Source organism: Falco peregrinus, chromosome 8 (assembly GCF_023634155.1).
Source record: "Falco peregrinus isolate bFalPer1 chromosome 8, bFalPer1.pri, whole genome shotgun sequence".
Taxonomy (NCBI): domain Eukaryota; kingdom Metazoa; phylum Chordata; class Aves; order Falconiformes; family Falconidae; genus Falco; species Falco peregrinus.
Genome location: NC_073728.1, coordinates 56855821 through 56977716, shown reverse-complemented (window position 1 = coordinate 56977716; position 121896 = coordinate 56855821). Strand labels below are relative to the sequence as shown.

At 40.0% G+C, this 121896-nt stretch overlaps 1 protein-coding gene across 2 annotated transcripts; it reads right to left on the bottom strand.

Moving 5' to 3' along the window:
* Window positions 1-712: 712 nt before the first annotated feature.
* On the bottom strand, window positions 713-53428 carry CLINT1 (clathrin interactor 1). 2 transcript variants are annotated; one of them, XM_055813237.1, is made up of 13 exons: window positions 53222-53425; window positions 29505-29672; window positions 25666-25770; window positions 24904-25000; window positions 23293-23401; window positions 22232-22396; window positions 18087-18261; window positions 12608-12851; window positions 11989-12070; window positions 7569-7646; window positions 3884-4176; window positions 2963-3167; window positions 713-2482 (listed from the first exon to the last, which is right to left on the bottom strand). In XM_055813237.1, the coding sequence occupies exons 3-13, from the start codon at window positions 25755-25757 to the stop codon at window positions 2121-2123; spliced, it is 1902 nt and encodes a 633-aa protein (XP_055669212.1). In that variant the 5' UTR covers window positions 25758-25770; window positions 29505-29672; window positions 53222-53425; the 3' UTR covers window positions 713-2120. The 2 variants fall into 2 exon arrangements, with proteins under 2 accessions (XP_055669212.1, XP_055669211.1); XM_055813236.1 differs by lacking the exon at window positions 29505-29672 and having other exon boundaries at window positions 53222-53428.
* Window positions 53429-121896: the final 68468 nt, after the last annotated feature.

The window sequence follows — 121896 nt, the reverse complement described above, 5'->3', positions numbered from 1 at the left end:
ACTTACTTTAAAAGGCCAGCATTATGAATATCTGCTCCTCAGAAAACCTTCTAAAGACTACCGAGAAGCACTGCATCCTTCAGCACGACAGAGTGCAACACTGATTACAGGTTTCGTTTTCCTTGCCACCCATCTACCACCCTAGGAACCAGCTTTCTTCCCACCATAATTTTACATGTATTGAACCAGTTTGAGGCTTCCCATCTGTTAGAACAAGAGGTTTCGAAGATGATTATTCCAAATAAGTTTAAAGGTTTCAGAACAGGAACCAGAGTGATCGCCCTACTCAGCCGTTAAAGCCTGCCTTGATTACTTTGATGTAACAACACTTGAAAGCTCCTATTCTTTGAAACTAATTTAAACACATTGAATTGTTGAAAGATTAAAAACCGCAGTCAGCTAATTACACTCACTCTCATCTCTTATTCAGCAAATGAATCACTTTTCATTACCACTTAGCTGAAGTACATGAATTTCTGCCTAATTAGAAATGTTGTAGATGGAGCATTAGCAAGGCTGGAGCGGGTCAGGATATCTTGCCTGCTTCATTTTTAATTCCTAACAGTAGAGCCAGATAGGAAAGGCTTCAGATAAGAAGTCATTAAACAATTTTAAATTATTTATAAAAATTACTTTGCCCAAATTATAATTATTTTTTTTCCCAAATGCTCTCATAAACGTCAAATGAAATGAAAGGAAAAGCAGCCCAACATTGATTTTAATGAACATTTTAATGTTATGTATAACAGAACATTATGAATACAATGGAAACAAAGTTTTATCAATTTAATAATAAAAAAGAAATCCAACATAAGAAAAGGGAGGCAATAAATTTCATACCTATAGTATAGTGCTTATTCTTAACAATATTCCCAGCTTGTGAATATAACAATGCCTTTGTATTCCAGATTCTAGAATCATGATTCATGTGAACTTAAATGCAGAATTACAGAAGGAAAAACAAAAACCTCAAAAACTTCAATTCATTCTTTTGTTTTCAGTAAATCAGTAAAATCTTTGACTGCTACAGGTTTCCTTTATTAATATATATATTTTTTTACTCCTCTATTGGATTCCACAGCTGCTAATGCCATATTTACACAAAAGAATCACCAAGTGTTGTATAAAAGCTAAGATCCAATGCTGTTGGATTAGGCAGGGTTATAGATTTACACAACTTAAGTGTAATTCATATTATTTTTTTGTAATGATGCAAAAAGTAATTATTTTTGCTTTTTGACTGCTGCCAATGCCCTAGACCAGTGGCTCCATAGGGATATTGGTGGTACAAAGGATGCCAAGTGCCACTGTAAAAGAATTGCAAGGAAGTGCATTTTCTGGAGTTTTCTGAAAGGAAACCTTCCAGCAGTCTTGGAAAAAGCTTCTCCCAGACTTGCACAGGATATCAGTTATAACATTAGAAGCATGTTCAGACTCCAAAAATCCGTTGATCACCAAATTGCTAAGAGAGGATTTTTACAATAAAAATTTGGGTAATATAGCAGTGTGGCTGGAACATTAGCAAAAGTATATATACATTCCAGGTCCCTTTGAATTAGCCATAATCACATATGTAAGCCATTTTTGGACAAAAATATATATTCTTATAAAAAACTGATCATAGTACTTGAGTGACTTCAATTGTGGACTCAGCAGTAGTAAAAGGAATGATCCAATTATGACAAAGCGATCAGGGAGAGGAGGGAAAAAGAAAGTCAAGCTCTTCAAGAAAAAAGAAAAGTATAAAATTAGATTCAAACATTTTTACCCAACCCCCAATTCCAGTCTTCCATCAAGTCTCAAAGTTAAAATTGGTTCTTCTATGTAGGAAAGGTTTTTTTATGGTCTCAATACAAATTATTTTGCAAAATCATCTAACACATTCCTTCGAAGAACCTTTCACCTCTCCAGAATTTGAACACTAGTTATTTCAACACTTACAAAATAGCTTTTGGTTCTTTATGTAGACACTTTAACTGATAAAGAAGAAAAAAAAAAAAAAAGTATTGATCAGTGTTTTCCATCCCGTTCCCAGCTATATTTGTGCAGCTAAAAATCCTTCATTCACTCTGCCCATTGATTTTATTCTTATTTCGTTTTATTTATTTATTTTACAATCTTTATTTGCTAAAATTGGCAAAATTTGCAAAGGCATCTTGCTTGGGTTGCACAGTCCCAGGAGTCAGAGAGGTCATAGGGATACTGGGTAACCCCATTCCTATTGTGCCTGTCAAACCTATTCCTGTAGCCGGCACTCCCATGTTCACGCTTAATCCCATCATTCCCTGGTTGATCATATGCATGGGTCCCACGGAGGTCATTCCCATCGTACCTGACATCACACTGGGCATTCCCATCCCTGCAGGAACGGGCCCTCCCATCAGTGGGCTTGTCTGGGGTCGAACAGGCATCATGTTGGGCTGAGGATTGAGGTTCACTGCTGCAAAGTTTTGAGTCATGACATTCATCGGTTGTTGCATATCTGCAAAGAAGAGAACAGGATGCAAAAATCGTTAATCAGAATGTGATGCTGAAAGTGCTCACGCATTTTAAGAAACTGATGTGGTAACTGCCATGAGCAAGTATATGATGGCCAAAACCATGGCTATTTTGCTCATTTCCCTGTTTCTATGTGAAGACTCAGAAAACTTTTATAAACATTTCAAATGCATTTTATAACAATACAAGCTACTATGCATATTCTAGAGAAGTGCTAGAGATTAGGAAGCCTGAAATCAAGGTACAACAATGGCACAAACTACAGTGAAAACATGCACACAGCCTCCTAGTATGTCAGTCTCCATTTAGAAAATACCACTTGTCAGAACCGTCACAGTATTTTAAGAAACAGTTATGACTAAATGTAGGAAAACAGTAATTGACAGAATACACCAGCTCAAGGACAACCTAGCGAACACACACAGGACTCAGCACACATGCAAAACAGTGCAATATCACTTACTTTGTTGCTGCATCATGGTATTAAGTGATGGCTGCTGGGGTTTGGAAGGCTGCATCCCAGGTACTAAATTGTCCAAACTGATATTTACACTGGGATCTGACCAAGTTGAGGGTAGAGTTTTGCTTGCATTCTTCTGGACCATCTCTGTGCTTGCATTATAAAGAGGGTTAGGCTTCGGCATCATAGTGTTCATGCTTTGCAGTGGCTAAAAAAGAAAAGTTTGTTGGGATCCACTTGAAAAAAATCACCAGTATGAATCAGGACTAAACAGTAAGTGTTAATTTTTCCACAGAAGACAATAAAAAGCCAATGAGATTTTTAAGCTATGAACTTCAGCGCTTCCAAAGCAGTGTTGCCATGTGCTGTTACACCATTAGTGGGTTAAAAGAGTCTTTTTTTAAGCTAGCATCAAGCTCTCATATCAATACGTGGAATGACAGGAATCATCTGCAGTCAAGATCTGACTCAAACATACTGGTTTTTGCCTCCTAACACCACGCCGACCTGTTATGGTTTCCAAAAACACTCTCCACTGAAGCAGGCACCTTCCGTGTTTTGGCGAACAGACCAGTCGTCCCCTCCATCTACTTAAGGCTGGAAACCTGTAACATTCTCTGGAGGCTGGCTTTAAGGTTTAAAATACCAACTTGGTCTTCCCCAACAAAGCACAGAACAATGAAGACCATCTCAGAGAACACTAACTTATAAAAGGAGGCTTTTCAAGAACATTTGACACCTTCTTTTTAGGAGGCTACTCAAACATTTTTGGACAAAACTTTCTTACAAAATGCTGATCACGTCTGAGTGACTAGGTATGGGTTCCAGGAATGGAACAGATGAATTTTCACTGTTGTGATTAAGGAGAAGGCAAAAGATTTAATTAAGAAAGGTCATTAGCAAACTGTACAAATAGCAGCATACCTGTGACCTTGACATGGGTAAACTGATGCCCACAGCATTGGAGCTCATCATAGAGAAATTCATACTTTGTGAAGAGGTCATGGTTGTCTGAGAGGGGCCCATCAAATCAAAAAGATCAGTAGAATTTGAAGCAGTTGGAGGCTGTCCAGAAGGTGGCTGTGAGCTGAAGAGCTCTATAGCTGGCTGCTGTGCCGTGCTGCTGAAGAGCTCGCCAGATGAAGCACTGGGACAAGGAGAAGCTTGGTTGAAGGCACTCCAGTCACCAAAGTCACCATTTCCACTTGTTGCTGTACCTGAAGGTGACAGTGTGAGAAAAAGGAAGACAGAGAGAAGAAAGGCAGAAGACTTAAGAGAAGGACACTGAGCAAATGCCACACTCTATGAACTGAAACAAATGAGAGCTGATCTGTGTCCGTCCAGATTAACATCTGCAGGTAGAACCTCCATCTGGACATCATTCCCTCTCATGAATATTCCAACAATTTTTACAAGGTAGCAAAGGAAATATGGAACATCTATGCACAGAAAGTAGAAGGATGTTTGATAACATGTCACCTGTGGATGCAGGACAAGTAGGGACAGGTTTTCTTTAGTTGAAATACAACTCAAAAGATAACTTAGGGGGGTAGATTGGAGGCTCTAGTCAAAACACCACCTGGAACTTTGATAATTTATCCACTTTCTATTTCAGCACTCTGGTATTTGCCAAGAGAAAAGTTATCAGGAATGAGCTGCTTGATAAACCAAATTCCATCACAATAAAACAAAGACGACTACTTCAGAATTTGGTTATATACAATTAATAGATCTTTGTATTGAACAATGCTGCAGAGAATGAAACCCAGAACTTTGGAAGCAGGTTGCCAGGAAAATTCTTATTTGAGGTGGTATGAAATAATTTCTTCCCATCCCATGAGGCACTCATGTAAAACACATTACGTTTTTTATATTTGAATCCTGACCTAAATGCTTTGCCTTGAAGCAGAAATTCAGTCTTGGATCTAGCGATTCTCTCAGCAGAAGCTTTGCTGAATTCTTAGTTCACCGCTTAAGCTTTGTTTCATTTCAATATACCAGGGTTTTTGTAGACAAACATATAAAGTAAAACAGCAACTTACAGCTCTCTCTGTATCTTACTGTGAAGAGACTAACAGTATAAGCGGTTTGCAGACAACTGCAAGGGTACCTATTTCAGGATCACAGATGCCCAGAGACACAAACCAGTGAACTGAGAATATGTTGTAACCTTTGAGTCAAATGGGAGGAGATGTTATCTCCCTTAAAACCACATGTTTTTCTATTAACAAGAAAAGGGTTACTTCGCAGGAGTGATAGGGGAAGAAAAGCTTACAAAAACATCTATATGAGATGCTAAAAATAAAGCAACACCATTTAAACAGCTCTCATTGCTACACAGTGAATCGTGTTCCAAGTTTGGGCCATTGCACAGGTCAGCTTTTTGATTATGTCACTGATATACTTTTGGTACTTTAGCTAAATCACAAGCAGCATCATTACCATATGAAATGTACTTTGAGTTCTAACGAACAGTTAAATCATCCCTTGAATTTCTTTAGAGTGAATGAAGACTCAAACACTGAAGCAGATGAATGCAGTGCCAGTTTCCACTTCCTAACCTATACGACAGCTACTTCTATGCTGGCCATCCATAGCAATTTTCTACAACCGTGTTCTACCCACTCAAAAGGTAACTACAGTAGTCTTTTACACTTCATGTAAATATTCATCAATATACACCTTCAACATTTATTCATTTTTTTAACTTTTCCAATACATTAGAATTTAACAAATAGAAGGAGAGTAAATCTGTTCACAAAATCCAAGTATTGCCAATAACTTCAGTGCACGAAACTGGACTAATATCCATTAGCTTAGGGCCTTACTGGAACGTTTGCTTTGATCTCCCTCACAAAGAGGGGCTATATTAGAATGTTTCAATTAGTATCACATATTAAAAATTAAAACCTACTTTAAATATTCCTGATAGATAAGTAAATGCTGAGTGTGCTCCTTCTATGTTCAGACCTGTGCACTGAGCAGCAATAATGGAAGCGGGGGTAAAAGGGATCACATTTTGCCCCTTCAGTACAACTTCAAAGATGATTAATCAAGAAGGAAAAGATTTCTAGAGGGGCTTATGCTGTTCAGGAATGATTAATCATTTCACAGGACTCCTTGTCCCTTGCATAATGGTGATTGGAATAGATTAATCATGTTAATGCAGATAAAGGATTGTATCAGTTTAGACTGTATTAACACAGAAATTATTTGCATAGTAGGAGGCTTTCTGTTTGCAAAACAACTTGGTTTTGAATAAGAAAGCCTGTGAAAAAATTAGAGCAGTTCTTTCCTGCCAAGCAAATTAAAGGTATATGAACTAATCGATGCCCAGTACAGCTCTCCTAACACAGCAAAACAGAGGAGGAGATATAAACACGCTGACTAAAAGCTGACTCACAGGTCGATTTGCTGATCAACCTTTTTGCTACTCTTTTCATATTTTGGACTTAATCCTGCACCCTGGCTGAGAACCCCCAGTCCCCAATACCACTACTACCCAAATTGACTGCACAAAAGATAGCCAGCCAGCTCCCTCTACTCCGTGCTTGTCTGCAGCACTGTTCTGTCTGGGTAGCGCTGTAAGCTTCCAAAAACACACCACCAAAAGGAAGGTTGCCGAGGAGATCTTCAGGGACTCTTCTTTTTCTAGCACAGGTGGGCTGCTATTCTCCACTGAACATAATCCCATCTTTTGGTTTTGTTCAATTTACCCATTTAATTTACTGTCCTGCCCATAACATTAAAATTCTTAAGACTGATCTGGACCCTCTGCAATGTCCAGTAACTATAAAAAAACAGCATAAAACCCTTCTAACAACATTCCAGTTCGCAGCATTATCACAAGCAAGCAAACCAGACTATCAAGCACATGAAGCAAGTCTTTTTATCCCACCAGATCAGCTAACTTTTAAAAAATAATTAATAACTACCTCTATCTGAAAAACTTGCAAACTGTTAGTTGAAGTATTAGAAAAATGACTGCTTTTTATTGCAAATATAATAGCTGAATAACCTTACATAAAACACTGGGAAGACTATGATGATTATTAACGTGAATGGTCCTATCACCACAGCCAATTTTCCAATCATTTTTGAAACACAAATACTGTCACCTTGAAGCATTCATTGCTGTAGAACTCAAATTAATATAGCTCCTTGCCCACGACTGCAAAACTGGGATGTGCTAGGCTCTTTATTCAATTGGTTATTGAGTGCTCTTCAGCTAGCATTCAGACCCACACTTGTTTATTTCACATTTCACTTTTCCACTCCAAAAGTAACATCATATTTCAGTGCATTTCAAAACTAGACTCAGAGGTATGCTTTAAGTTGTATTATATGCTTCTATTATATTACTAGATGAACAGTGATGTATTTTTAACTCCTACTAACATTTTTCTTTAATAAAATTCATGAAAAGTTTCAGGTCCAATGAGACATGTGCTGTGCCAGACAATAGGTGTCTTCCTTACTCAAATACAGCACTCATGGTACACGAACACAGTCTGCCCTGGAAAGGGAAGTAACTTTCAATAATGCCATGTGGCATCTCTTCCCCTCTTTCTGCCCTTAAACAGCATCTCAATCTGTAAATTAATCCTACCTTGTGATGATGGGAAACTTGCTGAAGCAGCAGCTGAACTAAAATCAGCAAATCCTCCAAATGGGTCAGTTGATCCACCTAGAAACAGAAGGAAGGCAAATGCTGTTACAGGATTGTGCAAAGATCCATTGCAACAACTACATGCAGGATTTACGATTAAAAGCTGCTCCGTATTCAGTAAAATGGATTTATTGATTCTGCTCCTTAAGTCGGCACTGTTTTTCCTGTTCATCACCATACTATATTTATACAAGCCTGAGCAACAATAAACTGGATTATTTCCAACTGCTTTGCAGATCTTGGAATTTTCTTTTCCTAGGAAAGAACTAAAAGACGCAAGTTTTTAAGTTTTAAAATGCATTTAGAAATATTAAGAAGGCTAACAAGTTTTTAAATACTGAGGGATGCTACTAGTTTGGCAGTTTGTAAAATTAAAACTTGGGAAGCATAATATATAAAAGCCAAACATTCTTATTGTGTAAAAGTTAATTTATTATGCTTACTATGAAAAATCACATGTCGCTTTATATTTAGTTTTTGTGTTACTTAAAGCATGAATGATTCTGCAATGATCTTGAATTGGGATTTCAAGGACAGAGCTTGCATTTGTGTTCATTTTTTATAAGTTTGCTTCCTTTCTACAGCAGAAACATTAAGTTTTTCAACCAGACATTTATATACAGCATATAAATTATTAACTTCTGGATACAGCACAGTAACAATTTTTCACTAAAAATACAGCCAAGGTATAAAAACAGAAGAAAGATTTAAGAACTATATTGGAAAGCTGGTTTGTTTTTTTTAAAACACACACACAAAGTTTACAAAGAAAAATAATCTGATTATTGTTGATACTGCTTTTAAATAAGTATTTCACTGACCAGAGAAAGCTAAGTTGACCTTAATTGTTTGTCCTCAAAGATTTCACCTCCAAGCAGTCCCACCCTTAGAAGAAGCTGCAGCAGTTCAATTATTTTGCTTTTAGTGTTATGCATACATTATATAGGTTACATCACAGCTGCTTAGCCTGCAGTGCTTAGAAACTAGCCAGGTGGGACTGGAACATCTGTGCTGCACTCAAACACCACCAGGGACAGCTTCCAACATCTGGTGCCATTTCTGAATTGTCTTATCGCTGCAAGACATTCTGCCCCATCTGCTACTCTCAACTGGGTTAATTAAACTAGAACCATCTCCTTTTTAATAAATGGCTAGCAGTAATAAAAGGAACCATTCACTTTCTAATACATGTGTACTTGTATTTCTTTTTAATGTTACTTTACTGTAGACATTGCCAGGAAGGCAACTGTTCTTCCAAGGGGAAATATCTTTACTTGCCGAGCATGTAGCATATGATATCAAATGTGAGAAGGGAATGCAAGGATGGTCTCTCTGACTTTTCAAAATATAGCACTACTGAAATCCTTTTACCTCCTTTTCAAGAGGGAGGAAGATTTCACACAAAGTTAAGAAATTACTTCAATACAAGTTCTGAACTGGTCTAAGAAGCATCTTAAATAGGTTTATATACAAGTTTTATACTGACTGCAACCTAAGAATGAAAAAGGGTAAGATAAGCCAGTGAAAGATCAAGCTAAAAAACCTGTCCAGATCATGTTTACTCTGCCTACTGCAACAAACATTTTGACATAATTTTCTTCATTGCATGTGTCCTTACAGAGTTCAGAACAGGTTAGTGGTTTGAGTTTATAGGGAAAGAGAGTAAGACAGATAACATACTGTCAACCACATCCTCAAAAAAACCCCAAAACCAGTGCTCTCATGCTACACCTATTATCCCTGGGCTGTTTGATAAAGTATCTGGAGATTAATTTACTTCTAACAACGGAACTGGGTTCAAACCCAAAATAACTCCTTAACATTTTCAGTCAAGTCAACTTTTCCTCCACCTCTATTGCCTGTTTTCAAATGAAACAGTTTCACAGAGAGTTGGCAGAGCTTAAGCTGAATGCAGTAACACTCTAAAGAAAGGTATCACCAGCTAAGATTAAAGAACCTCATCTCCAGTAACAACAAAAAATTCCTTCCAGCAGGTCTAATCACAGATTCTATGCCTTCTCAAACTGATTGTTCCTTTATGGCAACCAACCGCCCCCCTCATGTACAAACTGTGTTTCTGTAGTAACGTGTAACCCCCCCAAGCCTCACCAACCTTATTCCACATCTCAGCACCTGAAAATACACAGATAAGCAAATTCTGAGTTCCCTGAATTCACATGACTTCCCTGCCAGTTGCTTCACAAGATAGATCAAAGGCTGCATCTGACCCTTTCCCTGTGCCTTGCCTGACACTGGGAATGTTCCCACACCCTGTGCTGCAAGGAACAGTGGTCATAACAAGTGACCTGCACGTGAAGGACAGTGCTAATCTTCTCAACATGAGCTATCCTCAAAGATTCCCATGCGAGATCTGTCACTACAAATGAACCCTTTCCATCTGCCTTCCCAGGTCAGCAAAGAGGTTATTTAGCAGGACCAGCTGGTAATATGTCTCTTCTCAACACCATTTCTAAATGCTGCTTTGGAAAAAGAAGAAAAAAGGCAAAAAGAAAAAAGGCTTACTACAGCAAAGAACCAAACTGATGAAAGATTCAAATACACTGTAATATGGAAGCTGCCATAGTTCTGTTTCAAGTGTGAGAAGGCTCACTTTGAAGTGGAAACATCTATTCTCCACGTGATTTTGTTTTTATACACAAAAATAAAAACATACTCATATGTATTTAAATAAACCAAAAAATGCTTTAATCTCTTTTCCCATAATAATTGGATAGGAGAAGCTTCAGTATTGATTTGGGGTAGTGGTTCTGATCCAGGCTCTTAAAATTCCATGGAACTGTGGTAACTCCAATATACAGTGAACACCTTTGTATATGGAGTTAATAAAATAGAAAATAATGAAAAAAAATTTATTCCTTAAATTTGGGGGCATTTGTGCATGAAAGAACAGGTACATGAAATGAATTTTATTTCTTAACCATTTAGAATTAACACATATTTCAGAACAGACATGTAAACTTTATCTACTTTACTAAAGATAAAAGCGAACAAAGTTTTAAAGATCTACCAGAAATAAGAAAGATAAGATTGAGACACATCTTTGAGACTAAATTACCGTGACAATTTCCCTCCCCATCAATAGAGTTTTGGTGTATTTTATACGTACAGAGGTAGCGTTTTGGTAGCCTAGTGATGAAAGGAACTGTGTCGCACAGAGCGTTTGTAATACTGGCTTTGCTTATACATTCTAATAAAGATACCTACTGTGACGTATTACAGGGGTTCCCACTACAGTACACCCAGAAGTGGCGTAACTTCAGAGAGAAGTCAGAGTAGTCTTTACAGATGCAACCACACTGCCACACATGTGGACCTCCAGCCACTCTGGACTGCCATTTTTTGGTGATTTTACATTGTCTTTAAAACAAAGACTGGAGCTGAGTGTCTGTCATCCCCAAGATACACACACACTTCTACCAACGTGAGTGACACCATGCAAGAGAATTTGTTTATTTGGAATGGAGAGAAGTTACGCGAGAGGTTTCTATCTATGAAAAAGCACATGCTCATATTTTATTTGCTATTCAAAGTGAACTCTAAACTAAAACTCTGCCCACAGTTACCTCACTCCCAACTGTGCCATTAGAGCACAGCAGCATGGAAATCCCTTTTCTATTCCACGCTAGCCACAATCAAACCTGTTGCTATTAAGAACCTGTAAGCACAACAGTAAGTCTTTAAAGTTTTAGGTTTTGAAAAGCAAATGACCAAACCCCTGAACTCCTCTATCAATCCTGTATGCAATGCACTGGAATTTAACACACTCCTAAAGAGAAGCTGCATTTTGAGAGCATAAGGGTAAGCCCATACAAAGGTTAATGGACTTAAAATTCAACTGCATATTTAGAGAGCAAAGGGATGTGTTTTAGAACAATCATTTTACCTTTAGGTAGCAATTTCATTTTGGTATTAGGACTGGGATCAACCAAGTGCCAAGACAAAATAAGATAAAAAGAAACAAGTTTGCCATATACTTTAGATGCCAGGTTATATGAAGATCATCCATCTCCCACTGCATAGCCTTTGAACTGCACTATGGGAAACGCCTGAATTTGAATGGCTTGCACTTGCTTTTAGAGTTAATTATAAATAACTGCATTACAAACACAGTTTCTGACAGACTGACCTGGCATTTAATCTTTGTGCTGCTAACATTTATTAGTCCTGTGCAATAGCACATACACTACCTTGCTACAAAAGGTTCCAGGCCGCTCTATAAATTTTCTGAGAATTCATTTCTCAATTTTTCTACTACTTTCTATAGATAACAACAAACAAGCTTATCCTCAGAATCGGTACAAAATATGCATTAAGAAAATAAAAATCAAAACGTGCCTACCTGTTGAAACTGGCTGGCTAGATCCATCAAACAACAGATCAACCAGGTCACTAGATGACTTGCTGCTAGAGGGTACGGAAGCCTGAAGAAGAAATTACACAACAGATCTCATCTCATGATATCATCACTCGTCTTAAATGACCTTGAGAAGCTGTCTGGTTTTTTGGAGGTTTATTTGTTTTCTTTTGCTTTGGAGAGATGGCAGATCTGGCTTTGAGGCTAACAATCACTGGAGCATAGCTAAATTCGAAACCAAATACTGAAAAGCTAGTGGCTCAGTTTGGTGTTTTCTGTTTGGTTGGTTTTTTTTACAATAACATGAATTTGATAACTTTTCAGTAAGTGTGCAGGTTCAGAGAATCCTTCACACTTCAGGCCAAGATTTTCTCTTTGCTTTCCTAAAGAGAGTAAAACATGGTAATGACTATATTTAAAAAATTCAACATCTTAAACCAATCACATAATTAATTACAATTAAACTGTTCCACAGCCTTTGAAAACCCCATTTTTGATAATAGTTCCCTTGAAGGCTGCATAACAAAAATTTGACCCTAAACCAGAAACTGTCTGTGTTTAGAAGAAAACAGTTTCCAAAATCATGTTTTATTGTCTGTCTCACCTTTGCTGTCGGCTGTGCAGTATGAGCAGCAACACTCTGTTCTGGACTTGCTTTATCCCCTGTATAATGTGCTGCTGCTCCCAAGTCAATGGTTTTTGAAGGATTTGCTGTGCGTTTGTGTCGGGTGGTAGTAGTTTCCGTAGCTTGTGTAATATGAATGTGTTTTGTTGTCACGGTCTCTTCTTCATCTTTAAATTCAGCTTTAGGAGATTTACCTCTTCTTGATTTTTCCTCATCGCTGTCACTAGAAAAACAAAAGCAACAGAATACCATTTGTGATGGACTTCTCAGTATTTAAGTGAACATTTGGCTTAAGCCACAAAAATTTTGGTTACTGTAGTTCCTTGTAGCAACGGTTCATAATAAAAAAACCTGCTTCTTCGTACATTTGAGAAAAGAAATGTTTTACCCTGACAAAATGCATCTACATAACACAGCATTGCACATATTGTACAAAAGTGATGAATAAAAAAAGCAAGTTATTCTGTTAAACATTAACTGCAAGTCCATGGCAAAGGATAATAGGAAATAAGTGTTTAAATCCAGTACATTTAATTACCTTCTGACAGGAACTCCCCCACACGTTATGTAACACTTCAGCAACAAAAAGTTAAGTTAGCAGGTCTGCTAAGTACTTACACCACGAGACAGAAAGCAGTGAGCCAAATACAGGTACTATCTTTCAGGTTTCAAGAATTCCATGCCTATTTCAGCTCATTTCCCTTTGCAGACGACCAGGCTTTATTATTCTTTAAAATATTTGTGGAAAAAGAATGTTTACAGAATTAGGCACTGCAACAGTACTATTTTCTTTCAGAGAACACACATTTATTTTATCATATGCTTAGATATAAAGGAAGAAGTTCTTCACTACAAGAGTGGCGAGGCACTGGACCAGGCTGCCCAGAGCAGCTGTGGATGCCCCATCCCTGGGATGCTCAAGGCCAGGCTGGACGGGGCTTGGAGCACTTGCCCTGGTGGAAGGCGTCCTTGCCCACGGCAGGGGTGTAAAACTAGATGATCTTTAAGGTCCCTGCCAACCCCAACCGTTCTGTGATGTTCTTAACATGTAAAAGAACAAAAGCATCACCATTTTTGGCAAAAAAAAAATCAAAAAAAAAATAAATATCAGATGTCCCTGCATAATATTTCTGCTTTTTTATTTTAAATCTTTCACAAACCAACCAATTGCCCTCCCCCCAACCGTCACATTGCTTCTTACCATCAAGGTAAGATTTGTACATAACATTGAAAATTGCTGTAGAGAAAGCTTAAATACATTGAAATGTATTTTGATATAATAATTTCCTTAGCAACATAGTTGAAAGTGGAAGGGTTTTGTATGTTAATAATGCATTAGAATACTAAAACTGCACAAAATTTAAGACAGGCTGTCCCTTTGTCAGTGGGAATATGACAGTAACTGCAATATACTCTGGAGGGTAGCCTTTGTTCTCAGTTAACAATAGTGGGTTTTTGGAATACACTGCATGTGTCATTTCCTCTACGCACATTACCTACTCACCACTGGGGATGCCTCAATTCATTAACATCAGTGAATATAAATGCTGACTCCCTTTTTTAATTTTTTATTTTTTAAAGAAAAATATCATAGCTGCTAGCCAACCTAGTGACTACTGGCGTTTGCTTGAGCCAGCCTTACAGAGACAAGCGAGCTCAAAAGGTATCAACCTAACTTTATCCTTCCGAGGCACTTCAACCCCAACTTGCAACAACAGGCCTGCTGTTCCCGTTCTGGATTTCTGCAGATAGCCTACCTACAAGCACAGGTACAGAGGGGACCACTAACCACATTTTCATTTGTGACATCAGGATATTAACATAAGCCCCCAGAGAAGACTGATCACATTAGCATGGTATATATGGCACATCCAACCTAAAAGCCTCAGAGGAGCATGGATGACGTTGCCTTTTAGACAAGTAATGAAAATACCCAAGACCAGGTCAATCACAACTAGGGCTCAGTCTCTTAAAACCTGCTGCAACGTATTTCTTGTCATCGCTACACAGTCTGCCTAGTCCATAAACACAATCTGTGGGTTGAGGAACCGGTACAGACCAATCACAGTAATGTAAGAATGAGAAAAGTGAGTCTTTGGTGACCTACAGCAAAATAAATGTCTAAAAGCTTTCGAGATAAGAAATTAAACACATATGCCAAAAAGCAGGGCAAATATTACTACACTCAATTTTCTGTGACAACCTGTACTGCTTCCAGACTGTCTCAGGAGATCTGGTTTTTTGGGTTTTTTTAATGGTCACATTAACAAAAAGAAACAAGTATTACAGATTAATGTTCCCTTTAAGTGTGTTTATTGTGCTCAGAATAGTAAAATTGCTGTGCTTCATCTGAGAATTGCAGAATGAAATAAAAAATTATAGCTACCATTGTACCAAATAATTAAAAAAACACTTCTGCAAAGGAAGTACATGGTTGCAACTTCCAGAAGTCAAACGATCTTTTTCTTTGCCTTAAGGTTTTTGTGGTGTGGGGTTTTGTTGAACATTCTTTAACGCAATAAAAATAGTTTACTGATACTTTAAGACTATCTGAATTATACTCTAGTACAAAATAATTTCCATGGAAGTTGCCTTTGAACATGGCTGTTGCACCCTTTTATAGGCATACTAAAAGTTTTGCTTTCTTTCTATTCTGTTACCTGCATCAACCTTTCTGAATACTGGAGAAAAAAGGATTGCCAGTTTTAAGAATTCTTATGAAAAAAGTGTAGTGTTTTCAGAAAAACCTCTGTATATCTGAAAATAGAACTTCAGTATACAAGGCTAGACTCAGGGCAGCAATTGGTTTACTCACTCACCTAAGACTGAAGAACTAACAAGCACAATGAAAGAAAAACTAAGGTTTTCCAATGCCACATGGTATTGTTTCTGACCGTACCTACTTCCAAGGGATATATTACTGGAAAAAAGAATCCAATTTCCCCATAGAAGCACTAACATTTTTCTCCCAACTAGGCTTCTCCAGTTAGCTGTGTGAACCACAGTTTCACTGAAATCTACCGCGAATTCAAGCCAGCTATATCACAGGTTAAGTACTTAAGTTACTTCAAGCGTTTTTTTTCTTCTATGCTAACTATTAGCTCTGCAAGTAGAGTCAGAAATACAGGAGTTTGGTCAAGTTCTTCTTGTGTGTATGCTGGAAGTAAAGATTATGTCATCCAAACTTCATCAATCACTGAGAAGATGTGCAAGTCACATTTATTCTTTGTGCTTCAAGACCTTTATTGCCTTTACAGTACTAAGTAATAATGATTTATAAAGCTATTAAGATAGACACAATAGAACATACTACAGCAGATTTGCCAGCTGAGCGAGTATCACCATTTAGTCACTTCTCCAAGGGAAATGGCAACTTAATTCAATGTTGTTATATAGCAGCAGGCTACAAAAAATAATACATTTTTGGAGGCTTTTTTCTGGTTTTAGAAAAAAAGAATTGCGTAAGTGTGAAAACACAGAAATGCACGGATTTTGTGAAGTATTTACAAGAAAGTTACATTGTTATGAGCTTGTCACATGATAGATAAAACTTCCTGTTTCTTTCAGTTTCAATATTTTAAATATCGTATTCTGTTAATACAATGTGAATAAAGTTTGTATTTACAGTATCTTTAAATATAAATAGACAGGCATTCCATAATCTTGAGTTCAATCTTCTTCGATCCTTTTATGTCTTCTGTAGGAAGAAACCCCTTCACTTCAATACACTGATAAAATACATCCCATGTTGTCAGATCACCATGCCAAGAAAAGCCAAAAGGAAATTCCAGGCTGGTAGCTGAAGCAATATTGGAGAAGCCATACTGCTGCAACTTGGATTCCTGCTTAAGGCAGGATAACCTGTAACTACCAAACTGGTTTTGCTCATGTCTGTCCCAAAAAATCCTTCTTTTATTTCAAGTCCCAACTTTATTACTTTCACCAATTTTGAGACAAATTCTGCGCCTGACATTTACCAAGAAAATGGGGGGAAATTTAGAAACAAGGGACAAGGGTTACAAGAGCAAAACAAAAATGAAAATTATACTATAAGCCAGAGTGGGGCTGGGGAGGGGGAAGGATCTAGTGTTACTTGGGGTAGAGATGTGTACCTGCGGATAAGTCTTCAAGATACAATGCTTTTGATAAAGATCAGACTGTAGAAAGGACTGCCTAAAACACTGGAAGGTGCAAGACTTTATACCAGCACAAGTAAGAGACCAGGAGCTCATTTAGATATAAAGCAAAGGAAATAAGATTTAAAAAAAAATGTTTACTGTACATCCTCTACATGAAATGTGGATAGCGAGCTTTATGGACATCATGTGACAAGTTGCTCTTGAAAGGTATGTACAGAAAAGCACACAGCAATATAACATTGTTAAATTTGAAATTTGTTTACTTTTCTTCTGATCCCTTCTCTTTGTAGTCTATTGATAGTAAGTTCTAAGAGGGAACCCTGATGTGTGCAAAGAATACCAGTTTTATGATTTATTAATGCCCTAGCAAGAAGACCATACTGCCTTTTTCTCAGAGATGCTACCATTATAATTATTTTGTTTCTGTGCAAAATTGTTTGAATTTTGTAATATATACACATGTGTGCGTGTTTACTTCTATACACACAAATATATATGTAAAAATGTGTGTGACTGTATCTGAAGATATTCCTGCAAAAAATATTAATCAAATCTCAGTGCAAATTTGAATTGGGAGTTGTTCCCCAAAAGGGAATTATTTCAATATATTTGTGCACTTTCTTTACAAAAATTTCAGATTCTGTTAAGCACAAATTTGATCTCCAGATAATAAAATCCAATGCACCTGTTGAAGTGGGATGTACATAAAGCTCTTTCTGAAGACAGCACAGGGTAGGTTTTCTTCCTTACTGAAAAAAAATTAATGGCCAGATGTAAAATACAATGAGTTTCATGAGAAGGTTCAATTGAAATTGACTTGTAATTTTAAAAATGCTTTTTTTAAGTCACTTGTATTCTGTTCTTCCCAAGATCATCTCAGGGAAGAAGCACTGCGTCAAGGTAGGTCTAAGCAATTTTGTATCTCCCTCTTCTTTGGCATTTCAGCATTCAGAGTAAGTGTAGCATTAAATGGCAGCCTTCAGTGTACTGGTGCAAGGAAGACCACTGAATTGCTGAGACAAGGAAAAGCTTAGGAAATTTCAGCCAAATTCCCTGCTTTGCCAGCAGCTATCTAAGCTAGGGGCAGTAATGGAAGGCAGCCAAGAGCAGTTAACAATTGACAGAGCTACATTATTCCCCAAGGCCAGTAAAAGCTGCGTAGGAAGTCCTGGAAGCAGGTACTGAACCCAAACATGCTTCCATACAGACAGACAGAATGAGAGAGTATTGTAACTAATAATCAGCAATGTTAAAGAGTTTTATAATATTTTGTAATACCAATTTTACAGAAGAAATTCATGTTAAAGTAACTCTAGTACCTGCATCTTTCTGGAGAGTCTTCTCTGTCTTTCCTTCGGAACTTGCTGATGGTATCATCGATTGTGCTTCCAATTTTGTCGCTTAGCTCACCTAACTTATCGCTGAATGGAAAAGCTGTTTTTTTATCCCATTCTTCATCCCATTTTGACTTGGGCTCAGGATCGTATCTTTCACCTGTGTAAGGCATTAAGATAAGAAATACTAAAGATAACAGGAAAAAAAAATATGCCTGTGGTCTTTCCAGAATGACTCTCAAGCCCCCCTGCCCTACATACATAAAACCTTCCAAGTTTTCAAAGCAAACTGAAAGCTCCCACCGTGCTGAATCAACACTATTACAGCAAGGCACAGCATGTAATGCCAGTCATTAAGTGGCAGGAATGCAGATTCAAAGACTTTTGTTTATGACACCACCACAATCTTAATGCACTGCACAGCACATCAGGATACTGTTGGACTCTGCTGGAGAAGCACAAGAGGCACAATCAACCCTGGCTGCATAAGCAGCTTATCACAAGTGATATGTGCCAGTTTTGTAACAGGCACTTAATGCATGATATTCCTTTCTTGGCCAAGCTGTGTTCTCAGAGGTAAATCAGTGGGGGTTTTTTATGCATTGACATTCATGAACACATAAAAGCATAGTACCAAAATGTTGAAAGATGTAGGTGTGCAATGCATGATAACTTTGTTTTCTTTACTACACTTGGTGATTAAAAACACATTTTAAAGAGATGAAAAAAAGAACAGGCAGTAAAGCAACTCACTTTTTCAGCAGCCACTGAGTACCCTGAACATCTTTATTAAACACTACAATCATGAATGAAAAACTTTTTCTCTAATCAAGTATTCAAGACCTCCATACAGGTGTCGTAACTTACAAACAGCTGATGGTTTTACTTGAAATAAGTACTTCTGCTGTACAATCTCATTAAGAAAGTTGAAAAAAACCTTAACCTTGGGTTTATTTATACACATTCAGCTAAACTGAGTTTACTTTAAAAGAAAAAAATCACACATTTTAACAAAGACTTAACTGTCAGAAGCACAACACACTTTACTAACTTGTATTATGATCTTGTATCAGACCCTCTGCTGAAAATATAGGTATCTGAAACAACCCAATATAGCTCAGTTTCTAGATAACACTTTTAGACAAACATTTTAGATTTTGGGCCACGCATATAAAACAAGGCATTTTTTGTATTATTGAAAAAATATGAAACACCAGTTAGATTTATTTTATTTTTTTTTACTTAAGCTGAGTAAAATTGAGTAGCAGAAAGGAAGAATGGTGAAAAATTAATTACCTCAAGTTACATACAAATTATGTTGTAGCTCAGATAACGTTCAAGATGTATTCAATTAAGTAATTTTTAATAAAAAGAAAACTATAGATTTCAGTGCCACAAGCTGCAAAATTTGAGTTATATCTGTCCAATAATATCATATACCAGAGGATGTATTTTCTTACTCAAGACATAAGTGCAAGTCTCCAAAGATATTTGTTTAGATCCATAAAGGACAGACGCTTTTTCGAAGTACAGAACCTGTTACAAATCAGTGAGATCCTTAGCAATTTCTCCTTTTTCAATAGTAAAAAAATGTACTACTGTTAAATATTGCAGGAGAATAATGTGGCCTTATTTCAGTTTATGTCAGGCTCTCAAGCATCTTAATGTAGATTCCATTAGGTTTCCTTGTGCAATAGAAATTATAAAACAAAAAAAACCCCAACCAATAAAGACCTTGGTATTTTCAGACCAAAAAACTATAGAAAGCTCTAAAAATACAATAATTTTATATTTAAATAACTCAAATCTTTTACATTAGAAGTCTGACCTGGGAAAATGTATGTTTTGTGCTGCTAGAAAGATTTTTTAAAAAAAATAAATAAATTACTCAACAAGTGAAGGTTTAATTAAAACCCTTTTACCATAAAAATTAAATGCAAGACAAAGGAGAGAGTCCTTTAAATTAAAAAACTTGAATGATGAACAAAGAGCCTATGGAGAAAGACTTCTCCCCAGCATGCAGGGATAGATCACGACTCTGTACAGAGCAAGTCAAAAGATAGGCTCGGTGAAGGAACAGGGGGACAAGTGCTTTAAGTATAAATGCAATGACTCATAAGCATTTCCTAAAAAGAAAATCACTAGAATTCCAAGCAGGTAGCAAAAGCCTAGAAGAATATAATAAAACAAAACAAAACACATCCTGCCATGGAGATAGAGATTTTCAACTCCTCTGCATACGAGGAACAAGAGAGAACAGAGGAACACAGAGAAGTAACATGTTATAAACAGAAGAAAGCAAATTAAGTTTAAGCTTACAGAGAAGAGTAAAAAAACATACATAGCACCAGAGAGGGACAGGTGAAGTTTAAGTTACTACTGCACAGTTACTACTCAGATCTTATACCAAATCCTTCTCTTGAAGAAACAGACTAGCAAACCAGAGCCCTGTGCCATTGTGACTTTGGGACTCATCCCTTACTAAAAGTGGCCAAGGATTTACTCAGGCCAAAGAAAACACTGATAAACATCTCGAGACTGACAGCCGGATCATGGACAACATGCTGGGATACACCAGATGTGAAAGCCAGTGCAAATTCAGAACCCTGCTACACATTATGGCAGGGACTGGGGAGCAAGGAAGAAGTTGCACACTTGGACTGGATAAGCAAAACATAGTATTGGTTGTGTGCCTTTATCTAACCAGGCTGTCATGTCCTCTCTAAAGAAAGACAAGCTGCTGGCATTTCATCCTCTAAAGCAAAGATCTTACAAACACACTATGTTGAAGATGCAAACAGTCTGACAGAACTCATTGCACACATGAAGAACATCAGTTACCTCAGCAAAATGAATGACTTCATTTCCAGAAGCAAGGGTACATCAGACTACCTGTCAACAGCATGCGGATGGTTTGTTTTGTATGTGTGTTTCTTAGTAAAGGACTTTAGTAATGAAAGTCCTATTGCAAGTACCAGACCCAAGCTAGATATAGGACTAGCACCTTGTGCAATGATACCTGAATTATTTTGGAAGATTTTTGGAATTTTGATTTTTGAAAATCTGATGGCAGGTTTTCTGGTGTTTCATGAGGCAGCAGATGACCAGGTCACGCTTCACACACATCATCTTCTAATATACATATATATCTTTTTATATATATATATATATATATTTTTTTTTTAATTCCAGAAAGAAAGTTCTAAGCTTTTTGTTAGCTATGATCTTTTCACTGGCAGCTGCAGTTCCCTAGGCTTTAGGGATGAACACCAGTGCATCAGATTTCCAGCCTGCATACAGGTCAGGTATGCTGTGCAACCAACATCCAGCTGCAAGCTTAGTACGTCTACACAAAGCAAATTTTTTTACCTCTGAAAGCCCTCCTTTGAAAAGCACATGTGACCTATAGTATCAAACAAGATTTTAAAAACTCACAAACTGAGACAGTAACAACTGTATTGGTAAACTCCTGAAATGTAAACTCCGTCACTTAGAAGGTACTTAGCGCATATATTTAAAGTCAGATCTGACAGACATCAGAATCCATACAGATAATCCACAGATATCTTTCAAGAGTCCAAACAGACTCCAGAAACCAAAAAGTTTAAAAGCATATATCATCTACATTGTTTCACCCAAACAGTATTAGTCCCTTAAAAGCCCTAAGCCAAATTAATCAATGGTTCTAAAAGGAGGTTGGCATGGGTAAGTGAAGCAATTTTGTGATGTGGTGGGTACAAAATACTGCCTTTTTTAACTAAGAAACCCTGACTTAAAGGGCATGCATTTACCTACTTCTGCTACAGCAGCATTCATTTCACAAGGAGACTCTGCCTATGGATAAAAGCAAGGCAGCTAAGTTTTGGCTAAGCCAATGCATTAATATCATTTGTATAAGTTTCTAGTTATTATCTAAAAAAATACTAACTTAAAGATTTTTAAAGTAATTCACTTAAAAATTTAAGTGGGGGAAAACGTGCAAGATTCCTTTTATAATAGTTAACACTGACAGTTAAAGAAATATAAAGCATCTAAAGAACATCTTAGAAATTCCTTAAGTTATCTGTGTTATCTAAGCCAAGCTGCAAGTCAGGATTGCCAACCCTTGACCAAGAAAGCCTAGTACTCACTGTATCTGAACCCTCCAACACTGTCCGAAGAAACCCCAACATATTTGTCTTTGTTCTTCTTTGCTTTCTTCCTCTCTTCCCGAAGTCGATCATCATCTTGAGCAAATTCAACCATTTCTTTTACCTTCTGGCGTATGTTTATACCTTGGTCTTTGCCATTTTCATCTGTACAGGTAATGCAGGATAGAGACAATGGATAGAATAGAGGAGAAAAAGGAAAAGAATATATCAGAGGCAGCAATATTGAGCATCAAACTGATAAGAAATTTTGAATTACAAACTCAAAAGTCCAAGAAAGATCTTATATGGCTAGTAAGGTCCACTGCATTTGTTTAAAAGGGACCAAATGTCGTGTTTTAACACAAACTTTCATCCTTAGATAAATGGTTTTCACTGAATGGTGCATTTAGAAACATCTAAATGCTGCTGAAACACTGAAAAGATTAACCAGACTGAGACATAAATTATATTCTCCACTTGAAAGATTTAAACTCTTCAAAATATAACCCCTTTTCCTCAGTCTTTTTAGTATAGTTTTTGCAAGTTTAATTGCAAGAACTCAGTTTTATTGCAAATATGAATTTTTGAAAAATTGCTTTCAGTTGGGATGTACTACAAGCTAAACGTGCTCCTTTCCCAGCCTTTTTCACATTCAAAACACACACTGGCCTTGCTGCCTTTGCACTGTAAATATTATTTGGTGGGAGGAAAAAACCCCAGCTTCAAACAGATGTGTGTGTTTTGGAGCTCTAACCTTTTCTTCCCATATGATTAAAGCTATTCCTTTACGGACACCACAGGGGACCAGTCTCTAGTGCATATTTTAATATAAACCCGAACACTCATGTTGTGTTGGTTCTGTTGTTATTAGCCAGTCTTTTCTGCAAGTTCTTGTCTTCACTAATTAATACTCTAGGGTCCCACGTCTTGGATTCTGCACTCTTCACACAACTGGCAACAGTCACATTCTAATTAGACTGGGGAAGCTTCTAAGCTGGTTCAGGTGACTGACAACTCCAACTACTGTTTTAATTTGCTTATAAGATTTTTCTATTGCTCACCTACAAAGTGGTAATTTTCCAGGGATCGCAAATCATAAATGTGTTCTCTGGCACTTGTAACAACACGCTCTGATCCATTCCTTATGAGGTAAGCTAGGAGCAGCAAAGACTATAAAAATACAAAGCACCTTATGATTGCATGAACAAAAGCTCTATCTTTAAAAAAAAAGCAATAGCAAACCAACCCTACCCCCCTCCCCAAATTAGTAAGTAATAAAGACCTACACCTTTTAAATAAATGCTTATTATATGGGTTCACGCTGAAAAAAAAAAAAACGTTTTCCCCACATGCATGTTTTGCTCTTTCGAATATCAAAACTGTATTTGTCAAACTCTGATTTGTTACTACTAAATCACAAGTAGCTACCTTCATCAGCTACAGCTTATTTTAAAACACATAGTTACTCAAGAAAAAAGAACCCAGCTAAACGAAGCATTTTCTTTTGCCTCTTTTGTTCACAATTTTCCAAAAGGTTTTCACTGAAAAGTAACTCCTACAGAAATTTAAGAAGTCTTCTGCAGGATGCAATGAATACAAAACTGCATTTCAGGACAAGTTTAAGCAAGCAACAAAACAAATGAACTTTAAGTAGTACTTTAATTGCAATTTTTTTATGTTGAGGATTTCTATCTAGAAAAAAAATAAGTGTGCTTTTTCCAAAGTAGTGCCTCTATCAGCTAAAACTATCATTATATTTCAACCTATCCAAACCTGATAAGCAATTCCAGGCAGTCTTTATAACATTAAGTAGCAATGTGTGATAGCATTAAATATTAATTTATATTGTACTTCAGGGAAAACAATTACTATGAATACAAAACATCAAGCACCTGTGAAAAGCACAAACTATGCCTTAGAATTAATTTTGTCTTGTTACAGCCCTGGCATCAAGAAAAACAAAATATAAACTAGTCTAATACTAAACTAAACTAAAAAATGAGGTTATATTTGCATAATTCAGTGAACACTGAACACCACTTTAAGTGCAGCATGATATAATCTTAAGCAAAAAGTTTCTGTACCATGCTAATTAGCCAAAGACAAGAAAAATGCAAATGATTCAGTTCTTTTTACAAAATGCCAGTAGGACATAAAAGCCTGATATGATAAGATCTGCAAGAAAATTTGGTCCACTCAAAGCTGAACTATAATTTTTAGAGAATTGTGAATTAGCAAAAAATTAAGATGAGTTTCTGTTTTATTTCAGGTATTCCTGAATACCTTCAAAGCCATTTTCCTGATAGCACAGTAACTTATCTACTTCTCATGCAGCACCACACAACTTCTTTAGGTAGATTCAAAATGTGAACGCTACTCCAATACTTGCATATCAGAAGAATGTAATTGCTTTATTATGTTCGTTAAGTAGCATCTTAGACAAACTTCTAAACCCAGAAATTTTGGTGGGGTTTTTTTCTGTATACAGCACTAAAAGACATCTTTGACTTCAGTAACAGAATTATAAAGCATATAGTTAGGAAAGAAATTTCAGGTTGCTAGTGGAGTAAGTACGGCAGCATCTAAACAAGACACTACACTAGCAACAAGCATTAAGTCCTTCACAGACCAATACAAAGTCTTGAATACTTCCAGCTCATATACATACACACCTTATAAACTCTCCTCCAGTTCTTTTTATTGTCTTTCAGCATTCGAGTCCAAAGCATGTTCATAAGTTCTGGAAACTGTTCATACATAAATGTAGCCCTAAAGAATTAAACAAAAAGAGTAAAGATACTTCACTCTCCGTGGTTTGCCACAATAGCTTCTTAAGACTCAGGGCTGACAGTAGATGGCAGGCTTGATCTAAGCCCACTCACGTTGGATGACATTACAAGGGGAAATCTATCCCTGCTTCTTACTCATATAGAAGTAATTTACATACCAGTACTACAAAAGAAAAAAGTAATTCTAAAAATCTGAGGCAGTAAAAGAACCTTCATTACAATTTATAACAAAAATAACGTTTAACGTGAATACCCTAATAACCATTGCAACTAGTTAAACATGCAACTTCCAAACACATTTTAACAGAAAAGAGTTCAAGAAGGAATGACATGTTTTGCTCTATTTGGAAAGTCACAAGAAAGCAGCTTGAAAAAAGACACTCCAAAAGAGTCAGATATATTGAAAGGATTATAAGGCTAACAAAAAAAAAATAATCAAGAATTATAAAAAATATTTTTGACTTCATTTTTTGTTTGACAGGTCCAATACATTATAAGATTATGCATTTAAAAAATAAGACAAATTACAGCAACTTTTCAGCATTATCAGTCAGCATATTGCAGAGTTCATTTAGCAGCAAATTTCACATTCTGGTATAAAATGCACCTTTCTTTTCTTCATCACTGAGCCAAATTATCACTTACTTGGCAATCTCTCCCATGAGTTGCCCCGAAGGTCCCCACGGATCATCATTGGTTGCTTCTCGAACCTTAGACTCTATTTCTGAATAATTCATAACCACATTGGTGCTGCAAAGGAAAAAAATTCACACACATGAAGATTAGCATCAAAACTGAGAAACACATGAAAACTTAATAATGACACTAGTGTGTTTCTCACTTAATGAGATACCTCTATAGGGTGGGAAAGAAAACATCTTTAGTGCAGAAGTTACCCTGAGGACACTAGACAACACATTTAAGTTACCTTTAAGAAGGTTTTACTATTCTATTAGTCTTCAAGAATACAGATGAGAAACTAGCGATTACATTACAGCTGGATTCAGTCTAGTAAAAATGGCTTTTGGTCAAAATAAAATCCAAACCAAACCACTAGAGTCAAAGCTGACAGCTTCCCAAACTAGATACTGTTTGCTTACAGGTTTGTACAGTGTACAGTTATTTGCAAGACACTTTGTAACTCAATCATAAGCAGATTTTTGGGGTTTTTAATAGTAAGTGCTACAAGAGAAACTCAAGAATATCAGTACCAAAAGGTGTTAGTAAAAAATACTTTAAAAAATCCATACAGAAGACTGAAGTAAGGGAGATGAGAGTCACTAGAAAGTCTGTTTCCTAGCTTGAATTTATTTAATTAAGGGAAAACAGCAAAAGAAAAGCTGCAGAGCACTCTGTTTTATGATTAAAGCAATGCAAATATAAGGAGCTCAGGCTGTCTCTACAAGAGTTCACAGAAAAATGTAACTTGGAAAAAGGAAGCAATTTTTCCATATCAGTTATATTAAAATAACAAATATGAGATTTGGTAATTTTTTTTTTTTTTTAATGAATCTCTCAAACTGGTAACCTTCAACTGTAAGCTCATCAACCTCCTTTGCATCCCTAAAAGCACCAGATAAATTTCATAACACTATTCTCTTCATATTTTAAGGTGAGCAAGCAGGTCCTAAACATTCATCCAAAACGTTTGCAAACCAGCTCTCTAGTCACGGAGCAATATAGCACACAATAGTAATGAAAACATCAGCCAAAGGAAAACCAGCAGCCTCTGCCTTCCCTACATACTTTGCAGTGTATCTGTAATAGTATGTTTACAACTATCGTATCAGAAGCTTGAAAGTTTACTTAACTGTTAAAAATACATTATACAACTGGTTTCAGAAGCTAAAAAAAAAAACCCCGTAAGATGACTGCGTTCAATACAAGCTATCCCATAAAGTCAAATTGCTTAAACTGTAGGAAAGTTCTAATGGTCTTATAATACAATATGGAAAAGGCATTTGCTGCTTAAAAACCTCCTCTGAACCTGAAAGGACTAGAGGGGGTAGAAATCAAGATGCTTAATAGTCATCCCTCTGTCCACGTAGGAGTTGGCACAAAGCTGCATTCAAGCAATACCCGTTCAATTTTGTTTGGCATAAGGATAGCAAAGATCTTGGAACTGGGAGTTATAAACAGCAGAAACAAGAATGAGATCCCCTCAAGTCTGAAAGGGGACACAGAAGGTAATTGTTATAACAGAATAAAATTCCTGGACTTAATCTTGGATTCTCAGCATGAAAATTCCCGCTGTCAGATTCTGATGTATGATTTTATTCAACTTTGTGTCTAAAGAGAGCATAAGCTACATGTCTGAATAAATAATCAGTAAGCTAACAGAACCTATCTAAGTAAAAAAAAAAAGCATGTAGGATCACAGCAGTAGCTCTGAACAACAGCAATTAAGGTTTTACAAATTCATTTATACCAAATACACCTCAAGCTTCTGTTTCTGACATTTTCTTTACCATACATACACACATAAGTTAATATCTTTATTTCCCATATGCACAGAACGTAAAAAACACCCACAAGCCCAAAGCTACAGGCTCCAGTGCTTTGCAGCTTTCAGCACACTAGTTCCCTTGTCCGAAGCAAGGAAAGGCAGGGATTGAATGGAAAGGTTCTGTTTGTTTTTATAACCCCTCCTTAAGCGCTTGTTTGAGAGACTTGATGGAGGGGGGGTGGGGGTGGAGAGAGCATAAAATGAAGCTTTTCCCTCATTTCTTAGCGCAAATAATTTAAGAATGGAAAAATGTGTGAAAAGATGCAAGCTTACCGTTAAAAAAAAAAAAGCCAGCATTAGGTAAGGAAGAGCTCAGAGCGCATGGCTAAAGCGGCATTAGGGTTGAAAGGGGGAAATGGAAGGAATACAAGGGCAATCAAGGAATGCCAAAAGAAAGAAGGTGCGGTTAAACCCCTGTAAGTACAGAAACATGCTCTATTTCTAAAACCCTCCTGTAGTAAAGTTATTGTTCTTAGCAACTAGAAGAAATCTCTTTTGTAAATGCCAAGATGAGATCTAATGGCAAAAAGTGTTCCAAAGCAAAGTATCTTTAAGCCGCATTTAATTCAGCAACAAATGTAAACTTCAAGGAAAAAAAAAACCCAACTGTTGTATAGTTTGGCATCATTCCAGGTCACTTAAAAATAACCATTTCTAAAAAGGTGGAAATACAGTTTTATTCTTCCTTTCCCATGTTTTCTATGGCCCTCATTCCATGCCCTACCCATGATTCCTGTGACCTTTGCAACAAAAAAATAATTTACGTCCAGATGTGAAGGGAAAAAGTGACTAGCTTGATTGCCAAGACTTCCTGTGATTGATATAAATTTAATATCCGAGGACCGTTTCAGACACCAGGGGGGGCTCTCTGATTAGCTTATACTGGGCAGCTTCCAGGGAATCGTGCCGGACTGCATGGACACGCTGCTTTGCAAACAAATGGACATACAACAGTCAAGACTGACAGCAAGCATCTTCCCAGTCAGTGCGTACAACACCCTATCAGCTGCAAGGCTACACGTGGATTTACCCCAAACCATTAACTGAAACCTTGAACAACTGGAATCCTGTGACAAGCACATTTACAGAAACTTCTGATACGGAAAAAGGCATTAAACACAAGTGTTATTTGGAAAGTTACATCCAAAATAACAGCAGAGCAAATAAATGGATTGACATCAACATTACAAACTTTTGCATTCTCTTCGGTTTGTGTCTTGCATTTCTTTTAAGTCTATTAAATCAGATGAGTGTCAACAGATGATTTTTACTCTTTATTGTAGCCCTTAAAAATTATTTCAGTATTGTTTCTTTTAAAACAAAACTTCAGAAAAGCCAAAAGAGGGCACTGTCACTCCTCTGTGAAACAGCAAGAATGGTGGCAGTGAGGAAAACGTTAGCTTTTAATTTCTTGCAAGAGAATCCTCAACTTTAAATGTTCGCACCTACAATTTATAGCAACACTGAACAGGTAGCTCAAGTCCGAAACTAAATTCCTCCCGGTGCATCATATTGCTAGTGAAAAGTCAGTAATAGTTGCAAATATCCAGTCATGTCTGACTGCAGACAATAAGACACAATTCCTCTTAAAAAAATAGTTTCACATACTTTTTATAAACTTAATAGGTGTACCACAGATTAAGTACCCCAAAAACAGTACTTTGTCCACAATTTTGTCTGCATTCTTCAAAGAAAAACCTTTCAAAGAATTTGACCAATTGTAAATAGCTTCAAATTTTGTTCTAAGTTACATTTTGACATTTGTAAATTTGAGAAAATTGTCATCTGGATCCAGGTGCCATATCCCATAGTGTGCTAAAAAACCCCACAAAATAAGCAAGAGGGAGAGGAGAGGGAGGTGAGGGGTAAGAGGAGGTATTGCACATATCTCAAATTGTACATTTGAGGCAAAACTAACGTTTAGTTGGTGTTAGGAAGAATAAGCAGACAAGCAAGACAGGACAAGTTCTGTACCTACCCATATAAAACTAAGGGGATCAGAGAGGCTACCAAGGTCCAGCCAAAAAGTTTATCGAGAATCTGCCACTCCAACCTTTACCATTGCAACAGTGTGAAAACCACTTCAGCTTTCAGGCATAAGAGGATTAAAATCCTCAGGTCTGAGACTGTCTTCTGAGCACTATTCCTTAAAAGACAAAAATGAAAGATAGCTTGTGGATGGCTTGCATGAAAACAAAACCTTACAGACTTGTAAGGAACTTGAAGGAACACTTCACAGGATGCCATACAAAAAAGGCATGCTTTAAGAGGGGTCCTGTCTTCTTCCCCCTCCCTTATCAGCAGATACTAAATGTAACCCACAACATGGACAATAAATACACATGAACACTAGTGAGTGATAAATATCTGCAGAAAACCTCTATTTGTGTTTAATTTCAACATACTCTGGTACAAGGCTACAATAGGTTTGTTTTGGCTACTCTGCTAGGGCTTCTGAACTTACATAGCAATACATGAATCACACTAGTAATGCTCAGAAGGGCGGTATTAGTGAAGATGCGGTTTACTCTGCTCAGTAACGTATTGATGCTTTTTCAGTGTTTTCTTCCATAGAATAGCCACAAAATAAATACTTGAGAAAGCTTTCCTCTTCCAGAGTAAGAAAAAAACTTCAGAAAAATCACTTTTATGCAGGAAAGTAAAATCACTGGGTTTCCACCCAACATTCTATTAAAAAATTAAATAATCACAACATCACAAATCAAAATGTTTCAGCATGAAGATTTTTTCATTGTTCAGGACCACAAGGTGCTCTCTACAGATTCATATGCTGTAACTGAAGTCAGCTCAATTATCTGTTAGGGGATTATCATCTCCTATAAAGTATTACACAACTATAACTATACTGCTTCTAGTAATAGCTTCTGACTGGTAACATTACAACCAGCTTTGTTGTGCCTGAACTAATTATCCCACATCAATCACTGCTGGTTCTACACTGGGCTAAAACCACACGTAAATCTCTCTATATCATATCCCTTGAACCAGGAACAATTTGGAAACATGGAAGTGGAAACACAAGGCTCTGAACATAGTCAGCAACAGAAATGGAAGGAGCCTATTTTGCTAAACTAATCTCTACTCTGAAATTAACCACCTAACTCTTAAAGTTAACCCTCAAACATTTCACAACAATGATTTACATACACTACCAGAAAACCTGCTAAAGAAAAAGGTGCAAGATTTTTTGTCTTTGTTCATTTGATTCAACATTTCTGTTAGAACCTTGGGTGCAGCATATGGCACCAGTAAGAGTAAATATTTCAACACCCACCATCTTCCCAAAAGAACACCACAGATATTTCTACTTCACACTCCCTGGCATCTCCTGTATCTTCCAGACTTTTTCCATGGTCAATGCTGTTCTGTTCCCTCATCACCCTAACAGTACATTCAAGTGCATGAAATCACAATTCACAAAGGACGCTTACAGTTCACTGCTAGATTTTGGGAGCAATGTTCTTTTCAAGGAAGTATTCCCAAGATAAACATTCATCAGAGAAGTCGAGTATGATCTCACAAAGTTTCAGATCTTCAAACAACATGTAAACTTTGCATTTCGTATTAATGCCCAAATAGCAGCAGTCTTAAACATGCAGAAACCTTTAAATAGCATATGCATAGGAAACCTACAATAGAGAAAATAAGTGCCATGAGAAAAGAAGGTATTTATACATTAAAGATAATGCAAGAATAATAAATATCTATCCATCCATCCATCCCAAGTGGAACTTACTTTAAAACATATTAAGGAATCAGAAAGCCTAACAGATCTTAGTCGATGTTTCTGCACAAACTTAAAAGCCTTGAATATGCCCTGGGGCAAGAGTCAGACCACTCCATTAAAAGCACCATTAGGATTAGAGCTGCTATTGATGTGGGTGGTGTCACTGAGGAGCCAGTACAATTCTGGACATGAGATCCACAGAAGATTTGTGAAATGCCATGTCTAATCTTGTGAAAACTAAAATAACCAGAAGTCACAGAGAGGGTACATTACAACAGTTTCTTTATAGTGATGATAAGGGTATTGGATTGGACAGGGTAAGCCTAATTAGAAACATTTCTCAAACCTCTGGGAAGCTGCCCACTGTGCTGAGGGACTGAGCAGCAGGAACAAGAAACCTGGTTACACAGTTAAATTTTTTTTTCAATGTATATTTCAAACCAATTACAATATCATGTATACATGGGACTCCTATGTGCATAATATTATGCCTTTAACTATTACTCCAAGGACATCACTGGATTATGCACCTTCTGTTTTCCTTTTTTTAATTTTACAACTGGGAACACTAAAATACTAAAAGCTGAGATGAGAAACTTTCTACATTTTACCACCATTAACAGTTTCCAATGAGACACCATTCTGCAAATATCTGTTTAAAGACTAAGTGCAGAAGAAAAAAATAAAAAGGCAAGTGTTACACACATATATGTCTATCACACATAAAAGTTTGAACATTAATGCTATTCAAACAAATAGTAACACTAAAGAAATTATATTATTTTTAAAGAAAAAACCTAGTCTGTTAGAGGGGGAAGGGTCTGGATGAACAGAGGACAACAGAAGCTGTTACTATACAGCACTATGTAGCGTGGTACCTACCAAAGTCTTGCAAGAAACAAGTATTTTAACCCTTTGTTATTTAAGGTGCCAAAACAGCCACGACATAATTTTAGCTTTTAAATAACTATGGGTTTAACATTCCTTTCAATAGGCTGTCTCATATACTAATACTTTTATGTCATTCTTTCTGCAATTTTTTTACCAGCTTTTTTATTTTTATAAAGTAATCTCCACATTTCCTATGACTTTCAAAGTGAATAAAACAAAGGAAGCTTTAAATTTGGTCCATGACAGATGTTACTGACTCAGAATAAAATCTTGTCACCCCACTTGGTGACATAGCAAAGGAGATTGTTACTGTAACAGTCTCTGATGTCTGCATGGACAAAACCCAGTAAGAATACACTTGCACAGCCCTATGATGTGCTGCTTTGATTTCAGGAAGAATAGATTGCATTGTCCAACCAGGAGGGACCATAAATGGCATATGAAAAATAGTTAAGAAATCATTAAATTACAGCATAAGGGAAGTTTGCCTTAACTCTAACTAAACAAGGAAGAACATGCACAGCTGGTTTGTTTATTCATCTTTCGGATCTCCATCTAAACATCACTATGATTTTTATGGAAAGGCACACAGATTAACAACAAGAGTGCTTTCTCGTATGGATGGTTTGTTACCAGTGTGGCGGTAGCTTCAACATAAACCTCTGAACAAAGGCAGCAGTAACTCACATCTGGAGGCTGAACTAAAGCTCTGGCTTACAGTTAAAGTGCTGGCTTTGTCTTCCAGCAGCTTGTTTTCTCTGAACAGTTAGGCTGTCTGCTCCCTTTCAGCTGAGAAGCCAGCAGTCTTCCACTGTAAGACCCACTACCTATTGATCATCTGATCCGTGTTGCACGTTTTAGGAATATAATCCAAACACAACAGCAATTTCCCAAAAACCAGTAGAGGGGCTGACAACTTAAGGCAGAACGAATATGTATAATGTAGCTTTGCTTTTAGACATTTGAGACTGCAACCATATTTTTTTTAAAAAAAAAAAAAGAACACACACACACACACTATAAAATAATATGAGCAAAGTGAACATTCAACATCTGGAGTAGAGATATAAGGCAGACCCCAGTAACCTTTTCACAATACTAAGACCCTCAAGCATAGACACCCATGCATTTAAGATGAAGCCTTTGGAGGGAGGGAACACACCACCTTATCCCCACCATTCAACTTCTATGAGTCACACATCTGCACTATTTTTAGTATCTAGATTAATAGGTTCCTGTAAAGCAGGAGTGGAAATAGATGGAAAGCTTTCTGAGAATGCTAAAAAGTTATTTTAATATTAAATGATCCATTTTTAAACTGTGTGCAGAAATTAGTTTCAACTAATGAGAGTACACAGTAAATAAAAAAGCTATGCAACTTGTCTGAGCACAGGCTACACCTCCCCCACTCCCAGGTGTGGGAACCTTGGCATCTATGAAATTGTTAATTAGTTTCCAGAAACATTTTTGCCAATTAAAAAAATCATTTAATACTTATCCATCTGGGCATGAAATACGTTCAACCGAGTATTTGAATTGGTGAGCTAAAAAAGAAATTATCCCGATGTGCACAGCAACACCTCCCAAACCGTACCAGCACAGGGGCCAGCACCCCAGGCAAGAAGCAGGGCCAGCACCCCAAGCAGAGTTAATACACGACGCCCCTTTGTATATTTCTGTTAGTATTGTTTCCTTTGGGCTCTGAGGGATTAAAGCTGATCACTGGTGCAAACCTGCATTTCAAGAAACTGAAAGGATTTAAGACAAAGTTAAACCAAAAGACGCATTTCAGCACCAGATTTTACCGCCCTGCGTCACTACCTTAGAAAGCTCAATATGCAGACTGGTTCATAGACAAAACAGAAAGATAAGATATTACTCATCCATTATCCCAAATAATATAACAGACATTCAGTGTACCTAAAAAAGTATTCCGAGAGAAAGATGTTAATTGCCTTCAAAATAAAGACGGTGCTGCTCTTCCCCTCAGTGAACCCGTACAATCTCAGCCAGCGTCTCTCTCCTTGCTTGGTGAAGACAAACTAAAAAACATGTAACAGACTTAATGCATTTTCATTTTGCTCCTGTCAGTAATGTCACTTTTGTTATAAAACACGCAGCTTAGATTTAGAGACTTACAGATGAAACATATGGATACCAAATATGAAGCCAGCAGTCCACAATCAACTCAGAAACAGATGGGTACCCATCTGCCAAAATGCCTCGTGAAATACCTCAGGTTACACAGAGGTAACAGCACAACATTAGCTTATGCTTGACCATTTGAAGTTACTTATTTTTAGGCCACTCCTCAGAAGCATTACAAATATGACATCGGTCAGTTTAGTATATGAATACTGGGTATTATTACAGACCTTCTACACAACTTGCAATTATGCTCTTTCTGACCAACAATACCATCTTCATTATGGTACAGTAGGATCTGAAATACATTTTCAGCTTTTCAAGTTAACAGTTTCATAATTTACGTGGCAGATGTGCAAGGCAAACTGCACAGAAAGAGATAAGCCAAGAAAAACATCCTGATGGCCACAAATGAATTACGACTTGTGGGAGGAAGGAACTATAAAGCTATTTCCTGTGCCTTACAACTTCTAATCACAAAAGACTACCAAATAAACAAGATAACCCAAAATCCACCACACACACACTTTCAAAAAGAACAGTGACTTCAAGAACTAAATTGAAGTCTGTTGGAGAACTCAGAAGATCTCCCACTCACAGAAACCACCACTGCACATTGCTGAAGTCTTCCCTTTCAAAGTTTCCCTCTCTCTCAAAGTTACCCAATTGCACTTTGCTATATTCTTAATGTTTTTGTAACTGCTGTGCTACAGCTGAAGTAGTTTTTACAGATGTTGGGAACACGAAGCAAGTAATATTATGGTAGTTTCAAAGCCTATTCGTGCAATGAATGAACACTGCCCCCCCAAGCTGATTTAAGACTGATTTCATCTCTTTTACTACAGATTCCCTGCAGTATGTATCAATCTTTCGTATTCTTATATATAACAATCCCTTGTGGTTTATACTAACATGGATGCTTTAAATATCTGAATTTGTCAACAACTGTAGAGTGGCAATATGTGGTGGTAAATAACTTCTCCAACTCACTGAGGATTTTGCCATCAATTGTGGGTTTGTGCCACCTCTGTATAAAGTACTTCATCTAAAGCCCAGGCCTATTTTTTATTTCCCCATTCTTTATGAGATTATCTTTTTGTTCCAAACACCCACCCTAACATTCTGCAGTTAGCATCCTCTGTTCTTCAATGGATAGACTACCTTCACTTCAAATATATACTTCTGCAGTTCCATTTTAAAGGCTTAGTAAGTCCTGTCAATTCACTTATTATACTTCATTCAACCTTCTTTAAAAAGGTGACTTGCCAAAAATAAATGCTATACTCCAGCAAATAGGATGAATTTAAATACTTCCTTTTAACTTACAATGTAAGAACACCACAACAGTATTTCCATTGTTTTTCAGTATTAGTTTTCAGGTCACATTTTTTAGTTGAAATTACAGTACAATTAAACCTAATGCATTCTTGTGACAAATCCGATTAAGATTAAGCATGAAAATGGATTTCACAAACAAGCGGGAAAAAAGCTGCCTTTCAGGCAACATTTGACACTTTGGTGGGATAGTTACACGCTAAAACAGCAACTCTGGTTTTGATTCAGACAGAAAGGCGACACCGTTACTGCCCTTTGCAAGTTTTCAGTCTCCTTGCACTCATGTAAGTATACATCTGGCATATCAGATTGAAGTCACTGCTTCATAGCTCCTATTCCTGTGGATTTAATTACTTTCAAAGTTCAATATGCTATGTTGAAACAATAGCAGCCATATAGTCAAAAAAGAAGTGGAATTACAGAACTTGGATAACCCTTTGCGACTGCAGAACTAAAGAGATTTCCATATGTATGTTGTAATCACATGACTAAATTTATTTTTTGCTCAGTTCTCACTTACTCTGCTCCCTACACTTCAGTTTTTCTTCTTCTGTAACGAACAAGCTACAACAATTTTAAAAATATTTTTTAGACTTCATATTTCTTTACAGAATTCAGTCAGATTGCACTTCCTCCTTCAAGACTCAGCAAGAGCCACTAACATATCTTCCATCAAGAGCTGTATCAATTTTTTGATATTTGTAGTCCAGTCAGGTTAACATTACTTATGCTGAAAACAAACGTTTAACGAAGCTGGACAAAGAACAAGAGAAATCTAATTAAAAATACACTTTCTGTAGAGCACTTTTTATATGAATAATATACCAGCACAAAAAAGTCAATCCCAATAAACACTGTCAGACTATAGCACACAACCAAAATTTACACTGCTGTGGGAGAGACTGAAACATTCTTCAGTATAGCTTACACCCTCCGATCAACTGTGTCTTTGTACTTTACTACATTCATAGAACGTCAAGACTAACTTTCCCCTGAAAACATAATGCTCCTTTCAGGTGTTCATAATGTCTTGCACAAGCCACCTTCTGAGTAAGGTATCAAGTGTTACCTGCTTCTTTATATGCACACAGTATTAAGATACCATATTCAAGCTCACAGCTCAAGTATTTTATGTGTTTACAGAAACCTTCAACAGATAAAGAGACTCAAGTACTCCCAGTCAGTGAGCTTTGAGGATCGGGGCACAATATTTTAAATGTTGAGAGAAGCATCTACAAGAAGAACGAAGAGTCATCCTGCTTTCAAAACAATAAATACAAGGGTAAAAGTTTTCAGAGGACAAGCAAGTTGTAGTTAGGCTCAACATGAGACAGCAATCAGCTTTGAAGCTGTGTAACTTCAACCCACTTGTGCATCACAGACTTCGTATTTTTGACCATAAACATTTTTGAGACCCCCTGGATGGAAGAGGAAGATAGGGAGAGGAAAGAAAAAAAACCCCAAACCACCAAAAAACCAACCTCACAGTAAAAGGAATACTCTTCACAATAGTTACAACACTCCAAACCCTCCAGAATGTTGCATAATGGCCTCTGTACTTAAGACTCTCTCCTACTCCCAAAACAAACCTTAAGTTTTCAGAGCATCAAAAGAGCTGTGTCATTAGTGCTTTAGCATGATCCCCAAAAGGCATTACTCCTTTGATAAGTCCCCCTCTCTTCTAAAGCTTCTGCAATTCTGTGCTCTTTGTAACTATTCACTCACTATTTATGTGAAATGCATTTACCAAAAAGTTCATACCAGGGTTTTCTGACACCATGAAGAGCATGTACCAGTTGTGAGTTTACAGTAATGCAACAACTAGTCAAGGAAGCCTCCTGATGCTATATATGCTTGAAGTGTATTAGCTGAAGAGTTACAGATAAGAGATGTCACTCTGGAAAGCTGGAACACTGCCTGGTAGTTGCTATACCTATGAATGGTGTATTCAGCGTCACAAATCACACTATATTCTAAATAATCCAGACTTTCCTTACTCAAATAATTGTTTCAAATATTTGTCAACTGACAAGGTATTTGGTGTAGACTGAAGGCGGCACGTGCAGTAATACGGAGTTTAATATTGCCAAAAAACACCTCCCCCCAACATTAATGGACTGCGCTTAATGATCCTTGTAGTTTCAGCTATCCCTTCACTGCAAGCCGAGCACCATTAAAACATTGCCCTAATTCCACATTTATTACAAATTAAGCATTACTCTATAAACACATGCTAGCTGTTCCACTAGGGAGGGCTGATTAAAGTTTAAACAATGCAGGCGCTGAAGCTTTTAACACACAAACTGATCATTCTCTGCTACTGTATAATCACTTTGGCACTGTGACATCCCATGCACCCCTGTACTTTGCAGTATCAATCTTCTGCAATCCTTTTGAGAGGAATAAACCCGAGTAAGGTAACTCCCCAACAGGAGCACCCGTCACATGCTCTTTGACCAGATCCACAGGCATGGTACAGGTATGGTTACCAGATCTGTCCGGAGTCCCTCTCTGAAAGCACAACCCGTTTTCTCCAGCCTGTCCAAGGGCTCCAGCTCCTGCCAGCTCCTCTCCTTGCTCCTTCAGGCTCAAGGCAACCAGACTCAGACAACAGGATCCCAACAGCATGTAAACCATATATGTCAAACGCCCAATTTTTACACCACCAGTTGTCCTCTATCCCCAACACCCAGCCTAGCTTTAAAGGGCTTGCAGCTTCCTTCTACCTTCAACTACATAGCTATGGCTCTGTACAGCTTCACATTTCATCTGTGAGGTAGCAAAGTGTTAACATACTAACTCAAAAAGCCTGAGATGAGCATCTCATCAGCAACAGAATCTAGAAGAATGGTACAAGTAGCAGGTAAAGCAACTAATCAAGAAAACCTTCAGCTCTTGTTTTAATACACCCTTGTGTCCTGGAAAATGTCTTAGGACTGAGGCAGAAGCTGCACTGCACTTTTCAGAGTAGGAGAAAGAGGAAGCAACAGTTTACACAAATTTATCAAATTACATGTTCATAATCAGTGGTTTTCCTTCATTTATCCAAGTGTCTTTCAGTGGAATTGCTATGCAGGAGGTATTCAGTAGGAGAGGCGGCCATTTGAGACTACTATCTTCATCTTTGTTTTTTTAAAGTGAACTGCGTTATCATTTGCTGATCTTACTTCTAGACACACTGGAATTAATTCTATAGTTGCTGTTGTTTGCAAAAAAAACCCAACATTCAGATTTCAGGCCTTTTATTTCCTGAAAAGAATTAATACAAAATCAGAACATGAATACTGATGTCACTACAGAAAAGCTCGCCAGCTTCTCTTATCAAAATTGGTTCCTTACCGTTTGCTTGCTTATTATTTGAAGCCAAAAGCAAGAACTACTCCCCTATTCCATGCAGTGCTACAATACCTGCTACACTCAGTAGCTGTAACGCACCTGCAGTGTTTCCTTTCATACACATTACTGAAATTCCATCCAGAAAAGACCATTACATCTGTCAGACTTAAGGAAGATGCTGTCTATAAGTAAGACCGCACAGAGTATATCTGGATGCAAGAACCTTATTTCTTGATTTTACTACACACGGCCCTTGAAACTTGTGTTCAGTGCCTCTAAGGGTATCTCCTTTTTCCTAGGAAGGAAGCTATCAAACTAAGCCTTTACTTGCATCACCTTGCTAACAAGAACAAGAAATTCAACATCTTATAAACAGAAGTACAATTAAGACTTCGCAGTCTCCCAGTGAGTACTTTGTACTTACGGGACTGTGCAAAGGTAAACCTGTTTGGTATTGTCATCTCCGACAGTGTCAAAAGATGTCTATTGTATCATATAAAAAAGGCAACTACGTAGTAGTAACTCCACAGAAAAAGCTATGAGTATCCAACAGTTTAAAGCTAGGGGCCGAGAATTCAGGGGGAGTTCCTGCTATACCTTCCCCTTTTGCTAGTGCTCCTTCAGCATTCAGTGGCCCTAACTTGGTTCCAATTTGTTTTGAACTAGGGTGTATGCCTTTCACAAGTTGTTCTTCAAACTTGCTCACCTGTCTTGTTTTTGTTTTCACATGAGAATGACCAGCAACTCTGAACTTTACATGTTCTTCAAATGGACATTTCAGCTTTCTGAAACATGTTTCCGCTTTGATTTATTTCCTTAACCCTCCTCTTTACCAATGATGTTTGTTTCATCACCATCTTCGAGAAGCGATAAGTATCATTATGGGCCACCAATACAGTATTTTTGTTATCTCCACATCACCTCTCTTGCTCACAAAAAGGCTTCTAATCCAAGTACTTTTAAGTTCACTATTACAGAGTGGCACTGAAAGCAGTATCCTGAACCAGAATCAATGCATGGCTCAGAATCAAGTCAAGGCTTACCACTTTTTTTTCACTAGCTCTTTGGTGAACCAATCACTCATCATCCAAATTTGTACTGTTCTCAGTATAATACGCTGATGCAATGTGTATCTAACCTACATAGGATACATGAAATCACCCACCGCTATCACATTTCCTGCCCACATCACCTCTCTGCCACCCACATGGGGTGGGAGGATATCAAGCAATACAGTCCTCTTCCTGTTCTTGTTCTGCCCTCACGCCTTTAGTCCTGAATTTTCAGCTCATTGGGACTGACTGGTTGACACAGTTTGCTTGTTAATTTGGTCTGAAAAAGTTTTCTTCAGTGTATTGCTCATCTTCAGTCGTGCCTGTGTTATTTTGTGCTTGGCCTATAACAGAGTCCTGCTAACCACACTGTTTTAAAATGGGACACTGACAGAACAGATTTATTCAAAATCTTCTGAAAAAAATATTCCAGGTTCCACCTTATTCTTCAGTCTTTTAAAATCTGTCTTACACCAAGACAGATACCCTTTGTAACAGATGTACACCTCATACAATAGACCCACAAGAACTATTTTACCCTTCACAAACTGAAGGCTTTCCTCCCATTAGTTTTCATCTGATCAAGCTAATTTAGTATAATCATAACAAAGTTATGCTGACAACCAGTTCTGACAATCAGCCGTTTCCCCACTATTTCTTTCTCTAACACCTTATTACATGGGATAAGCACTCCATATATAATCAAAAGCACATCAACATAGTTTACTGATACAAGAATTATAGATAAGGCTCATGGCACATGAAACAATAACAAAATACTATAGGAGGGCTGCACAATGCACATTGTGTCACTACTATTTCTGCTGGCAGAAATACCATAAAAGTGTTTTTTTCCCCACCAAAACTGACTGGTTTGAAACTGAAATACAGGGCCATCATACCTTCTTAGTCCACTTTCATTTGATATATTCTAGCTGATCTTCATTTTAGTATTCTGTAAAGAGTCTTACAGTTCCAGAGAGTCGAGTCAGAGCCAGAGAACAGCTGAGGCTGGGTAATCCCAGCCCACCCGCTCTGCTCAAGCAGGCTCAGTAGGAGCAGGTTGCCTAGGACCACGTGCAGACAGGTTCTGAATATCACCAGGGATGGAGCCCCCGCAGCAGTTCCAAGCAACCTGTCTGACCACCTTCATAGTAATAAAAAAAGCGTTTTCTTCTGTCCAGATGTGATTTGATGTGTTTTAATCTGTGCCCATTACCTCTTGTCCTGTCAAGCTTTATTACTATTTACTGTGTCTTCTAGGACTATTACTGGGATATGATGCTTTAGTCTTTTTTTTGCTATAAAAAAAAAAAATCTTTGATTTCAAGCACTTCTTTATAAAGACAAAATTTAAAGTTTCTTACTAAACCATGCCAGAAAAATTACTAAAAGGAAAAAGAAAAAAAGCGCATGAGAAAAGCAAACATCACTGTTCCAAGACACACTGGGGAAAAAAAAACACTTACACATAGAATTTAAGTCAAACGCAGTTCCAAGGAATAGCACAATTACTTAGTTTTTAGCTTATTATACTGCAGCCAGTAAGTTAACCAAAAAAAAAATGCATCTCACCACAGAAAAGCAGAACAAAAGGATGGAGAGATGCTCTGCTCTGAACTGCCCAAAATGGTCCTAAAGCTCTCAGGGTCTTGACATCCCTGCCAGCCACTCAGTGCTAGCTGGTCAGGGAGGATGGCACTACCTTCTCAAAAAATATATGTAAGCTTGACTGACAAAAAGTTAGCTTTCCCTTGTATTAGTTACGTATTTCCAGTGCCTATGATGTATAATGCATTAAAAAAATATATAATCTTTTCCTACTTCAGATTGTTTATTCTTTAATAAACCTTAATTACTATGTTTCTTTCCTGGTACAAGGTATCCAAGAATAAAAAGCATCCACCATAATCCTAAACAGACTATATTTGAATAACAAAAGAAAACAGGTATTACACCATTTTCTATGAAGGCAGGTCATAACCTAGAAATCCTTCTACTACTGTATTAAGCAGTTGGACAAATTAACTTTGGCTAGTAGTTAATGGCAGAGTTCACAGCAGACTGTCCAAAAATGGGCATAAGCAGTAAGAATACACCATTCAGAACAAGTATTATGATTTCAATGTTATAGTAACATTCATTATTTCATTAAATTTTTCAGATTGGTATCTCACATTAAATAAAAAAGGTAGCTTGGTAAACTAAAACCCCACAAGTTCATAAACATGGATTTTCACTCAAAGCAAGCGTTCTTTTGCAGAATGACTCTGGCAAATTACATACAAATTAACTTTCAAAATGCCAAGCCACGTTTATTTGTGAAGGACAACAATGTTTCCTCTCCTTTCATAGGTATCATTTGTTAAACTGGTTCCTCCAGGAGATCAAGTAACTCTTACCTCCTAAAAAGGTAACAAGAGAGGTTTCATTTGCCTTGAAGCCCCAGTTTCTAGTTCCTGTCCACAAATAGATGATAATTTCAAATTACACTATGTATTTACAACAAACAATTTCACTATTGTTCAATACAGGAACTACTTATTTATTTACTCACTAATGGTTAAGATTACTGGATTTTTATGATCTAATGCCTGCAGCCACAGAAGTTACAGTTACCATGTAATTAACAAAAAACCGACACTGGAAGTTTAATGGCTAAGAAACTTCACTTTCTAATTAGAAGTCTGTCAGCACTAAATTTTCAAGCTGTCTCAAATGCAATCATCTGTTTGGTGGCAAGGAGAGATAAGCCACTGTGATAGAAGTTAACTCATTTAGACAAACACATCTGAACAGAGGGCTTTTTTTCCCCACCTCTCTTTGCATGATCATATGGAAGAATAGTTAAAATAATTAAGTAATCATCAAAACAAAGAATAATTAGAAGTGACAGTAATCATTAAGGTATTGGCTCTATTTGCAGATGTAAGATATCAAGAATGTAATCTGTTTTTCAGAAGATACATTCACTCACTGCAACTCCAGTAAAATTATTTAATGTTATCAAAAGCCTTTTTCTTCTCTTTACATTCAAAATGGCCTTAGAAAAACGTTCAGCTGAGTAATCTCATAGAACACAAAACACACACCTCCCAAGAATCATTGGGATGTATTTGTTTACCAAATATAAAGTTATGTCTTGAGAGGAAACATTGAACAGTCTCATTAGAATGCTTCTAAACAGCTTGACAGGACGGGGAGAGCAACCAACAAGAAAAACATTTATTATTACCACTCAGAATGGAGCAGAGGAAAAAAAAAATGTATTCCCTAACTCCCAATAGGTCTCATTATTATTACAACAGATTAAAAAAAATGCAGGTCAGTCTCATTAAACAAGTTGAACATACACTAATATTTCTAATTGTATCCCAAATGAACCAGTTAATATCTATTAAGCATGCAGTCAATACGTAACTGGTTAGGATAGGACACACTATGCGGATGAGAGAAAGGAAGAGTACAACAGCTTTGAGGTAGTTTCCTTAAAATACATAAATACACACTAATAATACTTATTTTGTCACATTAATTTTTAGTGGCAAACCAAACGTTCAGAAAAATTTAATCTACTTAATTACAGTCTACACAGAATACCATTCCCATCACTTTGTGATAACTGAAATATATACCACCAGTATTCCTAATATAATTACCTGCACTTTTAAATTTAATTGAAAGCATCTCATATGAAGATCTGCTGGATCCTGACATCACTTCCAGCCTGAATCATTCAAACCAGCACCATACAAGGAACACAACTACATTTCAATTTATATTCTTTATCCCAAATTTGGGCCCTGAGAGTGGAACCAGAAATAGATGCATATCCCCCATCACAACATGATACAAACACAGAAAGGTTAGCTCGGGAGCTTGAAGTAGTGATAAACAATACAGAAGAGCAACCTTAAATTTAAACTTAGAACATTAAACTGTTAACTTTTAGAGCAGTTTAGCAGCTAACAATCCACTAAGTGCAGTTTCAAATAATAAAGTTATGATAAAACATATCATCATCGAACAAGAGTGCCAGGCTATCTTCCCGTCCTTTCCCCTATCAACACAAGTGCTTGTGGTGCCACAAGCAGCTGCTCATGCCCCTATCAACACAAGTGCTTGTGGTGCCACAAGCAGCTGCTCATGCAGCACACTGCTAAACCAGTTATAAACCATAAAAACAGGGTTTTTCTCAGCTCTTTCAGCAACATAGCACAAGCAAATACTGAACTACACAACAGCAGCATAAGGAAGGCAAAGACAGTGAATGGCCAGGTCTAAAAGCAGGACATTCTCTTTTAGTGGTGGAAGAATAATCTCAGAGCTTCTCAACCTGCTTGCGAAACCACATGCTAAGGGCGTACTTCAATCACTAAACCTGTACTTCGCCCTCCTTTGCCCCCAGTCACTTATTCTTACCCAAATACCATGCCTGCCTTTATGCCAGTACAAATATTTGTGTGACCATGGAGTTAACTGCACCAGGGAACTGATCCAGTAGAGAATTAAACTGGCAAAAACAACTGGTTAGTCAGAAAGACATTCTCTCATCAAGTAGAAAGTATGCTAGTGCCAGCCAAAGTGAGAGAGAAGAGCATGCAGTCTGCGGCAGATGGAAGGCTGCGAAACCTCTTTTACCATCAGCCCACGCTTACAGTGACTGTGAAACTACAACCTAAGATTTCCTGGCTTAGGCTATGTTTTCATATTTGTGATAGTGCTGATGGCATTTGAGACTTCAGGGCAACTTCAAGGCAAGACTGCCACGTGTCGCTCTGTCCTCCACTTACACCAGCTTTAACGGTCCCTTCTCTCCCTTTCCTTCCCATCTCAACACTGCTTCTGCAGATGTAAAACACAAACACTTGTGCATTTGTATGGCAAACCAATCTAGGGAACTAATCTAACTTCAAAACAAATAACCTACGAAGTCCTCTTGGGAGGAAGAAACAATGGAAGAGAGAATGCTTCCAACTAGATCTGTTCCTCTATCCAGTTCACTACACAGCAACCCAAACCACCATACCTACACAGCACACAATACAATAAATAATGAACACTTTTTCTAACATGGTTATTGAAAAAAATACTCCGAGAACCACAGTCTACACAGCTTTCTGGAAAGAAGCAAACTACCAACTTGTAACAATTTCCATGACCTTATCTTAAAAGACACTTGTACCTTAAAAAAAAAAAGTGCACTCCAGTTAGAATCAGACCTTATTTTTCAGAAAGGCAGAACAGAGGGATCGTTTTGTCATGAAAGAGCTATGCTCTCCTATACAACTGTTCTTTTCTAAAGAGACTACCAAGCACCCTGAAAAGAAAGTTTTAGCTATACTGCAGCCGTTTATTCCTAATTGAACATGTAAAATGAAAGACAACAGCAGCTGTCAATCTTTGTCTATAACTGGGCCCATACTTGACCAATTTCAGTAAGATCCAGCACACTATAAGGAGCTGGGAAAAAAATCAACCACAAAACTGAGTACTTTATTCACTTTGTACGTTGGCTACTAATTTAGTTCTTCATTTTCTTGCCCTTAGTTTTGCCTTATGAATAAAAAAAAATTGAGATAAGCATTTAAACAGATACTGTACAACTTGTTTTAGTAATAAAGCACTTAAAGGGAACAGCTCTCCCACCTTTTCCAAAACCAAGGAGTCTCAATCTCCTGCCCTCCTTTTTTAAATACTGTTTCAGGATTAATTTGGAATACGCAGTGATAATTTGGAAGTTGAAGTTTCACACCAAGCACATGCCAGCAAAGTATTTGAAACATACTTGAAGCAACAGGTCACGTTTTGCATGTTGGAGATGAGTTTCCCAGCTTCAGATGGGATTTCTTATATTATGACTTGTGGACAAGCTATATTCCAAACTTCAGAACAAACCAATGAGAAAAATTCCAGAAGTTCCAAGCTGAAGCATGTAACTCTTAAGATCATCATATATTGGGTTCTAAACCTACCATCCTACAAGACAATGCTTTACTCATTCTCTAACATCTCATCTCTTTTTACAAAAGCTTATCATTTTCACATAAATCCAGAAATTAATTTAAAACCTGAAATTAAGAGAGGCAAATATGAGATGCAAGAATCAGATTGCAATTTCAAGATTGCATTTTAGAGCCACTGCAATGCAGATTTGCATCTTGAAATAGGCAAGCCTGAGGAGAGAAAGCAATAGTGTATTCCACATTTGCACAATGCTTTGGAAGTAATTATACCTTGTATAGGAAATAATCATGCAAATCAGCTACTATTTTATAATACACTAGCTGGCAACATGACCAAGAGGAATTAGCATGAACTGAATTAAGCACCTTGATCTTTTTGACCACAGTGGCACACAGTGATGTAGGTAAGGCTCTTATCTTTGACCAGCTTCATTTACTTCCCTTTCTACTTACAAGCAGAAGCCTAGTCTTATTTCTGGCAAGGTGAGGCGAAGCTATGTTTTAAAATACTTCAAGGACATAGCTGTTGTCACACATACACACATCATTTAGATTCCCTGAAAATACATAAGGTCAACACCTTAGCTAGTCTTATACTATGTAACACAAACTATCGTTAGCTTCCATAGGGTGTAAAAAGGCAATAAGACATTTGGAAGAGCAGTAACGAAACAACACTTCAAGGAGTGTGTTGATCGAACTTGCATGTTTGGTCACAACTACCTTATTCTAACTATTAGTATATACTTCAGCTTGTAACATTTGCCTTCTTTGGATTACTCCACCAGCTGAATATTCAAACAGGAGAAAAGAGAGCATAATGCTTTCAAAGATGCTTATCACGAATACTAGATTATATGGCCCAAAGACTATTGCTATTTCTAATCCTTATTAAGAACAGCAACTTTTTGGAGGCTTTTTTAAAGAAAGGAAGAAGGCCCTAAGAAATAAGTGCTGTGACAAGTGCTTGGCAGACACCACCACACACTGCTGCTGAGCCAAATATTTTCAAATACAGTCTTCCTTTGCAAAGACTATTTCTTCTCTCTCTCTGGTAACCAGGCAGAGGATAAGTCCTTACAGGGCTGGAGATAATAATCATCACCTTGCTTGTAATAATGATACAAAATGCTGTTCTTAAAGCAGTTATCAGCAGGACATCTCTTAAGCAGCAATAGGAGGATAACTCATGCAGTGAGGGTTAACTGTCCCTTACATAAAATGATGGAAGTATTCACTGCTCTGAAGATCTTGCTTATGCAAACTAAAATAAATCTTAAATATAAAGAAAACTAAATGATCCTGGAACTGGAGCAAGGGAGTTTATGGGAAGGTCAGATAGCAATGGACTTTTGTTAGACAGTTATTTACCCTTTCATTGGATATATCATATGATGGATCATTTACCATAATACCTGCTATTATTAAACCAGCAAACAGCACTTCATTACAGAAGAGCTCAATAGTCTGGGTGGACAAATCCATGAACCGTAAGAAAATCGCCTGTAAACAAGAACGATTACAGGCACACGAAAAAAGAAAGAAATTAGTTAGGCAAGAGGATTTAAACTCCCAGCTAAGCATACACAGGATCCTGCTTATATGTTAGTCAAACATGGGCATACTACAGGCAATAAGCAACTGAAAGTGAACTGTAAGCCACATAATTGTAGGGTAAATTACTGGTATGCATTTACTGTATTAATAAGCATAATGCAGACATAGTGTGAGCTAGCACACAACATCATGAGACTGAAAGTAAGCAAATCCAGAGTTTTAACTGTTATAAACTCACTGTGATTTGGGTTTACTTGACACAATTGTCTTTTTAGTTTTCCTCATCCATGAGGTGAGGGTAGTCCAGAAACCTCTACTCATCAGCTGAAGGTCTAATTTACATGCCATGCTTCAGGCTACTAACAGCTAGGAATTGCAATGACAATCAAAGCTGTAATTCAGTCTATTTTACCAATAATTTACCCTTCTCCTTACAGCTTTTACAATTAGAGGTACTCAAGAAAACATGGTTTATTAACTAAGAGAACTTCTCCCCTATCTAGTCACACTGGAGCAGATAACAGCAGCTCCTTTAATCCCTCATTTTCCACTAACATTAAAAATCCTTCCTCCTTGCAGAGATGTAACATCAGAACAAATAAGAGAGGACTCTACTGCTTAACTCTACAAATAAATTCTCAAGTATTACAAATGCTTCCAACATTTAGTATCCATATGAGCATTACAATCGGTTCTAAACAAGATAATTTGCTCTCCATTTAAAAACAGCTTAAAATATTACACACTTGGGCAATTCATCAAGCTTGCAAAACGTATGAAAACATAGCTCTGTAACACTTCCACTCTGCAACATGAGGGAGTGCAAATACATTCCTGCTTGGTCACTAGAAAGGTGTGGCTAAGCGCAGTACTAGCAAAGAAGTTACGACTCAACTAGGTGGACAAACAACTGAACTGAAAGCGGCATGGAAAAAACAGGAGGGTGGTGCTCTCATGTTCCTAATCCTGGCAAGGAAGTCACAGGCCCTCTCCTTTTTAAGTATACATCCAAGAAGCTCAAAAATTCAGTGACAATTCTCACCCAACTTCAGTAATTCAGATGAACATCTGGAATATATTGTCCTTACTACACACAGATCTGACACCACCAAATTCTTAATTAGACTGTTTCTTACTCTTTGACATGTGGAAGGTACTTAAAAGGAGCTCTCCTGATGCATGTAGAAGATCACAAAAACTAAGAATGGTAATGAAATTCTAAAGAAAGTGGCCATAAAGTCTCATCACATTGTGAAACATGCAGTGATCTCATCTCAATGGGCCCAAAAGTCTTCCATCCTGCTTACTGCATGTCCTACATGTCTGTGACAAACCAGTTAGCAAAAACATTAAGTTACAATGACATATTAAGAGAGGAATTACTGCTATGAGAAGTCCAACTAGCCTTGCTAACTATATATTTAGCAATGCTGTGCTAAACCTTGTGCTAGGTTAACGACATAGAGCAACATGTCAGGAAAATAATCAGCAGATTCTGCTTCAAGAAAAAAGAATTCAACAAAACTAGAGAGAGAGATATGGCCTGGCTTTTGAACTTGGCCACAAGACCAGGTTAACACCTTCCTCCTTCTGCCAAACTAAAAAATCTTTTAACAGGGTTTCTTAATATTCCTTCTTTTGAAAAAGCTATGGGGTTTTCTTAGTAGAACTCCCCTAGAAATTTCACAGGGAACACAAAACACAACATATATTTGTCTATGAAGATTAATAAAGGAAGTTAGAGTTGCATAATTCTCTAGATCTCCGTTGCCAGGACTCCAGAACCATATCTTAGGGACTACACTAGCTTTTGCCAGTTCTGTTATCAAGCAGTAAGGAAATACTTGGTTGGAGCCTTTGATGGTTTGATTATCAAAGTACAGATGCACCTATACCAATAAAACCACATCATTTCTTGTAAGGCTGCTTCTACACAGTACTGGCCAGCCTACAGATCCTTTGTCTCATACAGCTCACAAGCAGTTCAAATGCAATGCTTGCCCTCGAGTTTCATCACAACTACAAGGGTGTTTCCGAACAGGCACGAGGTAACCTGAATCCGCTGCTATGGGAAGCTGCAGAACAGTTGGGACTACTGTCACCAGGTCATCCAGAGACAATGCTGCAGAACTCGTAGTACAGTAGGAAAGCTGGTGACAAGCCCACTTTCCACCTGCCAAATGTTCCTAGAGCTCACACTCCCACCAGCTACTGAAGCACATGATGTGTGCCTCTGCAGACCGTCACGTTAAGATGCTGGTATGCAGCTCATTAGGTGAGAAAAATTGGCTACCTCTTGCATATAGTAATGCCGCAGATCTAACCTAAGTCTATGACAAAAGAGAATCTAACAAAAAAAAAAAAAAAGTCTACTGCATTACTTCAGGAGTGACTCAGAACTGCCACCTGACTCACTAGCTTTGCATCAAGCACCACCCTGATCTTGAGCCGTCAGAAACCTCTGGCTTTCAACTGAGTTTACTGTTACCGAGCAAACAAGTTGTGCACAGAGGGCTGCGTTTATTTTCCAATTCTTTTGTTTACTTTCCAATTCAGTTTTGACCTACTGGGTAAAAGGAACCCATAACAAGTGAACATCTAAAAAAAAAAGTGAAATGCTGCCTTGTGAAGTTAATTTATTCACATAATAATGTGAAATAGAATTATTCCAGAAGAAATAAGAAAATGTAGACCTACACTTTCTAAAGTACAAGTTAATGAGAAACAGAAATTCAATATAATTCCACACATTTGAAGAACTCACACGTGTTGTAGCACCTGGGAAGAAACTGAACGGTGGAAGAAGATCAACATTCATTTAGAAACTGCAAGAATAAAGCTTAGGACAAGCAAATTTTACTAGGCATAGACAGGCTTTATTATTTGGTTTAAGCTCCAAACTTCTTCACAACGTCCAGTTAGAAACAAGGTATTACTGTTCAAGTAATTGAGGCACTCAAATTTTAAGGACAGGTAGTTATATTAGAACTAAGAACAATCAGGTTAAAGAGGAGAACAACACACAAAGTATCTTGCCACATCTTAGAACAGTCTAAATCTATTACTCTATCACATACTCTTCCTAGATTCCATAGAAAATAGGACCACCATTCAGTATTAAAAATACCTGTCTTACGCACGAAAGTATGTAGAGCCATACTTTTTAGTGACAAGAAAACGCTACAATACAAATAATAGAGGTCAATTAGCATGAAGAGAACTACAGAGCAGAACTGACCTAATGAACTTGATTGCTCAATTGCTATGAAACCAAGGAAAACACAAATACCAAGTACTTCTGTAATAAATATAAACTTGATTTTTTCCTGTGCATTTTGCAGTTAACGTACTTTTAGTTCTAAAACTTTGAAGAATTTTAATAGGTTATCATTTTTACTTAGTATTTTTGCTGTTAAAGTAGTCCACAGACACTGAAAAAACAATAATAGCTTAACTATGTATCATCACTTGTTGATCTTCAATACACCAAAAAAACTGAAAATTGTTTAACAGAAGTCCTCCACCATGAAATACCTCTAACCTAACCAAGCTCTCAGCCACCTGAAGCCCAGATGAGGTTCAAAAACCCCAGATAAGTTGAAATTCTAAGATAAGTATCAGCTGAATATGGAACCAAGCTGCAGTGCTAACCACCACTACAAAGCAATTAAAGTTTGAACTAGCAAAATTGCAAGCAATCTGCACATTTTAAAAATCCCCATATAACCATATTCCTTTTTTAAGGAAAGGGACTTTCTTGTTGAAGTTCAGTATGTTCCTGACAGCATCAGCAGATATTTATGAGGTAGATAATATCAGTCAGTCTCTTCTTCAGAGAATTGTGTAAGTCATGGCCTTAAGACAGAAGACATTATGACAAATCTGCACCACACACAATAGGACTATTGATTTTGAGGTCTCTAAATACTATTTACTCTGCAAGCTCCACTTTCCCCCTGCCCGCCCCCCCTCCCCTTTTTTTGTTTGTTTGGGTTTTTTGTTTACATACACAATCTGTTTTATTTTGATATTGTTATTCTCAGAAATTGAAGTTTAAACAAAACACCTCCACTTCTTGCACCTGCTCTGGAAATTGAATGCCTTGTCCAAACAAGATTTTGATGTACTGTTTGGCTTAGTAACTTACGAAATACCATTACTAGTAAACATTTTAAAAAGAGTTACAATATTATAATGCAATAGTGATCATTAATCCTATACAAACAAACATACACAAGCTAAACTTACAACAACTCGATTTCCCTCAAAGTGTCCTTTTAGGTCCTGGAACTCAAGACAGGCCTATTTGGGTTGTCCTACTATACACCCCATTTGTCCATTATTAAGACCACTTTAGCAAGGATTGACTCTGCATGCAAGAAGCTGTAAAAAGTAAACAACCTTCTCAGGAAGTGTCTTATTCACAGCAGTTTTTAAATGTCATCTGATTCTTGGCCTAGAAAAAGTCTAAAGCTGGTATACAGCGCCATAAGCAAAATACTTGATTATCATGAATAAGCTGTCATTCCCCTTCAGTTTGCTGTCTTTAAGTCTATATATAAAGCAGGCCAGTTTAAGAACTATTTAGAGGGCCAAAAATAAAAAAAGTGTTGAAAATGGAACCTAAATTTTGAAAGGCTCACCCTTTGACTTCTTAGTTCATGTAATTTATTTGGCACATACTAATGCACAGACCTTCCACCAGTTATTCCTCTAAGTGGTCCACAATTCATGGAAAAGTGCTTGAAGTTTGCCCCCTAGATTTTTTTTATTTAAGGGAGCAAAACATAATCTTTGTTAAGTTCTCCACCATACCAAATAATAAAGGAGTGGCTGAGAAACATAACATCACATACTCAGGCTACATCACAGTGATCATGATAACCAAGATTGCAGCCAAGTTTGCAGTGGGAGGTGGTTCTAGTCAAGGAAGCAAAGTTGCAAGTAACTGAGTTATTTAAATGTTTAAGGGGTGGGACAGCGCCTTTCAGTCCTCTGTCATGCTCCCTCTGCAAGGCCCAGGGGTGGTGAATCAATGGCAGTTACAGCAGGAACCTGTCCTTAGGGAGGAGGGAAAAACACTTAGGGAGTATGTGGTGACTTTAGAAGCACTCTGAAAATTCACTGCTGTACAGGTGGCTCTTCTCTCCGAGTGACTTCTCTGTTTCTTCCTAAGGGGCCTAGGGGCCAATGGCAGGAGCCAATCCAGCACAGACAGATTTTAAGGGCTCATGTACCAAAACGGGCACACACACCCTGGGACCCTGGCAGAGAACAGGGTACCCACATAAGTGGTGCAGCTCGCCAAGAGCTGGGAGGGCCCAGATAAGCCCAAGAGGGGCGGGAGAGCAGCCAGCCATAATGGAAAGGCCACAGGCTACCTGGAAAGCGGCCCCCGCCTGCTGAAGGGACCAAAGCCGCCCGGGAGGACGAGCAGGGGCCAGACCGGGCAGTCACCCGGGAAGCAGGGACAGAGGCGGGGAGAGGAGCGGGGAAAGGGGTCAGCTGGGCACGGAATGGGTGTGAGACAGCCACCTCAGCAGGGGGAGGGGCAGCGGCCATGTTGTGAGGGGGGTGGGGGGAGCACGGGCCCGGCCGAGGGGCCACGACCAAGCAGCCCCCGGCCCCCCGCCCCGCCCGCCTGCCCGCGCCCTGTCGTACTCACGCCTTGTCCACCAGCTCCCGCACTTTCCACATGTTCAACATGGCGCCGACCGTCTGGAGACCCCCCCGGCCTCGCTGCCCTCCGCCGCCGGCCCAGGAGGCCCCGCTCGCCGCGCTCCGGGCAGCCGCCGCCGCGCCAGGCCCGCTCCGGCTCGCCGCCGCCTCTGCCAAGCGAGGGACGCGGCACCGCTCCCGGAAATGGAGGGTCTCGTGGCCGCGCGGCCTGCTGGGAGGTGTAGTCTTCCCGCCGGCGGGGCGGGGAGGCGCAAAGCCTGCTGGGAGCCGGGCGCGGGGCCTGCTGGGAATTTTAGTCTCCAGTGAAGGGTGCCGCCTCCGCGCGCAATGCTTGCTGGGAGCTGTAGTGCTGCGTCTGTCCCTGAGGGGAAGCGGGAGGCGGGCGGGTGGGTCTCACCTCGCCAGGCTGCTTCGAGGGGACTCCCTGGAAACTGTCACACAAGCTGTGGAACCGAGGCTTTGTGCCCTTCTCAGCTTGGGGTGCAGGTTACAGCTTGGCTCTGAGCCACCCTCACGCCACTGTGGCACCTAGCCTGTGGTGAATTGCTTGACCAGCAGCGCGGTGAGGCACAGGAGGGAGAAAGGTCTATGCAAATAGCTGGCTAAGGCGCAAAACAGAGGTGTAAAACTCATATCTGACTAGAATATGGTTTTATGTCCTGCTTTATTGCAAAGAACTCATTTAAGAGCAGCGTTCTGTCTTTATGACTGCCTGTTTGCTGATCATGGTGTACAGAGTACAGTGAATTTGCAGTGGACTTTCTGGATTCCTTCTGCAGGTCGAGATGGATTTCTGCAAGAAATGCCACGCATGAAAGCCCATGAAAGGGTGCAGCATGTGCACTAAGGTAGCACAGCCTTATCAGGACACAGCACGTGTGGGAACCATGCCTTCGCTTCTTGGGAAAGACCAAGTCAATTGACAAAATGCCAAGGAACAGCTACGTACATTAAAGCTGCCTCAGGAGAACATTAATGGTTTAACATACTTGTCAACAAGCATTTCAAGACCATCTTCAAATATTGCCTATGCAGGGTATTGAACAGAAATCACAGCTCCCTGGGTATAATGAAAACTGAAGTCAGTGAAGTGATTTTATAATCAGGATTGTCAGACAGTTTCATTATGTACATTTACTTCTGTCCTCTATCAACTTGCTTTTAATGTGAGTTTGGAATGTTCAGTCATAATGGAGGGATTTTCTTCTCAAGAGAAGTGAAAGTCTGTTGGCTATTTCTTTGCATGCTGAAGGACATGAACAGAGTGCCTGGGTATTAGTTAGTCCATAATATGTTCTTGATATATATTTGTTATTTGTGTGCTTCTGTCATAAATGAACATGTTTGCCTGAAGATGCTACACCTCTGCAAACTTTTACCCAAAGGCAACATATATCTTTGAACTTTTTGCCTTTTAATTGTTTAGCCTAAGCAAGCAAAAAAAGTCATGAGAAAGACAAGTTGCAACTGCACTTGCTGCTCAAATAACAGTCACCTCTTTTAAAAGCTGGTGGTTCTCTGAACTATTCAGGAAAGCTAAACAGCTGATCACCCGCCTGTTTTCTGACATCCCATTATACCTTTTTACATAGGTATTTCCATGGCTTCTGTCTCCTGAATATCTCATTGAAATCTATTTGAATATAAGAACATCCTGGACACATCATCAAATCCAGCATCATCTCACCCAAGAGTGGTAAGTATTAAATGTTCATGTTAAGAATGTAAGAACTGGTGAATGTGGATGGACCAGTCCCTGGGTACATCTTCCCCATTTTCAGCTTTCTGTAACTTAGGGACTTGGTTCTGGAGTATTGGTGCTAAAGCTTTCTTTTTAGGACCACTGGATGGACTTCTGTTCTATGAGTTTAACTGATTGCTTTTTGAATCCTTTTAGATTAACTTACACAACACAATGAATGCGGCGATATAACAACCATTTGAATTTGTATGTTTCACATTCTTTGCTTAATAGCATTACTAGTTCAAAGGTTGTATATTAACAATTCCTTGTCAGCTGCGAATTCAGAAATCTGTAGATTTCTTACTACACTGTAGACTTGCAGTATACTCAGTTTCTCCTTGTTCAGAAGTTGTGCCATCCCAATTCTACTGTAGCTTTTGAAACTGACCGGGAAGAACCGGCACTGCATGCAGTAGTGAAGACACTGAACAGCCTAGTGATGTTTTATGGTTTTTTTTTTCTCAGTTCCCAACACAGTTCTCAACAAGAGTTTGCCTTTTTGAATGCTACTCTCAAGAGTTCTCAACACAGTTTGCCTTTTTGAATGCTACTGAATGCTGAGATGACATTTTAATCTGCAGCACAACATCTATGGTGACTATGGTTGTTTAACTGAACTCAGCATCAGTTTTGTGACCCCTACAAATGTGGGGCACATTGCCATGTGCCCTTTGCATTGCAGACTGGGAGGATGGATATCCTTAATTTCATATTGTAACACCTGGCAAAGCAAGCTGGGTGAGGACTCTTGCTCTTTGATGTCTGCCCTTCAGTTTTTTTCTGTGAATAAACTGAGGACATTGGTTTCAGGAGTAGAAGAGGACATTTATAATCTCTGTTTAAAGAAGAAATAATATAAAGTATTATAATTGGAGCTTGCAGAAACACAACTTACCTGATTTGCTAGAAATGTTGTTATTTTTAAATTTGGCTTCAGTCCATATTGGATCAAAATCAAAGTTCTAAATATATTTCTGATGAACTGCAGATTTGGCTGTGGTGCAGGAAATTGGTGCTCTTGTTAGTGCTGGTTTCCTTGAGCAGCTGCAAGCAGCTCCCAGAGTTCAGAGTGCCCAAACAGATCTGCCAATTCATGATGGGCTGCAAGAGGCAGTTTACAGGGTCCAGACTCTAGCCACACCTCAAGGTGCCCATATCCCCAAAGTCAAATCCACCCATTCCTCCCTGTTTTCCCAACAGGCATGACATTTGAACTGAAACAGTTAAGGGTCAGTAAGCTATCAGGATTTGGTTGATTTGTTTGTTTTTTACATGTTGTTTCCATGTGAAAAAAAATACAACCCACTGTAATCATGCACTTCAGAAAAAGAGAATAGTAGAGAGTATTTTAGATGCAGGCATAGGAGAATAACTGTATGCAGAAGAAAGAAAGAATGAAACTGGAATTTAAAAGCAGTTAAGATGAAGGTGCATATCTTTTAAGCATTACTAGCTGTGTCTGGATGCAGTAATGGGGCAAGGAGAGACGACTGGCATTTATTGTCAATTTTAAGGTATAGTAAAAAGCAGGTCTTTATGTGACATTGAATGCAACATGACTGACAGTAATTTTGCCATCCCCATTCTGTCAGCAACTGATAAAGTGCGTGAGCATATGTATAATTTCTGAATGATTTGAAGACACTTTCTGGTTCATAAGTAGTTCCTTTAAAGGAAAGATCTGATCGGTGTAGGTAGATGGTAATGCAGTTTCAAAGCAATGCAATATTCAGCATAACAGGTAGTAGTTGTAACATATATCATGTAGAGGAACTGTACTTTATTATAATTTGAGCCATCAATTACTGGAGAAGCAGTTAGAGAAATTGAACTAATTTGAAACACTGCAATAGAGTTTGCACCTGGCTATTCCACAAGTTAATATGAGCCATTTGGTGCACAAAAAGTCTTGCACATTCCAAATGCCTGGAGAGCAATATTGTTGTTAATATCAACCATATTAATGCACAGTAGAGAATGTCCAAGTCAGTGATTAATTTACAATTAAAATGTAGAGGTTGAAAGAGGAATGTCAAGTACAATCACATTGTGCAGGAGAGGGAGGCAGTGGCACAGACTGAGACAAGCTTTTCATTTAAAGCTGTATTTGTTTTCATGATTTCATAAAGCTCCACTTTTTACCCACTTACGCAGCTGAAGTCTGAATTTCGTAAAGTCTGTTTGTTCTAAGAATTAGTCAATAGGGCAGAAGTAACATGGAAATAATGTTCTCTGTAGGCTGGTTAACATCCCAGGCTTTTCTGAACAATTGCAGCCTCTCCAAATCCAGATCTGTCTTTCTGTAACACATCCCATACACACAAATGTACCATGTTACAGACAGAAGGTTGCTAGGTGGGCTCTTTCAGAATCTCTTTTCCTGTTCTGCCACAGAATGGTTCTGCCTCTGGTAAAAATGGCAGAATCTTCCTGTCACTTCCATGGTTGTAAAACTGCCTGTAAAGTTTCCACCACTCAGCACCTGAGCCCATTATCACACACATATCAGAAGGAGGGAATCTTGGGGTGCATGCAGTAATAGGGAATACTGGCAGTGAACATCCCCTTTGGAAATTGTGGAGAGAGTGAAAAGGAAACTCTTGCAGTGATGTATGCTGTTCCAACTTTATTCACCCTAACACTGCTCTCTTTCCCGCTACACTGAGGTGTTACACCCATTTACTAACAGCAATCGTATGTCCTGGACCTGTCTGATTCACTATAAAGGAATGTAGGTAGCAAACTTCTTCAAAGTTTTTTAAGAAGTAAAAATGATCCTATTTTAAGCTTTAGAGCCAAGGCTACAGCTGCCCATGTTATGCTTGTGGAAGACTGGGAGTGTCAGGCAAAGGTGATGACTTACCTCAGAAGCTGGGAGCACTACTCTGCCACTCAGACAGCTTCTTCGGCCAAGATAACACTAGCATTTTTTTTCAGGAAGTCCCCGCAGGGAGGCTGTATTGAATGTGAACACTGTTCTGCATTCAGCCCTAATGCTGCTTTATTTTCTAGCCTGAAGAAATGAAGGTTGATTCCATACTGTGGGCATACTGTGGATTTCATTCTGTCTCCTCACAATCTTTTGAAAGAGTTGAACCATTTCACTTACATGAGGCAGAGGTGGTTAGTTCTCAAAATGAATTACAAATGTATGCAAAATTCATACAAGTTTCCTGAAAATAAGTGACAGGAGAGACCTTATTGTTACTGCTCCTGAAAACGTAGTGCAAGCTGAGCTCAACCTTTAATGGAAAGCAGGTGAGGTCAAGGTTCCCTTTTCAGGGTTCTTCATTGTCCAGTAAGCAGTAAATTTTGGCTTTTCCTGTGCCTAGGGCATTCACAATATTGCTCTTTGTTGTGGATTCACTGATGTCTAGAAAGGGGTGAATTCCTGCTGCCAAAATATTACCATTTAATTTTCAAACCAATCAGCTGTGAGACAAATGTCCCCAGGGAAGCAGTCTTCATTAGTTCCACTTTTACAGAGCTACTTGGGGGTTTTTTTGGTTTCTTATTTTCTCCCACATTAGCAATTGGAAGTGTGTGTAGGGCTCCAAATTAAGATGAAAATGTGGGGTTTGGGGATTGCCATCTAATGGTTGATATTAGATGTTCTGAGCTTTCCTTCAGGCTGATGATGTGGCATCATTATCTGACACTTCTTGAGGAGGCTTTGGAGCCATAGTTTTGTAAATGGTCCCACTGTTAGAAGTGTAAAATATGGGGAAAACCCCTCTGAATTATCCTGATGTCACAGCTGTCTCTCATGCCCTTAGATGCCTCCTTCAAGTGGCTGTGGTATTTTCCAAGGGAAATTTAGGAGTTTGTATTTGAGAACTGGTCCTCAGAGTAGAACCCTCTTCTCTCGCGTGAATCACGTGTTATCTGTATTCTTCTCACAGAAACTCATCTCCAGATTCCTCAGTCTTTTGCTTAAGCTCCAGTATATTCTAAGAATCTAGAGCCTGGATTGTTGCTGGTATTTGCTATTGTGCAGCTGTTCCAGTAAGTTCTTTTGTCCACTGACAACAATCCATGTCACTTTAGCATTTAAACTACACAGGAGGAGGAGAAAAGGGCAAGCCACTGTCTGCTTTTTGTTAACAGTCAGCCCTTGACAGGTTTGTCTTGGTTAGCAGTCTGGGTTTCAAGTTCCAAAATTCCTGTGACGGTGGCCAGAGTTAGAAAACTGGTAGCAGAACAGGGCTGAACCAGAAGCACATGCCAGACTAGTGAGGTCATAACGGTTGCAGCCCCTAAGTGTTCCATTTGTTACGTTGTCAGTTTGACTGTAGTCCAAGTAACTCAGCTTTGTGCCAAATCCCAAGCCAGAAAGGTCTTGTTTGCCTGTTTCCTAAGGATACAAAGCTTATGAGATCTTGCTGTCTCTGTATTTGTGTGTCTCAGTCCCTTTGCAATTACTGTTGGGCCAATTTCAAACAAATCGAATACAGGGGTGGCAGGCTTAAGGACATGAAGTTATGTTTTGTGAAAATGCACAGCTGTATGGAGAGAGATACCATATGAATGCCCCTGCAAGCCTGTAGTAGGAGTAGAAAGGCTGTAGTAGGAGTTCAAGTGGATAGCTAGGAATCCCCTTGGAGAGCACTATTACCAGTGTTCCTGCTTCTGAGGGAGTTTGTTCTTACACACAGGAGAATCCAACCACGAGACACAAAACTGCAAGAAAACAGATCTCCTTTATTGCTCACTGAAGACCTTGTTTCTCTTTGGTCTGGCTATTCTCATATATATTGACTAGTACCATGGCTTTCCATCAGATGTGAACAATGAGGGGGCAGAACTGTAGTCATGCTTCCCTCTTGACACTACTAAATAGCCCCCTAAACACGTGAAGGAAATGGCAAATCAGAATTGTGTTCAAGCTGGGGTCCAGGGCAGCTGCTGTTTGGTAAGCCAATAAAACATGGTCAATGAAATCACTGCAACTTTTTTTCTTAAAGGTCATACATGTATATTTTCATGGATGCAAGCTAAAAACCAAACAACAGGGAGATATGAAAGCAGTGTTTGAACAGCCAAAAAGTAGTCTTATTTTTATTTGGCTGGAAATCAAAACTGCCATGGCAACACTTCACAAGATGGTCTTCAAACTCCTTTTTCAGAATGTTTAGCTGGACTTTGATCGAAACACAGTAGATGGAGACATTTTCACAGACTGGCAGCCTGGGACTCTCCAGCCTGGAATTATCCAGCCAGTTTTAGTCAGGGAAACTGGCTTTCTATCTCAAAGTGAGAAACAATGCTTTAAAATGCTGCTTCCAGCACCCCCCCACCCCCACCCCCAATTTTTAATTGGATCATGTTCTGAAGAAAAGAATGGAAATGCTGCCTATTTTTCTACATTCAAATAAATTAAAAAGCGCACTGTTTAATGAGTTTCTTTTCTCTATATCAGTTCATGTAATAAGTAATATGCATCAACAGGAAAACAGTGCAAATGCAAGTACTGTAATGAAGGTTTCCCACTTGAGTACCTCCTGTGAGGGGGAGGAAGTGGTGCTTTAGCAACTTGTACTTCCATGCTTCCCTAATCCTTCTTTTCTATTTCAGTTGATTGCATGGAGTGTGGTTGTTTTGGTTCATGCTGTTTTACAAAAATAAGGCTTTAAAAGCTGCTGTTGACTATTAGTATTTTACAAAAGCAAACTGCAAGCACCGTCACCAACATAAAAGCTACTGAGGTTATAATGAATTAAAAGGAAAGTTGAAAGAGGAAAATCAATCTCAAAGGTGAAACCGATGAGGTTTATTGTCAAGTTGACAGGAATATGAGATGGAAAAAAATGTCATAGATGAACAGCATGTACTTCTTGTGCTGTCTACAAGAGCTAGATTTGATCTCCTGGGATTTAAGTGGACATTTTCTTGCAGCATTGAGTAACCTTATCCACTGTTTCTTTCTCACAATTATTTGGTACTGGCCACCGTCAGGTAAAGACAGTGACTTAAACAGATTTATCATCTTCAGGTCCAGAGTTCTGTAAGGTTCTTCACAGCTCATTCAGCATTGAATTTACTGTGTCTGGGACCATCAGTTCTTTGATCCTGACAAAGAAAGTAAGAGCTACCATCTACTCTTTCTCTGATCTTGAGGGTAGCTCTGGGAACAAAGTGATGCTCATTTCCAACTGCCTGTCTCCTCCTTCTGGAATAATTGCCAGATAGATCTAAAATTTTTCCTTGCACGTAGTACCACCCAGTAAAACAAGTACGTTGTGCAAGACCATAATGCAGTGGCCTGGTTAATCTTGTACCAGTTGTTCTACTGCTTTCTTCTTTTGCAATAGTTTCAATTCCTCTTTTGTTCCCATTGGTGCGGCTTTTATTTTCTGTCTCCCCTTGTGTCATGAGCTTAATGCTTACCTTTAGATGAAGGCTGAGGGATGAGCTGAGAGGGAGTATATTAGCAGCCCTTAAAGCTTCAATGTGCTTGTTCATTAGAGTTATCAGTTTGGGAACTGCTTGCTGTGGAAGATGGGAACGGAAAAAGAAGATTAAAATGCTGCTAGCCTGAATAAAAGGTTCTGCTATTGGGAAAGGGGGGGCGGGGGGGGAACAAACCACCACAAACCCAAACCAGAACAAAAACAAAGAGGTAAGAGCTCTGGAGAGGCAGGAGTTGTCAAAAAGCCTTCTCCATCAAATGGACATCAGAGAACCATAGCAGACGGATTTTCAGTATCAGTCAAATGTAAGAGTGTAGGAAGTTGACATGCTGTCCCTTGGAGAGCAGAGGTATTGACAAAGGACATGCAAACTTTAAAAATGTACGTTTGTGGAAAAATCCATCCTGACAAGTGACTGCACTTAAGTCACCAAATGGACTTCACCCATGGGATGAAACTCAATTATTGTTGCACATCCAATGAATCCATCCATGGAGAAAGCACATGGCAAATAAAAGGGAACCGATTAGTAATCAGATCTTTCAAAAACTATTTAGCTCTTTACCACTGAATACCTGCTATAAGTGACGTGTACTTTCCTGCAAACCTACTTGGGTCCTCGACTAGCTGGTTAGAAGTGCTGAGCCATTCTGAGCTGTTCCGGAGCACAAACATCCTGCACAAGTCATTCAAAAGAATTTCTCAAATCCTTCTGAGGAGATGTCTGACATCATAGCTTTTTTCAGTTGCAGTTTGTATTTAGTACATATGAAGGATGCTTTTGTGTTTGGAGATATTTTTATGATACTGGCAGTATTTAATACTAAAAGGATTGTGTTAAGTGGTTTAGTCCAGAAAGTACCAGTCAAGGCTTCATTCAGTAAGAAGCTTGCAAGCTGTAAGTCATTAAGACAGTCTTCCATTTTGAGTGAGGAAGTGTCTAGTGTGCAGCTGCTGCTCAGTTTATCTTTCCATACCAATATTTACTAGGTGCCATCTCTCTTTTGAAATTACATTATCCTTTGCACAATCTGTGTAGTTTTTATTTGCCATCCTCCTGATTTCAGCATGGACACAGTTATGATCATGAATAAATCCTTCTTAGTGAAAGAGCTATTTTGGGTCATTTTTATTTTCTGCTTCATAAATGAAAGCCAGTCCCACTGATGGCATCTAAGCCATTTGTTTTAGGATGCACCTGCACACATATTTGTTTTGTAACAAAAACATCTTTGTGAAACTGAAACACTGCAACTGTTGTTTGCAAAAAACCAGGCAACAGTTGCTGGCAACAGATGATTTTAAGAACATGGGTATTAGGTGCAAGTGTTTCGTAAGTCCACTTAGTGGCTATGGCCAAATTTGAAACCTTTGCTTCTTTTACCAGACATCTAGTTCTCTGCTGTGTCTGTCTGTTTTCATGGATCTGTCATGGTGCTTTTTAGAAGATGTTGTTCTCTACAATAAATTGAATATCCAGTTTTTCATGACACTTCAGAATGCAGTTTCCCTCAGATAGGTGAAATTCCAATTCCAGCACTGTGTACACACACACACACACACACATATATGGACATGCACACAGACATCAGCCCTCCCACCCAGCAGTAAAAGGGAAAATGTCTGAGGGACTAAGCTGTACTTTTTTTAAAAAAAAAAATTTCTTTTTTACACTCATTGTTTCAACCAAGCTTTTTTCATGATCTGTTCGCCTTTCTCTTTACAAGCTGGCAATTTGGTCTTGGAACATTCTCTGGGCTGCCAGGCAACAAGCTTCTCCTTATTAAGATTTTCAGGGAACAATGTAGTGCATCCGTTTACACTGTCACCCTGACATAAGTTTGAGCCCACTACCAAGACAAGAGTTATCAGGCACTATCAAGTCAAGCAACAGTGATGAAGGGTCAAGCATCAATCATCAGGTCTGCACCATCCCAGCCTCAGAGCTGAGAGCTGAAGAAAACTGTTTAGCACAGTTTTATTCATATGGTGTGAGTGGATATGGACAGGGTACTGGATTTAACTCTTCTTTCAGCTGTAGGTGTTCAGAACTTGACTGTTCTGAAGCATTAAGTGATCTCAATCCATAGTCAGCAATGGAAATGGAAATGCAGGGGGACACATGGCCTAACAAGCATAAGTCCACTTCCGAGCCTACTCTTCATTTCTTGATATAATAAGAGCCAAAGACTATTTAACCTTTCTATTTACCAATTTTATCTCAACAAAGTAAAAATTCCACATTTTTTGTAGAATCTCCTTGGGGAACAGAAAATAATGCCTTTAAACCCAGCAACACATTTTCATAAAAACACTCCATTATTTGCTTCATATTTATGACAGATCTTCATCACACTCAAAGTCTATCTAGCAAAGTTGTTTTTCTATCTAATATTCTTTTCAGCATTTGTCTTCACAGATACAGTGACTCAGCACAACAAGAACATAGCATGCAAGTCTACCATTAAGCAAATATTTTTCATTGTTTGCAGAATCCCTAGAATTCAGCAGAGGAATAGACTGATATTTGAGCCAAGAAACATCTGAATGTCATGTAAAGTTCAGTTAATTATTTTCTAAATAGTCACCAGCACTACTGTAGCTTAGAGTAGGGTTCAACTGGTATTGTTGTGATCACGCTGGAGCTTTTCAGAGAAGGGGAATGTTTGCTTTCACTTTGGTCTACTTAGTTTCACATTGTGACAAAGCCATTTCAGTAAAGGATGCATTCTCAAAGACTTAGAAAAACCACGGCTGTGGTCTTTTGAAAATTGCACCATTGTGCTTCCAGGGAATTGGCTTAGTCCCATCAGTACTCTGCACATATTCCATGTGCCCTTCAGCCAGAAGAATACAAACCAGCTGTGGCCACAGCAAAATTCAGGTGAAATGCGTCTTCATTGTTATATCCCGTATCTATGTTTATGGCAACATAAAATAAAGAGGAAGTGCTTCTGAGTGTTTAGGTTCAATGCCACAAGGCTTGAGCCTTCTGGTTCTGTTCTGGGCTCCCTGACCTGTTCTAGCAGTGCTGAGGGGATGGGCAGCTGATTATAGAAGAGTGGCACTAGCAGCAATGAGTCAACACTAGTAAGCAACCTCTGAACACACCTCAGCAGGTCTACTGCTCTAACGTCAGAGGTTCCAAGGGTAGCAAAGAATGACCTGATTGTAGTTCATACTCCAAATCTTGAGATCTGCAAGGTAAGTTAGAAGGTCTGACTTTGTTCTATTACCAAAACCCTAAAAAGCAAACTAAGGAGCATGGGAGTACACCTTTGCCCAGGTTTACAAAGGTATTTAAGCATACAAAGATGCAGACAGACACCTAATAGGATTAATAAAAGTGCCTAAGGGAGTTTGGGACCTAATTCCCACTGGCTGTCAATGGGAATTAGATGCGTAATCTACTTGGGCAATTTGAAAATCCCACTGGCTGCATCTTTTCATGGCTAAGTACCATTACAAGCCTTAGCCTTAATGAATAGAATTATTATTATACTTGGTTTTGTTTCCTAAAACTGATCTGGGTATGAAGGCTCAGAGAAAAACTGTTTGACTCCAAGCACAGATGGGTGCTGTGGATATGAAGCATCAGGAAGGAATAACTGAGCTGCTGCAATAGTCTTCATATCACCATTGTGCCTGCAACTAGCCCATAGAGCTCCCAGGGGTTTTGTGTATTGGTCAGCTTGGCTTTAATGTGTGTCGTTTAAAAAATGCAAGTGACTTGGTGAAGGAAAATTCTGCTCACTCACAGCAAAGTAATAAAGAAAACAAAACCATAAGTACCCAGAGGCTGTGACTAGCCAGTTGAAAGGGTTTCATTTTTCCTGCAAAGAACTGCGTTGGAATCTTCTCACCACTCCATGGACTGCATTAAGTCCCATCTGGTGCTGGAGAGAATTCACAGCTTTGGGCAGTACAAGGACTCTTTGGTTACCCTCTTTTGCTCAGGCAACCCAGACACAGGCTGCAGTGCAGAGTTTAACTAAACAACAGTCTATTCCTTTCCTTTTTTCTTGTCAGGCTTGGACTCAAACAATAACCAAAATTTCCCTATCCATACAACTTTTCAAAAGCTGTGAAAAGTTTGATTTCCCTAGATTTCTACATGATGGAGTTTTCATTAAGCCCAATTTGAACCTCTTGTAATTGTTTATCCACTTAACTTTACATGCTTAGAGTTATGTTGTGAGAGTCAGTTCAGCATACAAAAGGATCTGAATGAGGAATTGGGGTCGGAAATAGCTGGGATGGGTTTCTATATTGTGTGAAGCTGCAAGAAGATACTAATTATTATAGGGTTTCCATGAACAAAACAAGGTGGTTGACATGTTTTTTGAGCTTGGTGGAATTTGAAAATACTGTTTTGTATTGTTTTGACACTGAAATTTCTAACAATCAAGAACTCTTTTAAAATCTTACATGTACTGCTGGGTGAGAACCTTGCTCAGAGTCTGTGGAGTCCTTGACCAGACAGCATGCTTTATACATGTAGCTAGTGGCTGTTACATGCAATGACATAAATTGGCTGAAAATCTGGTCAAAGTCTTTAAGCACATGATTGTGCACTTTTTGTCATGTCTCACTGAGTGTGTAGTGAGTAGAGAAGAAACCTGAGGACTGCTAGAAGAGATAGTAAGTTCTTGTGTGGGAAAGTGAGTCAGCACTTCAGACTATCTGACAATAATTTTGCAAATGCTGCTTTTTACTATGTCACTGTTTGCATTTTATATAGACAGTGGTTATAACAAGCCAGTATATGCCTATTCCAGCCTGACACTTAAAACACAGACAGCTGTTTTCCGATGTATTAGGCCAGAGAACATGTTCCATAGCAAGATTTCGTGATCTCCTGGCCAGAACTATTACCATTTCTGCATCTGTATGCGTTCAGAGCTGAACACAGCCAATCTGCTGTACAGGATGGTCTCACTTGAGGTGCAGTATAGTTTTTTGAATCATAAAGAAAAAGATACGTGCTGAATGTGGCTGTAATGCCCACTGACAGACTTCAAGGCAAAGAAAGAGCTGAATACCCTGTGAAAATGGGCAAGTGCCTAGGTGCAGCCAGCCCTGGGGACCGTGATTGTCTGAACAGTCACCAGGAACCCACACAAGGCTTGGCTATAGCCAACTGAATTCAGTTTTACTGCAGACTGCAACTGCCTGCTGAAATCTTGCCACAGCTAGAATTTCTTCCCAGCACACCCATTGCTGAGCAACAATGTGTGTCCTTTTCCAGAGAATGGGATCAGCCCAGTCTGGCTCTTGAGAAACACACCAGCTGCACTTGAGAGGATGATGGGATGAATGTTAAAGGAGCTCTGCAGACCCAGCAGAATGTTAGATTTCCATAGCTCACGGCAATTAGGCAGTGTAATCCCTCATGTGAAAGAGACACCCTTGCCAGAGGCAATGGCATTTAGGTGCAAGGGGGATATGCCTTTACAGGGAGGAGAGGGGTATGTATGTACAGAAGGGAATTGATCTGTAGGAATAAGGACAGCCAGCTTCTTTCTTCCACCCCCCCACCCCCACCCCTTGTAAGTCTATTTGATGCTAATGAACTGGAGGGGTATTAGGACTAACTGCTTCCTGGCACAGAGTACACAGACATTGTGCAAGATTCCTTTCAGCTCAGCTTTGCTGACATGCTTGGTTCTGACCTCAAATATCTCAAGTTTTTCCAGTTCTGAGTTCCTCTACAAGTGAAAAGGCCTGTGTCAGTGAAATCGTGCCAAAATACCTGGGGAGCTGGGGCGGGCTGGAAAGACTGGGTTGTTCTCCCTATGATCTCAGGCAGGGGGTTGAGTTGCACTGCAACTCTGGGAGGCCAGTCTCCAGAGGCATCAGGTGGGATGTGGAGGGTTAGTCTGAGTGGGATGAGAGAACATATTGACTGCCAGCAGGCAAATGGCTCAGTTCCTTTATTTCCAGTGGAAAATATTTCAATTACAATTTTTTTTTTCCTTTTCATCAACATTTTTCTTAGATCCTTTTTCATTTTCTGAATAAAAGGAAATCATCCTTGGCATAATAGTGGGTGAATACTGTCATGAAAAAGCCAGTTCCCACTAAATGCCCCCTGCTCTTTCAGTAGACATTTTCCAACAAAAGACTCTGGAATTTCAGCTGTCCCTGCGTGTGCTCCAGATGAGTTTTACTTGGGGTGGTTCGTGGTCCGTGTTCCTTCCAGTCTCTGCATGGTTTGTTTTTTTCAGTTAGTCTGATTCAGCATCCCTTGAAAAGAATGGACATCTTCCTGGTGACTCCAGGACTGACTGAGCTGTATACACAACACAGAGGAAGCACAGGTTCTGGTTTCTCCTCATCTCTTCCCTTCCTGATAATGACCACAGCAATAATTTTCACTCTACCTGGCTTTTGTCAGTCTTGACTGGCAAGCTACAGAACTAATTCTCCTGCCTCACAAGGGTTTTATAACCTTCCCTCTGAATATGCCTCTTAAATATGGGTATTTCCTAAATTATTTTATATTTCTTATTTTCTTCCACTTCCTCCTTTAATTAGTGAGAAAAAGTTAGATGACAGCTGGGAAAACCTGCCCATACAGTTTTATTTCCTTGTGTTTTCTCTGTTCTGAGTTTTTCTTCATCATTTTATTTGGAAATGTCCTTGAAGAAGTGTTTATTTGCCCATCCAGTCCCACGGCAGGATCTGTGTCTGTGTAAATATGGCACATACATGTATGCGTAGCTAGTAGTGTGTTCGTGAAACATCTCTCTTTCTTGGCTCTACTGTTTGAACTGCACATCACAGCACATTGACTGACAACTGCAAAGATATTAGTTACTGTATATGGGGGGGAAATAATGACACGATCATTATTTTATAAACTTGCTTACCTGTAGCTGTAAAGAGCAGTTTACATATCCAGAAGTCCTAAAGGACGCTGCTGGAGAGGCTGAGGGAGTGTTTAATAACATTACTTATTTATTGCCATTTGAGAGTTCTGCTTTGTCTTTGATCTGTGTGCGGGCATCTGTATTTATCAACTTTACTCACCATTGCCCATGTTAGGTCTCTTAAAGCACAGGAATGGTTTTAATACTTTTTACTCAGATTGCTCTAAGGTGTTAGTTCTGTTTGGAGAAGGGAGCACTTAGGCTGGAAGCTTTACAAGGCCTGATACCCCCTCCTCCGTTGTTTCATGTTCAGTAGTTTTAACTGCTGGAGCTCTTCCCAGAAGTTGAAGAGCTGTGTGACATAGAGGAGACTTCACTCAACTTGAGCTCAAGGGGCCTGGGATTGATTTGAAAGTCTATTTTTGAATAGCTGGATTTAGCTAGTCAAAGTTTACACAGCTGTGGACAAATACAGCTGTGCTGGTAGAAGATGTTGCTGTTCCCAGGAGATCATCATCATCTACCTTGCCAGAGGTTACTGCCCCAGCCATTCTGCCAATGAAACATCCCATGAGTGATCCTGAATTCAAGCAGTACCAGGTGGATGGATGGATGAACTGAGCCAAATGATTTTGCAGGAAGTAAATGACAGCACACTCACATGTGCGGGAAAAGGTGGTATACTCTGGTAGGCAGGTCAGTGTCACATAGCTGGGGACAGGGTCTCACACTGGTACAATTTCATGGAGAAGAGGACATCTCTCCTTGGCTTAAGTCATAACATAACCTTCCTCAGTTTCAGCTTCACTTCCCTCCCTGTGTCACCAGGGCTGGTTAGAGTAGAACTTGTGAAAGTGTCTCATTCTATGCACACTGTGCAAACAAAGTGTTTAGTGCTCATCCCATCCAACAGAGTACAAATTCTAGAGATAAGAAAAATTTACATCTTTTGAGGATGCGTGGAAGTGGCAGGCAGAGTCTGACCAAAGGTCAGAGAGTGACATGGAAACCCGCCAGAATGAGAATTGATTATTTTTAGCAGGCAGCTCCATTTTCAACATTGCTCTGTCTGGCTTGCTGTAGCCTTGAAGCCACTCCTCCTAAACGCATACGGTGAAGGTTGCTCTTGAAGAATGAGGGTGGAAAGGGATTAATCAGTGCTCCCAGCAAACATAACATGGTACAGAAGAGAAGAAAGATTTGTCAGGCTTTAAAGTAGCCAAAAATTGGCAGCAGTTACAAAAAAGCCTTAAACTGGTAGGCAAATATGGAAAGCAAACATATTTGCTCTGCTGAGCAGGGACAAATATATCTAGATAAACTAAGAGGAAGATTTCACTTTTGCCTAATCCTCATGGCATTTCCAGCCCACAGATTTCTGGGAATCTGGTGGAGGCCAAATCGTATGACATTTCTAGCCAGATTTGCTGACCAAGGACTTTGGGATCAGCCCTGAACTTTGGACGATTAGTCAAAATTAAATACTTTGGGCTTAGCTATTAACAGAGTGTCTGGAGCTCTGTGCTGTGAGAGTTCAGCACCCATCAGCTCAGTGCAGGAAGCCTGACTGATTCCTAACAGCCTTGCCCTTGTCTCTAACAGACACAGCCTAGATTGTCAGACCCAAACCCTAGATGTCTGCTTTGTATTTTAACTAGCTCTCCTAGGGTAAAGGAGGTTAGGGAAAGAAGCTACCAAATATATGGTACCCTGAAACAGTGCTACAGAAGTACCTGTTCCTCACCCTTGGATTTATCAACTTCTGCCTCCTCTTTGCTTGCTCCACGCTTTCAAGGTTGCTTCTTTCCTTCTTCCCTCATTCCCAACCCTGTGGAGTAAAGGCTGTGGCTTCATTTTGTCTTCTGCCAAATTTGGGACTGTTGTATTGCCTCCAGCCTGGGCATGGTCTGAGCTGTTGCTATCCAGAGCTGCTCCACTGTTCCTGTTTTAGGCTTTCCAGCCCCACAGGCTCTGGTCATGCAGCATCAAGCTGCCCTGCTTCAACCTGCAGAAGCTGGCTCGCGTCTGGCAGGGCTGCTGCATTCAGGCTCCATGTTGGGCAAATGCAGCTGCAGCACTGGAGCCTGACTGTCCTTTGAAGTGCTGTAGCCACATACAAGTAGTGCTGCATTTTGGCAAATATCTATGGCTCAGGTAATGTGCAGTAATCTTCCTCTTGACATCTTGGAGTCAACTGTGCTTGTCTGGGCACCTGTCACAGACGCAGAAGGGATCTCGATGGGAGTTGCCAGAGTGAGTATGATTCAGGCATGCAACCTTCAGCAGGCTTGAGCGTACTTGGCATGGGGTCAAGACTCTCACAACAGCCATGCCCCTTTGCTAATGGTTTGACAAATATGAACATTTTTGCATTTGTCACAAAATCCCCAGGCCTGTAGCTTTCATGTTTCCCAGGGCTTTAATTCCATGCCAGTATATTGGGCAGGGGGGAGAGAGGGAGAAGCAATGCTCCACAGATGGCCAAGGCTGGAATATCCTGGGAAGCATTAATCCTCTGAAAACAAATATTCCTTGAAGAGAGAGTTTTTTAATATGTGCCACATTTCTACAAACACTTTAAGCTGGCATGAAACAGCTCTGCAACAACCTCTTTCAGAGGGAGGTCCACCATTCCTGTTCCTCTGTCTCCTCCTTCCTGGCCCAGGGCTGCTTCTTTCCCCATGCTGGCACCAGCACACACATGGTTGTGCAGTGAACCAGGCCAGGGAACTCTGCCAGGTTAAAACTAAACAATTTCCTTTTCCCCAGGTTAGTTTCAACCTGGATGAGTTCCCTGATCTGGTTCATTGCGGGGCCACAAGAACACTTGTGTTGGCACAAGGCAGGGAGTAGCAGAGGGAATGAAGAGGAATGTGGGCTGGGGGTGAGGGGAAGGAAGGGCCGTTTCCTTTAGCAGCAGTGCTGGTTTATGCTGGCTTAGAGACTTGGTGTATCTGTGGTGTTAATTGCTGAAAATGATGTGCCTCAAACCGTGTGTCACAGCCGAGAGATTTTCAGGAATAAAAGCCTCTCTCCCTTTCAAAATGGGCCCTTATTTCTTAGGTTCTTATTAGATTAAAGTTTGGCGGGTCACAATCAAAACTGAGTCCCTAATGTTATTATGCCAAATAATTGACAATCTACCTAAGCATGATAAAAGGGGAGATGGAGGCATGGGGAAGGAAAAAAACGCTTCTAAAATTATACAGCAGATTAGGAGCAGAGCCACAATGATCTGGCATGTCTCCTTGCAGCTTGGTCCCCGCCAGTGGCTGCCTTGTCTCTCTCTGTGACAACAAGAGGACTGAGACAGTTGTCTGCCACACTGCACTCAGTTCCCATGTGCATTGATGGTACATACTTATTATGTGTTTATTTAAATACCAAGGAGAATAAATCTTCTGAATGGCAGCTTGGTGAATGATTTGTCAAAAGTTGGCTCATTTACCCTAATAAAATGTGAACTCATTCCATTTATCTGAGCAGAACTTTCTCTGAATTTACAGCAACTAAAAGTAGGATCAGCCCCGCTGACTTTATAGCAATATTAGCAAGTATTCTGCTGTCCAGATCATACCACTGGTTTTCTATTAAGTTCATCTGAGGCGTCCATTAAACTGTGGGGCACAAACACAGTCTTTCATTTATAGCTGTAGTCAATAGGAAGATATCAGAATCTGACCCATTAATGGAAAAGTGGATATTGGCAAAAGTTTCCAGTATGTGCTCCCCTGCAGTCCCACTGAGTGAGAGACTTATTTCAGTCATGCTGAGCAGTGCCAAGGTCAGTGCGGCTGTTCTGGCTTTACATGCTTTTCTCTAATGTGAAGATATGACACGTTCATTATGCTTGGTGTGTATGTAATTCATGCTGAATCATACCCAGTTGCATTTTGAAGGTGAGGTTCTTGTGTACTGATTATGGCCAAGTGCATAAGAAATTCCTCTTTTTAAGGAAAAAAAGGAAGTTAATTTTAGTTACTTTCTTCCCCTTTTCTTTGGTTCCTTAGAGTGTTATTGTTTTCTACTCAGAAGATAATTTAAAGTGATTCTTGACCATGTTCCCATACCTTTTCCCACCTGAGGAGAGATATACTTGAACTGATTTGCATATTTTTTGAATATATGTTTCTAGGATGGCCACACTGTGATGTCGTATCTCATTTACAGCATGTTCCTGCTGGCTCTGTAGCTTGTTAAAAGAAAGACATTGTAAAAATAAAAAAATGTGTAATGCATTATATGTGGACTACAAACATAAAAGTGACTGAAGTATTGAGGGAAAGGGATAGATTGGCAGCCTGGAGATATAATAAGCCATTAAACCATTTAAGGGAGGCCTGCTGAGTTTGTTGTTCAATTACTGCTACTGATGAAGAATGTCAATAATTATGATTTTCAACCCTGTATGACATTTACATTTATAAAAGTTTCGGAGATTGGCTTTACTAAAACCTGGTGAGGCTACTATTAAGGACCTAAGATGAGGCTCACAGTGTATCTTTTCACAAAAAGAATTTATTATGCATATGTGTTCAGCTTACAAAGCCCACAGCCTTTAGTCAAGCCTGGCAAGCCCGAGCCAGCTGAAGCAATAGGATGGTCTGACCTCACATATACGTCAGTCTGAGATGAATGGAAAAAATGGGAATGTTTACTCTTCACTGAGCCAGACACATGGTTGAGTACTTCTGTGTAGTGTAACTCCATGAAAACTTTTCCTAGGAATGATAGAAGAGTGCTGATTTCATCCATTCATCATCATCGCCATGACCATAACTTGAATACTTTGAAGACAACCTTATTCATCTTTTTTATTTTATGAAAGTGACTGTTAGCTGATACAACTAGATACAACACTTTATCTTTGATAATAGACAGGAGGGTAGTTTTGCCTATAATAAAATGCCTGCATAGGATTTTTGCCAGTGGCTTAATTTCAGTCTCTGAGAGGCAGATCTGTATTTGCCAATTGCTAGCAATATGGCATTATTTTGTATGCTCCTACCCCACATTCTTATTTATTTCTTTATTTTCTAGATCTAGAAAGTTGACGTGTAGAGTAAACAAAAAGAATTTAGATTAACCCTTCAAACAGTGGTTATGTGTGAATGCCGTTGGCATCTATTGTTTTACAGGTATATCACTAATGAGAATTAAAGTGGCCCTAGATACTTGCTGTGATAAGAAAAGATTAAAGGATTAATAAACTCTGGGTTTCTAGAGGTTGTCTGGGACAGGTTCATGTAATCCTACAAACCGACTTTTCTATAGTCCTTTTTACCCAATGGAGATGACAAAACAATTAAGATGGTCAAAAAAAGAGAAATGAAGGTAATTTTAAAATGCCATGTGGTAATTTATCTGAAGAGTCTCATAATTCTAGATTAATTTCCTATGCACTGTAATAGTATTGGTCCTTATAACTGTCTTTGGCATTCAGATGGATATTACAGCTGAAATCTGTAAGTACTGGGTTAAATTTTGGCATAGGTTATTGGAAACTATAAATAAGATTTCACTTTGATTATAATCCTGCAGTGATACGTAAAATAATAATATAAAAAATCAGAACTTATTATAGTATCAAATAAGATTAATTTGTAACAAATGTAATACACTGTTTTGGTTTAGTATCAGACAAAATGTCTATACTTAATGAAAAGATGATGGCCAGGTGTTTTTTAATACATATCAGTGTCAATTAGCTTTTGTTTCTTATTTGTACTGGTACAGGTGAGAGGAGAACCTGATCCCAAATTCTGCAAGGCTTACTGTACATTGTATTATATCATTATAAAAATATTTTAATGAAAAAATACAACATTTGAAAATCCTCACTTCAAAGAGTTTGAAAATACTCATTTTGTTTTTATACACCTCCACAATTATTACTTTTCAATTTTTTAACTGGAATGCTGATGAAGACATTATCCTTATTTTGCTTCCTCAACACCAGAATAATAAGTACTGTTGGAGAGCCAGGGAGAAATTTTTCTATTTTTGTACAAAAAATGTTAAAAAATATTTTTAAAGGCATAAGATGTTTTACGTTAAATATTGCCAGTGCTGAAAGATGCTGAAGGTTTCATTTGAACAGTTTGGTGCAAGGTTCCCTCTTTCAACAAGTCTGTGTCTCAAACCCTGTTGTGTAATAACTCTAGCTGCCAACTGTTTTGAAAAATAAACTGCCTAAGTTGGATTCCTGTTAAGCAATCAGCTTTAATCCTCTGGAGAAAGGGTGAGCAGCTTTGTTCCTCTTCACTGAAGGCTGGGTTAACCTCCTTCATTTCTTTGTCTATAAGAATTCTGGGTCATAGAGACAGCCTTCCTTGTGCTAAAAGCTCTGCCTGGACACTGGGCACTTCCCAGCTCCCAGTGCGGTTGGTTTGTGTGTTTATATACCTCTTGAACCAACCAACCCTGATCTTTACAAAGGATTCTGAATACCGTAGAAAAGTCCTTGGGACTTGGAGAGCAGTTTCACAGTTACCTTGAACAGATCTAAATCAGCACAATACCAAGAGGGCTGGTCTTGCCCTCCTATCTCTATATGGAGACAGGTCTTTTGGAAAAGTAAGAATTACTTGGGGCATGGCTTCACAACAGCCTAAACTGGACTATGCTGGGACTGGCACAGTCTAGTTGTGTGTTCCCTCCACACTCACTCTCAGTTCAGAGTTCAACTTAGTAGAAAATAATGACTTTTCTTTTTGTGGTGTTACTTTTCTGCCACCTTAGTGAGCTGAACAGGGTCATGCAGGAGCAAGCCCAAACAGCACCTTTTCCTGAGCCAAGAAAGAAATGGAATGTGCACAAGAGTTCAGATCTGCTAGGGCAGACCTTAACAAAAAGGGTAAAGAGTGTGAGACCATCAGCATGAGAAAGAAGTCTGACTCTGCCAATTGCCTTAGGACTTTACTGTTTTGGTTGCCCAATACATTTGCAAACACACTTGTATTTGTGATTTTTGTTTAAACACCTACCTTTCTTGTCTGGGACATTTAGTTTTCCTGGTCTGACAGCTGACGATGCACTTCCCTCTGCTGAGAGTCATCACAGACTCCCCGGGGTTGCCAATACACAGAGAAGAGGGTTGCTAGAGGAGCTTTCACACCTGTTAATGGAGGAATCATCAAAACAGGTCACTGGGAAAATTATTTTCTCTTGGAAAAGACTTAAATCATGGTGGGTGCTTCCTAGCATGAAATGCAGCCCATGAGAAGAGACTGCTGCAGGGGAGGGTTTTTTTAGGAGTATACCCAGCTTCTAAGCACTGTATCTCTGCTTGTTTCTGTCTTGCCAGAGTATGCAAGACATGACAGGTATCTTTTGCAAGAACTGCAGCTGTTTACTACGGGATTGGTAGAGGAAAGTAATACAGCCTCCCTGATTCCCCTCCAAAACTAGGACTGTGAGACTATTGCTGCAGCAAAAGAATGAGGCCCTTGCTGAAAGAGAAAAACTCACTCCCTTGCATGGGAGTTACAGGCAGGACTTGGGTAAAGGGCTAATACCCATCAACACATTTTTGATGTCACTGTGCTGTTCCCCTCTATTTGAGCTGACAGCTAATGCCAGGACTTGGCTACACCTCCCCTGCACTGAGAGGAGTTTGGATGTCAGACGCAGGGAGATGGAGCAAGCTTGGGCAGCCAGCCGTGAGCAGAGTGAAACAGTGAGGAATGACTCTTTGCTCCAGGGCATGAGGTGCCATTGCCAGTCTGACCTTTTGAATACAAAGCATTTGTCAGAAATCCAGAGAAAAGCAAGCCTAACCAGTCAGGGTGGCTCTGCCTTTCTTCTAAAGAGAAGCTCATGTATTCAAGCAGACACACCTACCCCCAGGTCTCACCCAGACATTACAGGCAAGTATCTCCGATGGAACTGGGCCCCGGTGTTCCCTCCCATTAGCAGGAGAAAGGAACCTTGCACCTTTGTGTAGGTTTTTCACTTATTCCAGCTGGGAGTCCAGTAACTCCCAGTCCTGCCAAGGGAAGCTGTAAAATACTAACATGATGTTAAAGACGCCATGACGTGGGTGCAGGCTGCTCTAGTGACAGGTGTGTGACTCTTCCTTGTGCTTCGGTCTTCAGTTATCCTGTCCTGCATCTTGGACCTTCAGTGCCCAGGGTCTGACACACAGACAGCCTGTCTCCCAACACCTCTGACTCTCTGAGCCACCACTCTCCAATGCAGATATCCCAGAGTCTCATGCCTTGAGCTCTGGACTCACATGACTGAATCCCCTGTCATGGTCTTCCACAGGCAGCCCAGTGCACCACTGTCTCGTTGTCATGTAGGTTCTCAGCCTTACATCTTGGTGGTCATGGCAGGAAGGTGAGGATGTGAATGGCAGCTCAGGGTCAGGAGAGGGGAGGTGAAGTTTTTGCACCCTAAAATCTCTGTCAGGGCTACTTTTCTGCACCACAGCGGAGAGCTCTGTCCATTCCCCATCTGGAGATCTGATACACAGCACGTATCTTCCCATGTGTGACAGGTCACAGGCTGCTCTGTGTGGCAGAGTGAGTAGGATGAACAACCGTTATGCTCCACCATGCCAAATACTCTTTCCCTAGGATCTTTTCCTCCCTTCTGCTTTAGATCTGCCTTAGGCTGCTGCAGAGGTGCACCCCCAGTAACCTCCCAGGGACCTCTGGTAACATTGCAGGTTGCACATTCCAGAGTAATACATCAGCACATTCCAGTCTCACTTTTAACTCTGCTTTCCTAGATTTATTTTTTGCTAGATTTTCTAACACGCAAATCTCCTCTGCAGATTAAGGAAGGCAGGACATCAGCTGGGAAGGGTCCCCTCCTGTTTCCTGAGCCTTTCTTCGGCAGCATGCAGAACGGTTTGCCTTCCAAGCTGACCCTCAAGGCCACGCAGGGCTGCCTGTAAGTGGTGAGGGGATGCAGAGCAGTTGTTTCACCAGACCAGCTGAACACGGAGCTGGGTCTTACCTGGTCGCTTCATGCTCGGCCCTGACATCTAGTGGAATAATTGCACTAAAGCATTTAAGAATCTGAGCAGAAAAGATCAGGGCTGGCTTCAACTGCAAGGCTCAATGGAGCGATCATTTCCTCTGTATGCTGGTTTCTTTTATTGCACTTACTACTGGCAAAGGATTTGCTGTGAGAGAAAGGAGGAGGCCCCAACATGAACAAAGGGCAAACCTGTTGGGTAGTCCTTTTTTCCTTTTCCTCCAAATATGAACTTTTTGCTGCCAGGTGAATGGTTTTCTAGCTGCAGCGGTGACAAACATGTTTCACAGTTACTCCTTGATTAACAACATTAAATGAAAACCAACTGTGACACGATCCCAAGAGACCATAGGGTAAAACTGTCAGAAAGCTCATAATAAGCCCTGTGAAAAATGCAAAATTGCTATAGGCTAAATTTTCCACCCAGCTTCTCAGAACACATCTGTGCCACTTGTAAGTACAACTGTTTGCACATGCGACCTGTGCACTGTTTTCACAGGTGAGAAAGGAGCTCTCAGTGCACGGAAACATTTTTTGTATATAAAGCAAATTTTTCAAGTGCTCAGCTGGAAGTGATGCGCACAATTGTCTTTCATAAGGAAATGTATAAATACCTCATCTCAGCTGAGAGGACAAACATGCAGTTTTGTGCTCTTGGAAGGTTGTTGAATGTTTGTGATGCCCTTTGTGTAGGAGCTGAAAGCATTATGTGACAACGAAGATGACCAGCTGTTGTTGAGGTACAACAGGAATCTTTATTTGTAACATTTAGAGACTGTGTATTTGTGGTGCTTGATCACAATCACAGACAAATTGGGTTTCCTATGGCCAGACATCCCTGCAAACGGGTTGGGTCTGAGGGGTTCATGCTCAGATACAGGCTCAGTGGCCCTCCAACATGCAAGGCATATCTTGACAAAGGCCAAAACTCATTCTTTTAGCTCCTGCTTGAGGGCAGAGACTTCCAACAGGGGCACAGAGCAAGGGTCAGGAATGCTTTAAATTGCCCCAGGAACTTCCAGCCCAGGGCTGGAGTACTCCTCAGAGACACACTTCAAAGTGCCTGGTCAAGCGACCAACTAGCCCTGGTAACAAGTTACTGCCGATCAGCTGACTCTGCTTGTGAGGCACATCTTGCTTCTTCACTGATGCCAACAGAGCTGATTACTGTGGCTGTGCTGATTGTTGGCAACTTACTAAACTGCTTTCAGCTGTGTGTCTAGACCCTACGAATCTGATCTGAGACAGCTAAAGTAGAATCAGAGCCAAAGCTTTTGTACTTTTTGAGGCTGCTACTTGATTCTCCATCAAATGGGGCAGTGACATTCAGTGCCAGGGAACATGCCGAGTGCTCATTGTGTAGGGGGAGAGGCAGTGTCAGAGAGCTCCTGCAGAACTGTGGCACTTCTGCTGCTAACGCGTTGGGCAGTGCTGCTGTCTCAGGGCCGTGGCTTCTCCTGGTGGGTTTATTTAGGATTTGCGCAGTTCAATCACTGCACAAGTCTTAAACAAGGAATTAATTGAGATTTTAATAAATGGTCACTGCATGCTAATTGAATACCCACTTGATTATTTAAAAATATTATGTGAAGTTTGTGTAATTGGTTACATTGGTATTAAATTAGCATATAAAATCTTCTGCAACTCTCATATGATTTAATGAGGCTGTTATCGTGCGTGAATAAAACGGTGATTGATGAGCGAAAACCTCTTTTCCAAGCATGGAGGTTCTTTAATAAGGTCAGGAATATTTCTGATGTGTACTGAGTTACTGATATTATGCAGGTCACTTCTTGACGACAGAGTGACCCATGTGTATAATGAGAACTTTGGGATTGAAATGGATTCCTAACTACCCAGCATGTGACTGGATTTGGATCTGCAGTCATGCGGCAGCTCGTGAAAAAAGAGAGGTCACTTCTCTGTCCTGGCTGATCTCCTCTCTTTTTAATTGTTAAGCACTGAAATGGACTGAGCTGTAATTCAGGGTGCAAAAGAACAGAAAATATAAAAGGCAAATCAGTAATCTGGAAAAGGAGGATTTGAAGCTTCTCCTCACATTAATCCTGATGCCACTTCCATCTGGCAGGTCAGAGTTGTCTCATGTGTGGTCTGTCTTGGGTGTGCTGAAAACCCAACATCAGCCCAGGGACAGTCCAGCCAAGCCTCCTTTCCTCTGGCTATAACTCCCATCTCCTACTGTTCTGGCAGGAGAAAGGTGGAGCATCTTAAGAGACTCTTTGATGGCCATTACAGGAATTAGCCTTGTGGTGTATTGAACTGATTTGGGGCCAGAGTGTGGACGAAATGGAACAAGTAGATGCATTAGACCACAGCCACTCTAGCATTGTGTGTGGGAGAAGGAACATTGCCCTGCAGTGAAGCCTTTTGGTAGAATGTATTAGAGTTCACTGGCACTGGGTGTAAGGAAGAACAGCCACATGGGCAGGAACTGAGGGATGTTTGCAGGGGTGTGAAGTCACTTAAACTCCAGTCTTCCTAAGCTGTACTGATGGCAGTGTAGTCAGCCGCATAAGATTAAAATATGGATGCTAGGATCTGATGTAACTGATCTCTGCTCAGCCCATGTGGAAAGCAGATGTTCTCAAGTTTCCAGGTGCTGAGAAATGCTGTGTCAAGCTCATGGAAGAGCTTGCCAGGTAGCTTGAAGATAGCCAGTTTTCTCATCTCCTGGGCACACTCCCAAGCCAGTGCTCAATGCCTGATACAAGGCAGACAAACATCTGTCAAGACTAATGTAGGCAGAGCTGCTCCTGCCTTGGGGCAGGCAGATAGTCTAGGTGATCTCTTGGGGTCCTTTCCAGCCCTCATCTGAGACTGATTTCCCGGGGAAATGGTGCTTGTACAGCCCTTCTGCTTGTCTATCCTCCCTTCCCCAACAGTTTTGGAGCCAGTTGGCCAATTTCAAGCATGTTTGAACTCAGAGGTACTAAATTCCTAGAGATTCATGAAAATCAGCAGCTGGGTAAAGAAGAAAGACCCAAATTAGTGCCCCCACTGAGAAATGCAGTTATAGTTCATCTTATTCATTCAGAGAGGCAGCAGCCAGCTGGCCGGTCATATGTAATGCCCAACCTCTGGGCACAAATGGAGCCATGAAACACCCACAGCTCATGCTGCTTCGTGCTTACCAAACAGGGGAGGAGGAGGCAGTTGTGGAAGTTACTGTGTGGGACAGGAGGGAGAGGGTCACAGCAACAGCTTAGGGGATGTGGAACACAAAGGTGGAGGGAACTGAGTTTCGTTACTGCTTTGTGCCTCTAACAAGTTATGATTTCATGGTTACTTGCCCGCCCTCTACACTCTCTGTTAATGATCCTGTTCTTTAGTTACTCACAGATCTAACTTCAGAGTGATCAAGCAGCAGCAACACATTATCAAAAATTGTCCGACTTCCTCCATCTGGTGATTTCTGGTCTAACCCTATACTCACTGTGGATTATGTTTGAGGAAACGTTGAGAAGGTGTCCAGGAGCGTATGAGCATGTAGCAGGGATAATTGCTATGTGGGAGGGTAAGAATGAAGGAGAATATATACCTAAGGTTGTGTAACTGTGCAGGTACGTGATTCCTGAGAATCATACTACTGGTGCTCAGTGTGGGAAGGAAACAGAAAATGTACCTGGGTTGGTATTTTTTGTTGCCACACATCTCTGTTCCCCTGGTCTGGGCTCTGCAGTAAAATGACTATGCAGGTTCCTGGTGTCTGTGTGTGAACAGACTGCCCAGGCCTTCCACTGGTCTATGGATACAGGGAAAAATTTTGAAAACACATTTTCACTGCATTCCTTCTAGAGTTCTGATTCCTTATCTCTTTCCCTCCTAACCACTGGCTTGACTTTGCATGCTTATCTGTTACATCCTTTTCCTGCCCAATAAAACCCCTTTTTTGGAGCCGGATGTACATATGTGCCTGACTGCTGACCTCTACAAGATTTTTAAATATCCCTAGCTGTAAGTACACATTTAACTGACTGTTGTTTGAGTTAGTATTCTTATTTATTTGCACTTATGGCAGAACCCTGCCACTTGGCAGACCTAATGAAGTTGGATATCACAAGTAATGGGGTGGCTAGTTTGCTTTTGATTGTGGTGTGAGTGTGGGGTTCAGCCAGATGATACTTCGCTGCACCACAGAGCCTTGAGGCAGGGTCTTGTCTGTGACTTGTACCCATGTCTGCTCAAACACGTAAGGGTCAAAACACAAGCTGGGCTTTTGATCATGCCAGAGCTCATTTCAGGGAGGAGCAAACTCACTTGTGTGTTGATTCTTCCTCAAAACTTCTCCCTCGGTTTGCCACCATAGCTCTCCTGCCAGCATCAGAGAAGTAATCCCAAAGTGTCTCAGCCCAGAGAACCACAGGGAATACCAGGCACCAGTGGCTACAGAAAAAGTGAGTACCCAGAGCACTGTGAGAGAGGACCAGATTTCCCTAAGTGCATATGTAGAGCCTGCAGACAGGGCAGTCAGTATGTGTCCCCAAGGGCAAACAGCACCCCATTTACTCAAGCACCTCCATAGCCTGTCTGCTAGGCCAGCGTGTACAGGGGCAGCAGGCAAGCAACCTGGAACCTGCCAGGCAAAGCTGAGGGTGAAGCTAAGGTGAGCATTAAGACCAAAGTCTAACTACACAGCGAAAACATGCTCCAGGCTTGGGGTGTTTCTTGCTGCAAAGAGAGAAAACAAAGAAGGGAAGAAATAAGGTAGAAAGCCTCAAAGTGATGAGTGGTTTGCTTAGGGTCACACAACAGGATAGTGACAGAAGTTGAACTGAGCTTTCTTGGTGCCTGGTTTAGTGTTATTTCAGCTCAGCTGCCTGGCTTTCACGATGTTGTGACTGCAGAGTGTACAGTCACTTATGCCTATTATTATTTGCACTTCTGTTGAAGTAGGTTTCTGGATTTCACCCATGCTGGTCTATCCTCCTGGGAAGTCAAATGGAAATGCTATAGTCTATAACGATCTCATTCCCCTGGCAATGCACTGGAATCACAAGTGTTTACGTTAGCTAAATATAGCAAAGAGGGACCTGTGGTTGATCAGTATTTCTCCCATTAGTGCTGTAGGTGGAACTGCACTTAATAGGAATTACACTAAATGGATATAGGAGACATGGGGATAATTGACCAAACTTGTCTTAAATGTGTTTGTGGAGAGAAAGAAGCCGCAAAATGACAGGCATTTTCCCCATTAGCCTCTATGGAGAAGTTAGCAGGCACTGTCGGCCAGATTCTCAGCTAGAGGGACTTGCCATTGCCTTTTTGTCTTCACTAGAATCAAGCTGATTTACCCCAGATGCAAACAGCATATTGGTGTCGCCTGAAATATTAAATGTCTTAGGCCTATGGGAAAGTGAGGAAAAGGCATAACTACTACAACCACAGGTTTATTGTCATGAGTTTGAGCTTTTTAAATAGGAATAACTGAGCCTGCTGAATAGTAGAATTGAGGCCAATATGCCCACTGGTGTAAATGAGCATGCAGCTGTATGGCCAGCAATAGAATTCCACATATTATGCCAGGAAGTAATTTAACACTGAATATATTATTTCCTTAATAGACAATGTATGCAAGCTGACAGGCTCATTTCCCAGAAGGTATTTTTTAGTACCAGTGTACCTGAAACTGCAAAATAGATGTGTCTTTGCAGTCTTTCCTCTTTACAAACACAAAGCTGTTCATTTAAATGAAAGGGAACTTAATGCACCATTTATAGCTGTGCATTTTGCACTGGTATTTGCATTCAACATTGATTCTCTTTTATTTCAAAGGAGGTAGTGACAAGATTTGTAAATTATTCCCAGCCACTATCCACATCAGTCTAAACATGAGAGGTTGTGTTTTTTTCACAATCACCATTGGGGATTGTGCTAAATAGTAACCTCCATGTAATGGTTCTGGTCTCTGACCCCACCTCCAGTGAAGTCTTCTACAAACATCTCTTTATACCACTGCATTCATCTTCTGATGACATGTATATTTCTCAGGTCTCAGAAAGATCTTCCTTTGAGGGGAGTGTATACTGCAATGCATTGACATACTGCTTCATATCTCTTAATTCAGAAAAAAAAAATCGTCTTGAAGTGTGCTGTTAAGATTGAAGGAAGGAGCTTTATATTTAAGAAACTTCCTAGCCACCATAGTGACAGGGAAAAATAACATCTAGGTACGCTTTTTTTTCCTCAGTGTCATGCCAGTCTAATGATTCTAGGACCTGAGTCATGATTTTGGAATGCTCCATTGACTCCATTGGAAATTAAACACTTCAGGTTGAAGTGCTTGTGTAAGTCTTGTCTTGAGTAAGATTAGATTTATACTTGTGCTTAAGTGCTTTGCTGAACAAGGGCCCAATTAAGTTAAATATGATTATTTTGTTTCCAGAGACAAACCCTTTTCACAAGTCTGCAGCAACCAGCTCTTGCAAAGGCATTCATCCTTAGGAATGAACACAAATGCCTTTACCAAGAATCAAATTAAAATAGAGCCGTTTAAAGAGAAGCTGGATTTTCATCTTTTCTAATAAAAAAAGGAAACCTGATTAAACTCTTTACACTTATAAGTGCCCTACTTTCAAATCAGACTTGACACTAAGTAGGTTAGTGGGAGGGGAGCTTTAACAAATTTCCTTTAACAGAACTTGATGTGGTCCTCTTGACCTGAATTTTCAGACTTAATCTCCTTTAAAGGACATGCTTGAACCCAAACCGACAGTAAAATTCACAAAAGAGCTAAGCTGTTAATTTAAAACAACAACAACACAACAATAACCCCCCCCACCCCAAACAAACCTAAAACCCAACCTAGGACCATACCCAGTCAGCCTGTTAGGATATTGTTTGTGCATGTGTGTGTGCTTGTGTGTATGCTTTTTTTTTTTTCCCCGTGTCTTTTTTTAAAGGAAGAAAAGTTCCTATTGAAAGTGTTAAAGAAGCAAACCTGGGACTAAGCCCAATGCTACTGAAAGGGGCTTTTGATGATACATCCCCTGAAAAACTACAGTCCTCCCATAAGTCATCAGATATGGAATTGCGAAGGCATTTAAATGTGAGGTCCTGTCAAGTTATGTGAAAGCCCCATGATATATGGCCCAAAGGAGTTTATCTTGCTCTGGGAAAAAAAGACCTTGGAACTGACACTTTATATTCCAAAGCCAATAAAAACATCTTAAAATAACGCCCCCTCCCTTCCTCAAAGAGTAACTGACAGTGAGAGAGCAAGCAGGGGTGGGAGAGCAGTGATCAGCAATGATTCAGTTTCTGGGTCTGAGAACTTTGTTGTGGGCAGTGCAACTCCAATGATTTATAATTAACTCCAACATGAAGAAGAAAATGCCAGGCTTTCATAACAGCACTACAAAAATAACCACATTCTCAGTGTTCGCAAAATTGGAAACAAATGTCCCAAGGAAAACAAGAGCTCTTTACAGCCCTATCCATGCTTTAGAGCAAGGAAAATACTGGAATTCAGTCATGACCACAGATGATGAGCCAATATCATTTGTCATGGGAAATTCATCTGGGTAAAACAGGATTGCTCCATTACCCTTCCATCACTCTAACAAATAACTGGATTGAAATCTCTTAAATTAAAAGCAGTTAAGACGTTTTCTTCTTTTTGGCAGGGAAATGTTGTCATCTTCTGTACCCCAAGGACCTGAAAGTGAAAAGCGATAGACTTAAATATATACATTTCTTGCATCCAGCTAGTGATACAAGATTCCTGGGTTTTGGCTGATCATGTGAGTGATCTCAGTAGTTATGTAAAGACACCTGATGGTTTTGGGGTCTGGGCCCAGTAGATCCCGGTTTATGTGATTTTAAGTAGAGCATGTTATTTCAATTTGGCAAGATACTACTTTTAAACATGGGAGTAATCCCACTACAGCTAGTGGGGCTACTAGGCAGAGATGTAAGTATCTTGCTGACTCAGGACCTGAATTAGACAAGTAGCAGTGGCGTAAAGGTCCCTGGGGAATAACAGTGAAAATCCTGAACTGGGTCATGAGGAAGTAGTAAAGATGAAAAGTTTCTCTAAGGAGGTTTCATAAGGGAAGCCCTGAACAGATCATTGCTGGCTTCCATTATGTTAGTAGCAGTCTTGTGCTAATGGATCTTTTTCCTTAAAAATTAATCTCTGAGGTCCTGGGATTTTAGAAACCTCTCTATTTCTGCATCTCTCCCCTCTCCTACCCCCTCCCAATTCTTAGAGTTGAAGATTTTAAAAAAGCTGATATAATAATTTAAGACCTGACTCCTTTTTCCCGAATGTCAGTGCCTGTCCTCCATGGTCCACAGAGGAGCAGACATATTCTGAAAAGAACACGCAGGAAGAGGTTCTTTTTGAATTTCTTTGTGAATCCTTATTTTGTGGATCCCGAGGTGAGATGTGTCAGGGACATGCTCAGCCCTCCACAGCTGTATCCTCTGGGGGCTTCACCATTTTTATTGATATATTTCATGCTAAGTACTATACAGAATGTAGTCATGCCAAGCAATGATGACAGCCCCTGACCAGGAGCGTTTGCAGTATAAAAAACACAAATCAATAAAAGTCACTGCTACTACACAACAGAGCAAATGCAACACTAACCTGACAAAGGAAGACAAAAGCAAATGTATAATGAAAACATCCTCTCAATGTGATTTTTATACTCCAGTGACCCTATGGCTAACATTTATAAGTACAACCACCTATATAGCTGTCATTCCATTTCTGATAAGACGTATCCCTGTTTAAGTTGACAGCTTCTTTGGAGAAAGGAAATACTTGAAAAGAAAGCACTGTGATTCTCAGTCATTATTATTTTGGTCCAGACCTAACATTTTTCTTTTTTCCTTCTCTGCTCCAGTTGAACTCCTGTCAAATGCACCCATTGGAAACAATAAGATAAACCACCTCTGTCATTTACTTCCAATGCAGGAAGTCTTAACTGTGCTTTCTGTTCATTAGCACCCCTGGCTTTCAGAGCAGCCATCCGCAGAGCTGCTGCAGGATTCAGCGACTACAAGCCTGTGAAACCTAATTTTGATTCATGAGCTGAAATCTCTCTAGCAAAGCCCTTGTGGAGCTTGAAATCTAGCAGGTTTTTACCTGGTTTTGTGTGTGCAGAGTCAATATTTGGCCATATTTGGAAGATTTTGCAGAAGAAGTCTAGAAATCTCTTGTTGAAGGGTACCCTCTTTAGAGTGGCTTTGCAGTAAGGGAGTTTGACAAGATGATTTTTGCCTGGCTGTTGTTTGGAGGTTGTTGTCAGACTTCTGCAAAAATTTACTACTTTTCTCTTTTGCTGCCTAGTACAAATTTTATTGTTTTGCAAAATATAATAATACGTTTCTCAAATTAACAATTATCAGAGGCACTGGCTACTTTTTACTTTTATGAAAAACAGAAGAACTTCAATTTTATGTCTGTTTTACTCTGCAAGATATTTCTCTGTGTAGCATGCATTAGAATTAGTCCACTGGAAAATATCCATTTAATAAAACAGAAATATTTTCAGAAATGTAACAGCTTTATCAACATTTTTGTGGGAAGATATTTCAAAATTCACTTAGATAAGACTGAAATGCTTTACTTTGGTAAGAAAAGGACCTATAATTCCAAGAGGGCCAAGATGTTTCGTTTCAGTTTCAGTATAATTTCTTATAATACATGAATGAAATAAAAAGGAAATACAGTGTGAAAACATTTTGACCTTACTGATGGAAAATATTTTTAAGCAGCATAAATGAAGAATATTCTAACAGAAAGTTTGGAGGTTTTTAATTTTGTTCCAAATTCAGAATGAAACATATCTTTAAAATGTTGCTATTTCTTTTCATATTTTTATGTTTTGAATAATATAAATTTTCTCCAAGAGCTGCAAATGTTTATTATATTGATATCTAATGGTGAAGGTGTTGCAACTTGAGTTTTTCCTAATGATTAGGACCACAATTGTCCTTAAAAAAATATGGGCCATTTAGGAACCCATAACCATACCTGGAAATACTTGAGAAAGCCCCATTTTGACAAATGGATTATAACACTGATCTGGGATAGTGGAGATCTCCATAAACACTGGCTAACAGTTATAACATGTCTGTGAGGCAGGTAAGTATTATATTAATTTAATCGATAGATGATATGTTGTACAAAAATGTCTTCTGTCAATCCAGTATCTCTGCCAATATTATGATTCCTGACTGGGTGAAATTGGAATTTGAGTCAATACATTGCAATGAAGGAACCAGTGGTGGAATCTATCTAGCCAGCCAGCCTTTCCTTCACCATTTCCTTAGAATTTAGACATCAGCACTTGGCAAATTCTTGTATCTTTCCCAAATTTTTCTCGAGTACAGTGTTGCGCAATACACTGGCAGCTTCCAGTCCTTCTGTAACTACACATCGATGGGAGAGTTTTTTCTGGGAGAAATTTTCTAGGTTGAAGGAAACATTAAGGAGGCTGTATCCCCTCTTGCTTTAGGATCTCATAGTGCATGGCATATTTCTGGTTGTGAGATGGAGGATAGCCCATACAGCTGCAAACTCCCCTCATGCGTATGACTTCCAGTCCTGCTCCCTGTGGCGTCACCAATTTATCTCTGTGTTCTAAGCTGGTTCAAACAGCACCCTCCTGCTGCTTTTCTCTCTGTTGAGCTCTGCTAAGGATGCCAGTCCTAAGGTGGGGCTTCATGATGGAGAAACACACCTCCTGGTTCTTGTGGGATTTAACTACCTATAAGCCCTGGAGAACTGGACATATTTGGCTATATAGTGCTAATGTGAATTGTGCTATAAACAAATGTAACCTCCTGTATGTGTTTTCTATGAGTTTTTACCTCTTTTTCCTAGATAAGAATTGGCCCATTTTTTATTTCCCTATGCAAAATAAGTTCTTCTATTTTAGACCTTAGAGATGCTTGTATTGAAGCAACTAAGGAGGAGCTTGGCAATGAAAGACTATCCCAAATATGCCAAATAAAACTGGCCTTTGTTTTGTGCCATTTCCGGACTCTGCAACATTATAATAACAAATCCTGAAACCATATGACAGTAATACAGAGCATCTTTTTATGATAAACATAAGTAATGATCCTTGTCAAAGAGATGCAGGAATGAGTAATACATAGCAATCTCCATTCAAAGGAAAAGAAAGAACAACTGTTGGGAAAAAAAAGTGACATTTTCCTAAATCTCTGCATATCGGTGGCCATAAAGCAATAAAATTCCAGGACACTGTGAGCTTAGGCACACAGAGAAGTAAATGGGAAAAAATGTTTGGGAAGACAATGTAACATTGTCTCATAATTTACAAACCCCTAATGATTTCCAAAGCTGGTATGTGAGATTTACCCTCCTTTTTTGGCATTCAAATTGACGCAGGAGCTTTTTCTTGCCAACTAGAACATTCTTTAGGTGTTTTTTTTCTTTGCATGAAGTTCGTTGTGATCCCATGCATGCTATTATTCATAAATTAATTTCTGGCATTGCAATAAATTCTAGGAAAACCAATAAACCACAAACGTACAGCTAATTCTTTGTCATTTTTCTTTCTTTCTTTAAAAAAAAAAACATTCTGTGGGAAAGAAAAAAAAAAAGAAGCAGTAAATGTTTGCCGAGGTGCTGGATCCACAGCATGAATTTATGTTTCCAATTGTTCTTCCTAACTTGTCAAAGAAGTTTTATTGCAGTCGACAATCTTTATTGGGTCTGTTGGGCAGGGCCAGCTTCAGAACGTATCTCAGAGCGAGCCTGTGTAATACATGGAAACACATTTCCAATGACTGGTAAAACTGGGGCAGATCCCAAAACTGATTCAGTTTCTGCTTGATCCTAACTATGAGATCAACAGGTTTTCTGTGTGAAAAAAACTCACCTCTGAGAAAGTTCTCTGAGAAAGTTATGGGGTCCTTAACTATTGCACGAAGTAAATGTTCACATCTGCATCGAATTGAAATTTCAGCCCACCAGACATTTTCATTTCAGAAGTAGAAAGGGTTGGTCACTGAGGTGTGCATTTATGCATGCATATTGCACACCACATGCACCACACGTGCACAAACTGCTTTGGGGGATAAAGTCATACTTCTTATAGCAACTGTACCTAGTAGGCTGTCACGGGCCAGGCAATAGAAGAAAGCATCATTAACAACCAGGGGAGAGCCTGTCACTTACAGCTCATTCCCCAAGACAAAGGAAAATGTGTGTCTAGTCCATTAGGCAACTGAGATGTGAAAATAGCTCCATTTTTCTTGGTGCGATAATACAGATTTAGAGCCTCATTTCCATTAAAATTACTGGGTTGAAATGTCCACACCAGATCCTTATTATGATTAATCTATATACAGGCAGGTATGTACATATAGTAGCTCTAGCTCATCTATCTGTCTTTTTTGGCAGAGCTGGGTTCAGATTCAAATTTGCTTTGGGAAACAACAGGCAGGGGTTGTAAAGTCCTTCTCTGCTTGGAGATTTTACTCCAGAATTCAACGGTATTTAGGCACCAAATTCCCACTGAAATATTAGATCAAGAGTATCTAAGTGCACTGAGGAGCTGGGCATTTCAGCTTCAGTTCTAATGAAGCTTCAAGTATTTTAGCTACTTAAAGAGTGTTAGTTGACTAGAAATCATAGAAGTTTTCCTGGCCATCTGGAAGCTGAGCTCATTCTCCTGCAAGTTTTTCTCTTTGAGGCTTTCATGCTACAGCTTGGGAACACTTCCATGGACTGCCATGTCCTGCCCTTGAAAGCATGGAGGCTCCTTCAGGCTTGATAGTCATTGCTGGCAGAAAGAACAGATTTACTGACAGAAGGGATGAATGAACTTTCAGTATCATTCTTAATGAGGAATAGCCCTGCCTGGAGTTTTCTGATGTGAACTGACTAGTTTCAGTTCAAGCATTACAGCAATTAGGAAAATCCTACTTTTTGCCAAAAGGGAAGGATTAACAGAAAGTTTTCTTTTTTTAACACTCTTCCTTCTGAGTTAGTCCCATCAAGACCCAACGAGGCCTGCAACAACACTTGGAATTACCAGCATGCCAGGTGGTAACACTAATCCAGAGGTAAAACTCCTGCAAAGTGTTTTTCTTGGAATTCCTCACCTTGCTTACAAAAGTCGAGTGCATACAGGCTTAGTGTGTTATCCTCAGGCAGGAGGTTTGCACAGGACTGTAGATTCCTTTCAGCTGACAACAAGGATAGTAAATAATATGTACTATATGTACATAGATGTCACCCACAGTCCTCTGGGGTCAAATGGTGAAGGGTACTGCTGGGGGGGACTGCAGCACATACCAAGTAGAAGCTGCAGTTTTTCCCAGCCTCTGAGCTCAGTGTTGCTTGTGGGCATGCTTGGGCTTTGCTCTGATCTGATTAGCTTTGTGATAGCTACTGCCTTCAGTTACAGAATCTGTGGATTCAGTGATATGCCAGAGTTAGAGTTGTTTAACAAGATACAACCCATCAGCTGCACTGTAGTAGCATCCACACATGCACTTCTAGCACACTCGAGCAGCACAGTAGTGCAGTTTAGCATCAATGCCTTTCCCTAAGGTCAAGTGGGAACAAATTACATCACAGATGATGCAGACTATGAGCTTGTGCATGCTGAGCTCGTAGTTCAGCAGAATGCAGTAATTTGTGGCATGAACATCTATCCGAGCCTCTTGTCTGTCTTTGTTTTTTTGAGAGAACTGTGAAGGCTTTCAGAAGGAGACTCCATCTATGAATGGCTCTTAGGGTAGCGTGGAAGAAGTGGGTGTGAATGTGATACCAGGAAGACCATGCTAAAAACACACAATTTGGATGGTGGAGACTGGGCAGCCACATATCTCATCACCAGGATGACACAGATATATATGCCTTACTCTGGAAAAGACTCCTTCCTTTACTTCGCTTCCTTCAGTCCATTTCTCGTGCTCCGCAGTCTAAACAGAAAAAACTGCGATGGTATCCAGTTCACTACAGGACTGAAAGCAGTGGACAGTCAGCTGTGGGTTAGCAAGAAATGATTAATTTTTCCAGAACACTGCACTGCTCTTTTATAAAACATATTAGTGTTGTTATAAATCAATGAACATGGTTTATAATAGCAATGATGCCCTTGAAATCTGTTAATACTGCAGTCAGTGGTGGTTTGCCAGAGCATTTAGTGCCCTTGGTTTCACCTTGGGCTATTAACTAACAAATCGGTTATTAGCCAGTGGTAATGACCAATTTTCTAGGGATGATTGCTTAAATATTGCCCACCTTGAAAAGAGAATTATTGCTCAACTGAAAACCGAACCCTTATTTTCAACTCGACAGAGCTAATGATCTTATCTGATTTCTTTATCTTCCTCCACCTACTCAAAGGTGGTCTGAGACTGTATTACTAGAGAACGGCTTCACCTTCTGCCTTCTGTGACTTGAATCCAGGAAAAGTTCCATATTTAATATTTATTCCCTAAGCATCGGTGGATGAAGACAGATGGTAATGAAACCAGTGTTGCTGAAAGTGACCACAATGATAATAGATTCTTTATGATGTCCAGAAATTCTGGACTCTCAGTCTCGGCTTAAATGTAGCATGGCGCCAAGCCCGTCACCTTAAGCTTAGTATTCCTGTCATCTCCCTGACCTGTCTTTAGCCCTGATGAGTGCAGGCTGCACTAAAGGCATCAATCTGTCTTTCTCCCCCTATAAATGTTTAAAATACCCAAAGCTGGTCACAAATGACACATTCTGCAAGAGAACCTTTGTGGGGTGGGGGCTGGGAGGCAAAATATCTAGGGTAAAAGAAAAAAGAATATTTACTTTGGAGCTTATTGGATGTATATGTTTGGTAACATGTTATACACTGGAGGTATATGCCTGTGGTTTGTGCTTTCTGCTTCTTACCAACTTCCAAAAGCAGCAAGTTTTAGATGTTTTTGGAATCAGGAACCTCTCCATTTTTTTCAGGAGAAGGGCAAACAACTACGTTTTGAATTCAGTATATGGAAAGTAGAATTTTGGTTGTTAACTTTTGAGGATCCCTTAGGATGCACCCAGGTTTGAGGACCGCTGGGTGAATGAAAGGATTTTGACTAGAAGCTAGATTTCCCTTTCTTCTCAGGCTAATTCTCCTGCTAAATAAAACCAAAATTAAATGAAAAACCTAAGTGTGGTTGTAACCAGCAGTTGTTTGGACCTTGTGTGGATGGGGTGGGCTTGGAACAAGAAGTCAGAGGAAGAATTTGGGCAACATGTTTGCGTCTTTGAGCTCCTGTGGTCTGCAATGCTCTCTTGCAACACACATGCTGTCCTGCAGGTGCAGTTTGTGCACCATGGCTTCCTGACCAGCTCAGGGCCAGACCCACCCATACTAAGGTTAAAAAAAAAGTCCATGATATCCACAGGCATGGAGGATATTGTATGCTTACCACTTTCTTCCTCCATCAGGAATTATAAATGAGAATTTAAACCTGTGGTATGGCACCAAATGCTCTCAGCTTCTCCCTGCCAAGAAGTCTTTGGCCTGCAGAGACAGCAGTAGCTTAGGAAACAAACAAACAAACAAACAAACCCAGAAAACAAACAACAGTGTTCTGTGGACAACTAACTTCTTTTTTTATACCATCTCCTGCTTTTCTTTTATTTCATTTATTTTTTTCCTTGAAGGCTGTGCAGTTTGTGCTATGGTAAAGGAAGCTGTATGTACAACTGAACTCAGTAAAATCAATGGCAGAAGTACCCATGGGTCCTAGCAGGTTGAGATGTATATGTCAAGTATTTGAGGAGAGGTGGAGATGATTCCCTAGCTAAAAGTGGAAAAGCTCTTATGCCCATGCAGGATTTTGATGCCTTTGTTCTGTGTATTATACCGCTTCACTTTTTATGGTTGGACTTGACGATCGTAAAGGTCTTTTCCAACCTAAATGATTCTATGATTATGTTATTTTATAAAATAACAGCACTTAAACCACTACAAAAAGACTACAACATGGGTGTAAAAAACTTTATCTTACAGGGCAACAATGGAAAAACAGGCCCACCAAGCAGGGAATGAATCTTCTAAGATGCTGATGGATAAATAAATAAATAGAATTTCTTTTTTCTTATTTTCCAAACAAGAGCAACATGCAGCGCTCTTCATCTGGCTGAGACAGCAGGAACAGTCTGCTGAGGACATTGGGGAGCATCTTTCTTGCCTCCACTCTCTATGCTGGCAGTGTCAGGTCACTGGTGCTGGGTCTTGTTCAGATTCCCAGTTCAACAGAAGTAAATAATGGATGTTGCACCAGCTGGCTGGTTGGCCTGTAAAATTCTGTTTCTAAACACAAGATAAAAGGAGAGAAAAAAAATACATGCTGTCCTGTCCATATTCCTAATACTGCTTCACTCTAAAGTATATAGCGATGTTTTTAAAAGACTTGTAGTGCATTAAGCCAAAGCATAGTCATTCTGCATTGTAGGGCCATGCAATTATCTGTTTTCTGTAGTTAAATTAGGTATGCCACTGTTTTATGCAAACTAAAACACTTGCAGCCTGGTAACCATCAGTAGTGCTCTATAAATCCGGTACTAACAAACCAGAAGACTTCACTAGGCTGGGTGCAGACAGAATATAAAGGGGAAAGGGATTGTACAATTGTGTTGCTACTACTTTACCACAGGAGCCAAGGTATATGTTCAGCGAATGCACCTTTTCAAAGTCTTCATTTTGCCTTCAGTGAAAGCTGAGAACAATTCCCACAGAGGGCAGCTTTATGCCATTACTAACTGGATTGGAACCATCCCTCCTTAAACCAACTATCTTGAGGACAGACACTTAGGGAGAGACATCCAAAGTGACTTCTTTGTCCAGAAAGAAATTGTATTTGGAAATACTTGAAAAATTACTGCATTTCAGGAAATGGATGCTGAACTCTGCTTGAAAACTCACTAAGTCGTTTGAGCCCTCGGAATAGAAGTCCTCATAACCACTAGGCATTTTGGAAAGCCTGGTGATAGTTACCCTGTCAAACTTTTGAGTAACTATATGAAGCAGGTAAAGCTCAACAATTATTAGGTCCTTGCTCTCAAGGCAGAACATGAAGTCTCAAGAGAGGCACTAAAATTTAGCATGACAAAGTGCAAAACGAATTAAATCATGGTCGTGCAATTGAAGTTTCCTCCTTTCGGTATTCCACAGAACACACAAATGCACCTTAACATGCAAAATTTATTGCCACCAGCAGCATAGCTTCAAGAAATGATGATTTTTTTCCTGCTTTCAACTGACTTCTTGCAAGTGTTTATGGCACTTTCTGTATGCCTCAAACCCCAAAGAATAAATTAGCCCAACAGGTCAGCAGCGAACAGGTTAACACTATGCCTTTGGGTAGACAGTCTGCTCACAGCAGAGTGAAGGGGTGAGGCAGCAGTAGGGCATAATCTGCCCGATGCAGATGAGATGCTTTGTGAGAGAAATGGCTTAAAAAAAGGAAGGAGAGAGGCCAGGGGCTTTGCCAGAACCTTTTACCATGGTGAGGGTTTAAATTTCCCTTTCTGCTTTTACTTGCCTTTACTCAAGGTGTTTCTAAGATGCTTTTAACAGGTAGGATAATTTCCTTTTAGAAGTACTGAGGGCTATGATTAGGATATTGTGTATCTCTGTTCTTCTGAGTGTCCTCTGCAGAGCACGGAAAATGAAATGACCCTAATTCTTCTTGAGCTGAGGTTTGGCTGCATTTGTCTAGTGCTTCTAGGTAGGTGGTAGCTCTCATCCAAAGGCAGGCTGACCTCTTAAGAGACATGGGCTGCAGTACCTTCTGCATGGGAACAGCAGGTCTGAAGCTCTCTGAAAGATTCTGACTTGCACAAAGGGGTGTAAACAGCACACGCAGTGAGGTTGTCCAAGAAATCCTGGACATATGGCATTCTGTGATGTGGTATGTTCTCCATTACTGGAAACTTTTCTATAGCAATTGGATGGCTTTCTAAAAGATACATGAATTCAGCTGTAGCTATTGGACTTGATGTGGAATTTAATTTAGAGGAGCCCTACGGCCTGTGTTGTGCAGGAGACTAGATCAGGTGATCAGTAGTACCTTCTGGCCTGAAATCACAACTGCCTGAATCTATAACTTATCTAGTTAAATATGGTTTTGGCTTTTACAGTGACCAGGTTGCCCCTGGCAGTGTGATTTTTCTAAACCTTACCCTAGAAAAGACTGCCAAAATCTTCTGCTACAAAGAGCACAGGCAAATACATAGTGTGTTATACGTCTGCTCTGTGTATTTGTGGTGAGCAAAATATAAATCTTTCCAGTAAAAGAACTCAGAAGAAGTCTGTTTGCCAAGTTACTTTCCTCCTTGGCTGGGAGTTTAAGGGAACTTTTTATTTTTTGTAATTTAAATGAGAAAACAATTGAATAAATTCTCTAGTTCTGACCCCTGTTCTCCAAGGCACATGCTCCCACCATCCCGGGTTTTGCATAGCTTCACAGGGAAAATCAGGAGCAAAAAGTTCACTCTTAGGGCTTATCTGAGCAGGAAGTTAGTACAGAATAAGTTTAGGGGTATGTTTTAGGCACTGTAACTGTTCTGTGTTAACTCCCAGAGTGGATATTCTTCTGTACTAAAGTGCCTTTGTGCAACTTGGGTTGATCTGCTTTACAAGTGGATTAATTTAAACCACATGAAAGGCAGTCATAGTTCAGGAGTTTGTGAAATGGGTACTATGTTTTAGATTTTCATCCCCCTTTATTTTGTGCTGCTTTGCTATATGGTCAAGTCCTTACTACAGCAGCATTGATACTTGCTTAGAGTAGCAGCAGAGAATCATATTATGTTTTTTCTTCTTTTAAAAGGCCAGAATAAACTCAAAACATTGTTCTCTTTTAGTAAAACAGACAGTGAGATATTTAAGGGTTCCTATGGTAGCCTTTTGTGGTTCAAAAAACCCTGCCTTGTAGGCAGTGTCTACTGCAAACCTGTTGCCAAAGTAGTTTGGCAGTACCTTGAAAACAGGAAGGGTGAGGGCACTGAATGGCTGCTGAGCAAAGCAAGCCTATTAAAGTCCTGATGGGAACATGCACCTGAATGACACTTGCAGAAAATTTTCGTAAGTCTGAGGAAACAAATTTGTAATTGTTCTGTTTTTAAACCCAGTAGATGTTAATTATAGCGATGTCCAGCCTATGGTCTGTCTTGGAGAAGCTCTGGCTTAAGCAGTGCATGTGCAGACTCGGGGAGGGTCCCTAAAATACCGTTATGTGCAATAACTTTGCTGATTACAGCATGGAAGTTGTAGGTGCAAGTCACCTATTAAATGAAATTTTTTCCAAGTTGATAAAGTTGTTCCTTCTGGTGTCTTGTATGTTGATTTATTTATGTTTACTGGAAAACTGTTCCAGGCAATGGTCATCTCGGTAGTGATAATTGAGGTGTGCACTGAAAGTTGACCAGTATGAAAGGCTGTCAGGGAATGAGGTGATAGACCCTACAGATACTTTAGCATGTCTGTGGCTATCTGTGAGATAGTACTACTTGTGTGAACACTAGTCATGAAGGCTCAGTTATCCCTAACTGCAGCATGCTTTGATCTAGGTAAGATTCTTGTGCTTTCTGCTGTGTAGTGTGACATTTTGACGCATGTGCAATGCCATGGCAGAGACACAAGAGATCAGAACTGAAAGAGCAGATTCAGAATGACACAAATGCCAGAACGACACGAACATCTGGAAACTCCATTAGGAGTGTGGATTCACAGATGGTGTTAAGAGAGGAGGGAAAATTGGGCTGGAGACACCAGACGGGCTCACCTTGCCTTGGCTTGGAGAGAAAGGAGGTGGAGGGGTCAGTAGCAACAGAAAAACAATGCAGAAGATCTACTGAAGCTTGTCTCCATTCTCTCATCTCTTTCCACTGCCTTCCATTGCCTTGGCCAAGTTGCCTGATGAATTTTCCTACTCTCAGCTCTTGGCTTTTTTTCTTTGAAGTCATGCTGTGCTCCGCTCCCAGATGGCTTCTCCTATGCCCCTGTGCTTCCCCTCTGTCAAGCACATCATTAAAACTTACTCCTTCCAAAATGTAATTTATACACTCATAACACTCCACATTAAATATCTGGGGATTTTCAAAGGGAAACAGTAGAAATCATTTCCAAACATGCTAACTTTGCCATCATTTCTAGTTCTACCATTCTCCCTCCCCTTCCCCCATGTTTCTATTGGTTTTACTCAGATTCAAGGATACCAGCCCCAAGGTGATACTTATTTCTTAAGAGCCCGGGAGACTGAAAAAGACTATCTTCAAGTGAATATGATACGTTGCTCATTTACAACAGCTAGTGAATAGATGAAACCACTAGGTAGAGTTTTGTCTTAACAATCTGACTTAAGAACAGATTTTGATCTATTTCAGTGCTGAAGGCTATTTTTTTCTCTTAGTAACCATGCCAGTACATTCTGCAAAAGGCAGCACATCCTATCCTTTGTGTTAATAGGGAACCCACTGTTTCTGTGAAGAACTTCCTAAAAAGCCAGGAAGAGGTAAACAGTGAACTTGGCGTCCTCTGGTATTACTTTCTTCTCCACCTGTCTATAGAATCTAACATGCTACATGTATTATGTAGGTCATGAATAATGAAGTAGTTTGGCTGGAACTAGACAAAGGCAACAGGTAGGAGGGTTAAGTTTGCTATTTCTTTTGCAGACTAGGCACTTGCATTTTTTTCACAGAACAGAAGACTAACAAAAACATCAATACTCTTGCACTGCTTGTGGTGTGCCAAAGTTCTTACAGTCTGTTTGCTACATGGCTATGCTGTCAGGATAAAATTTTCAGTGATGTCAGATGAAAAAAACCACCACGCTGATGAGTGATGGTGATGGTTGTTATCTTTATGATAAACTTGGTGATGATCCACACCTTTGCCCATTGCTTGAACAGACAGTAGGCCTTCTCCTTCCCATAGCCTAGGAAACCTCTGCTAGCTTGCTTAATACTTTTCCCTCTAGTGTCCTTTTGTGATGGTCTCAGCAAAACTTTGAAGGTGAAGGTGAAACACATCAAATAAAATATTGTTGCAGTAGTGCTGGTACAGCCAGGGAGAGAGCAGTAATGAAAATAGCATGAAAACACTTGATTATGTTTCCAGCTCTGTTTGGCAGGTCAAAAGACTTTGGAGGAAACACAGGGAGACACCAAACACTGTAGTGAGCTAAATAATAATAGAGTATTCATTAGTCATTAAAAGTAATCATTACTTTTAATAATAGCATGAAATGGCAAATAGTTCCAAATGAGGCTGATATGGAGCAGTTGCTTTACTTCTCTTAAAAACAGAAGACAAAACAACAAATACAATGTGTAACCAAGCAATAATATTGTCTTTTATAGTCTCTGGCAATAAGTTAATAATGGCTCTGTGGTGTTAAGGGCTCAGGACAATTTTAAAGGAATTTCATGTTTTGGTCATCCGGGGAACCATTTTTAAAGCCAGGCTGGTCTTATTTGTGTGATGGAGCCCTGAAATCATAGAAGCTGACCTGCAACAAAAAAGCAAACAAAAAGAAGGCTTTTTGATTCTGTCATAAACATTTGGCTGTAAATCACCACCAGCCTCAGAACCCGCTTAAAAAATATGATGTTATTTGACATTTTCTTAGCAGTCAACTAGAAAGCTCCAGCTCCCAGATCATACAAATTTAGTTTAATGTAAAAGTACAGTAAGTTACCCAGTGCCTTTCATGATTATATCAACAGCACTTTCTGTTGGCTGACACATCAGGCTTGTTTAAAATCACTAGACCAAAGCAGACGTGCTTTCCTTCACCTTTTTTCCTTTTCTCGTAATTTCTGAATTGATCGATTATAGGAGATTTTGAGAAAGTAGTAATAAAAAATAAAAAAAAAACTAAACAGAAGATGGACAGTATAAGTGCCAACTGTTAAATCATTATTACTAACAACAAAACAGTGTTTTATGGCTTTGGAAATAAACAGATTTACTAACCTGAAAACTGTCTCTCTTGCTCCTTGCTGTTTTCTTCACGAGTGCAATTTATAAGAAGAAGCTGTCCGGCTGCATTTCAGGGATACAAGAGAAAGCAGCTTCTGTGTGAAAATTAGAAATAGATTTCAATTTTCTTGCTGCTGTTGTAACTAAACAGCCTGTTAACCTATTTAAATAGGAGAACATACTATGTATTCCTGGTCTAGAATACATCAAAAGTAATGTGATTATGTCTGTTTTGATACAACTGTATCTCACTGCTACCTAGATGCTCTTACATGAATGATACATGGAATTAGTTCCACGTTTCTTCTCTTACAATTAGCATATTAATGTACCAGACAGATAATGCTAAAAGCCTGGATGCTTGAGCACACACAGCGCCTTCTTCATTGAGCTCCAACACTCAGCTCCTGTGAGTCCTCAGGAATGTTCCCTGCCTCCTGCTTGTCCTGGGAGCAGCCCTGACCTAGGGACCACAGCTGAGATACTTTAGGCGCTTATTTACTTTGTTGGCCTCAGAAATTCCATTTGGAAAAATGGCTCAGTGTCAGGCTGGCTACAATGAGGCCTTTGCTTTTCCTCTGTATGTGTGTTGGTGTGTGTATGTACGCACATCACGGCTACATGCATTCCTTGATACATGCAGAGACAGTGTAAGGGGGTTTTAAACACCCGGCTCTCGCACACATGTTTTTGATACATGCTTGTATGTATGTTTAGACCTATGTATACAGTATGCATGTTCATGCACACAGGCCATGTATTTGTATATGTAATGTGGAGGTTTAGACAGTCCCCCATGACTTTATATGTCAGGGATCCAGCATGGCTGGTGAAAGTTTCTAATCTTTAGTCTATCTTGGTGAAACACTAATGAACTTGTAAAAACAGGAAGCAGTGGAAAACAAATGAATTTCAGCTGGTGTTTGAAGAGCTGTCAGATCCCCTTGCTGAAATGTTTCAGAGGAACATCTTTCTGATAAAACCTCTGAGAAAAGTGGAGGAGTTTCAGAAGAGTGATTGGAAAAACAGGATGCCGACTGGCAGGCTTTGCTAATGCATTGCATCTGTAAAGACTCCAGCAACCAAACGCAGCATTAGCTATGTGAGAGCCACGGAACTAGGGAAAGTTATTACATCTGAGTGTGATGGGAAGAAGGGGGAAGGGTAAAAGCAGGCTGCTCCCTTTATGCATCTTGAATTTTGCAGTTTTTTTGAGACTTTGACATTTTTCATTCCATCTACTTTGCTGTCAGCACGCAGGCTTAATTCTAACACTAATGAACAATGCTACTTTGCTGTCCAATATCATCTTTCATAAGAGGCTCTCCAGCCATTTCACAAATGTTAAGGAAGCTTTGCAATACCAGCATGAGACAAAGCTAGGGCTTGCTGTCTTCACACAGGATGCTGTAGTGTCTGCACCTCATTGGCAGATGTTATCCTCGTTTTAAAGTGGTTTAAATCGTGGAATTGCAGGATCCTCAAGTTTCTATTAATTTCCCCTTTTCTCCATTCCAGAGTCTCTATGACTGTTAAACTGACCTCCTGGTGCTGGCCACTGCTTTTGAGGGGCTGCCTCTTCCACTACCTAGGTCAGGAGTTTGTTGCTTTGTGTTTTAACTCCTGCTTGACCCATGCTTTTGAAAATCAGGGTAAGGGAGTGAGACTGGAGCAGGGCCCGCATGGATAAAGAAGCTCAAGAATATTCTTGGTTCCTCCAGTCTAGACATAGCCGTGCTTCAGAAAGCTAACACCCCTTAAAAACAAAGGGGTGTTAAAAGCAGAGTGAAGTGACTTGGCAGCGAGCATGAAGCCAATTATGGCAGAACTATTGATTACACAGAACCAGTCCTGGTTCTGTGGCTTTACCCACATCCTTTCAGTTCTGCTTTCACTGGAGTTGTCCCCCTGAGCTGAACTACCATCCAAGGGACATGCATGAGGGCAGGAGCCTGTAGAGTCTCAGTCATGTGAGACTCTAATACAACTTGTCAGCCTTACAATAAGGCTTTTACAAAAAAAACCAACTTTGTGTATTTTCCCTCCTGCAGTCAGTTGCTTCTTGTTTCTTTGCATTCAATCAATTTGCAATTCAGCAAAATGTTTACATGTGAGGTTTAGTTACTCAGCAAAGTACCGAAACTTCGGTCTGCAAAAAACCTCCCATCCATTCAGAGAATGACGCTGAGGATATGGACATGCCCTGTTTGACGGTGGTGCGCCCAAGGTGTCATGGTGGAGCTGAGAACTTCCTTTGGATGTCTTTCTCGGGCTGTCACAACCCTCTTTGGGGGAGAGCCTCTGAAGGTTGTGGGCTTTGTTTATGCCTAGGCAGTTTCTAACATCTGAGTCACAGCAGCAGAACAGCAATTCCAAACATCCTGGTCTCCACAAGAGGATCTAACAGTGAGCCCAGGAAAGCCAAGGACGAAGCAGCAACTGAAACAATGTAAACAGGAATACATCTTTAAAACAACAAGATGCAGAAAAGTATCTAACAAAGCTGGTCTTCATTAAACCATTTCTCAGCTGTCTCTTCCAGCCATTCCCACTGCCGCTTCAGTGCATCGTAGTTCTTTCTGCTCCAACAGCCCTTCCCTGGAAGGCAGATGCTTTTGTGGGTGAAGCATCAGGCTGGGAGTTGGGAGACTTAGTTTTGCTACTGAGTTGGGCAAAAGCAGTGTCACGTTTTCCTTTTCAGCGCCTGTCCTGTGATTCTTACCACCCCTAACTCCCAAAGGCTTGTGTTCATGCTTAGTTTTATGTACGCGAGTCGCAGCAGCTGTAGTGGGTGGGTTTACGTGTGTGTGTAAGGTTGTATGGGCAGGCTGAGAGCAGCTCTTCCACGCAGAATCTCTCTTTGAGGAGACTATTCAGGGCATAGCTCAAAAAGTCGCTGCTCTCACTTCTGAATGTCAGGCAGTGTTTACAGAGATATAAAAATATTTTTCAGTCACATAAAAATATCTACTTCTTAATTTCTGTATGCTGTGCTCCTTCCATAACCAATTAATCATCACAATGTCCTATGAAAAATGTAATTATCTCAGTTGTCATTGTCCCATTTCACAGGCAAGGAAAACCCTGAGGACACCTTGCTGTATTGTACCAGTATTTTGTTGATCTCAGTAAGCTTGCGTGCCTCTTAAGTACAAGACAAGATTTACAAATCCTACCTTGGTTCTGGAAGGAAATATATGATGAAATAGATGATGTGCTTTTACTTACAGAGAAGAACTATTTTCATATTTCTAACATACTGCTTACTTGTCTATCTGTTGCTTTGCTTTGATCTGCTTCATCTTTTTGAGGCAACGGGCTTCCTAGGGCGAGGGCTGCCTTCTGTTAGCTGATTACATGCCATGTTCTAACACCCACTCTAACCCTGGCAGGCCCGTCAAGTTCTGCAGTTGTTATCTATTATTTTTGATTCGATAAATGCTTTTGTTTATCTTTTTGTTGTATCTGTGTGATCACTGGGCTGTTTGAACAAATTGCAATAATGATGCGTTGCATTTCTTTTATTCAGACTGCTGATATTTTGATAGCAAAGAGTCCACTTCTATGAGATGTACTTTGTTAATCTGCCAAAAATAAGGGAGAGTTCTCGGCCATGTAGAAAGGTGATGGAGATGTCCATTCACAGGTCTAGAAAACATGTGTGCTTCTAACAGTAGTCAATGCAAAAATGGAAATCTGGAACGATGTAAAAACTTAGGTTTTTTGGTCTAAGACTCTAGGCATCCAAGTTTAGAAAGAATTTTAATTTTTGAACCCTGTTATTCAGTATCTGTCACACACATCCGACTTCACACTATCATATTTGTTAGTACTGTCTAATGCTGGCTTTGACTGGAGATCAGATATTGGATGAGGACTTTGTCGTTGGGTGGTTCTGGGGTTGTGTCCCTTGATGTTTGCTTCAACCCCATCTTAACTGCTGGACCCCAGTGAACTTAGACTCTTAGAAATGGCCATGGGATGTGTGACGTTAACGCTGCAAATCTGTTTTGCAGTGAAATCCTCTATTGTTCTAGGTTTGAGGCCTTGAGAATTCTCTCCATCAGAAAAAATAATTTGCCAGATGGCTTAATGAGCCCTGTGCATTGACGGTTCTATATAAGGAAGATTTTTAAAAGCAGAGGAAGTGTATTTTTGGCAGCTTCTGTCATTTAACGATTTTCCTGCTCCAGCTACCTTCCAGAAAACTGATAAGTGTATCCTCTTCCCATCTTTTAAATTAGAGATGAGCCTCAGTACTCAGTCCAGTCTATATATTTGGCCCAAATCCAAACACTGAACATGGCAGATTTGGGGAAAGTTCTAGTCCATGTGTAAAGCCATGCAGGTTACAGAATCTTTGGGTCTGCTATTTTGCTTTTGTTCGTTAAGGATTTAAAGGTTTAGCCCGGATTTCTATTATTTAAAAAAGCATGGATGTGTGTATATAACGGGAAAGAGAAATAGAACATTGTCTTGAAAATCCTCCAGTTCTAATAAGGGAAACAGCTTTCTCATAGGTTCCCACATCATCAGTCAGCTCATCACATGCATGCTGCTGCAAGACATTTTTCTTGTAATGAATTGAATAATCGCATCTGTTTCTCAAGCTTGAGAAAAGTTTAAAAAGTCATTAACATTCTCCCGTTTACATCATTGGCAGAATCTACTTTTTTTTTTTTTTTTTTTTTTTCCCCCTAATCGGCATCTCGGCAGTGTAGACACGTGTGCATGTGAAAAAATGTCTGTGTGTGCATGTGTGTGCCTGCAGCTAAAATGATGTGCCTGTGTTTGCATCCACTTCCACACAGGCAGGTGGCACTCAGTTCTGCACATGCACACAGTCCTCGCTTGCAAGCATGGGCACAGCGATGGACTTTGGGTACAGCAGTGCCTGCACACACCTCTTCTTCGGTAGTTCGGACTCTTCCCATCACAACCACGTAGGAAACTTTCCGTGTGGCTGTAAATCTGCTCGCAGGCACATGCCGGCAGAAGGCACGAGAGGGCAGGCTTTCCCTCCGCTGCCTTCCTCCGCCTGGGATCTCGGCTATTGTTATGTTTATGCAAACAGTCTTTGACATAATAGCTTTGAAACAGTTGAAAATTGGATTGTGCCTTTAGGCCAAACATTCAGACCACCACCTTGGCTATATTCATCTGCCACAGTAAATTGGGTTCAGCGTTGGCTCCACACACTGTATTTCAGGGAAAGATTACAGCTTGGCAATAACTTTTGTACAGGAAAGACAAATGCAAACTCCTGGCAGAAACATTGGAGCTGTTTAGTTGTGCAACCCCCTATCTGGAGGAATACAGATTGTGCTGAGAATTTCTTTGGACATCTGAGGAGCAAATAAAACAAATTCCCAGGCTGGAATCTCCATTCTTTTCTTTTTTGGCTTCCTAATGCAATCTAATTATGGTTTAACCTCCTGAAATAAATACCTAATAAAGGATGAACCTATTAGAAGAGTAAATTTACTGCCCACTAGTTAGCAGAAATTCTTGCCGTGCTCCCTTTAAGCGATAATGTTATTGGGATTGAACATTGTTTGACTGGTTAATGGTCCCTCTACTGCAAGACAGATTATATGGAAAATAAAAGTCAAAGTGAAGCCAGTCACAGTATTAAAACCCATGGTCAAAAACACTTTTAACACAGAAAGATGTGTTGAAAAGAAGTGAAAGGGTAACAGCCCCTCCAACAGGGGTTCAGCAAGAATCTAAGCTGTGGTCTGAAAAAGAGACAATGTTCCCTGGATTCACCGTAGTCAGTGTCGCAATTAATTTTCTACAGGCTGTGTTACTATTTTATTGCACATTTAAGAAAGTGAAGGTTTATTTGGGCCTGATCCCAGAGGCAATGTGCTAGTTTCAACCTTTTCCAATTCATCCTAGCAGATGTGATGCGTCCATGGAATTTGGGGCTATATTCTTCCCTCTATCTCCAAGAAGGGTAGGGAACCAGGTGGAAAGGAGGAGATGGTGGCAAGCACTCTGAGAGCTGTCAGGAGGGATCTGAAGGTGAGGTTAGGGTGGGAGCAAGGTGAAGGCTGGGGAGAGAAGAAAAGCGGCAATTCCTCTGGCACTCTTTCCTGCCGCATCTCTAGTTTCCATCGTGGTGCTGGCCCATCAGCGGATTAATGAGGCCATTGACTTTGCCAGGGGTGGAGAATATAAATAAAAGCAATTTCCTGGCCTAGCTCCCACTGAAATCTAATCCAGTGGGAAGAGAAAGGCTCTCGTCTTAAGAAGGCGGCTTTTTTAGCTTGGGAGGTGGCTGAGCTGCTGATAAGTTTATTGTGAAAACAAGATTTTTTTGCAAAATGCGTATTTGGCTTTCTGAATTCATGCTGCACATCAGCTATTTGTGGTGTGCAAATGAGGTGACACATGTATTGTTAGCAGGAATGAATAATAACGGGTGCAGTAGAAACACATTTCTTGCATGAGTACCTAAATGTTTCCTGGGCTGGAATTTGCCCAGATCTCGTTATGCTGTACCTGTGGAGGTCTCCCAGTTGGATGATCTTAACTCTGCTTTATTCATTGCATACACCAGTCTCATCCCCTGCTTTTAAGACTACAGAATACAGCAAGAATTTTACCTCCCTAACACGTCGTTCATGCTTCTGAATGAAGCAGTCCTCTTATGTTAGCATTGGAAGCAGTAGTTACATTTAAACAAGATGTAAAGCAAGCATGAGAAACTCTGCTCATCCCTCATTGGTTATGATGGACCAAATTCTGAAGCAAACCCCCCCATGTTCGTGTTTTAAACAGGAACTCTGAGCACCTGCCCTATGATAACTGGCCTGCAGTACCTTCTGCAGTCAAGAGACATCAGCTTAGAGGGAGCGTGACAGCAGGTACATTACACATGCTCTGTTCCAAGAAGAAAATGTCATAATTAGCCCACTTGACTTTTTTTTTTTTTTTTTAATTTTTCTAGTCTGCTCAGTCACACTTTGCTGTCTTAAGCAACTTGGTTTTGCTTGTGGGTAAAATATTTGCTACTGGACTTTGCCAGAAAGCAGAAGTCACTAGCTGAAAATGGATAGGAAGTCACACATAATAGGAGAATCATATATTTCTGTAGTACTGTGGGGAAGTTTTGCTGCTTGAAAAAATGTTTGTTTTACAAAAACAATTAATCTATTTTTCTGTCTCCGGCTGTTTCCCCCAGAAAGGAAAAAAATATAATCTCCCTAGATGCCTTTGGTATGGTCCCCCCCATTTATCAGGCCTCTCGCACTGAATAGAGCAGTATTTTTATGGACAAAACTTGAGTGAGCTGGCTGAATTTTGCTGTAGCAGACTCTGATGTGGTAAGGCTCTTTGTCATATATCACAGTCAGAAATCATTTATTATCCTGTGTTCCGTTGGGAAGAGACTGGGGCAAAAGATCCAAATTCTACCTTTCTTTTTCCTCAAGTGTGTGTTTTATAATCATCACTTATTAGCAGGATTATGGTAGCATCTAGGTAATCTTGCCAGGATCGGGGCATTATTATGATGAACAATGACAGAAGTCTATTCATTAGAGTCCAGAGAAATTGTTTTGCTTGGCTGTAAAAGCACTTGGGCCAAGGAGGTCAGACAGCTTTATTCAAAGTCTTCTGTCCGTGTTACCAACTCTCGTGATATTATCAAAGTCTCCCACCATTCTGGGCTTTTCAGCGAGCAGCACCTCCTGCTGTCATGTGAGTCCACAAGAAGCTCAGCCTTCATTAAACGAGAGAGATGATTCAAGCCCTGTTGATTTCAAGTGAAAAGACTGAAAAATATGGGAAGAAGAAGGCAAAGAATTACCCACTTGAGATATATATATATATAAAAATACATATATGTATTATTTGTAAAATTTTCTTTGAAGGTCAGCTTTGTACTTTCTTGGAGCCTGACTCATTGGAGATAGGACAGGAAGGGACCTTGGAAGTCCTTAGCCCCATGTTTTTCAGTCTGCAAGTCTGTGCTCCCCATGCTGCTGCAGAGCAGGAAGGCAGATGTGAAACACCTCTTTGTGTGACTCAGGGCCCTGCCAAGGCATGAAGGATTCCTCATCATTTGAAGGAGGTAGAAACAGTGTGGGCTAAATACTCCGTAGTTATTTACTTCATAAAGCAAGTCTCTATTTCAGTCTAGCCTACCCATCCCAACAGGATGGCTATTCCTTTTTCATTTAGAGGGTGAAAAGTTGGGAGCCGAGAATAAGGAGAGAGAGAGAGGGGCTACGATAAAAATACTTCTTTCCTCTTTCTCAAGATTGCCTTTACCACAGCCAAACACACATGAATGCCACTAACTGTATCTCATTTATCCTTGGTTTCTCCTTTCCCCTGTCTAGCCCTTTTGTCTCCTGTCTCTATGGCTTGTCAGATATATTTACCCATCCAGGCTCCCAGGCTTTTGCCCAACTGTAGCAGTGCTTGAAATGCTCGTTTTCAGGAAAGCACTACTTCCAGCAGGCAGCAGAAAGATCTGAATTAGAATTGACCGAAAGAAAGCAATTCCCTTTACTGGAGGTTTATTGATAGCCCCAATTTCAGTTTTGTTCCACTTTTGGAAGGTCCAAATGGAATCTTTTCTGCCAATATGATCTCCAGAATAGAAGAAACCCTGAGCTCTCTTTTTTAGTCCCTTTGAGCCACAAATGCTGGGACCCCTGAGGCCCTAACTGATGGGCAGAGCTTGCTGAAATGCAGATTGCCCCACTCACGGGAAACCAAAATTGTTGGAACAAATGCTGGAACAAAACTCAGGAATGAGAAGGCTTTCCATGGACTGGAATTGCCAGTTCTCAGTTTGTTTTGTTCTCAGAAGACTTTGAAGCATTTGGGTTGATGTTTTTTGGTTTTAGAAACAAAACAGCTGCCTGGTCTCCTGAGGCTGTGCCAGGAGTCCCCCACTCCCAGGGGCCCTGTTGTGCTGTCTCCACACTATGTTCCAACAGAAAACTATTTCACAGGAGAGTTTCCATCCAGTTCCACTGGGAACATCATCTCAGTCCTAACGAGCCTGGTACTACCAGGGGGAATCCTGGAGCCCATTTTGAGCTCAGCTTAGTTCTTATTCCTTCTTGTTTGAATCTTTGCCTTGCCATTCCGAACTACATGTGAAAAAGGGCCTTGTTGTCTGCGTAAAAGCTTCCAGGCTCAGGGTCTTCCTTCCTATTCTGAAAGCCTACAAGAAGAATTTTCAGTCCTGTCCTTTCAGGCATTTCCCCCCCTCTTTCTTTCCCTTCCCTTTACAATTAATTAGCTAATAATTTTGCTACTGATCCATTCTTCATGAAAAAGCTGAATCCCGTTTGTTAGATCTGGTCAGAACAAAGGTAGGAGAATTTATGTCTTAATTTTAGTTCATTATGGCAGAGAGCATCCCACCCCATCACTCTTCTTCTCCCCCTCCCCTTCCAAGCCCTCCCTCTATCTTTAGAGGATCAGTTATCACTTTGCCCCTAAACTCCTCACACTCTGCAGAGGCATTGGAGGAGCCTTCACTGCCCTTTATCTTCTGCTGCCTCATTAAGAGAAATGAACCTGAGTCTGAGAGAAATGACACAAGGGAAATAAAAATATAATCCCTTGGTGCCACCTATAATGAATTGTTATGAAAACCATGAAAATATCTGTCTGCAGATATTGTTCTTTGATTTGAAGTCAGTGTTGTAAGCGGTAATTTTTGTCATTAAATCTGTTAATCTGCACAGCGTTCCTCATAAGTTTTTATGAAGAAAAACAGCCCTGCTGCCTACATGCTCATGCAGGGAGCTTCTGAGCAGTGCTACATGGACAGGGTGCCTTTGAATAATTAGCTTTAATTATAGCCAAGGAGGCTGTCTGTCTCAGAGATGGGACTGTTTCATGGCAGCCTGCTGTCCACTGTCGTGATGGGATAGAATGAACTGGTTCATCTGAACCTCACTGACACGTTACTCCCCCAGCTGGCTGATGGTGGGGTGTGGGCATGTCCCAAAGCACTAAGCCATATGTGTGTGTGTGTGTGCAATTAGCCACAGTGATTGTCCTAACCATATGCTTTTGCATTTGGGATGGGTCTGTAAGGGATCATTGCATCCTAAGCAAAGATGAGCTGTGGTGAGCAGAGGAGTGCTTACAAGTATTGTTCTTTTTTGTCCTTAGCCAGATGGCACAGAGCTGACCTCCTTCCTGCAACCCATCTTCAGTCTTTCTTGAGTGAGGGTCCTCTTTTGCCACATCTGAGTGCTTCCCTGAGATCCCAGGTAGCTGCTTTTCATGCTGTGCATTTCAAGACAGGGCTGTAGTCAAGATAAGGGAGGGGGGTTCCTGCCGCCCCTTTCATCAATGCAGTAGGATTATTGTATGCATTTCCAGTGCACTCACCATGTACTCCGAAGGAGTGAGCACTCTGGAAAGAAAACGCTGTTGTCAGGGAAGGTAAAAAGCATGAGAGTCTTCCAGTGTTTAGATTGCTCTGAAAGGAATTATGGGCATAAATGTTTTCCTGAGTAACTTCCAGCTGTTACAGAAGTTTCATTTTGTGTCTTCAAAGCAATTATCTGCAGCAAAAGAAGGTGGAAATTAGAGTAGCTCAGCAGGGAAAATGGGGAGAGATGGGGACATACAAAGCTCTGCAGTCAGGAATCTGCGCAGCCTCCCTTCTGTGGTCACAGCCCACCACAGCCTCTGGCCTTCACAAGCAGGGAAGTCACTTCTACATAGCACAACTTAGAAGTGCCCTTCAGAGAAAACAGGCTGTAGGAGAGAGTGTAATGCAAACTCAGAACCTGGATTAGCTGGAGGGAGCGCTAAATCTAGGGCTGGCACCTGAGGTTGTTGCATGCTGTGAATTGGGAGAAAAGGGTGCACACACGGACTGAAAAGAGGCCCCTCTGCCTCCTTGTGAGGCTGACCTCACTTTCCCCCAGGGCTAAGGATGCCCACATAGTCATCTCCTTGCCTGCTGTAATGGGAAGCCAGTTTTGCTGGAGATCTTGCTCCATTGCAGTTAAAGAAAGGAAATCCCAGGTCCTGAAGGTGTTAAGCCTCAAATCGTAGAATTCAAAGCAGTCTCCAACCATTAAAGATTTCAGAGGAGAGCTAATATAAGAGGAAAATCGGACTTTGGAAGGTTTTGTACACTTCCCTCAAAGAATTACCTCCCTGCTGAAAATAGGCTATATGAACCTGCAGTCTGATCTTGTAAGGATTCCCTTATACCCATCAGAAATGAGGTAAAGCCTCAGTGCTGATTTACACCAAGCAAAGGTTTGGCTCATTGGCTTGACTTCCTGGATCTTAGCACAACCACAGACACCCTTGTGCTCTGCAAACATTTAGGTTCCCATTTGCAGAAAAGATGAAGGCTGAGACCGATCTCCACTGACTTTGCAGAGAGACCATTGTGAAGTGCATGAGAACAGAAGCAACATTAGAGACTTAAAAATAGAAATAAAAGACCAATAAAGAGAATGAGTTAATAAATCTTTCAAGACACTAAGTTGATGAAATAATGAAAAGAACTAGCAGGAATTGCCACAGCCCCTGCCCCTTATAGGAAGCCTCTTCCCCATTTGGTCTCTGCTTTAAGAGCAGAAGGGATGTAAATAGCTTATGATTCAAGGCGCAAAGCATTCATTGTCTTTTCTATCCTTATGTAACTGTCCACTCTGAAGTCCTGGTATTTTACCCTTAAGTATCTGGAACTAGGCAGGATCGAATATAAACTCCTGTGCAAACCAGATCAGGCAAGATTCCTGTATATGATGCCCATAATCTCTGTAGAGAAAATCAGTTATGTTTCCTGAAATTCTCAATAGCATTACTAACACCAGGTCTTTTATATAGGCAGCTTGGGGCTTTGCGAATTCCTGAGAAGAAGCTATTGATCTGCTCTGCTTCAAGGTAGAGGGCTCCAAAATTTGGCACATTACCCTTTATACTCCGGGTAGAGCAGCAGTACAGGACAGGCAATTCTTTCTTTGCTTCTGATATCCTACAGCGCAGCAAGAATTTTCCAGCATTTTTTGGGATGCAAGAACAAGATGGTCAGGGAAGAGGGCTCTGCAGACACCATTAACATGGTAGGCTGAATCTGCTGACAGTAAGTCAATGATTCTTTCTGACATGACTCTAAGGGTAGCAGAAAGACGTCTGTAGGATGACTCATGTTAATGGAAGAATGGTATGTATGACTTGAGATTTAGGACAGATGTCAGGTTCAGAGAAGTGTGGTGTAAGGAAGATCATTTTTATTGGCATAGTAGCAGGAGACAACTTGTCAGAGTGATGTTGACTCCTTTTTTTCTATTGTTTTGGAAAGTACCGTTGGAAGATGGCAAATGGAAAGGGCAGAGGAAGGCGTGGCAACATCCCCAGCCAAATGGAAAAGGTTGCTTTCCTGCAGACAAGTAGACCGTGTGGTGGTGGTGATTCCATTACCTTCAGTTTGCAAAGGAGCAGCCTTGGAAGACTTGGGAAGAGGGTCCTTACCGTCTCTCAGGGTGGTTCCTCCCTCTCAGGCCTGCCTATGTGTTGAGTTTGCACCATTCCCATGTGTTGACTTAAATAAGGGACCTATTTTAAACATGGCAAACCTCTATGCAGGCATCACTTCAAGGCTTAAGAAATTCTCTTTCTGCCTTGCACAAGCATGCTCACCAAAAGAAGTTAAATATTAGTAAGTCTAAGTTTAAAATATAAGAGAGCAACCCACAAAGTTAAATCAGGCTTCTAATGAGATCAGAATATACACATCATCTGCTTCTGCTGCCACTGATTTCAAGCTCCTGGGCTTACTTTTCCTGCTTTTGAAGAATGCTAAGTATTTCAGGACAGCTTCATGGTCCAAGAGAGGCCCAGTGAAGACATTAAGCAAAACAGTGATACTTCCTTTTCTTTGTTCAAGAAGTGTATGTGGGTTGCATTCTTAGCTTCATTCTGGTAACTATAACAGTAAGATCTACAGTAATGACTAAAAAAGCCTTTGAATGAATTCCAGTCTCTCCTCCCACCTCCTGAAAGCTGGGGTGAAGTTCTATCCAGCTCTCATTGGGAACAAGAAATTCAACCAGGCACTTCAGCAATATTAGTCTTATTTACATAAAGTCAATTCTTAATTAATACTGATGTACAATCTATAAGGCATGGATCATAGAGCTCTCTACTTCCATTTCCATGGGTGACCTGCACCCTATCCCAGACCTTATTCTTTTCTTGTTGCCTCTTTGGGCACATGACATTTATCATCTACCACGATCTCTGCTGCGTTTTGTCCCTCCTGTTCACAGAAATGATTGCAGCTGGAATTTGAGTGGAATTTCCTGCTCTCTCTGGTTTCCGTGTTCCCTCTTGCCATGGGGTCAGGACAGGAAGTGGGATTTTGCAGAATATTTTGAATGCAGTGTGGGAGACTTAAGAAAAAAGTGAGGTTAAAATGGTATCCACTGCTGCATCTGTAGATGTGCCAGTGTTTGTTCCATTGTACTGCTGTTTATAGGGTCTTATGTTTTCTGTACACAATGGGATCCCGATTCATGATAAGGCCTCCAGACAGTTCTGCCTTATACAGATAACATTAGGAATGCACACAATAATTTGAAAGTTATTAGCTAAGTAATAAATTTCACAAGGCTCCACTGAATAGTCAGTATTGTAATTTGCAAGTAGAAAAGTGAAGACCTAAAACTCAGCATGAATTGCTGGCTTAGAAAGAGAGAAAGAACCCAGGACAAGGATCACATACCCTGAACTCCTGGCTGGTAGGCACCCAAGCATCTCTCTGTGCCTTCAGATATATCTGCAAGTGCCCTAAAAAGACATGTTTCTTCCATGGGGCTGTAACAGATTCCAGAGCCAGTGTGAGCTGAATAAACAGGTGACACAGTATATTCTGTATTACCTCTGGTTGCCATAGCAGAATGACACCTACAGACAAAGCCTTAGAGTTGCATTGCCTTTTTTGTGGATGGAAGAGGAGGAGCAAGATGATGTACAAAAAGGGGAGCTGGATACAGTCTGGGACTTGAAAGCCACAGGGTTGTATCCCTTTTCTGCCTTCTCCATTGTGACCTTGTGTTTGTTCCTCATCTGGACAGTGAGGTTTCTCCTCTCCTCACATAGGCATTACAGGGATGAATGTGTTACAGGTTGTCAAGTGGCTAACGTGCCAGGAGATCGGAGACCTTACAGTACTAGCCATTGTGAAGGGCTGTTGTGCATCACATCTCTGTCCTCCAACGTCCACTCCAACTCTTGCAGCTCAAATAGCCAGGGTCTGTAAGCTGTAAGGATGAACCAGCTTCCCGTACTTTCACAGCAAGAGTCAGGCTCTGAGCCATGGCCAGCAGAATCTGGCTGAGAAGCGTGGGAAACTTAACAGTAAGAGAGCAAATCTGCTCTATCAAGGGCTGTTTTCCTGGGGCTGCAATTTCTGATGCATCCAGCACATTTTTTGGGTAATCTGCACTCCTGGAGCAACATTTGAAAGAGTGGAAAGAAAAGTATTTTATCTTCAAAAAAACAATTCATCCAACAAACTGAAAGGGTCATGTCAGTCACTAACAAAGTAAACGGAGCTCCTCAGGACTCAGACTGCCACCTTTTGCTGAACCCATTAACTGTTTCCTTAATGGCAGAAGAGTGAAGTGGATTTTCCTCTTCATTACTTTTAGAGTAGGATATAGGTTTTTAATGTTGATCCTTTCAGAAGGAAGGAATAAATTAATACTTCAGAGGGTTTTTTTTCCCAGGCTAATCTTTATGTCAATTCAGGAGATTCACTTCACCTTATTTTCTCTTGAAGTCTCTATTTATTTAAGTTCGAAGTAGATAGTTTTCCTTCAATATCTCATTGTAACCACTTCCTTTACTAGGACAGTTAAGGGATATTGACGTGATTGTTGTAGACATGCTTTGCTCAGCAGTTTCTCCACCGTGAGTTGTTACAGTTTTCCAACAATCATAATTTTGAAGTGTTTCAGACTACAAGTCAGGCTGGACTGAACTTATGGGAGAAGCATTCATTTAGGGTTGGTGCTTGTGCAAGCCCTAGGAACAGCTATTAAGAAGCCAATAGCTCTGACCCAGGGGAAGCAATTGGGACCTGCCTGTTGCAATCACTTATTCCAAAACTGTGGTATTTGCTTATTTAGCCAATCAACACACCTTCAGTTCTACATTAACAGTTGAGACCCACTGGAAAATTGCCCTAAGGAACAGACAAACTTACTGGCTACTCTTGTCAGGCAGATTCATGGGACTTCTACCAAAATTCTGCCCTGCGCTCCTTCCATTTCATCTCTTGGTCTGGGGTATGCCAAAGTGTGCTGGGCAATAGCAGGCATCCCATAAAGACATCCCTAGAAGTAGCTTATAAGCCTGTTTCTAAAATAGCCCTGCTTTGTAGGCAAGGAGCACTGTGTGAATGATTTTGACAGACTGTGAGCTATTCCATAAATGAGGAGTATGATCAAAGTGCACAGGGCTGGTGCAAGATGACCTCAAAGTTTGCTATAACCATTGTGTAGACAAAACCTGAATGGCAGGAAAGCAGCATATTTGTCATGGATGAACATGAATGTTCAGTTTTCCCATATTAGATGCAGACTAGGTAGATGGAGACTGTCCAAACAGGCAAAACTGTTTCTTGTCTCATTGTTCAATAGTGGTTCCTGCTGCATAAAACCAATGGCATTACCTTCCTGACTGGCTAAGGGGGTCTGAGAGGCAAGGTGTCATTTCCACTAAAATATACAAACATTGACCATTTTTCTTTAGCATTTGGAATTTTTTAGTGGGATTTTGGACAATATTTGACAGGGTTGACATATGGGACAAAGTCTGCATGAAGTTCTTTTTAATAGACTTTCCAGGAAAAAATGTTGACATACTTAGTGGATTTTACTTGGGGTAAATAACTTGATATAGCCATGGCTGTACAACATCATGGGAAAACAGTACTGCCAACTGTACAGCACTCCTCAGCTGGATTGCAACTGTTACCTGTGAATTACCCTGCTGTATGCACATGTGTTATTTCTGCTTCCTTCTCTCATGGTCCTGAATTAGGACTTCCTCCAACACTTCTGCGAAAGAAACGCTACTACCTCGCTGTTTTCCACATTACTATCTGTGTTTCATAATTACTTTAAAATTCTTATTTTCACCCCATTCCAATGAGATAAACTCTAGTGTTCTTACTTAAGATGTAGGGAATTAAGGCCACAGAAATAGTAAGGGCTACGCTCACAAAGACATCCAGACATCTAATGTCTATTTGGTTCCTAACGGGAATTTACTTGATATCTCTTTATGGACTAGGGTCTGAAAAACTATTTGCAGAGCCTAATTTTCAGGTGGAGATGAATATTGCCTTACAAAAAACCCTATGAAATTTATGTCCTGTATGACTTTTCCAAAATCCTTCAGGAAGCCTGCAACTGAGCAAGGCACTAGATTCACATCTCCTGACGCTGAGCTGCACCACCCAATCGATGCTTTTCATACTTGTAGGAATGTAGCCAACTTTTAAACTTTGATCTGGTGTGAACTTAAGTGATGTTATAAATGTTGAACTTTTAGTGTATTTTTGTACTTTACAATTATGAAATTGACTTCTTATATTTATCTTCCTTCAGGAAACTGAATAACATGATTATTGGAATTGGTTCTTTGAAGCCTGCAATTCCACAGTATTTTTTTTTCTTTAGGCTGTCTCCAAGCAGTGACACCATGTCTAGGTCTCATCATAACAGCCCTAATGAAAAAGCAAACTGAACAACCCATCATTAGGTTCATATGTCCTTTAGGATTCACTAATATCACAGTGAGTCAAGCTGTAGTGCTATCGTTTTGGCTGCAGTGTTTTATGGTCTCCCTGACCGAGTGAAGTCACCCGGTCATCGGTGCTGAGGTGTGGGGTGAACAGCATGCAGTCTCCTTGGAAACTGCAGAGTTGTGCGGGAGGCAGGAGTGCATGTCCCAGAAACAGCAGAGAGAGGAGAGCTTGATAGGAGATCTACAACTGGAATTTCACTGGAGGAAAGCACGTCTGATAACTTGGCCTGCCGATCCTTTCATCTGACCTGCTGCTGCCCACATCTCTCACCCCTCTAACCTCCCGTTAAAAATACCAGCATGTTTCCTCGCTGGCCAGACATCCTGCCAGGGAGCTTTGGTATCACAGGGAGCTGAAACACAGCGATACCTTGCTGCTCCAGCATGCGCAGTGGGCTGTTATCCTGAAGAAGTGCAAGCTGTGCACGGACAATCAGCAGTTCTGCCATCCGCTTCAGGGCCTCCTTTCAGAGGAGTCATCTTCCCCACATTATATACGATTAAAGATACTGTGCTTACAGCTAAGGGGTTCCCAGGTGTAGCAGTGTGTTAAAAGCAACGCCTGCCAACAATCAGCTGCCAATGCCAAATATCTTCCCTTCCATTGTTATAACAGCTTAATAATCTGTAGAAAGGCACTGCCAGCTTTGAAAATCAGAATATGGGTTGTCTCCAGGTCCTCTGCTGAAGCTCTCCATTGTCACAGATTCCCCCTATTTAGCTGGTGGTTTGTTTTTTTGTTTTATTGGTATTACAAGAGCAACTGGGAATCCCAGTTACAACCTGCAGCCTTGCGGGAACAGGAGCTCCCTGGCAGGTCCAGCTCCAGAGAGCTCACAGGCAATGTGCCACGGTGCAGCGATGGATGAAGAACTGGACAAATGGGGCAGATGTGTTACGGAAAAAACTTACTGCCATGGGATACACAGAGTTTAGCAGAAAGGTCAGCTGGCTGCTTGATTAATAGAAAGCAATGGGAATAATCTGTAAGCACTGAGCACAAGTAAATGATAAGATATGGTTTACCAGAGGATAGGTAATTGGACAGGTTTTTGGCACAAGTGGGTGGTGCAGTGTGGGAGAACACATGGCAGTACTTAAGGGAGAAGTTGGCTTACAGCTTCTCAGACTTGTCTGGGACACAGTAAGCCCAGGAAGTTCCTGGGTTTTTTTCCTGCAGAGAAAGAAAATCAGCTTTTTTTTTTTTTTTAAACACTGAGATTTAGTTTTAGCAATTCTTTTTCATTGGTGCTCAGAAAAAATTCCTAACTTTGTTTTTATTTGATTTATATTTTCTATGAAATTTACAGTGAACAAAATTTTAAAATGTATCTTTTGGTAGAAATTTTCAGACTTCTTACAAAGCCACATTTTGAAAACCAAACATTGCATTTTTAAAGGGAAAGCATTTCACCAAGAAACTCCTTATTCATTTTCTTGAGCAGGTTTTCATGAGGAAGAATCTGTGTAAAGCGCTAACCACGCTGAATGCTTTGGCTAGCAAAAATTTCCATGTTTGTTGAAAAGGTATTTTTCCTGAGAAACATTCTGATGAAAACACTTCAACCAACTCCTGAAATGAGAAAGAAACAACATTAAAAGATACTTGCTGATGTTTCCTAAATGGAAACAAGTGTCAGTGTTAGATAATCAAAAACCAGGGACTCAGCCTTTTCTCAAACGACTGAACAGAGCTTCCTTGAGCTCATCTTGGCATTTCAGTGCTGTGCCAGAGTTTGGAGATTAGCACTGGAAAATGTGCTAGAGACAGGTGTGAATGCTGTACTGTTTAAGAATGAAAAAATTGCAGACCAAGCCCTTCCCCCCCCCCTTCCTCAGCTACAGCTCTTGCTTCGGGAGACAGGGTATGTCTCAATTACAGGAGTGCCTAGCAGCCGAGGTGCTGGATGGAGGTTCTCTACGTAACAGGGAAGCAGTCGCTGCACTGAAGAGCTTGCAGGCAACAAACCAAAAATGATGGAAGGAATGAAGAGGTTCAAGGACAGCTTCTGCTGATAGTGATAGGAAATCTGGAAGTGGTAAGGAACACTGAGCATCCACGTCCAGGGAAGGAGCAGTATACTGGAAAGGGGAACTGCACTGGCAGAAATGTGTAAAGAAAAATTATGCTCTTTGTTCAGAGGAAAATTTTGGATTGGAATGCAGTTCACTGCCTTAACTATTGAGGAAAGTACACAGAAAGAGAGTGCTTCTGGGAGATTTCCATTAGAAATTGCAAAATCTTTTTCCCCCCTTTCTCTGCCCAATGCAATTAAACAGTAATAGGAGTGCGTTGCACAGTTTATGAAGCAATAATCCTGTTCCCAAATGGCTAAACCGGGAGACTGATGGCCAAGTCATTTATCCCAATGAGGAAAATAGATTATTGCTCAGGAAAGCAGCAGGATGGCATTGTTACAATTACTCTACTGTCTGAGTTTATCTGTTCAAAAATCTAGATAAAAATTCTTTCTCTGGGATCAGTTTCTGCTTTGCTTGCTTGCATTGCCAGCCCTATGTGAGGAGTCCCACTGACTTTGCCATGATTACCTGTGAAGCAAAGTATAGGTCTCAGAGAATGAGTGACAGGACAAGTGTTTCAAGGCTGTAACAAAACATGGTAGCTAGTGAAATCAGTGCAATTTTGGCTGGGATATGTGGAGACATAACATTATGAAGTAGGAATGTAACAGCTCTCATGTGACTGAACTGGGGATATTGTACTTAGTTCTAAGCACCTCGTTAACAGAAACGTATTAACAAATTGGAGGGGATCCAGAGAAGAGAAAGTCAGTTGGGTATGTTGATTTACGAATTAAGATGGGCCTGAGTGGCTGATGTCCAATCTGAATCCATATTGGAATGCCTCCAGATCTTGCAGATGTTTGTGGGTTCAGGACTTTATGATCCTGAGTCCGCTGGAGTCAGTAGAAAGATTCCCATTGGCTCCACAGATGCTAGATTTGAGTTTGCTTGAAGAAACCTTGGCTGAATAGTGATTAAGGCTAAGGTTATATATATAACTTGGAAAAAGAGTAAATAAAGGGGAATGTGATGTAAGCTTGGAAGTATTAGAAGAGTGCAAATGTGAGGACCACCGTCTTGGCTGACATACTGGGAAAATGAACTGGGGACCTTCAGAGCTGGAAGCAAGAACTTTTTAACATCCTGAGCCAAGGTGGCCAGACTGCAGTGTGTCCCTGTTCTCTGGGTCTGGGAAGTGTTGAGTACAGGGTGCCCTTGTGGATGGTATTACCCCTGTCTGACAGGCATAAGGGACTCCTTAGCATTAATTGACCGAGCCATCATTTTAGAAGTATGGTGATAAATTTAAGAAAAAAAAAAATTTTGCAGTGATTAACTGATGAATCAGAGTTACAATACCCCTGTATGTTTTTTTGCCTAAGCTTTCTGAATGAACAGGTTGGACAGCTACTCGGAGAGCAGATTGTTCTTGCTGATCATCTAGTTTTTGGCATTGTAGGACTATAATATAACTCCCTCTCTCTCCTTCATTGTACAAAACCAGCCCTTTCTTTGATCCTGAGACCGTGCATTATATGATCATAGTTACCGTTTCAGGTAGAGCTGAGTCTGCTACACAGGTACTAGTCGCTGCCCTGAAGCTATCTCCCTTAAATCTGCTGGTGTATCTGTGTGTTTCCTCCCTGACCCGGTTCTGGTGAGATGATCCTGACCACTTCTCCACACTATTATGAAAAGTGTGGCTCATCTGAATCATTTTGACAGAGCCAGGTTGGAGAGTGTGTGCAGCCAAATCTGCAGGACAGTTACCTCTGTGGGGAGGGCTGCAGTAGCAGTCAGACCATTTGCTTAGCTGGAAGGTGAGGGAATGCTCATGGTATGGGGAGATATGTGCAACGGTGGCCATGCAGCTTGTGTCTAATATAACACTGAAGAACTCAGACACTCCAGATCCTGAAAACAGAGAAGATAAGCACCCTAGACCATGCAGAAAATCAGAAAAAAAACCCTAAAACCCCAACTTGGTCCATGGTGAGTAGCAACAAGAAAGCATGCTATCTCATGCATTTTGTGTCATGGCTGGATTCTCTGTCCAAGAGGGTCTTTTCCTGTGGTTGGGGTGTTCTTGCTATTTCTTTCTAATATGAAGCTTCCTTCTCTAATATGAACACAGTGCTCACAACACAGGATTTTTCTTCCTTGGGAGCACTAATGTTGGCTCTTTTCTCTACCCAGTTCTTTCCAGAAATTTCGTATCATGGAGATTTCCACCCCTTCCTTTCTACCCACAGAGATTTCCACCCTTTCCACCTTCAATCTGGCTGAAGTTGGCTAGCAGGTATACAAGTTGTTAGATGAGAAGAATGACAAACAGAAATGTGATGATCTCACAAGCCTTTTCCTTAGTAAATCTGGCCAAAAAGATGTTTATTTACATATTCCCAATGGCATACAAATCTGATTCAGGTGGAGAGCCGACTTGCTCCCAGAACACCAAGAAATTTCAAAGTAATTTAGGTTAAAAGCTCTATTGTTTCAAAATCTGCATGTTTGCTGCCTGCTTTTTTCTCTTAGCTTGGCTGTAAAGCAAGAGTATAACAGTGTTGATGCTGTGAGCCTTGCTTTCAGATCCTTGCTAACATCTGCTTATTTTATATTTCAAATGCTGCTTACAATATAAAATCATATCACAAACGAAAGATATTTCTCTGCAAATAGGGAACCAATTAATGTCACAAAGTCTAAACCGATATATTAAAAATCAAAAAAAGGAAAGCGAATGTCAACTAACTTTGAGTAACTGATAGTGCTGCCAATGTCCATTGTAAGGCGGTTGGCTCCAGCCAGTGCGTGTTGTGATTGAATTTACTTAGTTCTGTATAAACAGTGGATCAAACAGGGCTTTTCTGATCTTTTTTTCAAAAGTACAAATGTGATGCTGGAAAGCCCCAATGGATGTTGTTTCGTGTCAGTGACATAAGATGGGGCTAAAATCTTTCCAAACTTAGTACTGTAGGTGCCTTAGCAGACTTAGTAATATCACAGCAGGGAACAGCAACGTCACATCTGGAACATTATAAAATTGGCAATGCTGAAAAGGCATTAGTAAACATTATTAAGAATTCCTTGCAGGCAATTAGACTGCAACAATATCTTTGGAGAAAGTTTTTTTTTCCTTTTGCATCTTTATTTCTGTCTTGCTAATGAGAGACTAATGAGCCACAGACTTGTTACCTAGGAGGAATATCTCAACAAAGCTCTAGTGAACTTAAAACTAGTATTTACAGACTGATAACTGTTCACATTCATTATATGTTTTAAATGAGGAGGGACTACACTAGGAAAAAAAAAAAAAAGGAAACAAGTTGTTCCTTGCTAAGAGACTTCTGAAACTCTAAATGTCAGAAGTTTCCTAATGTCGAGGTTAGAGCCTTCCACCTTTCCCACCATTTAAGGCTGAGCACAGCTATGTGTAATTTTTTTGTATTTCTGCTTTGCTGTTACCAAAATATTAGTCTTTGACCATTGCAAAACCTACTTGTTGGTTTCAATGATTTCGAGAGATTTTTATTTTGGTTTTTTTGCTAGAAAGCAAAACCTGTTGGACCCACTGTCTATGTAGGTGTACATTTGTATATACCTGTTCCAATAACCCCCTGTTCACAGGTTTTTGTGAACAGTGTCTGTCTTTTTTCTGGCTTCCTAATCTTAACTATCTGAAAGGCTGCAGATAAGACACTGGAGAATCTCAAGCAGAGCACACTTACAGTTCCAAGCACAAGGAAATCACTCACAGCTTATCAGCAGCTCTGATACAAGTCTTCATGATTGCAGCACATGGATGGGACTTGGGAACCATGGCTGAT

Excerpts from the sequence above, each read along its gene's own strand:
- CLINT1 (XM_055813236.1), bottom strand. The coding sequence starts at position 53,262 with ATGTTGAACATGTGGAAAGTGCGGGAGCTGGTGGACAAGGC. Across the intron at positions 12,852-18,086 it reads GACTCTCCAGAAAGATGCAG|TGACAGCGATGAGGAAAAAT; the intron begins GTACTAGAGTTA and ends TTGTTTTTCTAG. Across the intron at positions 3,168-3,883 it reads TACCCATGTCAAGGTCACAG|CCACTGCAAAGCATGAACAC; the intron begins GTATGCTGCTAT and ends TTTCTTTTTTAG.